This window comes from Triturus cristatus, chromosome 9 (genome assembly GCF_964204655.1).
Source record: "Triturus cristatus chromosome 9, aTriCri1.1, whole genome shotgun sequence".
Classification (NCBI taxonomy): domain Eukaryota; kingdom Metazoa; phylum Chordata; class Amphibia; order Caudata; family Salamandridae; genus Triturus; species Triturus cristatus.
In genome coordinates, this window is record NC_140592.1 from 369,076,774 (window position 1) to 369,220,952 (window position 144,179).

Genomic DNA, 144,179 nt, shown 5'->3' on the forward strand with positions numbered 1-144,179 from the left:
GAGGTCGTCGGCGCAGGAGGTCAGCCACTGCGTGAGGTCGAGGGCTGCTGTGTCAGGGTCCGTTGTCCTGACAGGTGGGTTCTGGCTGAGGGAGGTGGCGAGCTGGTCGACGGTGATCTTGCTCCAGTTTCTGTGGGGAACCTGCTCCGGGTGGTGGTGGACCGTGTTCTTTTTGTAGCTGAAGTGGACGCAGCTGTGGTCAGTCCAGTGAAGTCCGGTGGAGTGGCTGAAGGTGACGTGCTTGCTGGATGAGAAGAGGGGGTCGAGCGTGTGGCCGGCGTAGTGGGTGGGGGTGTTGACCAGTTGCTTGAGTCCGAGGTTGGCGAGGTTGTCCAGCAGGGCGGTGGTGTTACGGTCGTTGTTGTTCTCCAGGTGGAAGTTGAGGTCCCCGAGGAGGATGTAGTCGGTGGAGGGGAGGGCGTGAGGGATGATGAAGTCTGTGATGTCTTCGCAGAACTGTGCGCGTGGTCCCGGGGGTCTGTAGATGAGGGTGCCTCTGAGGGTAGTCTTGGGGTCGGTGTGGATCTGGAAGTGCAGGTATTCGGCGGCGTTTAATGCGTCGATGGAGTCAGTCGAGATGCGAATTGTGCTTTTGTGAACGATGGCGATGCCCCCTCCGGTCTGGTTGACGCGATCCTTCCTGATGATCTTGTAGCCGTCCGGGATGGCTATGGCGATGTCGGGGGCTGAGGAGGCGTTCATCCAGGTTTCAGTGAGGAAGGCGACGTCTGGAGATGCGGTGTCGAGGAGGTTCCAGAGTTCCACGGCGTGTCTGTGGACGGAGCGGGTGTTGATCAGGATGCACTTGAGGTGGTTGCTGTTGTCCGTCTTGATGGTTGCGGTGCCGGTTCGGAGGCAGGAGAAGTTGCAGGATCGGCAGGCGAAGGGTCCACGGGTGCGTCGCGGGGATGCTTGGTAGCACCCGGGGGCTCGGGCGGTGTTGAGTGCGATGAGGGTGGCGGCATCGTAGGTCCTGCGGGGGGTTGGCGGACGCGGGGGCCAGGGGGTCTAGCGCTGGGCGCGGGCCAGGCGCGGACGGGCTTACCTTTGGCGCACCTTCGGCGCTCAGTCGGCGCTCCCGCTGCGCGCGTCCGCTGCGCGGTCGCTGAGGGGGCGTCATAAGTAAGGAGCCGGGAGGGGGGGTCAGCTGGGAGGCGGGAGGCGGTAGACCAATGGGCACAGAGTGGGGGCAGGGTCAGGGGTCAGCGGCGGGAAAGGAAGAAGCGGAACCGGGGCAGCGGCGGGGGAGAAGGCGCGAGTGAGGGGGCACCTACCGAGTCAGCAGGTCAGCGGCGGCGGTGAGGCAGAGTAAGCAGAGGACCGGGGGAGCAAGCGTGAGGCAGCAGGAGCAGTCGCGAAGATACAGGCAGCAGGAGGCGTCCATAATCAGCAGGCAGCAGCAGGGGGTGAGGAGCGACCAGCCGTGGGGGCACAGGGGGTCACACTGACCAGCCCGCCTCGGTCCCCTTAAGTAAGGAGCCGGGAGGGGGGGTCAGCTGGGAGGCGGGAGGCGGTAGACCAATGGGCACAGAGTGGGGGCGGGGTCAGGGGTCAGCGGCGGGAAAGGAGAAGCGGAACCGAGGCAGCGGCGGGGGAGAAGGCGCGAGTGAGGGGGCACCTACCGAGTCAGCAGGTCAGCGGCGGCGGTGAGGCAGAGTAAGCAGAGGACCGGGGGAGCAAGCGTGAGGCAACAGGAGCAGTCGCGAAGATACAGGCAGCAGGAGGCGTCCATAATCAGCAGGCAGCAGCAGGGGGTGAGGAGCGACCAGCCGTGGGGGCACAGGGGGTCACACTGACCAGCCCGCCTCGGTCCCCTTAAGTAAGGAGCCGGGAGGGGGGGTCAGCTGGGAGGCGGTAGGCGGTAGACCAATGGGCACAGAGTGGGGGCGGGGTCAGGGGTCAGCGGCAGGAAAGGAGAAGCGGAACCGGGGCAGCGGCGGGGGAGAAGGTGCGAGTGTGGGGGCACCTACCGAGTCAGCAGGTCAGCGGCAGCGGTGAGGCAGAGTAAGCAGAGGACCGGGGGAGCAAGCGTGAGGCAGCAGGAGCAGTCGCGAAGATACAGGCAGCAGGAGGCGTCCGTAATCAGCAGGCAGCAGCAGGGGGTGAGGAGCGACCAGCCGTGGGGGCACAGGGGGTCAGCCTGCCTTGCCACCGGTTAGCAGCCCCATGATGGCAAAGTATCATTTTACACTTACTCAACTAATTTCAGCGCAAAGTGAGGCATTGCGGAATACTGGGACTGCATTGCGCAATTGGCTACGAGGGCCTTCATGGGGAACACCTGCGAGTACCATACAGAATCAGGTACCATGTACACTGGGTGGGCAGTCCCCTGCAGCCAAGGGCTGGTATCTGGTAGCTCCAGTAAGACATATTCACCCGCGCGTCAACCAGGGCAGCAGGCGGGTGGGGGTAGTTGTCAGCTAACAAGTGTGCTTTGGCGCGGAAAGGTTTAGTAAACTCTGCGTTAGTGCCAAGTGGCGACAGGGTATTTCCGACCTTTTGGCGTCCCAAAATTCAGGAAAGGGCAGGTATTTGCACTCACCTTTCCCCCCGGGTTCCGCAGACTTGTCTGCCCCCCCCCCACCCCCGGGTTTTCCTTCTACAGGCTAGTACAAGACGACAGAAGGGGCATCTCTTGGGATTGGGGTCCCTATCACATTGATAGTCGTGCGCTGGAGTAGATGCACCATGTAGGGTAGGGTCACCACTGGGGTTGTCCCCAGGTTCTGGGGTCAAAGTGGGTTGGAGCATTAAGTCTTCAGTCCTGGGTTAGCATCCAGCATCTCCTCAATCCAAGTAAGGGCAGTTAGGATAGATAAGGATCAGCGAGCGGGTACATACACTGGCTAGCAGTGTCAGCGTGCCCCGGGGGCATGCGCGCTTTACTAATATACAAGCTGAAACCAGAAGGGTGCCAAGTGCATAACGAGTTAAGATGTTTAAGAGATGTGTCTCTGGCGTTACAGCTGGGTGGAGTCAGTCCCACTTCGAGGTACGCCCGGGGGGATAATGGTGTGTTCCTTTAGATCCCCTTGACCTAGGCGGGGGGTGGTATCTACCTCATCTAAGGTTAGGCACCAGATTACAGACAGTGCACCCTGTATCGAGGCAGCAGAGTCTCTAAGCGGGTATGCCTATGGGACTTCCCAGAGAGAGCTGAGCGGTCAAAATTCCTATAAAGAATAGGGGATCAGGGCTGCGCTGGGGTGCAGCCGTGCGCAATGTTCATACGCCATTATGAACATCCATGTGCGCATTGATTTAGCAAGTAAAGGGACGGTGCCAAGGTCAAGTATAACCTTTCCCGCACTAATAGCCTAGCTGGCTAGCGGGGGTAGGAACGGTCTCCTAATGAGGGAGTGCTGTCCCAGAGATCAGAGACACATATGTCCAGTCACACACTGTGCCAGTAGGGCGGCGTCCTGTGTGATCAGCAGATAGGTGAGGCATCGTGAGTCAGGGTGTCTGAAACTGTCCCGCCCTGTTTGGAACTCAGCTGAGTCATGTGACGCAGTGGAACTTTGCAGCGTGAGGTGATTAGTGCTTGGCACAACTTCACAGGCATAGGGCGTTTGTTTCTTCAGACTCTGGCTGTTCCATGCTAACGTCCAGGGCATTTGGGATATAGATGGGGCATCGATAACCAGTAGGGATGTTCCTTCATCTAGATTTGCTGGAGGCTCTAGACAGAAGATCTAGCGGGCAAGACTATAGCTATTTTGGTGGGGGGGTCTGGCGGCGACGGTGGCCGCCTCCAGAGCTGTGGCGGAGTTACAGGGCGATCTGAAAGCAAATGGGTACCGAAGGGTACCACTGCGTGGCACCATAGGGTGTGCCAGAGCCCAGGAGCCTCATGGGAGGTTCCTGGAAAACCGTGTCGGCGCCCCATCAGTCCTTCGGGCGGTTGTGGGCTTGCCTTGCTACGCTCCGTCCTGAAAGGGGTGTGAGTAATAAGGGACCGTGATCCTGGGAGAGGATCACCGAAGGGGCAGCACAGACGGGGTTCGCCCCAGTGCTGCTTGGCTCATGAGGCGGGCAGGCGGCCCAGTTGGTTGCCTGCCCTTGGATCGCCCGTAAGATAATCCACCATATTACATAACGGTGTATGTAATAAACCTGCAGCAGTTTCTTACCCAAACAAAAAATGTGTGTGGTGTGTTTTATTTATGTGTAAGAACATGCATGCTATTGTGGGGGGTGGGGACTGTTGCCTCCTGCTGGTGCTATGCGGCTGCCCTGGCGCCCGCAGGGTGCCCTAGAAGGGCGGGCCTCTAGTGCCAGCTAGGCACCAGCCCACCCTCCTTCTGCTAGGGGACCCCTCAGGGAGGAGTCCCCCCACTCTTATCAGCCAGTGGCTGCGGCGCACAGGAGGCGTCACTTCCGGGGCGTGAGGAACGAGGGGGGGTATATAGGCCTCCCCCACCCTCTGTCCTTCCTCTTTTCGCACCCTGGACATGCCGTCTCCCACCCTACCGCTTACCCGGCGTGGAAGCAGCGGGGGAGGCATAGAATGTTGTAATGTTCTTTTTTCGTTGCAGGCGGAGTTACAGGGCGATCTGGAAGCAAATGGATACTGAAGGGTACCTCTGCGCGGCACCATAGGGGGTGCCAGAGCCCAGGAGCCTCATGGGAGGTTCCTGGAAAACCGTGTTGGCGTCCCGTCAGTCCTTCGGGCGGCAGTGGGACTGAACAACCGGGGCCTTGCCTTGCTACGCTCCGCCCTGAAAGGGGCGTGAGTAATAAGAGGATCACCGAAGGGACAGCACAGACGGGGTTCACCCCAGTGCTGCTTGGCTCATCAGGCGGGCAGGCGGCCCAGTTGGTTGCCTGCCCTTGGATCACCCGTAAGATAACCCACCATATTACATAATGGTGTATGTAATAAACCTGCCGCAGTTTCTTACCCAAACAAAAAATGTGTGTGGTGTGTTTTATTTATGTGTAAGAACATGCATGCTATTGTGGGGGGTGGGGACTGTTGCCTCCTGCTGGTGCTTTTCAGAGTTCAATGCTTGGAGTGTTCTGAGCCAGTGAAGACTCCAGACATTGACCTGCAGGGCCTGACTGCTGTTCCCTGAATAAACCTACTTGGAAAGTACTCAGTTATCATGGTATTTCTATACTCAGCACATCGAAACACGGCATGAAGTTAGCACGAAGAAAACAAATCCCACCCCACCACCACCCCTCCATTTTGCCCACCCTCAGAACACACGACACTCATCCACATCTTTGCTCAGAGTTCAAATTTACAGGTGCAGTGAGGGCTGGATTACGCAGGCTGGCCTGGTGCCTCCGCAAATCCCGTGGGAAGGAGAAACGCTTCCGTTGTGGCTGGATTCCACTGCAGTGTGCCCGCTTGACGCTCGATCTGAAAGGGCAGAGCTGGGTCGCAGTGGTGGTTGAACACTGCTGGCCCTCTACTACGAGGTCTGACTCCAGTGGGCAGAGCAGGGTCGTAGTGGTCCGTCCGGTCCCTGGTAGTTCGACGTTGTTGCTGCGGCTCTGGCCGCTACGTTACAAGAAAGGAACTTACAGGGGAAGCCTTCCTAAAGACCCCTCCGAAACGGTTTCCTGAAGCAGCTCAACAGTGTTAATTAGTATGCATGATACACAGCAGTAGGAGGAGATTTAATTTGGTTGTCAGGTGATTGTATGCCGTTGCTAAGACAAATTCCGTTAAAGCAAACTACAGAACTGAAACGCACAGAAATGGTTTTTTTTCGAAACAGTCATTACCTCTACGTCCCTCGTCCTCGACCCAGTCATCACTAATGAGGTATTCCAAAAGACAGGAAACAAAACAGGAAACGCTTTTTTAGGCTCCACCCACCCTCCCGTTAGGGGCTATAAGAGCCTAGCCAACCAAAAACACATCCTGTTTTGTTTCCTGTCAGTGGACCTGACGGGGACGCTGGGGTAGGTGCCGGGCACTTACCTGCTTCAAGTTGTCCTGTGGTGTCCTCCTCTGCTGGGCTTTGGGGGCGCTGCTGGACCTCCGTGGGACTTCATTGAGTCGGGCTGCTGGGCTTCCTGGACTCTACAGGCTCCTGGCTGCTGGTCCTGCTGGGCTGTACTGGCTTCCTGGGTTCCTGTTCATGCTGATCCTGTAGTTTGGTGGTCACGTCGTCCGTGAGTATTCCCCTGCCTTGGCCTGGCCACCTGTTGTTGATTTTGGGGCTCTGGCTGTGAGGAGCGTATATTTGCCACTAGAGGAGCGCCCGGGTTGCGGTTCCGGGCGCTCCCTGTTGTTCTCTCGGGAGAGCACTCGGGGGCTACGGTTGCGCTGCTGCTTCTCCCCTGCCTTCGGCGGCCCCGCGCTGCCTTGTTTTCAGGACCCTGTCCTGGCCACGCCCCCTATTGCCTCGCTTTCAGGATTTTGCTGGGTGATTGGGGGCGGGGTTTTTCACGGTTCTTTTTCTTTCATAAGGAGGTGGGTTGTCATTTCTCTGCTACCCTGCTCCGTGTTGGACTTGCTGAGTTGTTTCTTGTTGCTCCTTTGCTCGCTGCTGCTTTTGATGGGGAAGCATCATAGAAAGTGGAGACATGTGTCTCCTGTGTCCTCTTCCTCTTCTCTTCCGGTCAGTGGGGATCCTGCACCCACAGGGAAGTGCCCCAAGTTGGATGATGACAGATTGAAGCGTCTGATTTTGGAGACTTTATCAGACCTGAAGTCCTCCAAGACATCTGCTGGGTGTCGTTCTGGTGGGGGTGCGGCCCTTTATTCTGACATTTCCTCTTCTGGATCCTCTGATGACGCTTCTTTGGGTGCGGTGGATCTGAAGGAGAAGTATATCTCCAGGGAACTGTTGCCGGACTTACTTTCTCATGTACGTGAGAACATGGGGTTTCCGGATGCCGCTGTGGCCAGTACTTCATCGGATGCTGTTCTGCCGCAATTTTGGAAGCCTGTTGCTACTTCGCTTCCTATTCATCCGTTTGTGATGGATGTACTCTTGAATGAGTGGAAGGACCCAGATCATATTATGTTGCCGCGCTTCATGTCGAAGCTTTACCCTTTGCAGGTCATGGAGGCGTCTTTTCCTGAGTCTGTGCATGTGGACTCCATTGTCGCTAGTTTGGTTGGTTGTCCTTCCATGGCTGATGATAACATTCTTCGCGATAGTGTGGATAAGAAGATTGAATCTGCTTTACGCAAATCCTATGCTGGTTCTCACCTTGCCATCCGTTCTGGTATCTATGGTGCTTATGTCGCTCAATCACTCTTGACTGACTTTAAGACTTTGTTTTCGACTATGCAGGAGGGTGGCTGCTGTCCGGATTTGCTGGAATAAATGGAGCGTCAGGCTGAATTCCTTTCGGATATTGCTTTTGATTCTGTGCGTGCTTCTGCGCTGTCTTGTGGCTCCTCTCTCGCTGCTCGTAGGAATCTGTTGTTGAAGGGTTGGAATACTGATGCCGCCCAGAGGTCCATGGCTTTGCGTTTGCCCTTTACCGGCCCTCGTCTCTTTGGGGACGCTCTTGAAGTTAGGCTGCATAAGGTGTTCACGGAGCGCAAACATTCTTTTTCCTTCCGGAGGCAGCCTTCCCGTAAGGATTTTTCCTTTTCTCGGTTCAGCAGTCCTCCTTTAAAGGTTCTAGAGGTGCTGGACGTGGTTTCCCTCTGAAGTTCCAGAAGAAACCTCCTCGTGATGCTGGACCTGGGCCGCAGCGTTCCTGAATATGCCTCTCCGGTCGTGGGTCCCGCTGGAGTGGCACCCGCGGTTGGTGGGAGATTGAGGTTGTTCCTTCCAGCTTGGCGTCTGTCGACCTCCGATCAGTGGGTGCTGGATGTCCTGGACCGGGGGTATCGGATCGAGTTCCTGTCCCGTCCTCCTCCCTCGGGTGTGGTGCGGACTCTGACTCCCTTGTGCCGATCCCGTCGCCAGTCCTTGAGGGACGGTGTTCAGGCTCTGTTTTTGAAGGACGCGATTGTTCCCGTTTCCCGGTTGGAGTGGGGTCTGGGGACCTATTCGATTGTTTTCCTGGTTCCGAAAGTCACAGGAGGGTTTTGGATTGTCATAAATCTCCGGAGTCTGAACCTATTTGTGAGGAAGATCCCATTCAAGATGGAGACTTTGCAGCGAGTGGTTCCTCTGATTCAGGCCGGCTGGGTGTTTACTACTCTGGATCTCCAGGACGCCTACCTTCATGTGCCGGTGGCTCGGGAGGATCAGATGTTCCTGCGTGTCTGCCTGGAGGGTCATCATTGGCAGTTCTGTGTCCTTCCATTTGGTCTCCGGTCCGCTCCCCGAGTGTTCACCAAGGTGGTTGCTCCATTGGTGGCCCTTCTTCACCTCCGGGGGGGGGTGTCGGTGTTCCCCTACCTGGACGATTGGCTGCTCCAGGCCCCTTCCCCGGCGGTCATGTCTCAGCACCTGTCCTTGACCATCCTTACGCTAGAAAGTCATGGGTTTCTGGTGAACTTTTCGAAGTGCCAGCTCCTTCCTGCTACTCGACGGACTTTCATAGGGGCCATCTTCGATTCGGTCCTGGGCAAGGTGTTCCAGCCAGATTCTCGGATTCGGCGTCTTCAGTACCTGTTGCGGAACTTGTTGGCCCAGGCTGCGGCCCCCCTTCTTCAGTGGCTCGAGGTTCAGGGTCATATGGCCGCTACTGTATTCACGGTGCCCTGGGCCAGGGTTCATCTTCGGCCTCTGCTGTGGCATATTCAGCGTTGGGTGCCATATCCAGTTCGGGACTATGCTCTCTCTGTGCCGGTGTCTCTGGGGGTGGTGTCAGCTCTCCAGTGGTGGCTGGATTCCGCCAATCTCTCCACGGGGATGTGGATTCGCCTGGCGCCTCCTTTGGTGTTGACGACGGATGCCAGCGCGTCCGGTTGGGGGACCACGCTGGAGCCGTGGTCTGATCAGGCTTGTTGGCTCCTGGTGGAGTCCCGCTGCTCGTCCAATTGGAGGGAACTGTCTGCTGTGGCCAGGGCTCTTCATTTCTTCCAAGCCCGTCTGCTGGGGTGCAATGTCTTGGTGAGGTCGGACAACTCCGTGACTGTGGCTTACATTAACCACCAGGGCAGTGCTCGCAGCCCTTCCTTGAATTTGGTGGCCTGTGCAATTGCGGGTTGGGCGGAGTGTCATCTTCTGGCTCTCTCTGCTCAGCATATCCAAGGGGTGGACAATGTGGTGGTGGATGCCTTGAGTCGCAGGTTTCCATCTTCCCTCACCCTGTGTCTCTCCCCCAGGGTGTTCCGGTTGATCTGTTGGAGGTTCGGGACTCCCCTGCTGGAGTTGTTTGCCTCCCGGACGGATGCTCAACTCCCCCTCTTTTGTTCTTGGACCCCGGAGTTGGGTGCTTGGGGGGTGGAGGCGTTGTCTCTTCGGTGGCCCCCTTGGTTGCTGTACGGCTTAACCCCCTTCCCCCTGATTCCTGCCTTCTTGCTGACGGTCCAGCGGGTGGGTGCCCGGGTGGTGGCGGTCTTGCCTCACTGGCCGCGGAGGTCCTGGTTCCCGTTGTTGTTGAGCCTGGCGGTGGGCCCTCCTTGGATTCTTCCGTGTTATCCGTCTCCCTTGAGGTCCCCCTCCCCTTCCCTCCTGGTCCCTCTCACCTTGGCGGTCTGGAGGTTGAACGGTTGTCGCTTGGAGTCCGGGGTTTGCCTGATCACCTCATCACTGTGATGCAGGGGTCCCGTAGGGGTTCCACTTTGTCCTCCTACTCTAAACATTTGGCTTCTTTCTCCTCCTGGTGTTCGGGGCTTGGTCTCTCTCCTGTCTCTTGTCCTATCGCTGCCATTCTGCAGTTTTTCTTGGATGGGTTTCGGAAGAAGTACGCTTTATCTACTCTGCGGGGGCAGTGGGCTGCTCTTCGGGCTTTCCGGAATCCCGATTCTCTTCCTTCTTCGGATGGTTTGTTGGTTTCCTGGTTGTTCTGGAGTTTTTCTCTGTCCTCTCCTTCTTCGCGCTCTCCGGTTCCTCCTTGGGATCTCTCTTTGGTCTTGGGTGCTCTGCAGTCTGCTCCTTTTGGGCCCTTGGAGTCGGTGGACCTTAAATTCCTCTCTTTTAAGGTGGCATTTTTGGTTGCTGTGACTTCTGCTCGGCGGTTGGGTGAGCTCACTGCTTTGCGTTCTTCTCCTCCCTTTTTGCGTTTCTTGGATGACGCGGTGATCCTTTCTTTGGATCCTGGGTTTGTTCCCAAGATTCGGTCTCGTTTTCATTACTCTCAGGAGTTGGTTCTTCCTTCTTTCTGTCCTTCTCCTTCTTCACCTGCTGAGTTGTTGCTTCACTCTCTGGATGTGCGGCGTGCTTTGTCCCTTTATGTTGCCCGGTCTGCGGGGTTCCGTTCTTCGGACTCCCTCTTTGTGACTTTTGGTTTGGCTGGTCGGGGTAAGGCTGCGTCTTGTCTTACTCTGGGTCGCTGGATCAAGTCTGTTATTTCTTTGGCTTATCAGGGCTCTGGTTTGCCTTGCCTTTCTGGTGTTCAGGCCTGTTCCACTAGGGGTGTTTCTGCTTCCTGGGCTGCTTTTCATGGGGTTTCCCTTGATGAACGTGACTGGCGGAAAAACTGGGCAGGAAACTCCAAAGAAGAGTACAGGGCAGCCATGAGAACTTATAAAGTGGCACGCAATGCCACCAAAGCGGCCTACCTTGAAAATAGGATAAAATCATCTACCAATTCTTCAAGGGAAACCTATAAAATTCTCAAAGAGCTGCTCAAAGTTCCAGTATCTCCAGAACCCTCAGAGGGGAGTACGGACCGTTGTAACCTTCTGGCCCAGTACTTTGACCAGAAAATTCAAAACATCATAGCCGGCCTCCCCTTGCCCCGTCAGAGCCCGCCCTTGGGGGAGAGCCGTCTGGCCACTGATAGAGCCGTGCTGGACAAGTTTACCCCGATCACCAGGGAAGCTTTCTGTAAAGAGCTGGCCGCGCAAAAAAGTGGCTCTCCGACGGATCCCATGCCTATGTACATCCTAAAGCAGTTTATGGATGTCATAGCGGGACCGGCAGTAGATCTACTCAATGCTTCCTTTGCCGCCGCCAAGGTCCCCCCCAGTTGGAAGCAGGCTATAGTAAAAGCCCTGCTAAAAAAAGCGGGGCTTGACCCCACCGATTTGTCCAACTTTCGGCCAATCTCCTTACTGCCAGGGATGGGAAAGATTGCTGAGAAATGGGTTAACCGGCAACTCTCGTCCTTTTTGGAATCTAACGAGTTGTTACGGCATACCCAGACTGGCTTTCGGCCCGGTCAAGGCACTGACTCGGCGCTGATCACCATGGTAGAAGAGGGCAGGTGCATCTTAGATTCAGGAGGATCAGCAGCCCTGGTCCTCCTGGATCTGAGCGCGGCATTTGACACGGTGGATCACAAGATCTTGATCCACCGGTTGGAGGAGCTGGGAGTAAGAGGCCTGGCGCTCACCTGGCTAATGTCATTCTTGAGTGATCGAACATATCAAGTGTGCGAGGGCAACAATAGATCAGTGCCCACCCCCCTTCAGTGTGGTGTCCCGCAGGGCTCTTCACTGAGCCCTACGCTTTTTAACGTCTACATGGCCCCACTGGAGGGGGAGGTCGCACCCTTTGGAGTGAAACTCGCAACGTACGCGGATGACACCCAATTGATTGTTTCGCTCTCGCTCGCAGAAAGCCATGGTGAGAAGTTTGCCGCCTGCCTTACCAACATCATGGCATGGATGGCCGACTCAAGACTCAAGCTCAATGCCTCCAAAACCGAGGTGATGTTGCTGGGAAATCTCTGCACCTCCCTCCCCAAATGTATGTGGCCGACTTGTCTAGGAGATCCTCCGACCCCGAAGGGATCCATAAAAAGTCTCGGCGTCTGGCTTGAACCGGAGCTGTCGATGCACACTCAGGCGAAAAAAACTGCAGGGTGTTGCTATGGGCTGCTCCGCTCAATACGGAAAGTCATGCCCTTACTCCCATTAGACTCTAGGAAATTGCTGGTACATGGCCTTATTCTGTCAAGACTGGATTATAACAACGCCCTTTTCCTGGCTGCACCGGAATACACCTTGAACGTGCTCCAGAGGGCACAGAATGCAGCTGCAAGACTGCTGACGAACACACCCAGAAGAACGTCAGCAAAACCGGCCTTGAAAGCGCTCCATTGGCTGCCCATAAGAGCGAGAGTGAAATTCAAAGCGCTCTGTACAGTGTTCAGAGTCCTCCAAGGCACAGGCCCTCCGATCCTCAGAGATCTGATCCGCCCTTACAAATCAGCACGAACGCTCCGCTCTGGCGAGGAAAACCTGGTAGCTATCCCGAGAGCAAAAAGAACAAGGACCGGAGGACGCCGCTTTTCAATAAACGCGGGTCAGCTATGGAACTCCCTCCCAACATCAATGAGGAAAGAACCTAGCTTGACCAGATTCCGAAAATCCCTTAAAACGTTCCTTTTCCCCCAGAATGACTAACATCTCTGGATGCGGCTCAGAGGAGGTCTGTCTGTGTGTACACGTAGCGCTGGGACGCTCAAGGGCAGCCATGCGCTTTAGAAATTCTTTTTCATTTCATTTCATTTCATGAAATCTGTCGGGCTGGGACGTGGGCCTCTGATTCTACTTTTGTGAGGCACTATCGCCTGAATTGTGCTCTGTCTGACAGGACCAATTTTGGTAGTGGGGTGTTGCGTGCTGTGGGGGTTGTTCTGGTGCAGATTGGGGTGTACAAATCCTCCCTACTTCCACGGATAGAGTAATTTCACAGTTACACGCACATACACTCATCATACGCTTGGGCCCATTTCACTAACATACGCTCAAATACTCTACCATCACCGAACCTGTGGAAAGAAAAACTCCTAAACACCCTGCATCTACACTGAGGTCGATAGGACCTAGTTATTGTAACTGTCTTGTATCATGATCTCAACAATCTATACAACAATATTCAAAATAGAGTACTCAATAATTGACAAGAAATAACCACCGACACTGTAATTAAAATTATGGTACTTTATCTAAAATTAGTCAAAGTAAATCAATCAGAATAAATCATCATTCTCATAATTACCTATTCTAGCTAAATGTCAGAATGGGTCAGGACAGGTCTCTCAGTAAAAGTCTCCCGAATCACCGTCCTCACAGCATCGATCCTCACCAACGCAGGTTTGGGAAGAAGTGGCGAAGTGGCCAAGACCCTCTCTAGGCTAACAATATTTATAATAATTCTAACAAAAGAAAGCAACATTAAATGTTCCAAACGTCCGCTGAACCGCTGAGCAGAGCGAGCAGGAAAGGATGTAGCATCGCTACATTTGGAAAATCTCCGCTCAGAGAAATCACAAAAATAAAAAGACAGAACAGGAACCAAAAATTAAAAAGTATCTATCAACATCCACATTTCCTCGGAACTAACATGATGAGCTCAGAGTCCATTCATTATGGCTCCTTTGTCCTCCAAGGTTGCTCGGATGCATCTGGAGGCTTGCCCAGAACCGCTGCTGTCCTCACGGAAAATTTTAACCAGGCGAAGACTGTGGTCAGATGTCTCTCGACCATGTTCAGCGAGGCCTTCTCATCACAAATCTCTCACTCGAGGCCAGGCTGCAAACGGCGGCCATTTTATTTTAGGCCAAAATAGACCATCTTAATTAAAAGAGACAAAAACAACGTTACCACAGCATAGTGATTAAACAGTGTTAACCCCACTAATACCCTTATGTGTATGTAATTACCTAGCCTTTGCAACACAGAAAAGCATTAATTCGAAAGCGTTTTGTGCTTTAAAATAAACAGCACACAGCAACGTTTATTTAATAAACATGCACATTATTAAAGCAATACGAAAGCATTCCCACGTGTCGTTTTCCTTTTCATTAGTACATGTTGGTAAGTTCAAACATTCACACAAAACAAATAATTAGTATTTAATAATTAATATTTTTAATTATGACAAATAGACAAACCGGAGCTTAAAAAAAAAACAATAGATTTTCAACAGAAAACTCTGCTCCAGCAATCCCCCCTTTGGTGATTTTATCACCAAATAACCCCAAAAAAAAATTAGTGAAATTTAGTCCCATTTTAGGAGAAATTGGAAATGTCTTTTTCTCCTTACAAAACACTACACACCAGACACTCTTTCATCATCCCTCTTTGTCTTCAAATAAACACTCTCCCTCAATTCTTCTAATTCAATTTCTTGTGGTTCTCTTTTCAACCTTTTATTTCTCTTTTCATTATTTCTCTTGATTAATTTATTTTTCCCTCCCCTGTTTTTACAACACAACACACTAATCTTAGTATCAATAAAGCAACAATTATACAGGTTAAAGGAAACAATATCCTACCTATAATAGTACTACCTATCTTTGCAATAAAACTCTTAACAGCTATCACCTTATTAGCTAATTTGGTCCAAATACTCTCAGCTTCAAGTGGTACTAATTCTTCATGTAAATCAGTAATATTTTTGATATAGACCTTCAGGTCTTTGCTTTCGTCAGGAATGTAAGTGCAACAATGTTGAACTTTCAGCATTCCACAAACTCCACCCTCCTTGGCTAATAGAATATCAAGGGCAAGTCGATTTTGCATTGACATGGCACGTACGGCAATCAATTCCGTATTCACCAAAAGAAACCCTCCAGCGGTATTTGTCGACAAGCGATCCACCACTGTTGACAGTTTCCGAATTCCATAAGCATTCAAAGAAATTCCCACTGCAGGAATTAAAGCTCCAAAAATGTCACCCACTATTTCAGACCAAGTTTCTACCTTAAAACGTGTTAGTAAATTAATATGTTCTACATCTTCTATTCTATCTATATGAAAGATCTTTGGAAAGACCAGGCCCACATAACACGTGCCATACCAATGGTCAGGCAACTTGTAATAAGCCTTGTTCCCACAAACATAATACACTCCTGGAAAAATTGTATCCTCTCCTCCCTTGAAACCCCATCCTGTTGCAATGAAGTATGTATCATGACATTCACTAGTCCCAACAAAATATGTATCATATTGGGATTTCCTTCTTGTAATGCACAGCTTACCCTTCTGTGGTGCATCTAGAGCTAAAGTTGGACTAGCCCCATTTCTCAATTCTTTTCCCATTTCAATGTCCCAAATTGTCTCACTCACTTTGTATTTTCCTGCTTTTTCATGCATGCTCAATCTCCTTTCCTTTACCATATTTAGGAAAGCTTTCTCCTCTTCTTTCAGACTGCAAGTTAAATTATTCTTAAAAATGTAATCTAATGTTAATTCTTCTTTTTCAATAAAAATCTCACCAAAAATGTTAGCATTTTTAGCTGGATTCAGCTCTTTGTTCATTGGCAATTGCCCAAAAATGTTATCTTTGTTAGACATCTCATAATCTATTTTCCCTAGCAAATAAAAAACACTACTTAACACACTACAAGAAATTCCATACGTAGCTGGTAAATGGTGATAAGTAACACCCTCTGAAACGGATGCAGGTAATTGCATACAAACGTAGCAATCCCTAACTTCCATTGTCTTCACATATTCGTATAACAGCTTTGAAAAAACATTACTAGAAAAATCATTAATTGACCTATCTTTATGTACGTAAGTGTTACTAATTCTAGTCGGAACTACTTTTTGTGAACTTTTCTCTGCAAAAGTCACATTCTCAGTGTGTATTCCTAAAGTGTCTAATGTAACCCTAAAGGTAACTAATAAAGCTAAAACACCCCACAATAGCATTAATAATCCAGTACAGCAGCAGCACATTTTACACCATCTTCTTAAGAAGGCACATCTACTTTGGTTATTCTCTATGTTAGCCATTTTACTACTTTGACCGTGTCTTTTGACTTAGCCTGTACTACTCCACTACTTGAGTTTCTGGACCTCTAAGTTACTTCAAACAACTAATTTTCAGGTTTTCTTCTTTTCACTTTCTCCAAGTGATTTCTTCTGTTCACTCAGTTTGGATATTCATCATTCTTCACTCCAACTTCTTCGACATCAAATTGTATTAGATCTCCAACAATATCCTCAGTATCCGACTTTTCATCAATGTCAGTCAAGATTACTTTCAGGATTTCACCTGTATCTTCCTCAACCACTTCTCGTACGGTCTCCTCTGGATTTCCTTGACTTACTGCCTCTTCACCTTCAGACAGTGCCACGTACGTCCATTCCGGCGACCTATACTTCTGGTTAGGTTTTCTTATTCTCTTGATCCCCTCTGGTTCTTGTTCTTTTGACTCTTTTCTCTTTTCACCTTTTACTGGATTCTGACTCGATACTTCATTCACTTGTTCAGCTTTCGAGGTACTTGCTCGTATCAGTCTATATCTCAGCCTCTTTATTCTGTTGTTAGGCCAAAGATCTCCTCTTACAACCTTTTTCGGTCTTGTTTCTGTATTATTCCTCTCTCCAATCCAAGTTCTCTTTCTCAGAACTCGACCCTCTGATTTCTCATTCTCACTTTCATCCGATTCTGTTTCAAATGCCTCTTGTTCTTCAGCAGCTTTCTTTTGCTCCACAGTCTTTTTCACCACTGTTTGAGACTTCCCTAACTCTTTCCCTCCTCGGGTCTCCGACACGCAATCTTCTTGCTGTCTATTTGTCCCTTTACCTAGCTTATCAGGAATGTTCCCTACACCTCCTCGGGGGTCTTCCGCAATCTGTCCCTCTCTATCTTCTTCTGACCCTGCTTCGTTAAGTGTAATCTCAAGTGGTTCTTCAATCTCCTCTTCTGATTCAGGAGTCTCTGTGGAATTGCTCTTTTCTCTTCTTTTCTCTTCACTGCTTTTCGGAACTTCAGGCTCTTTTGCAGAATCTGATCTTTTTCCCAAGACCTTTAACGGTTCTCTTGAAGTCTTCTCTGACTCTTTTACTGGTTCTGTTTCTTCATCATCACTGGAATCTGACTCTTCAAAATACTCCTTACCAGTTCCGTCTTTTGGGTTTGGAACTCTCAGAGTATGACTCGCATGCACCCAGTTTTTCACACCAGCACACTTTACTGCAGTTGTCGTAGTCAGAATAACTTGTCTCGGCCTTCCCCACCTTGGAACCAAGCAATTTCTTCTTCTGTGCACTTTAATCCTCACCCAGTCCCCTGGACTCAGATCATGAGCTTGCTTCTTCTCAAGTGTGGTAGCTTCTTCTCCAACCTGGTGAAACACAGAATGAACTGCGTCAGCCAGGCCTTTACAGTAATCCAAAATCATGTCATCAGTTATTGTCATCAACTTATTTGCAGGTACATATGCATGTCGCATTGCACGTCCCATTATGATTTCGTGCGGACTTAAACCAGTAGTTCTATCTGGAGTAGATCTAATAGTCATTAGCACTAGAGGCAAGACATCGGGCCATTTCATACCAGTGGCTAAACACATCTTACCAATCCTGTTCTTGATTGTGCCGTTTATCTGCTCAACAACACCAGAAGCCTCTGGCCTGTATGCACAATGTAGCTTCTGCTGTATGCTTAATGCTTCACAAATCAAACTCATGAGTTCATTATAGAAGTGTCCACCTCTATCAGACTCAATCGTTACTGGAAACCCGTACCTAGGAATCAACTCTCTTAACAGTAACTTTGCCACTGTAATTCCATCATTTCTCCTAGTCGGATAGGCCTCCACCCATCTTGAAAACAAGCAGACTACCACTAGAACATACCTCAGTCTGTTCACTTGGGGCATTTCAATGAAATCAATCTGCATTCTTGTAAAAGGACCTCCTTCTCTGCCTATTGTTCCTAGACTCACCACTGTCTTTTTCCCAGTGTTAAATTGCTGGCAAATCAAACATCTTTGACAGATGCTCTCTGCAATTGTCCTGAACTTTGCATTGTACCAGGTTTGCTTAAAAGACCTGATCATCGCATCCCTTCCCAAATGTCCCTGTCCATGATATATCCTTGCCATTGACAACAGTATGGAGTTCGGCATGACTGGTCTGCCATCTCTATAGACCCAAACATGGTCTGTTTCTCTTGGGGCACAACCTGCCTTGATCCAGTCTTTCTTTTCTTCTTTTCCTGCCTCATCCTGCAACTGTTTCACTTCATCCCACGTCTCTAGGACATTAGTAAACATCACAGAACAAAAAGACATTTCACTTTCTCGTTCCCGATTAATTGACTGGTTGTTTTTAGCGCAATACTGAGCAATGTCATTTGCGTATCGATTGCCAACTGTCACAAAATCATCTCCTTGTCCATGAGCGGCACATTTCACAACTGCTAACTCTTTAGGCAACTGTATCGCCTCAAGTAATTTTCCAATCACTTCAGCATTCTTTATTGGAGTCCCACTCGACGTCAAGAAACCTCTTTGTAGCCAAAGCTGGCCAAAATCATGCACAACTCCAAATCCATACTGACTATCAGTCATCACAGTCGTTCTCAAATCTTTCCCAATTTCACAAGCTTTTGTCAATGCCACTAATTCCGCAACTTGTGCAGATTTCACTCCTTTCAATGGTGATGCTTCCATAACCTCTGAAACCTTGCACACTGCATATGCTGCACATAACACACCCTCATCATTCCTCAGGCATGATCCATCCACAAACAACACATGATCACTCTCATGCAAGGGAAGATCCCTTATGTCTGGTCTTGGTTTTGTACAGTAATCAAGCACATCCAAACAATTGTGATCATCTTCTGTCTTCACACCCACATTTTCTACATCCGGCAACAATGTCGCTGGATTCACATTCACACATCTTTCAAGAGTCACATTTGATGCTCCCAGAATGACTTTCTCATATTTAGTCAGCCGACTATGTGACATGTACTGGGTTCTGCTTCTTGTCAAAAGAATTGCCACATTATGTGGTACGAATACCCTTACAGGATATCCCATTATGATTCCCTCACTCTGTTCCAGGCTTCTGCATGTTGCAGCCACAGATTTCAAACAACCTGGTAAACCCACAGCTACAGGGTCAAGTGTCGATGAGAAGTACGCAATAGGCCTTCTCAGCTGTCCATGCTTCTGAATTAACACTGAAAGTGCACATCCATTCCTCTCACTGCAGTACAATTCAAACTCCTTTTCGTAGTCTGGCATACCCAAAGCAGGGGCTTCACACATTCTGCTCTTCAGCTCCTCAAATGCTGCCATTTGTTCTCCATCTAGTTCCAATGGGTCTGTCATCTCACTTTTTGTCAGCTTAATCAGTGGCTTTGCTATCAGAGAAAAATTAATTATCCACTGACGACAATAACCCACCATACCCAGGAACATTCTCACTTCCCTCTGGGTCTTTGGGGCCTTCATTTCCCTGATAATTTTGATCCTGTCATCAGTCACCTTTCTCAGACCTTTTTCAATATTGTGTCCAAGATAATGCACCTCTTTCTTACAGAATTGCAATTTGGCTGGAGATACCTTTAACCCTCCATCCGCCAGATGATTCAGTAAAGCTATGGTATCTACTTCACAAGCTTCACGTGTCTTTGATGCCACAAGCAGGTCATCAATATACTGCACTAGTACTGAGTTTTCAGGCATTATCAAGCTCTCCAATGACTTTTTCAATAACTGATTGAATATCGAAGGACTCTCTGTATACCCCTGTGGGATACGACACCATGCTAAAATACGCTGGCCAAATCTAAATGCAAAAATCGTCTGGCTGTCATGATGCAATGGAATTGAAAAGAAAGCATGACACAAATCAATCACTGTGTACCACTCAGCATCATGTGTAATCTGATACAAAATCACCGACGGATTTGGCACAATAGGACAACATGCCACCACAATTTGGTTAACTTTTCTCAAATCTTGTACAATCCTGAATTTCCCATTAGGCTTCTTTAGCCCCATTATCGGTGAATTACATGGGCTACTCAGTAATTCTCTCAGAACTCCCTGCTGAATCATTTTCTCAATTATAGGAGTTATTCCTTCAATTATTTCTGGTGTCATTTTATACTGAGGAATGTTAGGATAAGTAATTCCCTCTTTCACTGAAATTTTCACAGGATCTACATTATTCATCAATCCTACATCCTCTCCAGTAAAATCCCAAACTGCCCTTTTCACTGTGTCTCTCAGCTCTTGAGGCAAATCCTCCGGATTAAAGACAGCAAATGCACTAACCATTTCACTCTCTCTATTTCCTAGAGTCATTCGGTATAAAACATCCTCATCTGGTGTTTCAAAAGCTATTCCATCCGGTGTACAAAAAATTGTACAATTCATCTTACATAACAAGTCCCTACCTAACAAGTTCACTGGACTAGTGTCACAAACAATAAACCTGTGCATGTCTGAAAATTTCCCTATTTGTACTCTTACTGGTTCAGTAAGACGGGTCCTGATTTGTGTATTGGCTACACCAACTACTTGGATTGCTTCATCCGAGAGAGGAAGATTTCTAATATCTGTTGACCTGACAGTTGATCTCGTTGCACCTGTGTCTACTAAAAAAGTAACACTTTCTTCATTTATTTTCCCATCTACAAATGGTCCTGCCTGGTCTATTTCTAGAGTTGCACCAAGTATGCACTCTTCCTCCTCTCTTCGGCACCGTCAATAATCACCCTCAGACTCACTCCCTTCATTCTTTAACAAGTACTGTTGTACCTGGTTAGAACGCCTTGGTTTGTTTACCTGTTCATCATTGTAGAATCCTGAATCCTGATTGTACTTTTGTGACCCTCTATTCTGCGGCAAGGGCGGTTTTGGTTCTTGACTCTGCTGTCTCCCAACTTTCTGTTGTTGCTGCTGTTGATTATTCCCTTCGTTCTGCACCTGTTGATTCAAGGGTTTTCCCTCATTATTCACTAATGGTGGATTGGTACACTCAGATCTCCAATGTCCCAGTTGGCCACAGTTGTGACATGGGAACTTCTTTTTGGCTTCCTCAAGATTCCCCTTTCCTTTCCCCACATACCTGGGCCTATTCCCTGCATTATTTCCTGCACTATTTGCCTGTTCCACCAACTGTGCTTCCTGTCTTTCCGCAACTTTTACTTGTGCCCACATTGCTTTCTCTTTCAGCTTTCTCTGTTTTGCTTCAATTTCATCACTGAAGTATTTTGCATGTCTCAAAATCTCATCTATTTTCTTACTCTGCCAGTCCACTGTGTGTTCACGAATTCTCTCACTAATCTCAGGTCTCAGGCCATATACAAACCTGTATACAAAATGACTCAAATCTTTGTCACCCAGGTGTTCATCTCCACTGAATTGTTTAAAAGCCAGTATCAGCCTCTCGTAAAAAGCATGAACTGATTCTTTTGCTTCCTGTTGTGTTCGATCTATTTTAACCCAGTCTGTTTCCTTTGGAAGTACCTTACTCTTCAGGTATACCATCACCTGTTCATACTTTCTCATTACCTCTGGATCTGGTGCTCCTGTTCTCTGATCTCTTGGATATTCCTCAGTAGGCCAACTCACAACTATTTTGCACTCAGTCCACAAGTCTGCTGGAACAATTATATCAAACAGACTATTCAGGTCAATCCACAGCACTTTTGACAATTTCACAAACCTGTCTACCTGCCTATACCACTCGACGGGCTTTTCTCTCAGTCGAGGGAAATCATTCGTAAATGATAAAATATCCTGTCTGGTCCATGGAACATGTACATATCCTCCTCCAGGTATTTCTCTCATAGGATAAGTATCCACTGGTTTCTCCCTTTCTCTCACAGGAAATGCTGAATAAGTCCTATCCTCTGATTCTTCTCTTTTCTTGTACCACCTATCCTTCCACTTCTCTACATCACCCCATCTTCGCAATAATGCGACCATTTCTTTAATCTGTCCTGTTCTACCAGCACCATTCAGATTTTCAATGTCTTTGTCTGTGAAATCCATCCTGTAAGACTTCTGCAAAGCTTTCACTTTATCGATGTCAACTCCCTGTTCATTCGCTATTGCTCTTAACCTGTCATGTGTATTTCTCGCTCTCCAGGTAATATTTTTACACATAAACAACAGCTCACCTTCATGATGATTTTTAGGTCTCGCTGAGCCCCAGCGCTTGCGCTGGCTCGGAGAGACATTTTATAGTTGGGAATTTCAAAGTGCTGCCGTGGCCTAAAGCTTCAGTGCACGTGAACGTGCACGCGCGCAGCGCCATGTGTCTTTCCTCGGCAGCGCGATCACTTTCACTTTCGTGGCCGAGGAAAGTGGCGAAAGCTTGTTCTCTCTCTGCCCCCCTCGCATCCTGAAGCTCATGTCCTTCTTCGTTTTATTGCATTCACCCCTACTATTGGCGGCGATGCCTACATATGAAGGAAAAAAACAGCCCATGCTGTTGGGGCACGCGGTCTGATGCTTACGTTTTCGTAGTGTGAAAGTCAGACACCTTAGTTAAGAATCCATGCAGCTCCAATTGCACAAACTGTGTGGCCCTGGCAAAGTAGTAATAAATCACCCACCATCCTCCCCGCTGAAATTCGGAACACCTCAGAAATACACCGAAACTTTTTTACACGGAGAGTTACTTGATATAAAAAAAAAAACGGCATAGTTACACGAGCACCGCGCACTTTGTACACTCACAGCTACGGTATCTCATTGTACTGGTTCCGGGGCCAACTGAAATTCACGCGTTAAGATAAACGTGGCTATTGTGTAAAAGACCTCATCTCATCAAGCTGTTATATAATGGACGGGGGTTGGGGTGGCGTTACTGACATGGACTGACAGGAGACTGTTTGCAGCAGGCTGTTGGCCCTTTGGTGAGTAATGTATGCAGCTCCAATTGCACAAACTGTGTGGCCCTGGCAAAGTAGTAATAAATCACCCACCATCCTCCCCGCTGAAATTCGGAACACCTCAGAAATACACCGAAACTTTTTTACACGGAGAGTTACTTGATATAAAAAAAAAGCCCGGCATAGTTACACGAGCACCGCGCACTTTGTACACTCACAGCTACGGTATCTCATTGTACTGGTTCCGGGGCCAACTGAAATTCACGCGTTAAGATAAACGTGGCTATTGTGTAAAAGACCTCATCTCATCAAGCTGTTATATAATGGACGGGGGTTGGGGTGGCGTTACTGACATGGACTGACAGGAGACTGTTTGCAGCAGGCTGTTGGCCCTTTGGTGAGTAATGTGCTAGGCTGGACCCCTGCCAGGATGCTAGACGCCACATATCTTTTAATGGACCACCTCACTCTCCATGGGACTACCTCAATTGCCCAACAAGGCAGGTGTCCCGTGGACCTGAATGGGCTACCTCACCCTCCTTGGAACCACGTACGTCACTGACCCACCGGTGTCCCGTGGACTTAAATTCTACTACCTCGCCCTCCTTCCATCACCTCATTGACCCGTCAAGTGAGGGGTCCCCAAATACCTCCACTGGTAGCACTTTGCCCACTGCGGTGCTACCTCACCTTCCCTGAATTTTCTCATCCTCCCAAGAAGCTGACTGGCCCATTAAAGTTCACTTAGCCATGATGGTGAAGTCACCTAAGGGGTTAAGTGGCATCCCTGCTCGCACCATATATTGAGGGGGCGTGTATTATTAAGAAGCATCTTAAGGGAGAGTGTAAATTGTGTTGACCTTTAAAGTTGAGAGGTCGAGTCAGCCTGTTGAGATAAAAACTTGTGAGTTGTAGGTCACACATATACACAGACATTTGCAGCTAGTGCACAATCCTCTGAGCTAGAAATGTCAATAAAATGGTGGCGAAGTGAAAGTGCGGGTGTTCGCTCAGCTGCAATAGGATGAGATATGCCTTCTATATCCTGACCAAACTTCCCTAAAAAACACGGAGCGACAGTGCCTAGACAGTCCATTTTAAAGTGGCCACACACTGAATTTCGATGAACCTCTCGCACGCTGAATGAAACTCGACGGATGTTGCCAGAGGCCACCTTCATTGGACTATTCCTCACTCGAAGAAAAATTGTCAGAGCGGCACCCACTGCCTCAGTTTTTCCGCTTATTAGGTCTCGCTGAGCCCCAGCGCTTGCGCTGGCTCGGAGAGACATTTTATAGTTGGGAATTTCAAAGTGCTGCCGTGGCCTAAAGCTTCAGTGCACGTGAACGTGCACGCGCGCAGCGCCATGTGTCTTTCCTCGGCAGCGCGATCACTTTCACTTTCGTGGCCGAGGAAAGTGGCGAAAGCTTGTTCTCTCTCTGCCCCCCTCGCATCCTGAAGCTCATGTCCTTCTTCGTTTTATTGCATTCACCCCTACTTCTTTCCTATCTCTGCTTACCTCTTAGGTACTACCTTTCCTTACCGCCCTTCCCCTGCTCTCACTCGCCTTCCCTTCCTTCTTCGTCTTCCTCCTCTTCTCTCTCTTGTTTTCTTGCACTTTCATTTCTTCCCCTCTCTTCCTCCCTTTCACGTCCCCCTTTCCCTGCCTGTGCGTACATTCACCTCTCCTTGCCCTGACTGCTCCCTCTCTCCACATCTGCCTCCTCCCCCACGCCCTCGCCTTACATCTCCCCTCCGTGTCTTCATACTCCCTCTCCCACGCCCTCCGCTTCTCCTGCCCCTGACCCGGGCTGCTCTCCTCCCGCCGACCACAGACAGGATCCTCGGCGCCGCTTCCCCCGGCCTTACCTGCGGGAGGGGGTCGGGACAGTCCGCCAGCCTCAAGCTATCCAGTGGTCCCGGGTGTTGTTCCTCATGTGGGACGGAGAGGGGGGTTCCCGGCCGCACAGCCTCCCCCTGTGTGGATGCAGCGATTGATCAGTCCCAGACACGAAAACGCGAATAAATGGCAGATTGCTGGGGGCATTTGGTGCAGATGCAGCCCTGAGTAGCCCCTGGCCAGTGCAGGCCCAGTTTTACTGCTGGCTGAATGCCACATCAACACCCAGCAGCACTCACGGACAGCGGAATGGCACACGCCATATCGCCCCCTTCTCTTACCAGCACTGCACAGCCCAGAGCAAGCAGGTAAGTGATGACGAGGGCACGGATGTGTCCATGGTGGCATGGCTGTCCCAGAGTTTCTTCATTTTCAGGCTCCTCAAGCCGAGGTCTCCACTCTGGGCCTCCTCCCAACCCAATTACGCTACGCTTTATTAACAGTACTTTGGGCCACACCGGGGGTGTGCTACAGACTAACAGGCAGCGTGCTTTCTATCCACTTCCACTTACCACGCTGGTGTGCCCTTAGCCTGCTTCACTATCGGTGCCATCCTTTTACCTACCCACGTGGGCACTTCATGTACGGGGGAGGACTCTCGCCTCTTGCAGGAGGGTCAGCATAGGCTGCAGGGCCTTAACTTGCGGGCACCATCAGTCATGCTTCTCTCCCGCCGCATTCTCCTTTCTTTAACCTTCCTAGCCACAACGCATCGGCGCCCGGCATTTGTGCGGGCTATCTTGCGATCCCTTCTTCCTGCTTGTAGGCGTCACCAGGGGGTGCGTGATTCCCTTTCGCCGAGCTTTCACTCCAGCAGTGCTTCCCCCACACTCAACCAGGCATTGTACTGTGTTTTTGTCTGTGTGGGCACTTTAGGTACATGTGTGTCACGCTTCATGCTGTGTGGGTTTCTTTTGTCTGCTGCTGCACTCCACCCCCTCACCCCTTTCAAATACCATCCCGGCTTCGCTCAGTTGGACCCATGGGCTCACCTTATGCCCTAGAATCTGCATGTTATGCCGCATTTTGCAGGGTTAAACTTGTAATAGGCAATAATTATTGCAGACCATATATTCTGATCTCTGGAGTATCGAATCTTATGTGCTGAGTTAATGTAAGTATCCAGTGATGTGAGAGGCCTGTTGTACCCCTGGTTTGTTGCTGGGTGCTGAGTGTGCATTGTGTCATCATGTTTTTGAGGGGATTGTTAGTCATGAGTGGTGTTGATGTGCAAATGTTGTGCTTTAGTGTCTGGCATTGAGATGCATCACTTGTAATCCCCAAGGACTGTTCAAGAGATGCTCCTCCTTGCCCCCTGAATGGCTCAGTTGTAGGCGTCAAAAGTGCAGGAATGCTCTGTAAGCTTCTCCTTAGCACCTCCATACTATGTAGCACTGTGGTGCATTGGGTGATACCCTCATAGCTGCCAAGTTTCTCAGGTCCATGCGCGATGTGCTGCACCAGTCCATGTTTTCTGGCTTGGAATTCTGGGACTTGTAGTTCTGTTTTATAATGGAATAAACAATACTACAAGTCCCACAATTCAAAGCCAAAAGACATCACTCATGTATGGACCTGGGAGACTTGGCAAGGAATTTACCCTACAATATTGGATGGAATCATGACTTGTTGAGTGCCACCCCTTGCTCATTTAACAGGCCCTATGGGATATTTGAGTGCCACCTTTTGCTCATTTAACAGGCCCTATGGGATCTTTGAGTGGCACCCCTGGCAAATTTTGCAGCACCTTAGTGCTAGTGTCACTGTGGTGATGAGCACAACCTTGGGGTATTTAGCCACACCCTGGCACAACGTGACAGCAATAGTTTTATTTTAGGTATTTGCGACAGATCAGACATTGCACCTAGAAGCAGCCAAGAACTTTAAAGCGTACATTTTTATTGCAGCAGGAACAGCATCTCAGACATGAGGTCTTGTACCAACAACAGTAGCACAATAGATTGTATAAACCAGGATGTAGTGTGAGGGACATTCGGAAGCAGTCAGTGCAGTGCGCTAACTAGTGCTGCGACAATTTCGTGTTATGTTAGTTTTTTACGAGGCATAGTTGTACAGTTTTCTTTATTTTGTTTTACTTTTTATGAAATTCCAGACATTAGTCCAACTTGAGGCACAGAAAGATACAGTGAGCTGCCCACAAATACATAGCTGTTGGTTCAGTGGAAGAAGGCAGGATTTGAACCCTCCAGTCAAGGTTCAAGTTAGGCCTGGGCGGAGTTTGCTGAATCGCACTATGCAGAGCTCTGCGAAGTGTCGAAAAACTCTGCCTCGCTACGCGGAGTTCTGCGAGCAGCGGAGTGTGCTACGTCGTGCTATTTGCGCTGATTTTTAGCACCAGGAGTTTCTCCTGCGTTGTAAAATAGCATGAACAGCATCATGCGTAGCATCAGAGGGTACTGCTTCTATCTGAATCTTGAGTAGATTTTCTACACGAATTACAGCTTCCTCAACACGAGCGGCAGCTTTCTCCACGCGAGCGGTAGCAACCTGCCGCGACCGCCCGCGTTTAGAAATCTCTCCAGGAGGTGGTCTAGCATGCAATTTCTCTCTCTTTTGCGCGAGAAAAAAACGGCAAAACTCCGCTTGCGGAACATAATTGTTTGCCCACCCCTAGATCAAGTGCAGAATGTTACGGAAATTTCTCCCAGTGGGTGTTCACTTGCTTTGTTTATTCACTACAATATAGCACAGCTCAGAGGCGTGTGGTTGAGATGCAGGGGCCAATTTGGTCTGAGGTTGCAACAGACTAAGATAAGAGCAAGAGAAAGAAAAAGCATTGGCATAGCCAATAGGTCTCGCCTTTGAGACATTATAAGTGTTTAGCCATGCAACAGTTAATGTTGTTGCAGTAAGGATATTGTGCTGCATAACTAAATACTTATAAGGTGAAGAGCTCGGTTCAGTCACAAAGCTCTCTGCCTGCAGCTTCCAGACAGTCTGCTTGTTGCGTCCACCCTGCCCGTCCTCCTCCCATTCCCTCTCCCAGCAGCTTGTTCTTTGATCTTCTGATAGCGCTCCTACTCTCCACGACCCCCATTGCTCTGGGTCTCTGACAGTCCGTAGTCCGCGAGTATGATCTGTGCCCCCAGCCCCCACAGGCACTACTGCAAACAGTTTTATAACAAACGAATTTCGGAGGAAAAAAAGTAAGATATTTAATTTACTGGATCGAGTTGGTTGTTGCATTTGGTGGATATTTTATTTGCACAGGATTTAAAGGCTAGAGCGTTTCTTCTGTCCATTCATTTACAGCGCTTCATGGCTGCCGCGGTGCTGTTAGACACTGGGCGCTGCAGCAGGGGCTGTGACGCCGTCAGACTTCAGATTTAAGATCAGGATGGGCCCCCCTCTGACACATGCGGTCGAGGGTTCCAGTATTGTCCTGCTATATCTTAATTGCATGATATAGCACTTAGTACCCCTGACGAGGATTCAGCTGTGTCCTCATTTTCCGGGCTCACAGAAGAGGTTTGTTGCCTGCATCTCGGATATCAGATATGCCCTTTTCAGGTGCTCGTCTTATCAAGCATTTGCAATGCAATAGGTCTCGCATTTACGCGAGTTTGAGCTATTAACAATGGAAATAACAATGCTTTTTATTTTTGTTTTTAAAACATAAATAAAAGGCGGAGTCATTTACAATGCCAATAGCTTAAACTTGCGTAATTGCGAGACCTATTGCATTGCAAATGCTTGTTTAGAATTTCTGTAGGAACTGTCCCTGCAACAAGCTCTTCTAATTCTACACGTAACCTAGCCACATCAATTGCTTGTGAATCTTTATCCCTCTTTTGAAGAACTTTCATCCAATCATTCAAATCTTCAGCTGTAATTTCAGTAGTTTTTCTCACTGGAACCACTTTCTTCTGCGGTTCTAAAATCGGCATCCCTGAACAACTAGCTTCACTAGCATCCAGTCTTGAATTTGACTGGTCATGTCCGGACTGTCTCAGACCACTACTTTCTGTCCTTCTTTCTGAATCTCCTGAGGGACCAGCAAAACTTGTTATCTTATTTCCAACATATGGAATCACCAAACCACTTTCACCTGTCCTCTGTTTATCAAACACAGGCATAACCGGACCTATGGTTACAGGTACCGTAACAGCTTCCAGATTCTTTGTTAGCTCTCTAATCTTTTCAGTCAACTCTGATGTAGTTCTGGCTAATTCTCTTGTATTCTCGTTACCACATCGATTCTCTCTCTCTCTAAAAGGATTACCACTTCTTAACTCAGGTGTCACATTTTCTGTCTCAATGATACGCACTGTATCTCTTATCGGAGAAACAATTGGTGTGCTCTCTTCTGGTTCTGGTCTATATGGAGGTGGTCTCTTGTAAATCATGTCATTCAAGACCTCATCCTCATACTCATTAACTCCATATCTTCTCACTTCAGCCTCAGGAACCCTTTCTGCTCCCTCTTCAACTGTTCTCATAGGATATAATCCCTCTGACATACTAGCATCTCGCCATCTTTTCATTCGATCATGATGAGTTTCACGATCATGTTTCCTCCCAAACATGTACCTGTAATGTCCTCCAGACCTCTGCTTTTCTCGCTCATGCACTTCTTCTTCCCATTCCACTAAAGCCTCAAACTGTGTCGGCCTTGGTCTTGGGTCAAGACATAACATCTTTTCCCGTAAATTTCTCAACACGGCCAGATTAAATGAACCATGTTCTGGAAATGCTAGAACACCATCTTCCTTTGTATATCTAACCCAATTCTCCAACCATATACAGGTATGATACCCATATCTCGCAGCCATGAAGGATGCAGGTGTTTTCGCTGGTGGTAACAATTCACCCTCTCTTGTTTTAACATCTTTATCTTTGTCAAACCAGCGCTTTATCTTTCCGAACAAAGATTTTTTCTTTTTCTCTTCTTGGTAATACATTTTAACGTTTACCAAAACTTTCTAATCCCTTCCGTATTACAACTGCACAATACGATTTTCAACCAATAACAGCGCGACTCACACTAACGCACCAATCCTGGAGCGCTCACGTCACTAGAATAACTCTTCCAATCCTTGCGCGGCTCACACCAACGCACCAATCCTAGCGCGAGCACTATTCTGATCCACTATCCAATCAGAGCGCGGTCTCTATGACGTCAGCAGCCGCTGCAGTCTCTGCTCTGTCTCCTGTCACTCGTCTACCCCTCCTTTACAAAACTCTTAGTAGACTTCGTGTCAAATTTCTACAAAATCTATTAGTTACAACATATAAACATCTCCATTGTCTGCTTCGCTAACCACAGAATAGTAAAGAAAATCTATTTCACAAGGATCCCGTTGACACAGTAGCACATTACTCTGCCCTTCTTTCATGCATTCATTAACTGCTTCCTCTAGGACTTAACCAAAGAGTCTTACAATCAACTAAATGCTCTTACATTCACGCACATTCATACAAGAAAATATAGTACATACACACAGAATCCTGCTTCCCCGAGAACAGCGAACAATCTGTCCCGCTACAGAATTATAACACACGTTAACCAAGCAGCTTACCTCTGCCCAGTCCTTCAAACAAGCTCAGAGAATACCTATTACTTCTCCCGCGATAAGCTTTAACGGTGAACCTTACGGATCCCTGGGACTTAAGACCAGAGTTTCACAGGTAACCTTCGCTACCATACGCACTCCTTTTATACCAGAAATATATCTAATAGTAACATACGACGATGTCACTGATTCCAAACCCAGACAATGTGACGCGCAACTTCAATTGTCACACGTTTTTTTTTTTTTCCTACAATCCCGTCTTTCCCGAGAGCAGCATATACTTCCCTCTGCCCTACTACGGAACTGCTACTAGCTCCCAAGTTCCAGAAGCACTACATATAACTCAACATGACGACTCCAACATATAGTATTAGTACATATTCCAACATCAATCAATAATCAATAATCAATAATCCAATATACAAGCAATCTAATCAGATCAAGACAATCAACAATAACCATCAAATTCTGCTACCAGGAAATTGGTGCAGATTGGGGTGTACAAATCCTCCCTACTTCCACGGATAGAGTAATTTCACAGTTACACGCACATACACTCATCATACGCTTGGGCCCATTTCACTAACATACGCTCAAATACTCTACCATCACCGAACCTGTGGAAAGAAAAACTCCTAAACACCCTGCATCTACACTGAGGTCGATAGGACCTAGTTATTGTAACTGTCTTGTATCATGATCTAAACAATCTATACAACAATATTCAAAATAGAGTACTCAATAATTGACAAGAAATAACCACCGACACTGTAATTAAAATTATGGTACTTTATCTAAAATTAGTCAAAGTAAATCAATCAGAATAAATCATCATTCTCATAATTACCTATTCTAGCTAAATGTCAGAATGGGTCAGGACAGGTCTCTCAGTAAAAGTCTCCCGAATCACCGTCCTCACAGCATCGATCCTCACCAACGCAGGTTTGGGAAGAAGTGGCGAAGTGGCCAAGACCCTCTCTAGGCTAACAATATTTATAATAATTCTAACAAAAGAAAGCAACATTAAATGTTCCAAACGTCCGCTGAACCGCTGAGCAGAGCGAGCAGGAAAGGATGTAGCATCGCTACATTTGGAAAATCTCCGCTCAGAGAAATCACAAAAATAAAAAGACAGAACAGGAACCAAAAATTAAAAAGTATCTATCAACATCCACATTTCCTCGGAACTAACATGATGAGCTCAGAGTCCATTCATTATGGCTCCTTTGTCCTCCAAGGTTGCTCGGATGCATCTGGAGGCTTGCCCAGAACCGCTGCTGTCCTCACGGAAAATTTTAACCAGGCGAAGACTGTGGTCAGATGTCTCTCGACCATGTTCAGCGAGGCCTTCTCATCACAAATCTCTCACTCGAGGCCAGGCTGCAAACGGCGGCCATTTTATTTTAGGCCAAAATAGACCATCTTAATTAAAAGAGACAAAAACAACGTTACCACAGCATAGTGATTAAACAGTGTTAACCCCACTAATACCCTTATGTGTATGTAATTAGCTAGCCTTTGCAACACAGAAAAGCATTAATTCGAAAGCGTTTTGTGCTTTAAAATAAACAGCACACAGCAACGTTTATTTAATAAACATGCACGTTATTAAAGCAATACGAAAGCATTCCCACGTGTCGTTTTCCTTTTCATTAGTACATGTTGGTAAGTTCAAACATTCACGCAAAACAAATAATTAGTATTTAATAATTAATATTTTTAATTATGACAAATAGACAAACCGGAGCTTAAAAAAAAAACAATAGATTTTCAACAGAAAACTCTGCTCCAGCAGTTCCACCTCCCTGATTCTGTGTTTTTCAATAAACTTTTCTTTTGCTGCACGCCTCTTTGTGTTCGGTCTCTGTTCTCTGTGTGGTTTGCCAAAGGCCTGTTGCTGGGGGTGCTTTGGTATGCCTCATTACTGATGACTGGGTCGAGGACGGGGGACGTAAAGGTAATGCTATGATTACTTACTGGTAATCCCCATTACTCTTAGTCCTACTCGTCCTCGACCCAGTCATACTTCCCGCCCGCCCTCCCTGATCAGGCCTTTGTTGCTTGGTATGTCAGGATGTGCTTTTGGTTGGCTAGGCTCTTATAGCCCCTGATGGGAGGGTGGGTGGAGCCTAAAAAAGTGTTTCCTGTGTTGTTTCCTGTCTTGTGGAATACCTCATTAGTGATGACTGGGTCGAGGACGAGGACTAAGAGTAATGGGGATTACTGGTAAGTAATCATAGCATCACCGTGTTAGTAATGTGCAGTACAGATGACTGAAGAGTTGACAAAACAAAAACATAGCGATAGAAATGCACCGATCATACATTATTTAGGATTTTTTTAATTCCTAAATACATGCAAAATATTACCTCATAATTATATATGCAATTATTTTATCTGCAAAATAATGGGTCGCTCAACTATACAGAATTTATTATTTCACAACGTATTGAAATAATATTATTTTTGCAAATCCGCTTTTCGTTCCCTGGAGAGTAAGGAGCTTATTTACAACCCCCTTGCGCTGCCACGTCACTTTTTATGTGAGAAAAAGTGACGCACCGGCGGTGCAAGGGGTTTGTAAATAAGCCCCTAATATGTCAACGGATGCGTGTCGTTACGCTTACTAGTCTTCCAGTTGCAGATCTCGCTGGAGTCAATACCCGGAATTGAAGGAGTCTGGAATAACGGATGTGATGTCACAGGAGGCGTGTCCGAGACAGCGGCAGAAGCAGAAGGAGCCTACGTTACCGCAGTAATGCCTGGTGAGGAGATGCATTGACATGGGAGCCCCTCCCCTTATTAATTTACCCGTGGGGTGCACCCACTCTACCACACTACATTCCCGGGGTATAGGTACCCGGGTACCTTGCCTTTCCATACGACTACCGAGGCTCGTAGTTGCCTCATCCTTTCAATGAGATTATTTGCGATTAGTGAGAAGGCTCCCAGCATGCCCCTCCCGTGATATTAGAATGCACGCTAGTGCATACATATTAGGGCATATATATTCTACAACAAGTGTCCCCCCGCCCATCCGAATAATCAAGAGGCACACCTGGCTTGGCCTTTTTTGCATTGCTAAGAGAGAAGTCGTGATGCCTTATGAGCAGGGCCCCTTGGATTATACGATTTCTCTGCTGCTGTTTCCCCAGGAAATGTATGGGGTTGTGACACATTCCATGTAATCCAACGTCTGCTGAATAATCTTTGATTAGGTTAAATCTTTGCCCAGACTGTATTATCATGTGTAAAAATTACAAAACAATGAAGAAATACTATGAAGAAACAAAAGAGCTGCATAATTTGCTTTTTATTGTCGCCTAGTGTAGCCTACTCTGCCGCTTAATTCCACTGATGTATCCACTATTACCCCTGCCCAATCCATCATGGGGGATATTTTTTCAGGGGCACCCGAATATGATACTAGCACCTCAAATCAGCTTGGGTTTAAGATGCCACACTCATTACCCCCTCAGCGTGCATTTAGAGAGCAGTTTGTTATTTTTCCCCACCCGAGCATCCCTCACCCCTCCTCGCAATTGAAGGGTTTGGAGGTGAGGGGCCTCTGATTTGCTTCCTGCAGACGCCGAGGGGCAGAGCCCTCGCAGCAGCCAAGATTAAATGCCTGTCCGGACGCTGCCAGTTGTGCCCAGTCTCACAACCATTGCAAACAGGAGGATCACCCGCTTCGAGGCAACAGCGCACTCCTGTGAAGAGAAGCGGGTGTCGGGGTCGAGAGGGGCTTCATACGGGACGGAGAGGTCCGGTCCGTTCAGAAACAGGCTCTATCTAGCCAAAGTGCGGAATGTGTGATGTAGCGCACTTTGTTGCTGCCAGGCATGTCTAGGCGCTGTTCTGCCGAATGGGCTGATTTTAAGAGGCCGCGAAATGGACTTCAAGGTGCACTTTTCTGAACGGAGGTTTTTTTAATCGAAGAACTTGTCGCGTGAGTTATACGTTTTAACTCCACCCGTCCACCGTCGCCGAGCAGGCTGATAACTGGAAGGAGACAGTAAACAAACCATGCTCTACGCGCAGCAGCGGTCTAGTGCCAAGAGAATGGTGCTCTGCGAGTTAAACGGTGTCAGATCACATCTGCATGGGGTGAAAGTGACAAAATGGATTTATGGCAGGGCCCGTGTGGCGTTTCATTCTTCCGTAGTTTGTAAACTGAGCACAGCTAAGATACCGCGTGTCAGAGTCCTCTGATGTAATCTTAGAAAGATAGAAGCACACTCTACTTGCAGCCAGACATGTGGTTTGTCTGTCACCAGAATGCCCTGTTGGCATTGCATGATCACGTGTACGGTTACTCACTGCACATGATGCGAAGTTATGTTTGTATTTACAGGTATGTTTGCATTCTAAAATCTTGTTAGAAAGCTGTACGCAAACAGTTTCCGAAGCTATGCACTTTAAGCTGTGTAGGAATCAAAAATTAGCTAGCATTCGCGCCAAGAATTTTCAATTCTATTAAGGACACGGAGGCGAGGATTATGCTTCTCTTTCTTATATTTGCTACTCACAGCAGCCAATGAACAACGTTTTGTATGCAAACAAAAACTACATTTCCCATGATGCTCGTCCATACATCACATCCTGTATAGCCCCATAAGAGCCACAGTGTCCCGTTTCTCCTCCTCTTTCTTTGCTCGAACTTAATAATCAATAACATTAATACTTTAGTCCAAAATAGGAATAGGAGTCCAATAAGCATCCTCCAACGTGGCAGAACCATATCCAAACTGGAATTGCACGTCCTCTACACCAGAAGTACACCTGCTCCGTCTTCTTTTTCCAGAACCTGAAAGGAATGAGACAGGGAAAACCCGTAACTTCTGCTTACACAGAATATCAAATACATGCGGGTGGGTAATTATTACCAATATCGTAATAAACCGGGTGGGATAATCCTCGCCTCCATGTCCTTAATAGAATTGAAAATTCTTGGCGCGAATGCTAGCTAATTTTTGATTCTATTACAGGACCGGAGGCTTCGGATTATGCTAGTTTAACGCTTGTCCAACTCCACTCCATTCATAACACCCACCGGTTGAATAATAAACAGTTTAAATAGTACAGTCATAACACCCACCAGTTGAATAATAAACAGGTTAAATATAGAGTGAGAAATCAATCTGTATATCTTGAAATATCCTGTACTATAGGAATCAGCAAAACACTATTGAAAGATAAGGTCCCACAAACAGACTGTCTCAAACATTTGGTTATGGATATCGTATCCCGGCATAACTGCCATCCACCACCGGCTATAATAGCCGTGGACATATGTAGAGGGTCTATAATGTAATCCACAGTTATAGCACGACAATTATATCACAACCTCAGGAGTAACACCAAGTAAACTCCCTTGTAGACCTTGAGGCCTGGAAAACACACGTAAATTGCATCAGTTGGAAACATAATGGGAACAGGCCTTGACCAGATGTAAATCTGACATTAAGTATAATGAAACTTCTTGGAGTAGATACTGTACCTGTAACATCGTGGGCCTGTCTCGACATTGGAACACCGAAAGGTAGAAGGTCTCGTAACACAGCCTGACGATAGGCTATTCCCTGCCGACATATTTTGTCGGCCGCGGTTCCAAAGAAGAAAACGAGAAAATCTCCCACAGAGGATTATTCTGATTTGGGTTTTAATGTTACTCTATCTAAAATGACCTACATAAATGGCCAAATGGCCACTGCAAAGCGAACGTCGCGCAAAAACCGAACAGTACCTGCTGAAATATACACACAGTAGGAAACTCAGCCCTCACGGAGATAACACGACGGTACCTACCAACAACGCGATCCGCTGACGCCTAAAAATATTGTGGTTGCGCGGGAGCGCCCAGGGAAGCTAAATGAGCACCGACAGCGTGTCCGAAAAGTGTAGATCGTAACAAAAAAACAATGTGTTTCAAATATATATATACCACCTAGGGAAACAGAATGTACAGGCCTGACATGTTTCGAGCCCAGACCCTGTGCCACCAAAAGGCGCCTGACTAACCTTTGAGCTAGTTCCTTGGTATATCATAAGGACCACTGCCCCCAATTCACCCTGCGCGCCACGTGCAGGAAATGGAATGCTGTAAGGGGTCACGGAGACTGCAGAGTCGGACGCCGCCGACTCGAGGAGTACTGAAAAAAACAAAATGGAGACCTCCCTACCAGAGTTATAAAGATCGCTTCCGCTAAGCAATGCAATTTTGCGTCGCATTCCCCGAAATGTGGGTGGAATGGAGGAAAGAACATAGTTCAGTCCCACCGACAACCGTGAGACAAGGCATACACCTGTACCCCCTGGATTTTATCTCCATACGAACGTCCGTGATGAATCCTTCCTGCCACTAACGGTCTGCGGAACGAGAACCCAGAAAGGCTTACAACCACTGAATATCCTTTGGGTGAAGCTGCCCCCTACCGCTATCAGGAGATACCCGAATTACCAGTCGGCCACTGCGCCCTGTCGCTACGGATTCTATTCCGTAATGACTCAAATCTAATACCTCCGGCAGAATGCCAAAAGTCCGTGACCAAGTCCCCTAGGAACATAACCTCGTACCCTTTGTCCGGCCGAGGACTCTCACCCCCGAGATATTCTATGGTGTGGGAAGTACATGTCAAAAGACCTATGTGGAAGAAGGACTCGGAAAAACTGGAGGGCAGAAAACAGTTTGACAGACCGTACTAAACGCCTTACTACTGCGGCAACTGCCCGAAATGGAACCCTCTGCATGGGAACGTCAGACTGGGCTCCATTGAAGCTCCCAAGTAAGAGCTGTAAAAACAAACCTGACCTATGATTAAGGAGATAACCCTGAAAAAAAAAAAAAAAAAAAAAAATCTAAGCCAAGCGCTACAAGTGCATCGAAGGGAATGGCCGAAAACACCAACACAAATTGTAACCCCGAGGGCAAATTGGAATCCGACGAGGAAAACTGACCTCGGGAGGATGAGAGGCTAAATTCTATGTCTGTGCTAGGATCAACCCATATATATATATATATATATATATATATATATATATATATATATATATATATATGCACACACCTACACCTATAATCCGAAATGGGAAGACGCCCTGTTCCCGTGAGGGAGCAATCACCTAAATAGAAAGCTGGGGAGATTGTACAAGTCCGTCATTGGAGCAGCCGCCAAGGACGGGAAGGAAAAACTGACGACCACGAATGCTCTCCCGAAAGCCATATAGTAGAAAAACTTGTGTGGAACCTGGTGGGAAAACCATTGCTAAAAAACAGAGTCTCTAAGCGGTTCACAAGGACCAGCCCCGCGACAGACCCACCGAAGTCCAGAGCGCGTGACCAAAGTTCAACTATGTCTACATATCCCAGATGCGACCCGTAACAAAGCTGTCCCAGATGGGTTTCGTCGCCAGGGTCAGCCCCCTCAGGACATCAAGATGTCCATCGCCGCCTGCGTCCGACCCTGACTCGGAGGTTGTCCTGGCAACCTGGCAGCTCCGAGAAACCCTCTCTGAAATTCCTCGTACAACTAGCAAGAAAAGAGGGACTCTTCCACCGTAATCAGTCTATCCGGCCGCAGTTCTCGAGCTATAACTATTGCGCCCCTGATCTAAGTCCAATAGAGCGCCCGCGCGTGCCCTAATATTGTCATGTCGAATGATATAGAAACAAACCTGCCCAAGGAAAAATGACTCAAGAATGATGGCCGTCAATCAAGCTTTGCGTGCCCGAGCTAGGGGCTGGTACATCCGGGCCCGGTCGACGTACTCAAGGGCGTGTAGAGCCTGAGTGTCAACATAATTATTTCGGGAGCCGTGCGCGCTCCGTTCGACTAGATCACATCCTCCTTAAATTTTCCACCCATGCTTGTCATGGGGTGTCCGTATTCAACCGAGAAGTGCCAAGCACAGCGTAATGGAGGAGTAGAGGGGGAGCCAACCCTGTGCACACAAGTGAAAAATAATAATGTATCGGCTCCTCAGCAAAGCTGTAGTCAGATTATTCCAGCCCCATGGGCGTCCGAGTCATAGCGAATTCTCAGGAGCGTGTGCGCACTCCAAGGGCCAACCGATTGTTACAGCCTGGAAGGCGTACAAGAAGCCTGCCCATGTAGGGCCCGAGGCTCCGTGAACCTGTGAAGGAAAAACAGGGACGCATGCGACGTGCGTAAATCAAATTGCCGAAATGCAGCCCCATTGGGTTATGCACACCGGAGCGTTATGACTCCATAACCGCACTCGGCTACTAGGGAAAGCCTTTGGCGGAAAAAACGCGAAATCGCGCAACAAACAGAGCAACCCTATGGAAATGACAGGGTAAAATTAAAGCAGAAAAACCATAAACATTGAAACCTAACAGTTGAGTAATAATCTAGACCTAATCACTGTCCCACAGGGACTCATTTTGAATGCTGCAACAACAGCGCAGTATCTCAGCTCTTGAGGGAGCGTTATAATTCTTTCTTCAGCCGAACCAAGTCCCTCCCATGAGGATCAACAGAGGCCCAATCAGTCAAATCGCAGGCATTATCAGTGCGCCATCTCCACTCCAGCGGGAGCGACCTGGATCTGAACCGGGGCGGGCCGAGCAGTATCAAGACTGAGCATGTATCAGCAAAAACGACGCCCAAATTGTAAAAGGAATTCCATGAATAATGTAAAATAACTCTAGTCCTGCGCAAAGTACAACCCAGAAACCCTGGGTGCGAACCCCGAACCTCTGGGGTTGGAGGCAAGAGCCTTGCCCCTAGGCTACATGGACCTGCTGTAAGCCTGAAGCGCGAGGGGAACCTGAACTGAAGTCGTCAAAAGCAGCGCGGCACTTACAAGTCAGCGGGAACACCCTTAAGCCCGATCAGACCGCCCACATTGAGATTTCCCGCTCCAGGCGGGGAACGCGCAACACCCGCTTCGAAATCGGGAATGGCGGCGCGAAATGACCCGAATAAACGGGAACGGAACCCGTAACAGTACCAGTCCCAAACCTGAATATAGGCACAGTAACTCCGCCATGCGCGTGAACAGCGCGGTACTCGGCGGCCAGCAGGGAGTGAACCGAAGGCCGTCAGCGCAAGTATTCAAGCTCCGCTCCAAGCGGGAGCGCAGCACCCCAAGCGGGGACTTAACGGGGCCTGCAATCCATCAGGGATCGGTAACTAATAACAATAGCGCCCGCGAGCGCTAAATCGAGCATGAAACAGAAGACAAATTGCCCCCAGTACAGACACAGGGTTGTTAAAAAACATATATTCCATCTAGCGCGACATAAGCGCAAATATATAACTGCAATATCAGCAACGACAAGGCAACAGTCAAAAATTACATCATGTATAACTGCAATATCATCACCGACAAGTCAACAGTCAAAAATTACATAATGTACAACGTAACGTTCTGAGCACTTAACTGTCTGCGTGAGCAGCAAAGAAAGAGGAGGAGAAACGGGACACTGTGGCTCTTATGGGGCTATACAGGATGTGATGTATGGACGAGCATCATGGGAAATGTAGTTTTTGTTTGCATACAAAACGTTGTTCATTGGCTGCTGTGAGTAGCAAATATAAGAAAGAGAAGCATAATCCGAAGCCTCCGGTCCTGTAATAGAATCCCAGACCAGCCTGTCATATTCAGATGTCACTTAGGAGGACAGCCTCTCATCCCAGACGAGCCTGTCATATTCAGATGTCACTTAGGAGGACAGCGAGAGGCTGGTTTTAATAACCCCTGAAAAAGGGACGCGGAGTGGGCATGGCCAGGCGAAGGGCACCAGTGTATTTCGTGTGAAAATATAGCCTCAAACAGGTTGAAGTGACTTTTTCTCTCCAAAGAATATAGTCCCTGCTGAGGCACTGAGCCACCACACGTAACCATTTAAAAACGCAACTGAGCAGCGAGAAGCATTTTTATCACATCAGCGCTGATCGTGTATTTTTGCGTGAGTTTGTTTTTTATACAGCATCATTTGAAAACTTGGCTAGTCATCATCAAGTCTTAACAGGCCAGCCTGTAGTGAGTAAGAATAATATACACTCAATTGGATAGGGAATTGCAGTGTGGGGTCGAATTGACCAGTCCTAAAAACCAACAGAATTTCCATAACCGAATCGGTGCTCAGCTATGCTAAACACATGGTATAGCTGTGGCCCTCCTGGACATACGTTGGACACCTCTGGTCTAGGGTGGCCATTAGGGCAGGACAGTCCAAGGCACATGCCTAAGTCAGTGTTGCCCAAGCATCAGGGATGCTGCACAACGTGACTAAAGTTAACAAGCATTGAAAATGCGATAGGTCTCGCCTTTTATTAGGTTAAAGCCATTTGCTTTGCTATACAATACCATTAGCGGAGCAAATGGCTTTAAATTTAAGGCGAGACCTATTGCATTTTCAATGCTTGTTTTCTTCTATGTTTTCCTTTCAATTATTTTTGGGATGGATTATTTTATTCTTTTTTTGTAAACACAGGCATATCACCTTTAAACAGGCACATTATACTTTTTATGTGTTTGCATCTTTAATGTCTATTGTAGTTTATTGCAAAAAGTAAATAAAAAAGCAACAAAACATTACAGACTTGCCATGACCAGACCTTTTTGCATTACCCGTGCTTGATTTCTTTTGTGCACTTCCTACTCGTTGATATTCCAAGCCAGTTTGGCTGGTGGGAACATCTGAAACAGTCACAGGTCATGCTGTTAGTTGTTCCGAGTATTGGGGCAGATGGTGGTTTGCCCAGATGGGCTGTGCAAATGGGCAGAATAATGTGCATAACCCCTCAGAAGGCATAATAATAGACGTGTCTGCAAAAAACCGATTGGCCGCACTCTGCTAGTTCTATCAGCGTGTTGCCCCAAAGAATTGTGGTCCATGAAGTAGCGTCGGCGGGTACGCTTATGCCAAAAGTTTGAAATGAAAGTGAGTGTCGCGTTAGCCATCCCTGGACACGTGTTTCGAGGTAGTTGCCTCTCTTCAGCAGGGAGTAGGTATGTGTGTGGGGTTGCTGCGTAGGCCGCCAAAAAATATTCTCAGGTAAAGTACCACTCAAGGCGCGCAGGTGCGTAGCCATGGGCTCGTCAGCCCCACGGCTCAAGGGAGCCTGAATATAAACAAAAATCCGATTGGCCGCACTCTGCTAGTCCTATCAGCGTGTTGCCCCAAAGAATTGTGGTCCATGAAGTAGCGTCGGCGGGTACGCCTATGCCAAAAGTTTAAAATGAAAGTGAGTGTCACGTTAGCCATCCCTGGACACGTGTTTCGAGGTAGTTGCCTCTCGTCAGCAGGGAGTAGGTATGTGTGTGGGGTTGCTGCGTAGGCTGCCAAAAAATTTTCTCAGGTAAAGTACCACTCAAGGCGCGCAGGTGCGTAGCCATGGGCTCGTCAGCCCCACCGGCTCAAGGGAGCCTGAATATAAACAAAAATCCGATTGGCGGCACTCTGCTAGTCCTATCAGCGTGTTGCCCCAAAGAATTGTGGTCCATGAAGTAGCGTCTGCGGGTACGCCTATGCCAAAAGTTTAAAATGAAAGTGAGTGTTGCGTTAGCCATCCCTGGACACGTGTTTCGAGGTAGTTGCCTCTCGTCAGCAGGGAGTAGGTATGTGTGTGGGATAGGACTAGCAGAGTGCGGCCAATCGGATTTTTGTTTATATTCAGGCTCCCTTGAGCCGGTGGGGCTGACGAGCCCATGGCTACGCACCTGCGCGCCTTGAGTGGTACTTTACCTGAGAATATTTTTTGGCAGGCTACGCAGCAACCCCACACACATACCTACTCCCTGCTGACGAGAGGCAACTACCTCGAAACACGTGTCCAGGGATGGCTAACGCAACACTCACTTTCATTTTAAACTTTTGGCATAGGCGTACCCGCAGACGCTACTTCATGGACCACAATTCTTTGGGGCAACACGCTGATAGGACTAGCAGAGTGCGGCCAATCGGATTTTTGTTTATATTCAGGCTCCCTTGAGCCGGTGGGGCTGACGAGCCCATGGCTACGCACCTGCGCGCCTTGAGTGGTACTTTACCTGAGAATATTTTTTGGCAGCCTACGCAGCAACCCCACACACATACCTACTCCCTGCTGACGAGAGGCGGGATAGTACACCTCGTCGGACTTTCTGGTGATCCTTTGTGAAAGGAATGCTCTTGGTCTAAGAAATGGAAAGCATTCTCTAGTCACTAATAGGGCAATGGGGAACAGTTGGTATTTGTTTCGGTTAGGTTGATATAAAGAATTAGCTGTTGTAGAAAAAAACATTGTATTGTATATAAGAATGATTTTTGTATATATGCATACATGAAGAATTGATAAACGTGTATATAAAAAGGTTTTGTCTCTAAAAAAGTGCTATTTTAGATTGTTTCTTTGAACTGCTTACTTGGACTATGATTTAAAATGACATTTGATTGGTCAAGCAAGTAAAATGCATAGGAAGGAATAATGTAAGTTTTTCTTCGGTCCTAATATATAGTAGTATATTTGTCCCAAAGCATTATTTTGCATGTATTTTTGTTGCTTCTGTACCAGCAAACGAGTCAACGACTGAGTCAAAATCAACGCATAGGTGTTTGTTGTATTAAAACATTCTTCAGCAGTATCTTTTACCCAACAGTCCTATTTTTCAATTTCTTCTGGCTAATCAAATTAATTGGGGAATTACTCAATAAATCCTTACGCTCCATAAACGCCACACAGTGCTTGGTTGTACCGTGAAGAACGTTACCTTTTCTGGCAACCAGCACTGCAGTAACTGCATGAAGGACAAGGGCACTGGCCAAGATCCATCATGGAAGGGTCCAGGAAAGCATCCCTCTGTTTTATTTCCAAACAGAGATGGGAGCTAACATGCAGACCTGTCACTGGTCTCAATGAACTGGTAGAACAGGCACATAACCTACAGGACCATATCTTATTTTGCCAAATATCTTGTGTTAGTAGGATACACTCCGCCTCCCGATTCACAAACTGCTCATAATTTCCTCCGATTGATGTAATCAAAGGCTGAGGCTTGGTCCATAAAACCCGGTATAAATCCACTATGCCAATAGCCGATTAAATATAGAGTCAAACATTGTTTGATGGTCCCTAGGCTATTCTTGAAACCATATGTTACATCAGAACATTTCTGAACGATTCTAAGATGTTTCGCCTCCCCAGAATCTGAAAAAAACCTAACCAAGAGTTTGCAGTACCAGTGGTACCTCATTCCATAAACACATTATGGGTGCGCTGCAGTTTAAGGAAAGTGAACTTCAACAAATTAACTTTATTGGAGTGTCTTATTTATTCAGTACGCTATACACTGATAAGAGAGTTGTAAGATTTAAATTGTTTTTGTGTGCTTGCCTCTGGCTATGCTTCCCATTGGTTCGTAAAAGGGCAGGCAAACACCTCCTATATAAGTTATATCCAAAAGCTGCCCTCTTCACCCGGGTTTTGGGTTACCTCCAATGGTAAACTAGCGTGTTTTATGTTTTTGGTGCAGTTGATTGTGTTTGCAGTGGCCAAAAGGAGTGGCGTTTGAGGTACTGGCATTTGGAAGAGTGTTTTACCTGACTGGCTTTTCTTTCTTTTCACGTGTACCAGATACATACCTTGACAAGCGTGCATTTTGACTTACAGTATCGTCATGACATACGTGGTTGCTGCTTTTCTGCATCTTCAAAATCGTTGTGAATTCATTCCTGTGCATGCAGTTTGAGATATATTTTACTTTATTGAGCTGAATTTAATGTATTGTATTTCGCATTTATTTTTCCCCTTATATCTCTATGGACTATTTCACGATTATATCTCATTGTTATGTTCCTTTTTCTTATCTGCAACTTTTCTATATTTTCAAATTAAGATTTTTAAACCAAAAAAAATCATTGTGAAGAATAAAGTTTGTTACAAATACCCCAAAAAAATACAAAAGCTTTATACCAGTGTGTACATGATTCTTGGCACTTTGTGTGACTGTATTGATGTAGCTGCAATGTGCCTTTCAGTTGCTGAGAATCTATAAAGAACCAGAATCTACCTTGCCCCCTTGTTGCTTATGCTTTCTTTCCAAAATGAAATCGGTTTCCACATATTGTGGCCTACCTGTAACATCTGGTTTGGAGGCCACTCCATAGTATCTTCCTTTAATTTAAATTTTGTAGTTGAAACGTGTTCCGATAGTTGGCAGCACTGGTTGCTCAGAGGTAAACCGTATTTGTTTCAAAATGTTCTGTGAAATTTTCTGTGTGGAAACCAGTTTAGCGTTTACACCCAAATAGCATTGCTACAGAATCTTTCTTGCTAGATTGGAGACTTTGGAGTCATTGAATAAGCTTAGTCCAAATCTAGTAACTTTGGAGTTCATGCGTTGTGTTGCACCACCCAGTGGGTCCAAGTAATGGTGGCTTTGAAGTGTGGGCCCTTCTCTCTGCTTGAAAGTCTTCATGCACAAGTTCTTATCGTTTTGTTTTCTTGCAGATCGAATGAGCCTTGCGATGATCCGCAGCAGGTTGGCCTTCCTTGGACTGGGATTGCTTGTCTCCTTCCTGCTGTACCTTCTGCTCCCTGCCATTCAGCAGGAGTCCTCGTCAATCTCTGGTGAACTGAGTCCCCCGAAGGACAGCATGGATGCACGTGTGGAGGCCCGTGCAGCTCCTCCTCCCCCTCCTCCTCCTCCTCGGAGTAATGTCAGCCTGCTTACTGGGAAGACTGCTGGTGACTCTCCTACCTTCTACATAGAGGCGGTCCCGGTAAATGATGCAGTGGGGACCAAGGCAAACAGGTGAGTGTGCTCTGCCATTTGCCGTCCAAGGGTCCCATGTAGCACTGCTTGGTCTAGAATGTTAGAACATGCCACCCTTTGGGAAATGGTAGTTGAATAGCCACGCATGATACTAAGCAAGGTGTTTGGTGACAAAGGAGGGTTTAGCAAAAGTTAGTTATTGTACAATTGCTTCCCTGTGCAGTCTAGTGGCTGGTTTCCCTAACACATAATGTAAATTCCTAGGGCAACTTCAAAAACAACAATATCCAAAGCCAGCAAGTAAATACTAGGATTGACAAGTGTAATGGAAAAATACAAAAATAGTTATTTATTAATAGTGGTATATTCTCTTTTCAATATAAAATATTAGCAACCTACATACACACCACATCCATCTAATCCTACACACTCAACATTCAGAATATATACAAGTACAGGTGTATTCAATACTTGAGACCTTGTCTATCAACATATTTTGTACATGTTCTGATGCATTTGATCTTATTAACAACACATGATTATTTTTTAAAATTTTCAAGAATGGGTCTTGTCTTTTATGCTTTTAATATCAAACATGTATCTGTGTCGTGAAGCGACTGCAGTTTCCTGGTGGTTTCTACGTTCGTTTCGGCATAAGAATGCCTTCTTCAGGAAAAGCCACCTCAGATACAGGTACTATCTATGATTCTGAAAAGAGTCCAGCCAGACCAATGCAGAAAAACGGGCGTCTTGCCCTCAAAAAGAACGTCACAGATCGTTGTGGAATGGTATCCGACCGCTTAAAGGATAATGTCTCAGAAATGATGGTTGTGAATTGTCTTTGTGGTTTTCTACTAATACAGAGACCAATGGCCGGTAGTATCATTCCTATTTTTATTCTTTGAGTTCAAAACCTAATAGATGGTTACCGCATTAGGGCAGAGGAGTTGTCTTCAAACCAGGGGGTCCATAGCAGCGCTCAACGAGTAATGCACCACGTGTGCTGAAGAATAATGCACACAAGGGCAACGTTTCCGAACGAGTCTAACCCTTTCAAAAATCAGGAGCAAAATCACAGCATTGGTGTGTGTGTATACAGGCAGTGCATGTTCATCCATGACCAGGAGAAGACCTTGCCAGGCATGGGAAGGATAGTCAGACACAGCAAGCATTTCACAATGAAGAAAGCAACGGAAGCTCTTGAAAATAGAGAGTGATTAAGAGTGGGTATATTTAGAAAAATATATGGGAATTAGAGACTGCAAAAGAAAGGAGAAAGCAGAAAGGAAAAGTAATATAAAAATGAAAAACACAGCACAAGAACTGTTGAGTTTGGACATGAAAGACTGGCAAAGCAACAAGGGGGTATAGACTGAAAAAAAGAGTAGGGACCAGATCTGGAAAACGTTGAACAGGAGTGAAAAAATAGAAAAAAGCATTACTAGAAATGGGAATTAATGGAGAATATGCTGTCCACTAATTAAAGTGGGCACCTTGCACCAGTACAAACAATCCTTATGGTGATTTAAGAGGTCAAAAATAACCTTTGAAAGCTATCCAAGTGGTAGCTGTGGAGAACAGCCTTCAGGCTTAGCCTTGAAGGAATGTTAAGCAGCCTGTTTTACCAGAATGCAACCTTATAGTATTGATTAAATGAAAGGAGAACCACACAGTAGTTATACAAATATGTATTTATTAATATGACACTCTCTAGTACGACACAGTATATTCTACACGCAGATAATCACAAAGCACACAATACTGTAGCATAGAAACAATAGTAAATAGCACTAATACCCATTGGGCTCCATGGGGAGATCAGACCATATACTAAAATAGTGGTATAAGAACCACGACTCGAGTCAAGACAGTGTCTAGAGGAAGTAGAATCGCTGGGACCCCAAGGAACCACCCAATTTGAGTAAGAAGGGACCCCACGGAGGACTGGTGCAGTGTGGGAACACAACTGCATGCTCCGTACAATTCTATGGGGAAGTCGCGGTTGAAGTTTTAAAGTTTAAGGACCCTTCCCAGTGGACTTCGAAGAAACCCCGTGGAAGTTAGGAGGTTGGAGCACCACCCCACCGGGAATACCGTAGTATCAGAGTTACCTATCCCAGGGGAGCCGGGTGCATAGGTCTGAAGTGGCGTCGGAAACCAATGTTGATTTCTATGAAGGACTTCGAAGAAGAGCCGCTGCTGGGAAGAAGAAAAGTGTCAGTTGGAATTCAAAGGTGGATTCTTGGTGAAAAGTATCTGAAAGCAGAGGGGACAGAGTCTGGGTCACTCAGGAGTGATCAGGGGCTTGGTAGACTAATGTCCACCGATGTCGGGTGCTTCAGGTGCGTTGAGGGGGTTCTTGACTCTGCATCCACAGGGACCAGGAGATGTTGAGGACGACCAGGAGCTGGATGTGAGCTGTCCCACAAAGGAGGTCGAGTGCTGAGTAGTCGGTGTCCGGCGGAAGCACCAATAAGCCTTGGCAACGGCAACCGATGGAGAAGGTCAGGAAAGGTTACGGTTCAGACCAGCAAGGTCCAGGTGACTCACCAAACACATGGGAGTCAGGGCAAACCTGGAGACAGGTGTTCATTGTAGGAAATGGTGCCAGAGGTTGGGGCTACTTGGAGCCCAGTGCACTTGTTCAGGAAATGCCAACAAGCCTATGCACTTGCAAATGAACGCAGTGCACAGGGATGTGGGTATTGCAGCCCCCACGAGGGATTCTGGCCTCAAACTTGGTGAGTGGGCAGCTTGGACCTCGAGGGATGTAGAAACCCACCTCCTGTGTTGCTGGAGCCTTCGAAGTTCATAGGAGCTCAGGAGCAGAGGACCGGTCAATCCTGATGTGGTGCTTGCGGTTGCAGGGGAGTGACTCCTTCTCTCCAAGGGAGATGTCTTCGGTTGTCCTTGATGCTCCACAGGGCCTGCACGGAGTCTGTATGGTGCATGGGCACAGACGATGCTTTGGACAGAGAGGGAGACGAAGTCGGACCCAAGCGAAGTCCAGACGGTCGAGGGTCAGTGGTTTCTTGATCAGAATCTTGTCCACATCGAATCTAGGGTCCTACAGCCAGGTTAGCCCTTTTGTACCCACCAGAGAGGGTCTGGACAGTTGGGAGGTTACTCCCATGTCTTTTGTCGAGTTTCGTGCCAGAGCGGGAGCCATCGGCTCCCAGGACGGTTTTGAACTGGACTATGCACAGGGACACCAAATATGCCCCATCATGCAGACTTTTGGTTGCTGGCAAGCGCACCCACCCAGGCCTAATACACTAAATCCTGTCTGGGAGGTGGTCACACCTCCCTGTGACAGGATGCCTATTGTTCCACCTTCCTCTGTTGGAGCTTGGCTCAGCAGCAGGAGGGCGAAAATGTGTCTCTGGTTGGCTGCAACCATTTTGGGCTGCCCGGGACTAGAAGGCTGGTACAGGGAACACCAGGGACCTCACAAAGTTAGTTTCTGAGGGGTGAAATCATACCACAATGTTTGACACCAAACACGATAGGATTACTTTCAGTCGTTTTAGAGTTGGTCATCACGCGGTCGCATAATGCCACTCTATATGTTGTAAATGGCTGCAGCACTAACAACCCGGGAGAATGGACTCCGTAGGCTGCAGGGGTGTCCTGCTCATGCAGTGCACCCTCTCCCTTACAACCAAGCACCCTGCCTTCAGGTTTAAGGCCTGCTATAGGGGTGACTGATAGGTTTTATGTGTAGTGACCCTTAGATAAAAACCTATATCTTAATGGTGCATGCACCAACTTACACAGGCTGCAATGGCAGGCCTGTAGTTCCATTTTGCATGGCCTCTCATGAGTGGCATAGTACATGCTTCAGCCCATGGGAGGCCTCTGGGGTACCTATGCCTTGGGTACATGACTGCAAGGGTAACCCAGTATCCAATCTGGAGTGTACCTAAGTACATAACATGACAGTTTAGGGAGAAAGCAGATAGACTGGGATCCTGATTAGCAGGATCCCACTCCAGCTAGTCAAAAACAGTATCGCATGAAGCAAAAAGTGGGGGTAACCATAAGAAGCATATCCTACGTTCCTGCAGCAAGATACAGTAGAACAATCAAAGAGAGGAGAAAGGAAGGAGATTGTGAGGAGACGACAAAAGTAAGGGAAGTGGGGATAAAAGATTTCTAGTGGAGATCACACTAGTTATTTATTTGTAGGGTGTATGCGGTGAGAATTAGAATATAGAAGCATTCTGTCAGTCGTGTGTTGTCCTAGATTCTCTGTTACTGGGATGTTTGAATTCCCACTCAGAATGTGGATCATTGAAAGTAGACGGTGAGATTTAAATCATGTTCTATTATTTCAGGACTATTGTGAGGTAGTGTTAACCATAAAATGGCACATGACAAAAAAGTGCCTGTGAGGAGAAGTTGAGTAGCAACGCATCCTGAATCACTTCTACGGGTATAATCATTCATTAGAATTAAAGAATAAATGCATCATTTTATTCATGCCATTCACACTTTTCAATAATCCCTTCTTTAGTACTGCAGACATCTTAATGATGTAGGACCAACTATGTGCCAACTGATCTGACATCACTCCAATAGGAGTAATGCAGTGCTGATCTACTAGGTCACACCTTCCCTACACAGACAGAAGCAATGCAAGATGCATTTCTGTCTCATTGGACGTTATCAGTGAGGTGTAGCTTACAATTATAAACATTACAAGCACCTTAGGCAATCCCTGTCGTTGACCTAGTTCCTGAAGGACCTCAAGACCTGGCTCTTCAACTGTACCATATACACACAAAGGGGGCCCTGAGGAGTTATGACGGACCAGCGAGAGCACACTCCCCAGTTGAAGGCTCAAATACACACAGAAGCCTCGGGTCCGACGTAACAGGGTGAATGTCAAATAAGAGACCAGACCGGCGTTTGGGGGGAGGATTACCTTGTAAGGACGGTTTCTCTCACACACCAATCATAGGGGGGGGTGAGGGAGGGGAGAAGGGGGGGGCTGTGTCCTTTCATCATGAAACCTAGTCATGGTGCAGTCTACAACCCCCTATCTGCGAGGGGGGAGCTCAGGAATGTTTTCAAGTATGAGGGTTTATTATTAAAACCCAGTTTGATCAAATGAGGTGATGGGAAAAGTGCAGTGCTGGTAAGTGGGTGACTAAAACTAGCTGCAGGGTTAGCCTGATACGTTTTATTCTTGCTACCTTGTGCTAGGGTTAAAAACAAATAGCGAATAGTACGGCTGCAGACATTAGATGTAGTCGTACTGAGTAGTGATCAACATGTTTCAGTCTAAGACCTAGGAAGTGTCATGGCTTTAATCAGGATCTCTATAATAGCTACTGCTGTGTGAAAGTGAGTCAAAGAACAAGAAAAGTAACAACGCGTCAGCGTGTATGATATAAGATACTAAAACAGTGATCCAGCCAGTTCAAGGGATTCACCGGTAGGACCTGTGCGTGAGACATAAACAACAAGCTGCGCAGTTAAATCAGTATAACAATGGTGCTGTACATTTGTCCCACATTTGACATTCCAAAGTTACCAAAAAAACAAATAAATAATCAACATCAATTGTTTGAGAAATAATCACAATTCTGTTATTTCACAAAGTATGTGTGGTACATTAAGACAAATTATGCCCTTGTAGCAGAATAGCTACGAATGGCGTCACTCGGCTGCAAAAGTCTGGTAACGTGACGCATCTGTCCTAGGCTGTTCGCCTAAGGTACACACGCTCCTCCAACCTGTTAAGTTAAGGTTGTGGCGGTAAAAGAAGTATAGTCCAAGATTTTGTGGATTCACAAGCATAAAAAGAGAACTGGAGACCGAATCAAACTCTATTGAACGGTAGGGTTGTGATAATAGTACACAAGCATGACTTGTCAAAAAGTGAAGTCTGTGAAGGAATAGGGCAATAGGTCTCAATTAATTAAACAAATGTTTGTGCTGGTAGTCCCATGCGGCCGGTACTGCGCGATGCTCCTGGGTAAAAATGGACAAAAATATATGCTGAGCTTATTCTGCAGCTAAGATCAATGCTACCATCTCATAAGTATCACTACAGCTTTATTTTCAGGCAGATGCAAGAGAAAAAAAAGAGAAGGCCTGCCTGAGTTGAAAATGGCACAGAAAGAGGATGCCCACATTAGTTAGACCAGGGTACCAGTAGTAGTAGTAACTTTGTCTAGTCATTCAGAGCCCTGGTGAAATTGGATCACTTGACATAGCAAATAATATTTGCTGTAGCCAAGAGCACTACAAAGGCCACAAAACCCATGGCTGAAAGCTGAGCATGTCAAAATCTAAATATCTGTCTTCAATTATCCAGGTCTGTGAAACTCCTGGCACATTGAAGATGAATTACCAAAAGTATATGTCCAATTAGGAATTCCTATATGGCTGCACAGCTGGCACATTTTGCTTCTAGAAAATAAGTTTGTACAACAGGAGTTACCCATAGAACAAAGAGGACGAGAGTTTTAATTATATGTATACAGCAATCTCCACATAGGTGTCATTTAAAGTAAAGATATTGTTATTCAAACCATACTTCGAAAATATATTGTTATGTACAACAAATCAATGGACAACGATACGGCTAAGGATCATCAGAAGTAAATATTTGTATTTTTTTCATATAGTCATTGGCAGCACAAATAAATACAGGAAAGTAACTACCGAGTGTGTCAGATGAAGACACAGTGCTAAAAAAAAACGTGATTCCACGTGTTAAATGAATAGAGTATTTTGAATTTTGGAGAGACTTTATCATATTTTATATGACTTTTGGTACACGATTTACATGCAACTAATTTGCAAGGCTCGGTTCGTGTGCGGGCTCTTAGACCCAAAACCCTTGGCTCGGCTCTCCCAGCTTCGTTTGGCTCGCGCACCTCTATTGTCTTTCTCCTCCCTCCCACTCTTTTACCAAATATATCCCTCTAGCTCTTATTTCCCCCTCCTCTGCTACATTTCCCCTGCTCTCTGCTGTTTTCTGTTCCATAATTTGTCATTTTTTTTGTCTTTCTCCCTTTGCTTCTTTTCTTTTGTTTCTTCTTAATGGCATCTGGACCTCTCCTCTTCTCTCCTTCTCCATTGCTCCTCTCACCCACCTGTTATGCCAGCAAGGGCTAAATCCTTAAGTTCACTTCACTTAACCCTTGATGGACCAGACGCGCCAAGTAATGTATTAAATTTCACTTGCCATTATAATGGGATATATGAAACTAAAAGTTCCTGATTAGAACATAAAGTTATTTTGTCGGGCAGGTCTGGCTGTCTGTCTCGCACAACACAGGACTCCTTCTCAACGATTTTGGCATTTATTAGCGGAATGCTACTTTACAGTTCACTTAACAGGTTGCTAAGCACACAAACAACCCATTTCAATTTTCTTGTAATAAGACTGGAAATACGTAGAAACAGCGGAAACGTTTGCATTTAATCCAATGTTGATGAGGCACATCTGGAGCTGAATGAGGCAAATTCCAGGTCATAGCAATGTGATTTTTTTTATTTTGTATTCAACATAACATAATTCAGCGAGGCCACTGGAGTGAGAGACCACATAAATACCAAACCTCCAACAATGTGTTGGGGATGTTCACCCACGCCACAAGCCCTCTAGTCAGCGTGTTTTTATTTTTTTTTAAATGCAGTTTCCACCACTTATTTTGGTCTGTCTATGCGAAATTGCACAACGGTGGCTCCACAGCAGGCAGTAATGTGGCTGGGTGTACCTTGTCACCTGACTTATTCCTGGGAGCCAAGCAAATGCAAGGAGATGATGGACGGAGCGCTGAAACCTTTCAGACACTCACCCCCAGTCACAGATCTGGGTTGAATCCATCAGCGTTCTTTAGCTCACTTCGCCACCCCAGTTCAGACACAGCTATATGCAAATCAGTCTTGACCCTGTGCCTCATGAGAACAGTCCAGCCAAAACTGCCAATCCATGTCTTCCCTGGACTGGAAACAAGCATCCTGGGACCGGTTTCAGGCTAACAGCCGTCATAAGCCAGGCTAGCTTGAATCCAGTGGCAAAGTGAGCAAAGGACCCACGTCTGGGCAAACCCTGCCAACTTAGGACGAACAAAGCAAACACAAGGAGATGATGAACGGAGCACTGAAACTTTTCAGACACTCACCCACAGTCACAGATCTGGGTTGAATCTATCATCGTTCTTTAGCTCACTTTGCCACCCCAGTGTAGACACACCTATATGCAAATCAGTCTTGACCCAGTGCCTCATGAGAACAGTCCAGCCCGAAGTTGTTAAGATGGATTTGTGGCCTTTGATCTTCAGCATTTCCACATTAGCCAATCATACTCAATTTCAGTCACCCCAACTAAACAGACTGAATGTGCACCCCACTGCACCAAAAAACTGTGGATTTTGTTCCCGTTCGTTGGCGTTTCTAGGACACGACCTTTTTTGGGATCAAAGTTTCCTCATTTTGAACTCCTTGATGGATCGGTACCTATTGACCTTTCCAGGTATACCATGTTGTTTTCATATTTTCCTTCTCTATTTTCATGCTACCCTCGATGTACCATCTGCTAAAGTCAAACATTCAGTCCTGGGTCATTCTCATTGCTCTTGTGGCAGGTTCTGCTTCCGGAGCTGTCAGCATGTCCCCTGGTTACTCTTTCCTTATGGGGCAACCACATTCTGAACTGAACTTTGACTGCCTTCATTTTAAAAAAAAAAAAACAGACCTGCAGTATCTAGAATTGTCTCAAGATTACCTATAAACTGTTCTGGTGACAAGAAGGGTGTCTAGTAGACTTCAGGACAAAAACATGTAGCTGGGATGTGATGTGTCCTGGGACCCTTGCAAAGGATCCAGTGCTCTCCTTTGTCTCACCTAATCAGTGAGGTAATAGGTCAAGTAATGTTGGCATGCAAGACTGCATTTTTAAATGCCGTAGCTTGATCTTACTGAATCTGAGCTGCGTTTCCTTGTTCCAAGAAACCTTCCTTGGTTTTCAGAGGGACAATTTAATTCAGTCAGTTGGTGTCTACATTTTGCAAAATTTCTTGTTGGAAGTCTGCATAAAATAGGAAGCATTCTTGCCACTCTCCAATTTCATTAGATGGCAGAAGGACTCTTCACATCATGAATGTCATGTTGAGTCTTTTGTTTTTTCATAGATTGTGCTAGATCAAGTCCCCCTCGCCTAGGTTATGTATACCTTCAGCACTTCCATTGCGACTGGGGGCAGATTTGTGTATTCTTCACTGTTACTGAATGCATTCGCTTTTTCCTTCTGAAGGCATAGAGCGTCACTCGGAAACAGAAAATCTTTATTCGGATGAAATATACTGCCATAAAAGTTTCATAACAATCCGTTACAATTAAAATCACATTATATTAAAACGATTTATCAAATAAGATAGGAGCATACATACATATATTAGAGAACAACCTATAGAGTGCATTACCCATATACAGAAGATGCAGTCAAGAAGTTGTGCAAGTGATTACCAAGGAATCAGGAATAAGGAGTCTTGGTGCATCGATAAAATGTTTAAAATGATCTTTCCAAAATTACTATATATGGTCTCCTCACAGTTAGACAACAGAATCCTTAATTTAAAACATTTTATAGTTTCTCTCCCATGTTAGCTGCTTAGGGTAGGTCCACAGCAAGAACTTGAATAGTCTAAAACAATTAAAAACCTATCCAGTCCTCCCCGAACCGGCCAAACAATCATGTAATATCATCAATAATTCATCGTACAGACAGATACGATGCCCCATTATATTTAGATTTTAAAATCATAATCAGGAACTGATTGTAAAAATAAAATACATCAATCCTAGAAGGAAAGATAAAACATACATAAAAAGACTGTTTAACTGTTTCCTAGGGCGAGTTAAAATGATAGTTTTTTCTTAGCCCGATAGCAGCAATTAATAAAATTGAGAACTGCAGTGCGAATATCAAGCGTCACTCATCCACTGCTGTGGGTACTTTTTCTACTTTTCAGTGCCTTGTTCTGAATCGTCTGGATTGTAAAACAGCCACATTGACTTCTCCAACTCATGTAAACGCGATGTATCAGATTGATCCACTTCAAAGGACGTGCCAAGTTTGGTCAGGCTTTACCGAAGAGCAGCTTGTCTGAGCCTACAGGCTTTAATTCAATGCCACCCCCTAGGGTCTTCAGTGCTTGGCAATTTTTCAATGTGTTGGGAGGAGAAGGGTTGCAGGCTTAGGCATTAGAAAAAGTTAATTGCCATAGTGAACTTTGTAGTAGTAATCCTGCAGCCCACTCCTGTTGTTCATTGTAATTCTTTCTTCCTCGTGGTGTGTGCACCCAACCTATATCTGGCAAAAAACTGAGTATGAGAAGTGACTTGGGGCTTGTAAAACCAAAGTGGCACAGAAGTATGGATCTTTCTTTCGTACCCTTCCACCCATTCCCCACCGGCCAGCTTTCAATTTAGGTTTCCTTTTTGTGTAAGGTAGTGTACTAAGGTCGTCCAGAGACCAATCCTTTGTATATCTTTAACACAACACATTTTCTTTTATTTCTTTTTTTTTTCTCCATTTTTTATTTTTTTTTATAAAGACTTGTACAGTGTTGGTTCATCATTAGGTGTTCAAGAAGATTACAAATAATGAGTAATCAATTGCATCATAATAACGAGAAACCACAATGGCGATAATAAAATGTGAAGGAGAGAAGGGGGTTAGAATAAGGGGGACGCCACTTAGAGGCAGAGAGCACTGTCCTCTATTGCAAACAAGCAATGCATCTTTATTGTCTAGATTCGCTGCTAGGTTGGTCTGTTCATGACAGTCTTTATGTGACACGCCTATGGTTTGGTTTATTCATGGTCAGTGTTTCATAAGTGAATCCCCTAGAGGTGAGCTTTTAAACCTTTTCTGAATTTTAGAATGTCCGGAGTCACCCTCAAGTTAGTTCCACTTTACAAGCTTCTCTGCAATCCTTCGCCACGCTGACGCCTTCTCTTGGAGTCAAATGCAGTTCCTCATTAGCTTCAGTCTTCTATGGAAACGACTATTGCTACACCCTCTGGGCCGAATGCCAGAATTGTGCACACCTGCAAAACAAATGGCAAACATGCACAATTATAATAAAGTGCCTGGACTATTGCCATTTTTTGGGAAGATCACTTTTATTGTTCTGAAATTTATATTGGAAATTCCTTTTGTCCTGTTGTCAGCATGGTCATGTGAGCTCCGAAATGGCGCCTTGATTGGAGCTCTGTGCTGCTGATGGCTTTTTCCTGGTGCTCCGACAGTGAGTGGGCACTGCAGGGCCCAAAGCAGATGAATAGGCATTAGTAAGCCTGGGAAATTGATGATGACACTTGCAGTTGATGAACCATGCCACAGACTTCTCTGTCTGAATCGACTACAGAATGGTGACTTTTGGTTGAGATTTCTGTGTGTGCAGTTTGTTGAGCTGTAGCAGTAACAACTGGAGAATCCCAGATCTGATCCGGCAGCCAACTAGGAGCATGCTAGTCTTTCATGGACCTGGTGGCAGGACTGAGGCAGGAGCGGAGTCCATTCCACCCAACACAGAGTGGGTGTGATTCCTCTCTTATGTGCTCTTAGCTGAGGGAGTCTATCCTACCTGCTGCTGGAGGACAGGCAAGGTCGAGCCCTAGTGACTGTGCAACACTTTGGTGAGGTGTTTAATAGCCGCTTAGTAAGAGCTGGATTAGCAAGCACGTGATGTGGTTATGATATGGATAAACAACTGACTGTGCAGAAGATGATTTTCAAGAATACTGGGAGGAGGAACACTGGTTCTAAACGCCATGACTGGTAGTAAAAAAGAAAGAGGTGTGCTTTATAAACCTCAGAGTTGCTGCTTTCCCAAATGTGCCCAAGTGGCATTCGTGAGAATGTGGGTGGGTGAGAAAATGTCCATTCTTTCTCAGGTCGAACCTGCTGCAGTGTGTTTTTTCAGAAGACACTTTAGAACGGAAAGAATTGAGCGTGTCCCCTTGGATTGGCCAGAAGTCTGAATGTATATGTTGCTGCTTATCGTTGAATATTCTAATCTTAAACTTCTGAGATTCCTCACTTTAATTCCCCCTTCCGCTGTGTATAGTTTTACTGATTGACAATAATATGGCTTTTATTTTTTCTCTACTGAGTTGCATTGGTTTGTGTTGGCAAAATGTTTTTAAGTGCCAAAACTAAGTCATTCAAAGAGAAAAACAAATGTCTTTGAGCCACTAGGGGATCTTTTGGGTATTTCTGATATCGCAGATGTTTCTTTTGAATTGAGTAATCACTTGTTTTGTTTATTATGCAGCACGTTGACCTTGGTGCACAATTTTTGGTATTGCAGAAAGGGGTGAACTTAATTTTTTACTCCTAATCTGGATTCGGATCACGTTTGCCAAAATTCAGATATTAGACTTCAGCTTACAATATTTTTATTTACCTGTAGGAAGTTAATTAGTGAAAGCTTGTGTTGGTAAATGCTGGCTCAGAGATACTCAGTTCACAAATTAACGCTTTAGTTCTTGGTAGATGTCTTATGGTTGAGAAGTTTAGATTACAGATGTTGTACTGGTGAAAAGGCAACAAAGAACAATGCAATTGCCCTCACAAAGTTTGCTCATCAGTTTAAAAAGCCAAGTTATTTTTTTTTAAAAACCTAAGTGAATGAATACACAACGTTACCTGAATAGCAGACAAGTCTTTGGATATTCACCAATATCTTCAGAATGCTAAAATTTGCTACTTGGTGCACCGTAATTTCAACCGTTTCTTACAAGCAAGTCTACAATTGCATTTGTTTTCTCCTAGGACCAAATCTCATGTTGACCAGAGGGTTTACACTTCGGCTCATATTTCACATTGGAACTGTTGCTCTTGGACATATGTCTTATACTGCAAATATTTGTCCTGAACTTGCATCACAAGCTTCTTTTTTGGTGACTTGCCTTCTCGTGCATATCTTCCTTTTTTGTGTATTGTGGACATCTGCAATACAAGTAACAATATATAGGATAAAGAAACCCCTGTCATACATTATAATGATATTTCAGGTCACAGAAGAGTTCCCTGTCCATGTAGAGGAAGGAAGCCACAGGCAGAGTTCTTTGTAAGGTCATGGAATAAGGAAGAAGCTTGTAATATCTTTTTAGCATACGATTGAGGATATTTTATTGGTTATACTCCAGCGACACCATAAACCTTCCCTCCAATTCTTGGTGTCTTGCTCTTTCATAGGAAATCAAACACAAGGAGATGATGGACCCCCAGTCACAGATCTTTGTTGAATACATCATCGTTCTTTAGATCCCTTCTCCACCCCAGTTCAGACCCATCCATATGCAAGTCAGTCTTGACCCTGTGCCTCATGGGAACAGTCCAGCCCGAACTGCCAGACCAGGTCTCCCCCGGAACGGAAACAAGCATGCTGTGAACTGTTTCAGGGTAACATCCCTCATCAGCCAGGCAAGCTTGAATCCAGTGGCAAAGTGAACAGGGGACCCACGTCTGGGCATACCCTGCCTACTTGGGTCGAACAAAGCAAGCACAAGGAGATGATGGACGGAGCGCTGAAACCTTTCAGACACTCTCCCCCAGTCACAGCTCTGGGTTGAATCCATCATTGTTCTTTAGCTCACTTCGCCTCCCCTGTTCAGACCCAAATGATGAATTTAGGCCCAGATCGCTGTACTGGGGTGAATGTTTGAAATTGATCAGCATTCTGTCCATCAATTGTTCTTTTTGCATTTGTCACCCCCGAGTGGGATGTGGGTCCCATGCTCTCCATGCCACTGGAGTCAAGCTAACCCAGCTGATATGGGGTGATATCCCGAAACCGATCCCAGGATGCTTGCTTCTGGTCCAGGGAGGACCTGGCCTGCCAGTTTGGGCTGGACTGTTCCCATGCATATGGCTGGGATAAACTGGAATGGCATGGAGAGCAAAAAGAAAAAAACAATAGATTTAGCCCCAGATCTCTGTACTGGGGTGAATGCCATTGATCAGCATTCTGTCCATCAATTGTTCTTTTTGCCTTCATGGGAAAGAGCATGTTTGCACACATGACGAAAAAGTAGACTCTAAACTGTAAAATTAAATGCAATAAAAAGCTATTATTTATTTGTTGCATAAAGATACTAGAATCAGTTTAATTTTAGTCCGATTAAAAATGCTATTGTTCAGTGTCTAGAAACATGCAGAGACATTCTACCTTTCATGTAATGACAGCCTAAAAAAACATGTTGGCATACATTTCTCCTATCTGCTGAGCTCAATAACATGTGCACACTTATACTTCATGATGTTATGGTGGCCGAGCGTGATGTGTGTACATGTATGCCTCACCAGGCACATACAGCTCACGAGGCTGCCATCTTCTTTATTCTTAACTTACTGCTGCAGGATAGTGGATGCCACTACGAGGGGTAGATGAATAAAAACAAATTAAAAAACAATATTTACAGGTGTGTTAAAGCGCTTTTGAAAAACGAAGTGGGCCAGAAGCAAATGGCAGCTAGTTCTCCTTCAAACAAAAAAACATGAAAATGTGTTTAAAAAATATATATTATTTAAGGACCAGGAGGAATGGGGAGCAACAGCAGAATGAGTAGGAGGCGAGGTGGAGGGTAAAGAAACGTGGGGGAAAGCAGTTGGGAGTGTGCAAGGCAGCAGTGGGGCAGTTTGAGTCAGGGGGAATAAATTAAAAGCAAGAAAAATGGTAGGGAGGTAAGCAATGGATAAGCTAGGGCTGAGGTGAAGGCAAAACAGTGCACACGGGGGGGGGCACACACAGCAACAAGCAAGAAAACGCATGATGTCTTATAGAGTGCTAAAGAAGAAAAAAGTAATTCCAATAATGTGAGTCGTGGAGGATACAAGACATCCAGTTAAAAGGATGGACAAACACAAGAAACCATCGGCTAAGAAGTAAGTAAATTAGTGCGATAAAGCCAACCAATGGAAATCAGTGGGCTGGCTCGGAGCCCATTGAAGGTTTTGTTATGGTCCACAAGAGGTCTTTTGACAGCAGACAGCTAAACACTGTCTGTAGGCAATATCTTAAAACGAAGGCTATGTTTATGACTGGGTTATTTGCAAAAATACCAGACTCGTGCAGCAAGCAGCATAATTAGCCCCTCTTCTCTCTCCACTGGCTGCACCGATGGAGTCAGGGCTGTCCCAGTTTTCATTCTTCACCAATGATGGATTTTCACACCAATGTTATGCACACAGTCTCCCGCTTAAGATTGGCTGAGGCTAGACAGAAGTGAGGGGAAATGGTACCACACAATAATTAAGACCACTACCCCTTTTGTAAAGTCATTTGAGTTTTTGATCTACTGCTTAAAGTCACAAGCAATGTCAAGTTGTTTTCGATTCAGAGTAAAATATATTAGGTATATAAAATACATGGTAAAGAGGGAAATACATCAACACTCTGTGCTGAATACCAAACTGAGTAATCCTATATTGTTGTATCTCTACACTTTTATTTTTGATGTTTACGCACTGCAGATTTTCATTATTTAGGATATGGAAGAATGACAACATTAAGAATAACTTAACATTTTTATTATCTCCACTATGTGTCCATATTTTATAGTTAGTTATAGTTCCTCTCTGAAGTTTAGTACTAGTATTAGAAAGGGATACTCCCAATTCTATTTTTGAATCACCTGTGGTTCATAAATATTATTATCACTTTTCACCCCGAGTTTCAGTGGACCCCGAGTTTCAGTGAACACCTGCTTGTCTTCAAAGACCATCTCAAACAAAGGGAAGAAGGAAATCTTGTTCCCCATACTCTTATCACATTTACCTGTAAAAGGGAAGGCAGAGTACAAAATCCCTTTACAAAAAGAGCCCATCCTCAGAATAGTGGATCTGCTCCCAGTAGAAGAAGAAAGGCAGATGTTACATGAGAGGTTTGGATTTTCCATGATTCCTGGTAAGAGGAACTGGGCTGACAATTGGAAGAGTAGTTTGGGGAGAGGACCAGGGTTATAGAATTGGTTCAGACTTCAGACATCCTGGATTTCTGTTGTGAAATAGATTCTGGGATTGTTTTTGCAGTAAGGCATAGCCGTGAAATAGGAACAGATCGCCCTGTTGAATACATCGGGTGGAGAAAGCGAACTTTAATGTGGTTTGCTTATCAGAATTTGCTAAACACATACTGGTTTCATCCTGTTAATTGCTCCTCCATGACTACTGCCTGGTATAGACGAAGTAGAGAAAAATTCCCAACTTTCTTCTCTGAAGGATTCCACTCTGACTAAGAGGCTGATTTATAAATTGGTGGACAGGTTACTCCATCATCATGGTGGCGGATATCCTGTCCGCAGAAATTTATAATTGTGAAGGAGTAACCCGTCCGCCAAGATCAAAATCAGGCCCTGAATATTAGTCCCCAGCTTGTGACTTGAATTTCTGGAACCAAAGATGTTCTCCAAGTCTAATAGTACTACCTGTTGACGAATAAGGACTAAGGAGTGCTGGCACATCGATGAAGTCTGCTTGACTTGTAGAAATTCTCCCCTCTAGTGCAGGGTGCATAGGCTATTAGAGACTGAAAACTGCCCATAAAATAGACCATTTGCAACTGGACACTTCTGCCTACCGCTGTGAAGCTTCTTCCCTGTGTCTGTGGAGTTAAAAGCACCCAGCCAAATTAGTTACTTAGAGCTACTGTATAGGAATTCCAAAAATTATTTGTAACAAGCCATTCTGCCCTGGACCTGAAATGATGATGTAGGAGGCCTTCCTTAACTTGATCCAGTGCTCCAGAGACTTCTGGAGCACAAGGAAAGAAGTTAAAAATGTGTGTTGTAAAATGTAGGACTTTGAACTTTTCTGTCCCTGTAGGATCTGGACAAAGTGCCAAGCTGACCCAGAAAGATGCAACTCTCCTGGCTACATCTTTGCAGTTAATCCTGTTTGTAGCTTCTGTTGGTGAAATTCAAGGCTAGTACAAGACTGTAAAAAGAGTATCAGATCTTGCGTAGCAATGTCTGGCCTCGGCTTCTTGTCTTCTCTGCTAAAGGTACTTCACATCCCAAAAGTCTGAAGGTAAAACCTTTGACCCATACAAAACACCAACTCGTGCCCGACCTTGCTGTATTACAGTTCAACTTCAAGGAATTCATGGGTGTATGCCATCCAGAACTGTTGACCAGAGTTGCATATCCACCTCACTCCGTGTTAGGTCAGAGGGTCTTTGGTGAACAGGATCTTTGACTTTAGGTCATCTATGTGGGTAGCAATATTTGGAGAGACACTCCAATAATAAAGCCCTCTTCACCAGTGAGCCGCTATATACAACAAAGCACTTCTCAAATGAGATCCTTGTCCAATACAGAGCCTGGACATGCAATCCTTGTGGTTAAGTGCACCTCACAAGCAACAGATCACACCCTGTGCCCAAGAGACTTTACAGAATTACAACAGTCGTGGCAATATAACAGATTCGTTGGTGCATTCAACAGATTCTACAAACACACCAAACCTTATAAAACGGTTTTGTTGTACTTAGCGTGACTCTTAAGCACAGCACTGGATATTTTGAAAGTTTCTCCTTTGCACTGTTCTTGTTTGCGAGTTTTCTAACTTGTGTGTGTTCTTGCAGGTTTGATATTCTGCTTCTTCATGGACAGTCGTTCACTTCCAAGACATGGCAAGATTTGGGCACAATGACCCTGCTCGCTGAGCATGGACATAGGGCAGTTGCTCTTGACTTACCAGGTAGGCTCATAAAATATTAACTTCATACCTGAGTGCAAAGACCTATCAAGAAGGAGAACAGAGTCAAAGCCACTGATCCTTGAGTTTGCAGATCTACATCTTCGACCCCATAGTTGCATAATCAGGCTTCCTCTAGCCCTGGTTTCCCTGATAGTCATTCTTGTGTGCCCCCATAGCAGCATGGTTTCGTGTCCTTCCAAGCCTGGCTTCCGAAATCCCCATCATCACTCCATTCGCTCATCTTAAAGGACCCTAGCCTTGACACTGTCAGTCAGCATGTGTGATTCCTCAGCATCAATCCAGTGTGCAAAGTGTCTGGTCCATCTTTTCATGTATGAGGCCTTTTTCAAAAAAGTAAATTAGTTTGTTAGATGTGTGGTTTTTGTTTTAAATGTCGGGTTGAGGAATGTAAATGCTGTATAGGAGGGGTTTATTTCTGACTACTCTCAAAGACCAGTTTGGGGAGCAGTTGTTATTTCTTATCTGGTCCTTGGCTGCTTATGATTGGATTTTAGCTTGTCTAGTGCCTGCACTGTGTTAATATGTTCCTTTCTACTGTTAGGTTATGGGAAGTCCCTGGAGTCGAAGGCAAAAGCATCCGATCAGGGCCGACTCGATTATATGTTGCGTATCATTGAGACCCTGGGTCTGAAGGACCCAATCGTGATCAGCCCTTCAATGAGTGGCCTCTTCTCCTTGCCCCTTGTCCTACAGCATGGAGAGCACCTCAAGGGATTCATACCCATTGCCCCAGTTGGCACTAAAAGCTACAGTGCAGAGCAGTATCAAAGGGTACAGGTGAGTAACCTGCATAGGGAGGGGAGGAAGGGGGTTAAAACATGTTTTTTCTTCGAAACCCATGATGAGCCAATGGTGTGTATTTTTGGTTGAGCTACCATTTTATTCATTCATTTGTGATGTAATATATTAAGTTGCTGTCATATCCAATGAACAACAGAGGCCTCCAAGGGCCTTTAGTGGCTGGAAAGTTGGAAAAAGATGGGGTCTAGTAAATGGTGGGCTAATGTTTTTCCAGATTCAGCCTGGTAGAGAGTAGGCACTCGAAGTGGAAGGAAAAACGAGTTGGAGTTCGATGAATATAGCTTGCGGCTGCTTTCCAAAGCATTTTGCCATGTGTGCATGGGTGTGTTTCACTTCCCTTCCCCTGGAATGTCAGACTATAGTAATGTTTTGCTCCTTGTGCCTCTGGAAATGTCTGAGTGACCATTTGTTTCTATGATAGGGATACTGTTGCAAGCGGATGCACTTGGATGTGGGCCGCAGAACAATGCTCATTTGCTACGATCTCTCCTTTTTCTTTTCTTTTTTTTTTTTTTGTTTCAAATCTGTTTATTAATTATAATTTGAATAGGGAAAAACAAAAGCAAATATAGGGCAAGGTACATCCCAATTAACATTATATACGAATAGAGCAATGCTCTCCGTCTGTTTTGACACTGTCTCTACCATGTTGCTTCGCTTGGCAGAAGTGTGTGATGGACGGGAGCAGGGTTAATGGAAGTGACCATGCCTAGTTAGGTTATTCACTTGCATTTTGTACTCCAGTGCTCTCATCTCGCCTTTCGAATCTCTTTTCATGTCTGTCAGTTATTGATCCACCTGGACTTGGAAGTGCTGGCATCTCCAATTTGTCTTGACTAATGTCTCGCACCCATTGCTTATTCGATGAGTCTCAATTTGTTGAAGCTCAATAGTGACAAAACCTATGTTCTGAAATTAGGAAGCTCTCACCCCTCTGTGGTCAGACAACTGATAGGGTGCTTTGATGGCTATAGCCACTCCCTTCAAGAGCAATTCCTGACCTGGGAATATGTTTTGTTCAAATGCTCACAGTTAAAGAGTTTTTGTCCTCTGCCACCAATCTGTCACCTGTGCTTCCATCTCTTCCTGTTTCAATGTTGGCAACTCGGTCTGTCTGGGTCTTCCTTAAATATATGCTGGCCCAACTCCAAATAAATACACCGCGGCCAGGCGCGTACTGGAACATGTGCAAGGATCCAGACTCCCACCATTTGGCAGAACTACATTTGCTCTGAGTAACGAAGAGGATAATTTAAAATACCTCGACATTTGCTTCCCAACCACTTCTAGTTTGGACCCCCATCTTCCTGCTTTTGTACTTTTATATACATTATTCTCACACTCTGACTATGCAAGCTCAACCCATATTTTGAGCATTAAAAAGGTCTGGTGCTCCTGTTGCGATGGTCACTCCTTCGCCTACATGGCTGCTTAAATGTGGAGACATCTTCTTCTCTTTCTTTGTTTTGGTTCTATCATGTGACTGACATTCTGACCGCCTTCTTACAAGTGCCATAGGACATAATTCACTTGTAATAAGGTGGAGGGGATATATCTCCCGTTCGAGGCTGAGTAACCTGTTCACCAAACTCTAAAATGTGCTTTGTTGTTTAAACACACATTTATGTGTAAACTTTACTCTCAACCTTTGTTTGGGACCTAATGCCACTGGTCACCAGGAGGAGAATGGGGAAGGAGTGGTTGGTAATGAGCCGGTGCTATGTTGATTGGTTGCAAACTGTCTTGGAGTTATCTCACTTTGTGTTAAGGATGATTGTTTTGTGTGATAGATGAGTTTGTTTTCTGTGATTTTATCAGTTCCTTGAGCTTGTGTGTGCATTTGCCCCTGTTTTGGATAAATATTTGTCTCTGTCTGCAGGATGCATGTGCTTTATGTGTGTTTTTGTGGATGACCGATGTGTGACTGCAAGGAGTACAGGGAGTGTGTGTTCACATACACGGATTTCGTATGTCCACATGTGACTGCAGGAATTATGGTTGTAATTGGACATGTACAAAGGTGTGGGTTTATGTATGTATGCTCATTTAGTGGTGTACATGCAAGCAGTCTGTGGAGACGTACAAATGTCTGTGGACTATCTATACGCGCACAGCTATGCAATGTTTTCAGGTGTGAGTCTGAAGAAATGTCTCTTCTGTGCTCGTGTGTGTGTCTGTGCTGTATGCATTACAGGGTGCATGACTGTAGTGCGAAGTAGACGTGTAAAGGGGATAAGAGAAGGAGCATCTGTTACTCTTTTCTTCTATGCTAAAAACTAAAACAAAATATGTGAAATGCAAATGCCTCAAATAATCATTGTACTCAGCCCCTGTCCTCAACATGACCTCCCTAATCAGATGACCATCTCAGGAACAGTACAAATATGTAAAATGAAAAGAAGTGAAGGAGCCCACAATGCTACTTAGGAGCCCAATGCCACATGTGGATGTTGCCAGTATACAGACTGCCTAGTTTAGAGTCACCGTTCGACCACTTTTTCCACCACCCTATGCGTTGTCTTTTTTTAAATCAAATTCTTGCAAGTTTTTTTACATACCTACTTTCACCTTTTGTCACTAGTTGCCTATTTTTCCATTCTTCCTTCTTTATTTCTTTTCATTTTTTGTTCCTCTTGTTTTGAGTCAAAGTCTAAGGGGGTAAAATAAGTACTAGTTCCCAATAGTGATTGCCTGTGTCCACCTCCCCTATCCACCTGCACAAATTAAACACTGCTTGCGAAAACATTGAACATTGCCTGAAAACTTGAAAAACTGAGTTAAAAAAGCAAAGCAAAAGAAAATTCAATACAAAATAGCTGGGAAAGCCTGGGAATAAAGAGCATTATCAACAGGCACTGAAAACATTGCTCACAATCATCAGTCAAATGAAAGAAACAGCAAGAAGAGTTCACTTCACATGTTTAAACCATTACAAAGAGATTAAAGATAATTCACATGTGGAAGCCATTTCAAAGGGTTTAAAAATGTCTCTGAATATCCTGCAAATTGAATCCCAGTATAGAAACAAAATAGAGGTGGCAGACAGCAGCACATAAGGCAGCAGCTCAATAAATTTCACAATGACAAAGCTAAGGTTTTTGAGACTGAATATCTTTTAGATCTTAACACAGGATGACGAAAAAAATGGATGGTTGATTAAAGACATTACAGTATTTTACCACGCAAAGGACAATATGAAGGGCAATGACAAGTACACCATTACTTATGACGATGGAGAGTAGGAGGACACCACCTAACATCAACTATCTGTAGATCCACCAGGATTGTGATGATTCCCAAGTTGTCGACTGTGCCTATGAAAGTGTGTTTGTAGAAGTTAACTGAGCCGTAACCATGGGCCAAACATACCAGAATGCATGTGCTAAAAATCTGAGTAATAACAAGGCTGTTTGAGAACATCTGCCTCACCACAGCCAGCATGCAGGAGAAAAACAGGGATTGACATGCGTGTGCCTCACCGAGCACCCCTAACACAGTAATCACCAAAATTGTGGAAAAGGAAACATAGAGTAAAGAAAGAAACGTGAATTAAAAACATCACACTTAAAATACAAGCAGTTCAAGAACAATGTCTCCAACTGCTTTATAAAGGAGACTGCACAGGAAGCCAAAACAATCATAGAGTGACGCACAACAGCTCCCAGCACATGCAACCAGTCGATCTGGGAATTGAAAGAGAGAGAACCTGAGGACAATGGTGTGAGAGAAGTAACCATGTGCTCCATCTTTATTTAGAGGCCCTTAGCCTTCAAAATGCGTAAAAGTTGTGTGTATGTCACAACAAATCTCTTTTATTAGAATAGGGGCTCCATCACACTTAGGGCCTCATTACAATGTCGGGCGGACTCACGTCTGCCCAACATCTCCGCGGTGTTGAGACCGACTGACCTCCGGTCCCGACACCGCTATTACAATGCGACTGCACATTGGGCAGTCGCATACTCCCATTTCTCTATTGGAGCTTGTGCTGCAACCGTACACCTGCCATAGCACAAGCTCCCATAGAGGAATGAGAGTTTCTGTTAATCCCTGCACCAAGTGCCACATGGTGCAGGGATTTACAGGGTGCACCAAAGGTTTCCCCTCAGCATCAAACTGGAGGTCGCAGGGAGAAGGGGGGCCTTGCGAGAGCCCCCCAAAGTCATTCTCCGACAGGCTTTCCATGTTGGAAAACCCGGCATGGAAAGCCTGTCGGAAACTGTCATCTCAATCCCGACGGCAGAAACACAGTCCTATAGAGATTACGTGCCGGTTCCGAATAACCGTCCGGTTTCACTTTTGACCGCCTACATTGTATTTAGGCGGTCAGAAGTGAAACTGTAGATGTCGGTTGGAAAGCCTCCGACTGCAGGTTGGAGGCTTTCCGACCATGCAGTCGGAGACTTTCCGACCAACATCGAAATAGGCCCCTTAGTCCCTGGTTACAAGTTCCAGGCTTAATTCTTTTCCCTGTCCAAATAGGAGTTTGCACAGGGATTAGAATGCAGCGTTGTCGTGTAACGATTATCACACCTTTGACGCTATCCACTAATAGATTCCAGCCGATTAAGCATGATGATTCATCAGGGGAAAGGGCCTAGAAAAGAGGTAAAACTTGTGAATTTTGGTGTGTTAAATATCAAATCTGCACGTTATGCCTGCTATCAAAGTTGAAACCTCAAAATTCCTGGTGAATTGCAATAAACCCGAAAAGGAGAAAGTCTGGGGTGCACAACCAAATATGTTTTAAGACAATCTATGTCAATTATCCATTTTTGTGTTTAAGTGCACTATCCTGGTTCATTTGGGCTTTAATCATCTTTATCTCGATATCTTTCCTACATTGAGGCTGGTTCCTCTAATTTCACTATAACAAAAGGTGTGTTCCATTCTTTGTCACCTACTTTTGTTAATGTACAATACTTCCTTTAAGGGTGCTATATCTGATACTGGATTTCCATTTTAAGTACAGAATTAAGCAAATTTAAATTGCAGTTGTATTTGTTAAAAAAAGAATGTGGTAAAAATAAATATTCCCTTGGCCTCAGCTCTGCAGCATATAGCTCTCAGAGTTCTTAAAATAGGAAACAAATATTGTCTTCTGATTTTCAGTAAGTTGACCAATAGTGTAATTAGTATATAAATTGGAACCCCAAATGCATATTCTTGCTAATATCAATTTCCTTTCCCTGTCATTGGTGATCTGATAGAGATACCTAGCTGCAGATTCCTTATCTTTGAACTTCCAGACATCAGGCTGGATCCAGTACCCCTGCGCCCCAGAAGGTAACATCTACCGACTCCGCGTGACGTCGTATGGCATAGAGTTTGTATTGACGTCCACGCCACCTCGGCACACTGACGTCAGTTCTTTTCTTTTCGTTCCAGCCAGGGCAGATTCGTTGGAGGGAGCTTACCCCCTGTCATTTTTTGACAGACCTTATTGTAAAAAATAAAATAGGTGTGCAGTATCTCAAAGAAAACCGTGTGGCTCCTGTCACCGCAACGTGTCTGTTACGGACCCCCACCTCCTGTGTCTTTGGTGCCTGAAGCGTAACCACGATCCAAAATCATGCCAGGCCAGGGCGCCGAAAGCTTTGAGGGAGCGGCCCCTAAAGCTGCTTGCGGCCTGGCATCAGGCACCTCAGGGATCTCGTTGCTGCTCCCAGTCTCGGTCGAAAGGAAGGTCCAAGCACTATTCCGATGGGTCCAAGTCTTCATCCTCCCATTCGAAATCTTGTAAGGGGTCGGATAAGAACCACCATAAAAAGCACAAGAAGTTGAAGCGTGCTTCGACTTCGCTCTGTCTGTCCTCAAGAAGGAGGAGTCTTGGCCTTTGAGGCCCTGCTCCACGGGGTGGGTGCCTGGGTCGGCTCTGCGTTTCCTCCCTTTCTGGGTCCCGGAACGACCCTGCTCAGATAAGAGTTTTATGACCTAATGTGCACCATATTTGGGTGGCTTGACCCTGCTGGTGTGCTTTCGGGCCCCGCAAGCTCAGAAAAAGGAGCTCCTCTGGTTTCCGTGCCGGCAGCTCCGGCACGCAGGGCTTCCCTAAAATCCGTTCCCAGACTGGCGTCGGTCGTACCCACTCGACCTTCCCCCCGATGTCGTGTCCAACGCTGGGGTCCTCAACGTCACAAGTGCCCACCGGCAGCGCCACCCTATCCTGATTCCAGATGACACAGAGCCGGCCTGGCGTCCACCGACGCTGAGGCCGGCATCGACTGAGCCATTGGACTCCATGTTGTATCCTCAGTCTTAGTCCGAGGGTTTGGATTGGATGAGGATCGGGAGGGGCAGCAGGACCACGTAGAAGTCCCGCCTTATGCAGAGGAAATGGACTGGTACGAGGAACTAGGTGAGACCAGTGGCCTGGTAACATCTCCACAGCCTGGCATGCTTTCTCCTCCTAACCTAGCTACGGAGGAGGGGAATTCCTTCGCTATGGTGATGCTTGGGGATGTGGTGGTCTTGGACCGGCAGCTTCCTACTCTGGCAGTCAAGACCAGCGTCTTGACCAAGGTCCTGCAGCCTGGTGTCGCCACTTCAGAACCCTTGCTGCCATTTAATGAGGCCTTAACCAACGTTTTTCTGGACACCTGGTCCAAGCCCAGCACAGGGATTCCTGTGAATAGAACCATCGCCCTGCACTGAGCGACCTTGCCCTCCTCTCCTCTCACCCGACCCCTGATAACTTGGCAGTCCAAGCCTCTACTTCCTGTGGCATGTTCCCTTCTGCACCTCTGGATAGGGAATCCAAAAGGCTGGATCGTTTTGGCAAGAACATTTCACTCTTCCACCAGCCTATCATTGCGGTTGGTAAACACTGCATTCCTTTTGGGCCTTTACTTCCATTTGTTATGGGAGATAGTTGCACAAGTGCACCATTAGTCCCAGAGGAGTCCTGGGCTGTCCTCTCCCAAGTGTTGTAGACTGGAGGGATGCAGCAAAGTTGACCATACGCTGTGGCCATGACAAAACAGAATTGCAAGGCAGAGTGATTTCCTCTAAGGGGACTGTTTGGTACCATGCCTGGCTGATCACATCTGGCTTTCCTGGGGGTGTCCAAGTCAACCTTATGGACATGCCCTTTGATGGCTCTCGTCTCTTAGGAGACAGGGAGGATGCGGTGCAGGAGCATTTCTAGGGGTCGCGGGCTGCAGCCAAGTCCTTGGGCCTCTCCGTATCATCCCGTCCTGCAGCTGCCTTTAGCTCCTTTCGTGGCTACGTAAGGGGCTTCCATCTGAGCCAGCCCTTCCCTAGACAGAGGACTGCACAAGTTTTATGCAACCTCTGCGCTGACATTGGCGCGGTACGCTCGAGCTGCCAGAAGTCAAGTAAGCTTCCTAACCATCCTTGTCCGACCCTCCCGATCATGGGCATCCAATTGGTGGCAGGATAAGCCATCACCTCCACTACTAGCGGACATCACCTCGAACAGGTGGGTTTTGCAGATAGTCTGAAGGGGCTACTCCCTCCCCTTTGAGACTTCCCCCTCCCTCCATGCCTCCAACATATGATCAGCTGATGGAGGATCACTTTGCTTTGCTTTGAGAGGAAATCAAGATTGTCTTGGCCAAGGGAGCTATAGAGCACGTTTCCGGGCCAGAAATAGGCTGTGGTTGCTATTCTTGCTATTTTCTGGTCTGCAAAAAGAACAGAGGCCTTCATCCTATTCTCGACCTCAGAGCCCTCCACTACTTCCTCAGAAAAGAGAAGTTCAAGATGCTCACTCTCGCTCAGGTTCTGTCTGCCCTGGACCCAGAAGACTGGATGGTTTTGTTGGCCTTGAAGGGCGCCTATTTCCATATCCCCGTCCTGCCTGCCCATCGCTGCTACCTGCAGTTTACGGTGGGCCACAAGCACTTTCAGGTTACCGTGCTCCCCTTCGGCCTAATCAGTGCTCCTACGGGTGTTCACGGTGATGGTCGCTGCTCAGCGGCAGAGATCAGGATTTAAGTCTGCCCCTATTTTGACGACTGGTTGTTGAAGGCGGGCTTGCCCCAGTCAGTCGTCTCCCACCTCCAGACTACTGCAAACCACCTGCATTCGCTGGGGTTCACTATCAACGTGCCAAAGTCACAACTGACTCCCTCTCAAACGCTCCCTTTCATCGGAGCCATTCTGGACACAGTGCAGTTTCGGGCCTATCCTCCCGAGCAGCGAGTCCAGGATATCCAGGCTAAGATACCGATGTTTCAGCCTCTATGTTACCATCTTGACTCAAACGCCTTGGGCTTCTAAATACTACAGGTTTCTACTTTACTTCACAAAAGTGAAGCCACACACAAGGGCCCAGTATCTTTCAAGTCTGGATTCTCATGGGGCCACTACTGTATTTCCTTAAAGTGTACATCACTGCGACCAGCAATGCGTAAAATTCCATTACGAGAAACTATTTAAAAAAACATTATTACTTTTAACAACCATGTCACTGTAAAAGCATCCTTTGGCATTCAACTTCTAAACATGGTTCCGCATTGGCTTCTCCTGTTAAGATACGATAACACGTTTTGTCTTTGAGCCCGAAAAGTGAAGCACTGCCTTGTATGCCTTTGAAAAAAATTACTCTGCATTTCAAATGTATAAAAGTAACCAGAGCTTTTTTTTACCCCAATACTCATTTCCGCCTGTTACTTGAAAAAAATTGCCTTGAAAGTTGTGGCAAAAAGATCAGCACCACCATTCTGTTTTGTGCGTCAATGATTGGTTGGAGCATTGTTGTGGAAGCTGATAACAGCGGTTAATGAATCCCCTCTGTGGAGCAGACTCAGGGGGCTCATGCCTTGTGATCCCGCTCCGGGCAACTGCGAGTTTTCCAATGTCTCTGGTCCCAAAATCATCAGCTCCACAAATTCCGGACCAGGAGACACTGGAACCCGACTTGCAAGTGGAGCTGTGGGCCGCTGCTGTGCCTGAGATATGCCGGCCACATAAAGCAGCACGGGGGAAGAGAACAGGCTCCGCTCCGCTGTACAAAAACCCTCACTGCCATCCAGCCAGGCCACACACCACGGCTGAGAGGAAATGCCAGCCACACTATTACCTGCTCTGAGCAGATAGTCAATGTGTGCAGATGTTTTTGTGTTTTTTTTGTACCAGGAAAAACAGGCAGAATTTGGACCAGTATTCCTGGGTCTGTGTGTTCCAGGGTAGTAACTTGTAATTCCTGAATGTAGGCAAAGGGAATACAGACCAAATCGAAATATTTAATTTAAGAAATCCTTGTATTCATATCTGCGGAACCTGTTATGAGGCCTTAAGAGTGCTAGCCGCTATGTTGGTGTCTGATGCCCACAAACATGTATATTGTTTTTGTCGGTACCACCCCTCTGGCCCTGTGATTCCTTGTCAGCCATGAACCAAAAGACTGAGTGTGGGGTATTCAAATAACTCTTTGCTTCCAACCAGGCAAGCAGGAATAGCTGTCCTGGGTCCCCTCAGAGCATGACTTTAGTTAGGAGACTGCAGTGCCATTTCTGACCATTAGATATACCTTCCTCAAAGATGATATAGCAAAGAAGCATTATCCTTGCCCACTCAAGGACTACCTAAGATTACCCACGTCTGCGGTCAATAAAAACACACAAACTGTGGAAACAACGTACACTCACCACACACCTGTCCACCTCACACATACTCGCCCACTTCATACAGTCACATGCCCACCCATCAGGTAACTTTCCCTCCATGTGTGTATTCCTGACTCTTACACACTCACCAATCCAGACCTAATCCCCCCCACCACACATCATCTAAGTCCTCTCACACAAACCTGACTGTTCCCAATCCTGCCTGCGTCACTCTCCCAAACACAAACGACATGCACCACTGCAAGGACACAACACCCAGACACACATTCTCCCGACACACTTCCCACCAACAGACATACACTGCTACCAATCCCCGAACAGACATCAGCCCACCCTGGCACACATCTCACAAACACACAAAGACAGTGTAGAATAGACATGCACAGCAGAGCAGACACAAATTCAAGGCTGGGGATAACGGACAGGACATGTGCATACACATACAGGACTGGACACGCACATACTGGACAAAGGGGACACAGATAAGAGACAAAAATGTTGTTGTGCATCACTTTATGAAACGCAAGCGGACACCAGACACAGACTGCTAGACAAATATTCAATGCACCTGCCTGCGCGCACACACACACACACACACACAAAGGCAGATGCTCGCAGTCAAGGTCATGCCCTCTCATCCACTACTATCTCTAATGCAGAGCTAGATGCTGCACCAAAGTTGCTGAGGATATGAGAATGCAAGGCACGATTGCTAAGGATTGGAAAATGGTGCACTGGTGAGCACAGATTGGGCACACTGTGCGGCAAGTACTTGAATTCCAGGGAGGACCGGTGGCGAGTGCTGGGAATCTGGGTAGAGTAGAGGATGAGTAAATGCGGGGGAAGTGTAAGCAGATTGTGTGTGTAAATGTCTACAGTGTGTTGGGTTCTGTGAGGGTAAAAGCCTAAAGGGGCAGTGTGTGCGTGCTTGTAGACAGTGAGGGGTGTAGCGATGGTTCTTTAGCTAAGTGCGCAGACGGTGCCTGCTCCAAAGAGGCAGATGATCAGAGCGGGAGACATGGGTGTGAATATTAGGTGAATGAAAGAGCAGGCTGTCCTGCATTGGTGCTAAAGAGCAAGAAATTGGGGGCATTGAATGGCAGGGTCTGCCTGTTTCAGGATGGTGGCATCACAGGTTTGTGCTTGTCAATCTTGTGGCTGGCAGCATGGTTCTGACTGTGTGCTTTGACTTCTGGAATGCATGGCCTTGACTTGCTTGGTTGCTTGCAGGGGGAGATGTGAATGTTGTACTGACTCCTTTCCCTGCTGTTTGGCCTGTTTTCAGAAGTACTGTTAGCATCGAAAGAAAGAGAGGAAATGAACAGCCACCATCCAGCTTCAATGCCCAGAAGGGGAACGGAAAGCTTGAACTCTACTGCTTTGTCAGCCCTGTTCAACCAGTGTTCGGTTACTGCTGTAAGGCTTAATGGACTCTAATACGAGAGCTTGCGTAAAAAGTAGACTGTCCCCTTTGAGTCTTCAGTGCATACTGTATACTTTTCCTCCTCGCCTTCTGGTTCACAATTGTTACAAATGCCACTGGGATCCTTTGACTTTTCTCTCTCTGCCACAATACACACACTCTGACCGGATGCAGGCAGCTGCTGGCCACCTTCTTAAAAGCTCTTCGAGTGTTGTCCCACACGCAGGGAAGAAATTCAAATAGGGCTGTGCGCCAAAGTCAAGACTACCTCAGCTCCTAAGCTTAGTAGAAAAACAAGTTTTAATTCCATCATTGTTGAGGTGGAACTAGTAGAGAGCAGGACGCTCTGCCATGCCCCTAGCCCAACCACTTTCTGTATTTGTGCCCATGTGTGCATCACTACACACATTCTTAAACATAGTTCTGAAAGTTGTTTCTAGCTTAAGGACCATTTTTAGGTCTCGCCTGGCTATCGCGTAAGCGAGCGCCCAGCGAGACTTATGTAGGGGCTTCAGAAAATTCTCCCAAAGGCTTCCCAGGAGGATCGGGTGGTGGTTACGCGCACAACCACGCGCATTCCATTTGCCACCAGCTACTTCCTGCGCGTGCGCCGCCTCACGCATTCAGAGAGATTTAGTATGGGACACAAGACCTTAGGAATGCGGTTTATGGCCAGTGCATGTGAGGCATTCAAGCGCGAAGCTGGCATCTGGCATCAGACTTGAAAGCAGCAGACTGCTTTCGCCAGCGCGCGCTCGGCCTCATTTCCTGCATCCCCTCTTACAACAATTAACTTTCGTTATAACTCACACCCCATATGCTCGTTCCCTCCCACCCTTCCTTTGATGTCCGATTTTCTTGTTGTTTACAAACCACGCCGCACACTGCTGCACGCCACACACTGCTGCACGCCACACACTGCTGCACGCCTCACACTGCTGCACGCTGCACACTACCGCACGCCACACACTGCTGCGCACACTGTTGCATTACACACTGCTGCATTACACACTGCTGCACGCCGCACACTGCTGCACGCCGCACACTGCTGCACGCCTTACACTGCTACACGAAACACTGCTGCACGCCTCACACTGCTGCACGCCTCACACTGCTGCACGCCACACACTGCTGCACGCCTCACACTGCTGCACGCCTCACACTGCTGCACGCCTCACACTGCTGCACGCCGCACACTGCTGCACGCCGCACACTGTTGCACGCCTCACACTGCTGCAAGCCACACACTACTGCATGCCGCTGCACTCCGCACAATGCTACACGAAACACTGCTGCAGGCCTCACACTGCTGCAGGCCTCACACTGCTGCACGCCTCACACTGCTGCACGCCGCACACTGCTGCACGCCGCTGCACGCCGCACAATGCTACACGAAACACTGCTGCACGGCGCACACTGCTGCACACTGCTGCATTACTCACTGCTGCATGACACTGCTGCACGCCGCACACTGCTGCACGCCACACAGTGCTGCACGCCGCACACTGCTGCACACTGCTGCCCGCCGCACACTGCTGCACGCCACACACTGCTGCACGCCGCACAATGCTACACGAAACACTGCTGCACGGCACACACTGCTGCACGGCACTCACTGCTGCACGCCGCACACTGCTGCATGCCGCACACTGCTGCATGCCACACACTGCTGCACGCCGCACACTGCTGCACGCCACACACTGCTACACGAAACACTGCTGCACGCCGCACACTGCTGCACGCCGCACACTGCTGCACGCCGCACACTGCTGCACGCCGCACACTGCTGCACGCCGCACACTGCTGCATGCCACACACTGCTGCACACTGCTGCATTACTCACTGCTGCATGCTGTACGACACTGCTGCACGCCGCACACTGCTGCACGCCGTAAACTGCTGCACGACTCACACTGCTGCACGACTCACACTGCTGCACGCCGCACACTGCTGCACGCCGCACACTGCTGCACGCCACACACTGCTGCACGCCACACACTGCTGCACGCCTCACACTGCTGCACGCCTCACTGCTGCACGCCGCACACTGCTGCACGCCTCACACTGCTGCAGGCCACACACTACTGCATGCCGCTGCACTCCGCACAATGCTACACGAAACACTGCTGCAGGCCTCACACTGCTGCAGGCCTCACACTGCTGCAGGCCTCACACTGCTGCACGGCGCACACTGCTGCACACTGCTGCATTACTCACTGCTGCATGCTGCATGACACTGCTGCACGCCGCACACTGCTGCTGCATGCCACACAGTGCTGCACGCCGCACACTGCTGCACACTGCTGCCCGCCGCACACTGCTGCACGCCACACACTGCTGCACGCCGCACAATGCTACACGAAACACTGCTGCACGGCACACACTGCTGCACGGCACACACTGCTGCACGGCACACACTGCTGCACGGCACTCACTGCTGCACGCCGCACACTGCTGCATGCCGCACACTGCTGCACGCCGCACACTGCTGCACGCCACACACTGCTACACGAAGCAACTGCATAACCCTTGGTTTCCCAATCAGTGCATGGACATCAGTTTCACCCAATGCCAGAAAGTTGGGTTTCTGTTGGCCACCATAAACAATTGTCAGACCAGCTTGCATTCTTCTTCAGAACCAATATTCTTTCATGAATTAGGCTGATGCACGGAAATCCTCCACCTGGACAGTAACAATATTCAATATTCTCGTTGAAATTACTTCTCATTATATCGGAGTAATGCCCAGTTAGCTAGACAAAATATGTTTTTCTTTTTCCTTCAAAAACATGCTATCATGAAGAAATTATACATTTGTTAGGAACCTAATTGTTTTTGTTTGATGGTTTCAATCCACCCCAGATTCCTTGCTTGTGTAGTAATTGCCTGAGATGGGGACCTTTTTTTTTATTAGACTCCGAAACATTTTACATCACTACTTAAGTTTCGTCGTACAATGTAAAGCATAGGTAGAGGTAAAAACATAATATATCTTTTAATTCTTTTTCTTCTCTCTCTACCCCTCCTGTCCCTCTGCATACCCACTTCTCCTATTATCTCCTGAAAACCCATTGATTTAAAACATAAACATTCTAGTCCCATAAACAGGACAGTTCAGGAGCACTACAATTATGCATTGGCAATACATCTGTTGCCGACTCTATAGAATCAGTCAGTGGAAATCATCCTTAACCTAATAGGTGTATCCATTCAAAATCTATATATCCAATATTCTCTTTTCCTCCTTAGTAGTACAGCTCATATGCTGGCCCTCTCTTTCCTCCTCTAAAGTCCACCAAGCCCCTATGTTGACGCCCCACATCATATGAGAACCAAAACCTCCACAAACGTTTCTATTTAGTCATTCAGTCGCTATATCCTTTTTTTGTTGGAGGCCATATTGAACATTTCTCATACGCAGGTAACTATTGCCAGGCTATCTCGTGTTCTCCATAACTGAGACTACAAAGCTTGGCTTTTGCAGTCCATCTCTTACATTAATATATCATGTAATAATACTGCCTGGGCTGTCAAAGAGCCAGGTGTGTATAAGTTACCTTTCATTTTATTCCAGACCTTCGCTCCACTGCTTTTCCAGAGAGCTACATTCGCAATATAAGTGCAATATGTCACTATTGAAGTAAACAGGCCACCAACATTTTCCCCTTGGACATCATCCTATAATGCTCAATCTTTTGGGGGGGGACATTGCCATCTGTGTAAGATCATGTAAAACTCAAACTTTAACCATGCCTCTTAGAAATGTATCCTCTGTTAACAACAGTTCAGGCCATTCATCTTCCTTGTAATCAACTTGGAACCGTGTCGATCACCACTCTTAGTTGTTTGGTAACCAGACGCAAAAAGGTTGAAGCGGCAGTACTCCTGTCTAATCCTGACACCACCCACTTATAGAGCGCACAGTAATCAATGTATTTAATGATTTTGGAACCAGCCCATTTCCTCTGCTAGGGCTGCCAATGACAATAGCAACGCAACTACTGACCATCACACTGCTACAACTGTGAAAAATCAGACTATTCCAGGCCACCCAAAGTTATGAAATGACTTGGGCAGCAGGTATTAGTCATTTTGAATGTATTAAACAACTGTTATTGTGCTCATTACAAAATTGGACAAACAGTGCCACCATGTGGCTGACTGTCATAAACGCAAGAGCTGGCAATTAAGTGCTGGTGTCAAGCACCGGAAACTGCTTTCCCAAATCAAGCCCTATCCACTGGGTCTTTCCAAGTCTGCGAAACAGGGGCAGGCCCGAGCTCCAGGGGCCCCCTGAGAGAAGAGCACTTTGGCGGGGGGGTGGTCTAAAGGGCCATGACCTTGATATATCTCAAGGTGGAATCTTGGCTCCAGCTTTCTTGTAGCTACCCAGCATGAGGAACAACTGAAAAGGAAAAGGTGTGGGCATCACTTCATATATCTTCATACTTAGAAGAAATTGCGGTGTTGCTTGTGAACCAAATGGCATCTCAAGAACTATTTTAACTTTTTATAAATGACTAATGTTTGAGTTCTCTTCCAGCCTTTCACTAAACCAGCAAATGTATAAATGCAGTGCAGTGTTTTACTACAGTACTTCAAGGAGCTCGAAACGTGCATTTATATGTACTGTGCAGCTTTCAGAAGTTTGCAACTAAGCAGTAACCAAGGAAGTGTTAATAGCCTGAGTACAATTGGGCAGGATGGAAAATAGTTATAGTAAAGATGGCATGAATTATGTGCCAATTTAAAATCAAATTATGACGCCAAGATGATTAAATTATGCGGCAAAATAGGCCAATTAAGCAGTAAAATGCTGCGTATTCTGGGGCAGTATTCGTTTGCTACTTTGATATTTTAATGTACATTTAAGCCTCTCTAGGCAAACTCCGGTTTCATCTCTTTTGATACCTGAATACAAAAAGAAAGCATTTGAAAGATGAACTGTTAAACTTCTCAAAGCGCCTGCCCATGCGTAACACTACAAGTGGCACTTAAAAAAAATGTATAATCCATTGAAATTAAGATGTTTTGTTGAACTATGCATATTAGGCATCAGTTGGTGGATTATATACCAAATCCATCATTAAGAGGACATCACCAAAGAATCGCATAACTCTAGGGGCCCTTACTGTAGCTCCGTGTTTGTTGAAATCCAGTTCCGGAGAGTTTTACAGTGAGGCTACGTTAACAGATGGTGCTCCAGAATATTTAAAAAATCTTTTATCTCTTGCAAAATTAAATTTGCCCAGTTCTCTGTAACCCTGCCGTGCAAACCCCTGAAAATGTAACAGGGTGATGCTAACATTGTTACACTTGGGAATTTAACATTACTGAATTAATGGCAAAGGGGCAGGCAGTAAGCCCTAGGATTGAAACAGATTGTTGAGTGCATAAGAGAAGTATATCACAATATCATTTTCATACTCCTAGCCCAGCCGTAAGCAAACAAATCAACAAATAGAGTTGTTTCACGCATGCGTTGAAGTCTGGGAGATTTTGCGCTGACACATTCATTTTCACAATGATCCCACTCAAATTTTATATATTTAAATACGTGTGTGCGCGCATCTCGATTCCAGATACTATTAATTAAGATAGTCCATGTACTGATCTATCATAGACTGATACGTTCTGATGATACTAGCTCATCTACATTTTGACACGGAGAAGTTTTACAGGTAAGTAAAACTTTCATACAAATGCGTTTTTACGTGGTAATGCTTTCCCATGGCGAAAGAAACATATACTGCATACAGGTACTTGCAAGCATATTTCAGGGGTCTACTTTAGGGTTTAAGGTGCTAGGGGGCCCAGGGGCATAACACAGGCCCCTGCAGCCCCCGCATTGCTGGGGGGCCCTGAGCTCCAGGGCCCCCCCTCGGCACACAGTACATTTGCTGACAGCAGGGTCCATCTGGAACGTACTTTTACAGTAACTCCCGCCGCTGCACCTTAATGATGGATTTTCCTCATTAATAAACCGGCGCGTACGTGATGGAATTTTACGCGGGATGCAGCAGCGTGGCTTTCAGCCTCCGCCCTCCGGGTGAGGCATAGGGTGGGGCAAGGCAGGGCCAGTATTGTCATGCGCAGTGTAACCTGCACGTGAGGCGGCCGGTGGGTCCCAGGCAGTGAGACGGAGACCATAATTTAATAAGTGCTGCCCATGGTCTTCTGCAGCCCGCCCCTGCCAGCCACCGAAGCTGCAGGACTCAGGTGAGCCAGTCGGAAACAACTAGCAGTGGAAACCCTATGCTTGTTCTACTTTTATGTATAGAGGCATTGGGCGCACTAATATCACAACAGACAACTGCATCTACCAGGAGTGGGGCCAGTCGCAAGTGGAGGCTGGGACCTGTATAACTTGAAGAGAAGGGTCAAACAACGGTGCACTACCGTGTCCAAGTGTGTTTTTAAAGCTGACCGTCAAAAGTAGTGAAAAGCAATTAAGGCCTTACTTTTCCCCCATCATAAGGGAGTCCGTTCCACTGGTTATTTCTAGTCACTTGTTATTCAAAAAGGCGGCTATTCACTGGTGGACGCACTCTCTATAAGTGGTGTAGGAAGGTGGAATCTGACTAATGGTTGCCCCCAACTTTTTGCCTGGTATTTGAGTGGTTTTTGACTAGTCTGGCTGGGATCCTGCTATCCAGGACCCCAGCCTATCTGTTTTCACCCTAAAACTGTTGTGAGTACTCTAGGTACAACCCTAATTGGATGCTGGGCATGCCCTACCAGTCCCTTGTAGATGGTACCCTAGGTACCCAGGGCATGGGTCCCCCAGTAGGCCTACCAGGGCTGCAGCACTTATTGTGCCACCCTGGGACAGCCATACAAACTGACACCACCAGACCACTACTGTAGTCTGGGTAAGGTGGTGCTAGCACCCCTTACAGGGATGTAGGTACCCTATATCCCACACCATTACAACACATATACTCTCATAGGTCACCCCTATGGCAGGCCCTGGTAATCCTACAGGGCTGGGTGCTGAGGTATGTGTGAGGGGGGGACCCTTACGTGAGTAGGGCCTCTCTGCAACCTTCGTAGAATCGTTACTGGGTTGTTTGTAGTGTAGCCATACCATATACTCTTAACCGCATTATTAGTGAATCGCGTCATCGCAATAACTTGTGAATGGCTACACAGAACCATATCGTGTTTGGTGTCAAACATGTAGGAATCCTACCCCCAGTCCAGCCATGGGCATGAGGGTACGATTCCCCCTTGCTAGAAGGGCGATATGGGAAAAGCGGTAGAATTTAGACACCAATTTAAAAGTGCACAAGTTACACAAAATGGCTACTGCCCGCCACCTACACGACCCTGGCTGGCTGTTGCTGGAGAAAACCCCAGCCTCGCCAGCTGGACAATAGGGCTCCTGTGGCAGGGAGGTGCTAGCATCTCCCCAGACAGGATAATGTGGATTGGAACAGGGTGGGTGCACCAAATGTCCATTCAGAGTTGCACGTAGGCAGCTGCAGAGACCTAATTCGGCATACACCGCTTGGAACTGGTTCAGGGGCATTTTGCCCCTCGCCCAGGCGGGAAACACACAAAGGGGAGAGGGTGTAGCCACCCTTTCCCGCCTCACCAGCCATTGGTGGACACTACTCTGGACACTCCCCTAATCTTGGGGATAAAGGTGAATAATGTGGCCCCAGAGCCTCAGATTACTTTGGAACTTTACAGAACCGACCTTCGACGAGCTGCTGCCCAGCTGACTGAAGAAATCTCCCTTGGGATAAAGGAGTTATCCCCCTGCTTGGCAGGCACCTGAAACACTGCAAGTGACCCGGTTGGAACTTCGCTGCTCTCACGAACTTCAACGACTTCTAGAACCCTTGAGGTGGGTTTCCAGCGCATCCCAGAGGCCAGTGAGTGTGCTCAACGAGTTTGGGCACCGTGGACCGTGTGGGTGCCGAGATCCCCAATACCCCGAGACCCCGGCTTCTACTTGCATAGCACACGACCCTGACCAGTGGGGATGTTGTGCTTTGGCCCGTTTACGAGCCAACCACTTTGCAGCAATTGTGCCAAAGACCAGCGCCCTAGCCCCCTCCGGTGGCCCGTGGGTGCCCTTTTACGCACTCCAAATTGCCGCCTCCCGCGGTCCCTTGTCTCTCCACTTGTGGGCCCTAGCGGAGGTCTATCTTTGAATACAAGAGTTCCCCTGGTTGCTCCATGCCTGCTCTATGCTCTCTCCAAAGGAGAGCACCCTCAGACCTCGTGGGTCTGCACCAGCAGCTGCTTTGTTCATCTTGCGTGGGTTGCGGTTGCCAAGGCTTAGTGGATCCAATCGGGACACTAACACCGCAGCGACCCTCATCCGACGTGGGACAGTCGCCCTCCAGAAGCTGGCCTTCCTTAAAGCCTCCCGGAGCCCGTGACTGCAGAGCCAAGCTGCACCCATCTCTACCTGAAGCACCCGACATCCACGAGCTCCTTCCTGTGAGCTCCCTGGTCACTGTTCCGTGACCCAGACTCTGTCCCCTCTGCTTTCAGGTTCTTCTCTACACTTTCTACATCTTAGATCTTCACGACTTCATCGACGCTTTCGGCTAGCAGCAGTTTGGACTACTTTTCCATTGAAAATCAGCCCGCGACCCGACACCAGAATCGACCTATGCACCCGGCTTCCCTGGGGCAGGTAACAGTAGTACTTCGGTACTCCCGTGGTGGTGGGCTCTCCAAAGCCTTAAGTCTCAAGCCTTAACTTTGTACTCCTGCTAGAAGTGTCTTTAATCTTTAAATATTTAACCGCAACATTCTCCATAGATTAACATTGCGATCCCGATAGCAACTTCTTGTGCTGCACGCGTCTCCCGTGGGTCCCCTTCCTCTTAACAGTGGGTGGATTCTGAAGGGGCAAGCGATCCTGAATGCCCTAGGCATTGTCTGTAGAATTGTCGTGGTTCTTATAGCACTATTTTAGTATATGGTTTGGTCCCCCCCTGGGGCCCATTGATTTCTGTGCTATTTATTGTGTTTATAAATGCTTGCTTGAAGTGTAACTTTGCCACTAGCCACATAAAGTGACTGTGGGATTCTGTCTAGAATAAATACATATGTTTTATATATATATACCTGTGTGGGCTACTCTTTCATTTGGTTATTCAAGAGGTTATTATGGTAAAACAATAAGCTTAACACTCCTTCAAGACTTAGCCTGAAGGCTGCTCTCCACAGCTACCACTAGGATAGCTTTCTTTAAAGGTTGTCTTAAACCTATCATCAATAAGAGTCGAATTGGACTGGTGCAAGGTGTCCCTATAACTAGGAACAGCATATGCCAGGCCAACTTCTCATATTGGTGTGCAGCGGTTGGATTCAAGCTTGCCATTGTTTTACCAGATAACAAATTGAATTTCTAAAGTGAAAGCCACTTGGTACCAAAGGTACATATAAATTCAAGCTAGAATACAATAAGTTCTACTGAACTTAGAGTTGTGTGTAGAGGGTTTAGCACACCTTGACTACAACTCAAGAGAGGTTTCAGTAGGCCACACTTAGTGTAGGTAGATACACCACTATCACTACACTAGAAAATGTCTGAAGGTTCAGGTGCCCATAAGGCTCTGGAAGGACCCCAAAGGGTCCCAGTAGACAAGTATGATCATCTCTCCTTTGCTGAGCTCAGGGAGATGTGCACCCTTAGGAAACTCAAGACAAACAAAGGTGCCAATACCCAACGTCTCAGGGAAATCCTGCTCATAGCAGACTTTATGCAGACTTTAGGGTCTGGTGGGGTAGACCGGTTGGGTGGGCATCCATCAGAAGAGGACCCTCCAGTAGAGGACTCTGATGAGGACCAGGAAGAGGATGAAAGTCCTGACCTGGAAGAAACAAACCACTCGCAACATGGAGGTGATGGCCCAAGAGGCACTCTCTCCATCCCTAAAGGGAGAGTGGTGGATCCAAGAAGGAACAGATCCCCCTCAGTGGGATCCAACCATTCTGGGAGATCCAAAGGGTCCTCTGCCTCTTCTCAGAGAAGAGAATCCTCTCATGAGAGGAAATGCAGACTGATCAAATTTGAGCAGGCTAAGCTTCAGCTTAAAAGAGAACAGTTAGCATTGGACAGGGAATCCCTGGAGCTTCAGAAAGCTTCAAGAAAGTGGGGTCTAGAGACCCCTGGTGGCAGTAATGAAACCCCTAGAGTTAGAGAGAAAGTCCCTGACAATAGGAACCTCCACAAGATTGTGCCCCCCTATAAGACAGGGGATGATATCCACAAATGGATCTCTGCTCTTGAGAGGGCCTGTAAAGTACAAAGGGTCCCAGTAGAGCAGTGGGCAGCAATCCTGTGGCTCTCCTTTGCAGACAAAGGAAGAGACAAGCTCCTCTCTGTAAGAGAAGAGGATGCTGATGATTACTATATCCTGAGAGATGCTTTAATAGATGGGTTTGGCTTAACCACTGATCAATACAGACTTAAGTTCAGAGACACCCAAAAAGCACAGGATCAGGATTGGGTAGACTTTGTTGATTGTGCAACCAAGGCATTGGAAGGTTGGTTAAATGGCAGTAAAGTTAATGATTATAAAGGATTGTATAATCTCATAATGAGGGAGCAGATTCTTAATAATTGTCATTACCAACTCTTACACCAGCACCTGGTGGACTCTGATCTGACCTCTCCCCAAGAATTGGGAAAGAAGGCAGACAAATGGGTCAGAACCAGGATCAGGCCCAAGAACCAAGGTGGTGACCAGAAGAAAGATTCTACCAAACCCAAAGAGAAAGGTGGGGATAATAAAACAGAAAAGTCCCCTGAAGAGCCACAAAAACCCAGTGCTGGGGGTGGGTCCCAAAATCCTTCCTCTTCAAAAAAGAAACCATATTGCCATGTGTGTCAGAAGCCTGGCCACTGGAAAACTGACTCCAGTTGTCCAAAGAATGGCAATAGAGAAAATGTTCCTCCAGTTACAGCTCCAACACCTCCTGTTGCTACTAGTAGTAATCCCCCAGGTGGTGGGAGTGCACCCAAAAACTTAGTTGGGTTTTCTTAGGTAACACAGGTGGACCCTGGCCTACCCAGATACCCTGCACAAGCAACTCTAGTCTGTGATGGTGGCATGGGGTTTGCCAACTTTACCATGAGCCCCAGTATTCTGGGCAGGTACAGACAAGAGCCCATGATCAATGGTCAGAAGGCTGTGGCCTATAAGGACACAGTGGCCAGTGTCACCATGGTGACCAAGAGACTAGTGCCCCTAGAACAGCTTTTACCTGGGTTTAGCTACCAGGTGACCAATATAGATGGAATCAGGACAGACCATCCCATGGCAGTGGTAAATCTCAGCTGGGGAGGGGTCACTGGCCCAAAGAGAGTGGCAGTGTCCCCAAACTTGCCTGTAGATTGCCTACTGGGGAATGATCTGGAAATCTCAGCCTGGGCTGAGGTTGACCACAAGGCCCATTTGAAAATGGTAGGAATCCCTGAGAGAGTGGATGAGACCCTGAGGGCCTCACCTCCACCCCAGGGGAAAATAGAAAGAGTGAAGCCTGAAACTATGGATCACTCTACCCAAACAGAGAGCATAGGGGAAGAGGAACAGGCCTGGCCGGCCCACCTCTCTGATGGCAGGGGATCCTTCCAAGGTGGTACCCAGTCTGGAGCAGGTATCCTGCCCCTCTCTACCCTGCCTCAGTCAGCCCAGGGCTGCAGAGGTCAGGGAGGTCAGTGGACCCTTAATGGGCCCCTGTCCAGAGGAACCCCCTCATCAGCAGATTAGGGACACCCAGCAGAGTAGTTTCAGCCAGGTGAATATTCCTCTACAAACTGAGGGATCCCCCTTACCCCTAGGTATAGGCACCCCTCAAATGGATGATGTTGAGCACAGGGAAACCTGGGGCATAGTGGCCCCAAACCTTCCAGTGCCCTCCACTATTCCAGCCAAAGGGATCCAACCCCCAGCTGTAGGCAGCCAGAGGTTGACCCTTAGGGCCAGATATGACACAGTCATGGGCAGAAAGGCTTCCATAGTGGCCAGTGATCTGAGGAGGTTGAGACCAACCCAAGTAGGGCCTCACTTCCAGACTCAGACACCCCACCAGCCCACCTCTGACCCAAAAACCAATACAGGTAATTTCCCTAGACTTTGGAGAAACTCTAGAACCCCCTGGGGTAAGATTTCCCAAGTGGACCATGAGGCAGGGAGCAACCATGCTAGTGCAGGTTCTTCCTTATATGGCCACTCAGGAAATAAAGGCTTATCTGGACAAGGTTAGCCTTATCTCCTTTCGTTTGGGGGGGGGGGGGGGGGTTATGTAGGAAGGTGGAATCTGACTAATGGTTGCCCCCAACTTTTTGCCTGGTATTTGAGTGGTTTTTGACTAGTCTGGCTGGGATCCTGCTATCCAGGACCCCAGCCTATCTGCTTTCTCCCTAAAACTGTTGTGAGTACTCTAGGTACAAACCTAATTGGATGCTGGGCATGCCCTACCAGTCCCTTGTAGATGGTACCCTAGGTACCCAGGGCATGGGTCCCCCAGTAGGCCTACCAGGGCTGCAGCACTTATTGTGCCACCCTGGGACAGCCATACAAACTGACACCACCAGACCACTACTGTAGTCTGGGTAAGGTGGTGCTAGCACCCCTTACAGGGATGTAGGTACCCTATATCCCACACCATTACAACACATATACTCTCATAGGTCACCCCTATGGCAGGCCCTGGTAATCCTACAGGGCTGGGTGCTGAGGTATGTCTGAGGGGGGACCCCTACGTGAGTAGGGCCTCTCTGCAACCTTCATAGAATCGTTACTGGGTTGTTTGTAGTGTAGCCATACCATATACTCTTAACTGCATTATAAGTGAATCGCTTCATCACAATAACTTGAGAATGGCTACACAGAACCATTTCGTGTTTGGTGTCAAACATGTAGGAATCCTCCCCCCAGTCCAGCCATGGGCATGAGGGTACGATTCCCCCTTGCTAGAAGGGCGATATGGGAAAAGCGGTAGAATTTAGACACCAATTTAAAAGTGCACAAGTTACACAAAATGGCTACTGCCCGCCACCTACACGACCCTGGCTGGCTGTTGCTGGGGAAAACCCCAGCCTCGCCAGCTGGACAATAGGGCTCCTGTGGCAGGGAGGTGCTAGCATCTCCACAGACAGGATAATGTGGATTGGAACAGGGTGGGTGCACCAAATGTCCATTCAGAGTTGCACATAGGCAGCTGCAGAGACCTAATTCTGCATACACCGCTTGGAACCGCAAAAGGGGCATCCTGCCCCTCGCCCAGGCGGGAAACACACAAAGGGGAGAGGGTGTAGCCACCCTTTCCCGCCTCACCAGCCATTGGTGGACACTACTCTGGACACTCCCCTAATCTTGGGGATAAAGGTGAATAATGTGGCCCCAGAGCCTCAGATTACTTTGGAACTTTACAGAACCGACCTTCGACGAGCTGCTGCCCAGCTGACTGAAGAAATCTCCCTTGGGATAAAGGAGTTATCCCCCTGCTTGGCAGGCACCTAAAACACTGCAAGTGACCCGGTTGGAACTTCGCTGCTCTCACAAACTTCGACGACTTCCAGAACCCTTGAGGTGGGTTTCCAGCGCATCCCAGAGGCCAGTGAGTGTGCTCAACGAGTTTGGGCACCGTGGACCGTGTGGGTGCCGAGATCCCCAATACCCCGAGACCCCGGCTTCTACTTGCATAGCACACGACCCTGACCAGTGGGGAAGTTGTGCTTTGGCCTGTTTACGAGCCAACCACTTTGCAGCAATTGTGCCAAAGACCAGCGCCCTAGCCCCCTCCGGTGGCCCGTGGGTGCCCTTTTACGCACTCCAAATTGCCGCCTCCCGCGGTCCCTTGTCTCTCGACTTGTGGGCCCTAGCGGAGGTCTATCTTTGAATACAAGAGTTCCCCTGGTTGCTCCAGGCCTGCTCTACGCTCTCTCCAAAGGAGAGCACCCTCAGACCTCGTGGGTCTGCACCAGCAGCTGCTTTGTTCATCTTGCGTGGGTTGCGGTTGCCAAGGCTTAGTGGATCCAATCGGGACACTAACACCGCAGCGACCCTCATCCGACGTGGGACAGTCGCTCTCCAGAAGCTGGCCTTCCTTGAAGCCTCCCGGAGCCCGTGACTGCAGAGCCAAGCTGCACCCATCTCTACCTGAAGCACCCGACATCCACGAGCTCCTTCCTGTGAGCTCCCTGGTCACTGTGCCGTGACCCAGACTCTGTCCCCTCTGCTTTCAGGTTCTTCTCTACACTTTCTACATCTTAGATCTTCATGACTTCATCGACGCTTTCGGCTAGCAGCAGTTTGGACTACTTTTCCATTGAAAATCAGCCCGCGACCCGACACCAGAATCGACCTATGCACCCGGCTTCCACCAAGCCAGATAATAGTGGTACTTCGGTACTCCCGTGGTGGTGGGCTCTCCAAAGCCTTAAGTCTCAAGCCTTAACTTTGTACTCCTGCTAGAAGTGTCTTTAATCTTTAAATATTGAACCGCGACATTCTCCATAGATTAACATTGCGATCCCGATAGCAACTTCTTGTGCTGCACGCGTCTCCCGTGGGTCCCCTTCCTCTTAACAGTGGGTGGATTCTGAAGGGGCAAGTGATCCTGAATGCCCTAGGCATTGTCTGTAGAATTGTCGTGGTTCTTATACCACTATTTTAGTATATGGTTTGGTCCTCCCCTGGGGCCCATTGATTTCTGTGCTATTTATTGTGTTTATAAATGCTTGTTTGAAGTGTAACTTTGCCACTAGCCACATAAAGTGACTGTGGGATTCTGTCTAGAATAAATACATATATTTTATATATATACCTGTGTGGGCTACTCTTTCATTTGGGTATTCAAGAGGTTATTATGGTAAAACAATAAGCTTAACACTCCTTCAAGACTTATCCTGAAGGCTGCTCTCCACAGCTACCACTAGGATAGCTTTCTTTAAAGGTTGTCTTAAACCTATCATCAATAAGAGTCGAATTGGACTGGTGCAAGGTGTCCCTATAACTAGGAACAGCATATGCCAGGCCAACTTCTCACAAGTGGCAATATTCGGCCACAATATAATCATATATTAGTATTATGTGCTTTGAATGCGCCAATGGTCACCACTAATGCCACTAAATGTCTCTGGCTCATTTCTTTCTCTTTCTCCTTAAGAAGTACTTTGATTTTTCCCAGCCCATGTGACTTTAGTTGTGTGATGCTGGTGGCTTGCACTTGCACTCTGCCTAGTGCAGAAGCGGTCATCTGATCCTCCAGCGGCTGACCTGCATCCTAGCGCCCCCTCCCCAAGAACTCTAGAGTAACCGTGTTTTAAAATCATTCAGTAACCACCTATCCTTCATTACCTTATTCACCCCTTTTCTTTACACTTTTGCCGAACGCTCACCTTGTAAAAATTCCTGACAAGTGTCCCCTTTTCTCACCTCTGCCTACCACGTTTGACAGTCCTGTGTCAAAGCACTGCTTGTGACACCGCTGTAGGTGCGGTTGTCTAGGCGCTAGAGGAGTGAGTGGCTCATCTCCTCCAAGCACTCCGCTGTGGTTGTTGATGCCCCTCACTCTTTCTTCTCACCTCCCTGACAGCCCAGCCTCGGGCCATCTTCTCTTTCCATCCACACCATCTGCCTCGGTGCCACCAACCTCTTGTCTGGCTTATCTCCCCCTCTTTCTCTCTGCACCACCACTCTTACTGACACCGACCCCTCTTCTGGTTTACTACTCTCCTCTTACCCTCAACACTCCCCTTGCAGTGACAACAATACCTTTTCCGGATTTTCTGTTCCCCTCTGTACCACCCTCTCACTGACACCGACCGACCCCTCTTCTGCGTTATCTGCTCCCCGGTATCCCCCCCTCCCGATCATTAACTCTTCTTTTGGATTATTACTACCCTCTTACCCTCAACACTGCTCCTCTGTGTCATCGACCCCTCTCCTGGATTCTATGCCTCCTCTTCCCGATACTCCCGCCCTCTTTGCCTTCCGTCCTCCGCACCCTGAGGCTGCCCCCGGTACCTGTCCCCTCGTGGGCACCCTGTGTTGTGTGTTCTGTCCCTACAACCCTGGCCTCTTCGGTTGTCCATCCCACAGCCTCTCCCCACCTTTGCCCCCGCTCCGAACCCCCGCATGATGTAAGAGTCCTTTACCTCGTCCCAGGGTCCAGAAGGACCTGTTGGCACCTCCCTCCAGGTCACTCATTAACAATCAGGGGGTGAGTAAACCAGACTGCCGCGTGAGCCGTGCACTACTGCCCCTCCCCCAGCTCCCACCCGCGACAACACAATTAGTGTCACTGCAAGGATTCTGATTGCGAACCCCACACATTCACCCACCTCACTTCAGACAGATGCCAATACCCTGGCCGTCAGTCACACACCGACAGTCTGGCTGTCAGTCATGCACCTCACTCCACACAGGGACCAACAACCTGGCCATCAGTCACGCACCTCACTCCACGCAGGGACCACCAGCCTGGCCGTCAGTCACAAACCTCACTTCACACACACACACGCACACACACACACCTACAGCCTGGCCATCAGTTATGTACATCACTCCACACACACAGCGATAGCCTGGCCATCAGTCACGCAACTTAAGCCACACACACACACACACACACACACACTCACCAACAGCCTGGCCGTCAGTCATGCACCTCACTCCACACAGGGCCCCACAGCCTGGTTTCTTTTGGCTGTCAGTCAGGCACACAACGTAATACAAGCCTTTAAGACTAGTGTGAAAACTATACATGGCAAATCACCCCCCCTCCCTCTCTGGCTTTGAGCCCAACACACCCTGCATGCCACGCCCCCATGGGCACATGGGGTCCAACGCAAGCAAGGAAACTAGATAAGCCACTCCCTGGTTTTATAGTAAAAAACAGACACTAACTGAAGTGAAGCTGCTCTTTACGTCACGGGGTCCCGGTGCCACTGCACCTGCTGCACTCTTACATTGCCCACTCCATGTTCAACTGAACCGAATCCCGGCTTCACTAAAAGCCCACGAGGCCGTCTTGTGCCCCTGTGACCTGCAAAGCTTTAGATTGAAATACATATTTTAAGCGTGAAAAATATGCGAGGCGCATTAAAGGGCAGCTCTAGAAACAAGTGAAGGGGCGATAGAGTCTCACTGTTAGTTATAACTCTGAAAATGTGTAAATATAGAAGCAGTCTGTACCTACTCGAGTCTGCGAGGGGATCCCTGGGATAGTCAAGGGGTTGCAGTGACAGATTATTCTAAGGACAGACAGCATAACAAAGGCCGTATGTGCCGATCTACAGAGAATAATATGTACTTTATTATCATAAATGAGGGAGAGGAGGGGCGTCTCATTCTCATGAATCATATAACAAGGAAAGACAGACTAACAAAAGCCATGTATGCTGATCCATAAGGAATAATATGTACTTTATTGTCATTAATGAGGGAGGGGCATCTTATTCTAATGAACCATAACAAGGAAAGCAAGCGTAACAAAGGGCACGTATACTGAGCCTCAAAAGGGGCCCTTGTTTTACTGCTCTGTAGCCTCCCTCTTACAGGTACTTCGTCTGCTTGACCAGGGGGGGCTGCTTGCTGGGCTCTGGGGCGCACAGCCCCACATGGTTTGCCCTCCAGGGGGTTCTGCGGCCTCTATCCACACAGGTAGGCGCCTTCGGGGACAGACGTTCACTCAAAAGTTGCCTTTAAATAAAAAACTTTTACCCTTGTTCCCGCTTCTGAAGGTCGCACAACCAATCATTTTTCTCTTGTGCATCAACCTCTAATATTTTGTGGCCTGGGTCACCTCGGCTACGAAGGAGGTGGTTGTGTAGAAGAGTGATTGCTGCAGCTTTGTGGCACTATAGTTTTACCCCACTCACAGGCTCTTCACATGTGCCTGGACTGTGCCTGCCTCTACTCCTCTCTGTGGTGTGCACAGGGTGCTTCGGACCCCAGTGCAGGCGAGGGAAGGGGGTCACCCTGCCCCTGCCATGAGTGGGGGGGTAGTTGAGGATGGGCACTGGGCCCCTCACAGCCTAGAACATGAGGGTGAACGCTCAGAGGGCTCTCTTGAAGGGGGGTACTGAGAGTGGAACACAGCCCCCTCCCCCACTTTAGTCCACAGACCAGTACCCTTGAAGTACCGACTGCTTCGGAAGCAGACCTGCGGTTAGTGGCGTAGCCAGACCTTTTTGGGTTGCTGTCACGGAGTAAACTGAAAACTGCAACCGAACAACTCCTGGGGGAATCCAGCTGATGTGTTGGATCACGGAGGTCCAAAGGGCGGTGAAAATCTTGCAAGCAGCCGGCTGGCAGAAACGACAAGCGCGGCAGACATTATTGGAACCAGCTGGCGTAAAGAAGGTCAGTGGAGGCTGGTGGAGGTCAGAAGTGCAGCGGAGCGCGATAATGGCTCCACCACGGACTACAAGGGGCGAGGTCATCCGGAGGCACTAGTAGAGACTGGTGTAGCTGCGGGGGCGCAGGAGGATTGTAGGAATTGTGATGATGGCAATACTGCAGTCAACAACACTGGCAAACTGATAAGAAATAATGTTACCTTTACCCCCGGCTTGGAGAGAAGTGCTGGTTCATGGCTGGGAAAACCCATTCTGAAATTGCTGCAATCGGTGAAAGGCTCAGAACTGCTCCAATCCTGCAGCACAGAAACATCCAATTCGGACTTTGATATGGCCGAGTTGCGGAATACTGCTGTTCAGGAGGGTTTTGGGGGCGGAGACACCCAGATAAAAGGACCTGCTTTATTATCAACCCGTCATGGTACAGAAACATTAGCTACAGATACAGTTGACGATATTTCTATGGGAAAAGGAGGCGTGAAAGGCAATTCCTTATTGAGCAAAGAGAGGCACTGTGCTCCTTAAGTTTGTTCTGCCTTCACTTCTATGTCAGCGCCAACATTAGCCACTACTGTGGACATGAGCAGGCTGATATTGAGCCCTCTAACACATATGGCATGGCGGATATCTCTGTCGTGGATAGGCCAACAGTGGAAGATATCTTAAAAACAAAAACTCAGACAAGCAAGATCTCTGCTGAAATGTCTAACGAACCTGGAAGGGGAGAAAAGGGGGACAGAGCCAGTAGTGACACAAAAGACCAGTCGGAATACTTAGGGCTTGCTGAAATGATCAGCGACAAGTTGGCTATAGACGATCTGGCTACTGATGCGGTGTTCTCAAGTCCTACTCAAGACAGTGAAAATGGTCTGCCTAGTTCCTCGACAAGATCTGTGAAGCAGCAGGATGCACTGAGCTATGTGTTGAGAAGCCTTACCAATGGCACAGAGTCACTATGCAATTCCAGGGCTGCCATCTCCGAAGGTAGGAAAGGAGGTAAAGCAAAAGGTCCTAAAGCTGTGAAGGTGGGCAAGGGAGCTAAGGGTCGGGGGAGCGGCGCTAAGCTTCAAGTCACCAATTCTGCGGGGCGGCTTAAGGAGGCAGCGGCCAACACATCAAAGGTTGGCCCAACAGCAAGTCCCTTACACAGATGGGTTCCTACAAAGGGTGAAGTCAAGGCCATTGCTTTAAGACTGTCTAATTCGGGCAATATGGCAGCAGTGGCACCAGTTGCAGGAGCTGGGGCGGGAGCCCCTTTTAGTAGGGAGCAAATTGATCTGAGGCTGCAGCAACTGCTGGAGAGGGTGCAAACGCTCAAGAGGGAGCGTCTGGAGCTCTGAATAATGGATCTGTTGGCCCCTTAATAGGATCAACAGAAATTGCAATTGATACGCCAATAGTAATGGTAGGACAAACGATGGAAAATGCACCCATAAACTCCCAGCTGCCCACACTATTGGCTCCGGGCTCTATAGTATCGGTGAGCAAAACTTCCTCGGAAGAGCATCAATCGGCAGACTATGAGGAGCCATCACTGTCTAGAATAATGCAGGTAATATTGATGCAGAAAACGGAGGCACAAGAGTACTTCCAAGAGGCCAAAACAGATAGTAAAGAGATAAAGGAAGCGCTGCTTGAGGTTACATCTAAGTTCACCCAGCTTACTTCAGAGGTCACGGATTTTCAGGAACGGGTTTCAGCAGTAGAGCAGACTAATACGTACTCAGTGAACCTTGTGAAATCGCAAAATTCTCAAATTGAGCGTATGCAAGCAAAACTGGAAGACCTCGAGAACAGGCAACGCCATCAGAATCTAAGAGTCTTTGGTATTCCGGAAGGGAAGGAAGGCAATGTTCCTCGAGCATTTATTGTCAATCTGTTTCAAAAAGCCTCCCTGACCTAGGGGATTGGGACATAGATTCTCAGGTTCAATGGGCGCATAGGTTGCCTCTGGTCTTAAAAACGGCCGATCAATGGCGGTCTAATTTTGCACGGCCAATTTTAGTGTTTCTTTGCAACTTTTTGTTTCGGCAGGTGATATATTTCAAGGCTCGTCCGGCAGCACCTGTTAAAGTTGACTCGATGTCCATATTTGTGCGCTCTTATTTGTGCAAACAAACAATGGAAAAACGATGGAAGCTGCGCCAACCGATGGATCCTCTTGAAACATTTGTCCATAAGTATTCTTATAAGAACCTGCCCGCCTAAAAGTCATGAAGGATGGCCGAACACATTTTTTTTAATGAATATGATGCTCGAAAAGCTCTGTTAGTGTGGCAGTCTGCTGCCAAGAAGGGACCAAATTCTTGATGCTTATTCCTGATACTAAATGTCTTTTTTGTTGAGAGGATAAGCGTTTCTCTGTATTGGCTAAAAAGGGGGAAGAGGGGAATAATTTGTGAATGTTTTAAGAATATGCTGTCTAATATTCTTTTGTATAGGGTTTTTTTTCTCTCTTCTTTCTTAATGATGGGTGAGGACAACTATATTACACGTAACAAGGCAGTAGTGGTGGGGTGGGCGGTGGCTCAGAGCTTGCGGGGTTAGACAGAGGGGGCATCTTCGTTAAATGCTGCCATGTTGGTACAGCAAGAAGGGGGGCGATTCCTTTCCATAGATACGGGAGGGAGGGAGGGAGGGTGGGTTGGGTTGGGGTAGGATTTGGTATCTGCTGTTTTGAATTTAGTTCACAGTTTGACAGGTGGGGGGAGGGAAGGAGGGGTTTAATTAGCCACAGTTTAATTAAGGAGGCATTGATCAAGCCCGGGGGGGTGGGGGGGGGAAGAGTTGCAATTAGCAGGGACACGTGGAGCTGTCGTTTTAATTGCTAGATGTTGAATTTAAAATTTATGTGCTGGAATGTATCGGACCTTAACAATGTTGGGAAACGTCGTATTGTAACAGAGGAACTTCGAGTATTTAAACCCAACATACTAGGACTCTCCAAAACAAATTTGGCCCATAAATTTAGAGCATACCTTAAACAGCTTGGATACGATGTGCTCGTTAGCACGTCACAATCAATTTCTATTTGTGGGGTGGCTATTCTGAAATCCAAAAATTGTCAGGCTACCGTGCTTCGTACACTGGCTGACTTTAGGGGGAGATAGGCAAAAGTTCAGATGTTGATGTATGGGTGTAAAATTACGGTTTGTTCAGTGTATGGTCCCAATACTGACAGCCCCGATATGTTTTCATATTTGTGTTCTGAGCTTTTGGAATGGGAAGGCGATCTGATCCTTATGAGAATTTTATCTGTATCATGGATAGAAAATTAGATATTACAAATGTTTCAACTCTGCTTAGGATGGGTAAGGTTTGAGGTGCTATATCTGAACTTCTTTATTTGCATCAATTAGAGGACGTCTGGCGAAGAGTAAATCCTACGGTGCCAGGTTATACTTTTTATTCGTTTCCCCACAAAACATATTCCAGAATAGATATGATTTTCATTAGTAATATAATTTTAGATATGGCACAAATTGAGGTGTGTCCTAAGATCACCTCGGATCATAATCCATTGATGTTGACTTTACGGCTGCAACCTGGGGTCAAGGAATCAAGGAGGAAGTTTTCCTTCCCTAGATATCTTCTTAATAGTCCAGAATATGTTGAATTCATGCAAAGAACCCTAGGGGAATTTTTTGAACATAATGTTGGAACAACGTCTACGGCAATGGTTTGGGATTGCATGAAGGCGTTTGTCAGAGGGGCTATGCTTCAATATATTATTAAAAAGAACAGACAGGGGTTATCTCTGCTGGAACAAAGCCATAAGACATATTTAGATTTAGAGCAAAAGCATGCTAGAGCTGTTGTTTTGAAAGACCCTGGAGCACAGCTGATTTATCAACAAGTTATAGATGTCGGAGCTAAACTTAAAAGAGGTTTAAGGGATAAAGTAGCGAATAGCTATCACAAGCTTAAAACTAAACAGTTTGAATATGGGGAAAGGGTTGGGCATCTGTTAGCCAATCAAATTGCCGCTATGAGGGTTAGATCTCGTATTAAACGTATTAAAGGGGTAAATGGCCTAGTTTATACTAGATCGGAGAACATACTTCAACAGTTTGTTATATTATGCAGATTTGTATGATAACTCAACTTGTTTTAACCACCAAATTGCTACAGGCTATATTGAGGAGAGTTTTTGCCTAGGTTGAATCGCTCTCTCTGTGAGCCTTTACAAAGGGATGTTGACCAAGGTGAAATTGAGGGAGCAATCGATAATTTGCCTACTGGGAAAGCTGTAGGAGGCAATAGAATGCTTTTGGAGTTCTATAAGATTTTTAAAAACAGGCTGCTACCAATATTTTTAGTATTATGTAACGAGATCATGCAGGGGGGGTGATGTCCCGCCCTCCTGGAATATTACTAATATCATAGTATTTTAAAACAAGCATTTGCAATGCAATAGGTCTTGCATTTATAAGAGTTTGAGCTATTGGCATTGTAAAATTACAATGCCTTTTATTTATGTTTTGGTTTTAAAACAAATAAAAGGCATTGTCATTTACAATGCCAGTAGCATAAACTCGCATAAAAACAGTGTGTGAAGTGCAGCAGCGTGCGGCGTGCAGCAGTGTTTCGTGTAGCAGTGTGAGGCATGCAGCACTGAGCGGCGTGCAGCACTGAGCGGCGTGCAGCAGTGTGCGGCGTGCAGCAGTGTGCGACGTGCAGCAGTGTGCGGCATGCAGCAGTGTGCTGCGTGCAGCAGTGTCGTGCAGCGTGCAGCAGTGAGTAAGGCAGCAGTGTGCAGCAGTGTGTGACGTGCAGCAGTGTGTGGCGTGCGGCAGTGTTTCGTGTAGCAGTGTGCGGCATGCAGCAGTGTGCGGCATGCAGCAGTGTGTGGCGTGCAGTGGCATGCAGCAGTGTGTGACGTGCAGCAGTGTGTGGCGTGCAGCAGTGTGTGGCGTTCAGCAGTGTGTGGCGTTCAGCAGTGTGTGGCGTTCAGCAGTGTGTGGCGTGCAGCAGTGTGAGGCGTGCAGCAGTGTGAGGCGTGCAGCAGTGTGTGGCGTGCAGCAGTGTGTGGCGTGCAGCAGTGTGTGGCGTGCAGCAGTGTGAGGCGTGCAGCAGTGTTTTGTGTAGAAGTGTGAGGCGTGCAGCAGTGTGAGGCGTGCAGCAGTGTGAGGCGTGCAGCAGTGTGTGGCGTGCAGCAGTGTGTGGCGTGCAGCAGTGTTTCGTGTAGCAGTGTGAGGCATGCAGCACTGTGTGGCGTGCAGCGGCGTGCAGAAGTGTGCGGCGTGCAGCAGTGTGCTGCGTGCAGCATGCAGCAGTAAGTAATGCAGCAGTGCAGCAGTGTGAGGCGTGCAGCAGTGTGAGGCGTGCAGCAGTGTGAGGCGTGCAGCAGTGTGTGGCGTGCAGCAGTGTGTGGCGTGCAGCAGTGTGTGGCGTGCAGCAGTGTGTGGCGTGCAGCAGTGTGAGGCGTGCAGCAGTGTTTCATGTAGCAGTGTGAAGCATGCAGCAGAGTGGCGTGCAGCAGAGTTTCGTGTAGCAGTGTGTGGCGTGCAGCAGTGTGTGGCGTGCAGCAGTGTGTGGCGTGCAGCAGTGTGTGGCGTGCATCAGTGTGTGGCATGTAGCAGTGTGAGGCATGCAGCACTGTGGCGCGCAGCGGCATGCAGCAGTGTGCGGCGTGCAGCCGTGTGCGGCGTGCAGCAGTGTCGTGCAGCATGCAGCAGTGAGTAATGCAGCAGTGTGCGGCGTGCAGCAGTGTGTGGCGTGCAGCAGTGTGTGGTGTGCAGCAGAGTTTCGTGTAGCATTGTGTGGCGTGCAGCAGTGAGGCGTGCAGCAGTGTTTCGTGCAGCAGTGTGCAGCGTGCAGCAGTGTGTAATGCAGCAGTGTGCGCAGCAGTGTGTGGCGTGCGGTAGTGTGTGGCGTGCAGCAGTGTGCGGCGTGCAGCAGTGTGCGGCGTGCAGCAGTGTGTGGCGTGCAGCAGTGTGTGGTGTGGTTTGTAAACAACAAGAAAAGAGGACATCAAAGGAAGGGTGGGAGGGAACGAGCATTTGGGGTGTGAGTTATAACGAAAGTTAATTGTTGTAAGAGGGGATGCAGGAAGTGAGGCCGAGCGCGTGCTGGCAAAAGCAGTCTGCTGCTTTCAAGTCCGATGCCAGCTTCGCGTTTGAATGCCTCACATGCACTGGCCATAAACCGCATTTTTAAGGTCTTGTGCCCCATACTAAATCTCTCTGAATGCGTGAGGCGGCGCACGCGCAGGAAGTAGCTGGTGGCAAATGGAATGCGCGTGGTTGTGCGCTTAACCGCCACCCGATCCGCCTGGGAAGCCTTTGGGAGCATTTTCTGAAGCCCCTACATAAGTCTCGCTGGGCGATCGCTTACGCGATAGCCAGGTGAGACCTAAAAAAAGGGGAAACCAGCAGAGGAGATGAGCTCATATCGGCCGATATCATTAATAAACGCTGACGCAAAAAAAGAAATTCTCAAATTCTTGCATCTCGTCTTGCCCCGGTCATTCATGTGTTGGTGTCAGAGCATCAGCATGGTTTCGTCCCAGGCAGAGATACAACAGCTCATATTAATACTGCTATCTCTATTTTTGATGTCTGTGGCCGGCTAGAACAGCGCGTTGGGATGTTGATGTTAGATGCCAAGAAGGCTTTCGACCGTGTGGTCTGGGGATCGCTATGGATAACCATGACAGCGCTTGGCCTCGGTCGGAGGTTTATCTCAGCAACTCAGAAACTGTATACTAATCCGACAGCTTCAGTTATGGTTAACGGTCTCTCCTCATCCTCTATTTTAGTCCAAAGGGGGATACCGCAGGGGTGTCCACTATCCCCATTACTGTTTTCTCTTTATATTGAGCCGTTTATACAGCATTTGATACGCAATGAAAGGATCCTACCAGTATCTCTCAATAGTATAGAGCTCAAACTAACTGCATATGCAGACGATATCGCAGTCTTTTCCTGTAGACCCAAAGATTCAATAGATGAGATTACTTCAGAGGCCCAACGCTTCGGGTAATTTTCAGGCTATAAACTAAATCTCAATTAAACACAAACAATATTAAACTATTGTGAGACCGGCCTTGTGGCGTGGACCCTCCCGACCAGTAAGCAACCCTGCAACCACACCTGATCCCCGGTATCACAGACTTCCGGCCACCATGGCCCAGTAAACCCGATGGCCGGCCGGGGCCCCAGCAAAACCCAAGACACTACCACGCATGCCCGGCCGAGGGAGAGAGAAACCCCCAAGCAAGACCGGGAGACGCCGTCCCTGTCACACCTCTGATCTCCTCCCCAAGGAGGGTTTCGATCGCCCACCAGGCCCCCGGTGAGCGGGCGCCTCGCATGCTGGGCGTCTGGAGTCCCTCCCAGACCAACCTGAACAGATCAAAGGGGCCGAGCGGCAGGAAATCCCAACACACCGCCCCCAGGCACCAAGACCCCTCTCTGCGAGGACTCCGGACTTCAAAGAGTAGGGGGAGTATAACAAGGGGTGCTGAAGGGACAGGCGGCAGAGAAGACCTGGACCTACGAGAGCCCTAATGACGCTGTTGCGGCTCCCCGAACTCTGAACCATCTGAGCCCTGCTGTCGCGGCTCCCCGAACTCTGAACCATCTGAGCCCTGCTGACGCTGTCGCGGCCCCCCGAACTCTGAACCATCTGAGCCCTGCTGTCGCGGCTCCCCGAACTCTGAACCATCTGAGCCCTGCTGACGCTGTCGCGGCTCCCCGAACTCTGAACCATCTGAGCCCTGCTGACGCTGTCGCGGCTCCCTGAACTCTGAACCATCTGAGCCCTGCTGACGCCGTTGCGGCTCCCGAGAATCTGAAACCACCTGTGCCTGCTGAGAGACTCGCGGCGCTCCTACCCAGAAGGATCGGCGGAGATTGCCCAGTGAACCCAAATCCCCCAGCTCGAGGATTGAGAGCTGTGCGTAGGATACTCCGCAGAGACACTGAACTTAAAGACTGTCCCGCTACCCCAATACCCCCATCACGAAACCACCGCCGCTTGTGGCATGACCCAACAGCGGTATCACGGATCATAAAGATCCCCTGAAACTATCGATAAAGTATACTGTCTTACTAAGAACTACTGTATGGTGTCCCTCTGTCAAAGAGTGTAAGCTCAGCGTGTACGAGCCTAGGAACGAGACCCTTCCAGGAAGGGCCTCCCCGCCATTGCTCGGCCTAACTCTGGGAGAGGTGGGTCAAAGGGTGGTCAGGAACGTATTCTGAAGCCCCCCGGAGAACGCCCTTCCAACAACTATCAATTAAATGAGGCTCCGGCTACATTGGGGGTTACACGAACAACAATATATTTAGGGGTTTGCATTTGCAGTCAAGTAGATGACATAATTGTGCTTAATTATGAACCATTGCTAAAGAGAGTTGTCTCAAAAATGCGTAGTTGGCATCCGCTTCTCATTAGCATTGTGGGGAGATGTAGTATTGTCAAAATGAATATTTTGCTGAAGTTCCTGTATCTCTCCCGTACTATTCCATATAGGGTTCCACTGGCATCCTTCAAACGTGTGGAGAGTGCTGTTGGTAGCTTTATCTGGAGCTGTCGACGGGCCAGGAGAGCCATACATTTTATCAAACTACCTTATACCCAAGGCGGATTTATGCTCCCAGTTTTTAAGTTATATTTCTGGGCCTCGTTTTTTGGTCGAATACAAAGTTTGCTTAAGGAACCACATAGTGGCAGTATCTGGCTTTCTTATCACATGGCATGTGGTTCTGATGCTGGGTTTCTGCTATACAAAACTACTTAATTACTATAAAAGAGTCAGATTTAAGTTTGAGAAATATTGTTAATATATGGCAAGATATCTCTAAGACATACTCGTTTTCATACCTGCACATGTATACTAGGCTATGGGGGAATCCTGAATTACCCGAGGTGTTTCACGACCCTGTTGGAAGTAGGTGGCAAAGTAGGGGTATAATACAAATCGGCCAGCTGTATGAGGGACATGGGTTCCGTTCATTTACTGCTTTACAGGAAGAGTTTGGCCTGCCACAGTCTACGTTTTGCAAGTATTTACAAATTAGGGACTGTTTGCTACGTGGTTTGGGGTTAGCACAGATACCAAATCCTTCCGAGATACTCTTCGTACTTTTCCAGACTACTGGTCGGGGGTTAATTGGTAGAGCTTATAAGAAACTTTTAGCTGCTGCCAGCGATGATGGTACAGAAATTTCAGCAAAACTAACTCGGATTTTTTTATCCGATCTAACTAGTAATGAAGTTCAGGAGTCCTTGGCAACTATAGATACAGCAGTAGTATCGGTTAATTTGAAGTTACAGCAATATAGGATCATTTTTATGCAGTATTATACTCCCGAGCTAATATCTAAATGGGCTGTGAATCATTCATCATCTTTTAAAGCATATTGTCCAAAATGTCAACTGTATGCTGCTGATTTACAACATATGTTCATTGTGTGTCCAGGACTGACTATATTCTGGCTGAAAGTTAATTCTGCTCTTTCAATTTTGGCTGGACACAGTATTGAGTTGCAGAGAAGGAAATTGTGTTGGGGGCAATGCAGAATCAAGGGCATCTATCATGTTTACTCTTATCAGTTTTAATTGTATGTGCTCGCTTGTGCATCGCTCGTGTTTGGATTGAAAAAACAGGACCCAGTATCTATGAATTTTGGACACTGGTACAGGAAATATATGAAATGGAAATGGCTCTTGCCAGAGCTAGAGGTCCACGCTCTTGGGGAAATTTCAAACGGATATGGTCCGGTATTCAGTGTGATTAGAATTGTCATATATGTACTTTGCTTGAGCCTATACTTAGTAAGATATATTTGAATTCTTTAAGATTTGCGTTACAAAATGTGATTTTTTTTTCATTTTTCTTTTGTTCTTTTGGTCATTCATTCATGCTCCCTTGTTCTTTCCCTTCCTTTTTTTCTTGCCCTTGAATTTTTCCCGATGTGCTTGGTCTCTGTATCTTGTTTTGCAATAATGGCTAAATAAAAAATTTAATTTTTTTTTTTTAAACCTGCACACGGGAGAGGTAATTGAGAAGACACTGGGCTAGATAGCGAAAGCAGTGAAAGGATGCTCGGCTGGAAGAAAAAGCCACTCGATGCCTTGCAAGGAAGGACTAAGAACTTTGACTCCAGCTGACCCCCAAGACTAGAATTGGTGTATTCAGGGCCAGTGATTCTGCCCCACTTGTACCCTCTGGGGACCCGTTGGAGGAAAGCAACTGCACTCCACTGCCCCCTCATGTCCTTCAAAATACCAGGAAGCTCTGGGGCCTGGACGGTGTGGCAAGGGGCGTGTTCTTCTGGCTGGTTGCAGAGGGGCTGCACTAGAGGCCCCCACCAGCAATAAAAGAACCCCGGAAACAGGCAGATGACTGTTCTGGCACAGGGAGTCCAAAAATCCTGCTCTCCAAGCAAAGCATCATTTAGAGACCAGGAGGCCGGATGAGAATGATCCTGGTGGCTAGCACCAGCTACAAGGAGCAGAGCAGTGTTAAGATGGAGAAAGTAGGGTCAACAAGGACAGAGATATTCATCTGCAAGTATTTGCTCTTTAAACAAAGCAAATGGCGCATAATACTCAACCACTCCACCATGATGTAAAGCATTATCTGGGGGGGGGGGGGCATGGCCTGGTGGATTAGATGTTGAAATTATCCCTGTTTATGGAGGGGATGTGCTTGTGGCTCCCCCCCCCCCCCCCCCCCCGCCCCCCCTACTCAGTTATTGTCCCTGGGCTCACCGTCTCCCCGGGGACGGACACAGTAATAACTGGGGGCCAGGCACCCACTCCTGGAAACCCAATGTGAGAAGGGGATTCCACCCCTGCTTCCTATACTGACGTCTGGGGGAAGCGGGACACGCACCACAGAATCCGCACCATGCCCACATGGAGCAGGCAGTGAGAATGAATGTGCTGGCCAGCAACCAGCAGTGCTAGCCGTGCAACCTGCTCTGGCAGCCGAGAATGGGCTGCATGCACTGCCCACAACGTTCTACAGCACATGGGCACCCAGAATGCTGGGTGTCACAAAAGGTATTTCCATCCACCTAAAGAGCATAATTGTAATGAGAGATAGAGAGATACTTTTCCATTTATAAAGAAAAAGCACTGACTGAACAATGATTTATGGAGTCTTGTTGTTGTACTAGCTAATTGGTATTACTGGCCTAGGATTGTGAATTGGAATGGCTTCACTATCCTAAGAGAGTCAGGTGCTATAATGGAGTACTTGGTTCACAGTAAAAAGACAATTGTAGAATTATTACTTGGAAAGGACTCCCACCCTTCACACTAATAACCCCAATTCTTACTGTTGCCATTACATCTAATGAGGGAAGCAAATGGTATGAGATCTTGTCCCAAGTCATCCTGAAAGCTAGCAACCAAAAATATGAACTACCACTTTCAAGTATCATCTCTTTAGGTGTTTTTCTTCTTTTGTTCCTTTCTAAACATTTTCAAAGACATTTTACTGCTGTTCTCCATCCGGTCAACAGACAAGTGTATGCAAACATGTGAATCTATAGTCGAAACAAGATGCAAAAAAACTTTAACTAAGTAGGTTTTTGATTTATCTGTGGAGCACTACTGATATAAGCTACCGTTGATTTATAAAATACAGACCTAAAATCAACTTGTACTGTGGAATGTTGATGTAAAATTCAGTGGATGCATTATTGCATAAAAACGGATGTGTGGAGCGTGCCTGAACTATAATACTAAACATTTTTAGATCTTCTCTTACTTACACTTGCAGAGATCCATTTTAAAAAAATATAGTAGTTTTAGGGAAAACTGATTTATATATTACATGTATTATGCGGAATGACCTTGTGTGACATATAATTAATATATGGCAATGCTTAGATAAAGTATTTGGATTGTAATAAAGGAAGGTGCAATGTGTATTCATATCTTTAATGGCTTTCCTAATTACTGCTAAATTAAATGCACTATGCTCATCTACACTTAACTACTGTGGATGTGTAGAGTATTGCTGTCGAAGTGAGAACTTTTTACTGTATGGTAAAATGAACTTTGAAACAAAGAACTAAAAAAGCATAACAATCTATTGTTCTTGTCTCCTTTTTCGCTTTCTTCTGTTTTCCCATTCATCGTCCCATTTTATTACCTTCTACATTCCATTCTCTTTCCTTTTTCTCCTAACCCCGCTACAGACACCCACCCTGATTGTATATGGTGAGCGAGACACCAACCTGGGAACTCAGTCACTGGAGAACCTTCGCCAGATCCCGAAGCACACCATTGCTATGCTTGTTAACGCAAAGCATGCCTGCTACCTGGACCAGCCTCACCTCTTCCACCAAGCCCTGTTCGGTTTCCTCAATAGCCTCAAGTGACCTTCGCCTTCAGGCCACCCACCTGCAAAGTGTGTGGGTAACAAGAGGGGAGATGGACTAAAGGCTTTGGGTTAAGCCCTGGATGCCCCCCAGAGTTTGAAACATAACCACCTGGCTGTGGTTAGACCAGGACACACAATCTTGAGAGGCAGGCATCACTCTTTATTTATTAATAGCTAGGAAGTGGGTGTTTGCTGGATTGCTTGCTCTCTCGCAGGGGGCTTGGGCGAGCTTAGGTCTGACACTTGGAAAGTAAGGTGAATGACTTTCCAAATTGGGAGTGAGGTGGATCCAACATTATAGACAGGATACGAAGTGAATGGAAAGGTGCTCATTCCTTGTGATTCTCTGTCACTCCCCTGCAGTCTGCATCATTGACTGTTATTTGCTGACATTCGCAGAATGCATTGGAGCCACTGTTCTTGATGCCCTATCCAATGTGTGCATTTGCTTGCAGTCTGTGCGAATGCCGTATGCGTGGCATTTTGAATTTGAGCACACAAAACCAGAATCTGTAGGAGCAAGCAAACCTGATACAATTTCAGTTCTGACCTGCATGCATAATGAATACCTTGAGCGAAGAAAACCAGACTCTATAGGAACAAGCAAATCTAGTACAATATTAGTTCTGACTTGCATGCATCATAAATAGGTTGGATGTGACATCTTCACAATGCTTGATTTCCTTTCCACAGTCTCCTTACCTTTCTGTGCTTTGTATCCCTATCTGGGCTCTGTCTCCTGTACTGGCTCCCAAGAGCTTAGTTGGAGAAGTCCATTGACAAGTATCTCTGGTCCTACCCGCTCCAGGACTTTCTCGAAAGGAAGGTGGACTTACTAATCATAATGAGTAATAAGTAAAAAAAAGTATTCCCATCTCTTTTTTGTTGTCTCTAGTGATGCTACGAAACTCGGGAGTTCTAACAGCATAATGCAAAATGTGCCACTTAGTTATTTAACACCCTTGGCGATGCACCCAGTCATCACTTTTGTAGTTGTAGTTTTTGAACCCCATAATTCAAGTTGCAAGGCATTGCAAAAGAGCTGCCCTAACCCGCAGTGCATGAGGAGATTAACAATCAACCTTCTCTTTTAATTTGTGTTTGTAGAAATAACTGATCTAGAAAGGTGATGCTACATGTATGTAGATATGGTGTCTATAAAGAGGTTGAAAGTAGCCTTTCTTGAGCACCATCAGCCCTGCTATAGGAGAACCTGGGACTTGAATGATTTACTCATGTATGTAATAGGGCAACCGTTTATTGGCTGAATGAAACAATAAACCATAAGGGACTTTGATAGTAAAAGGGAACCATATTTCAGCGAGGGCTCAGCTCAGGTTTTTGTTGTAATATTTGCTTTAATAATTGGACTAAACTGATGTTCATGTGATACAGTTGGGGCAGTTTTGTTTTGTTCCTAATGCTGTAATGGAAGACGTGTTATAAGGAGACACTTTAGAGTTGATAGGTTATCAGGGTGGTGGGTTCACCCTAGCAGAAGGTGAAATTATGAATTTTGTGCACAGTGCTTTGGGATTTAATAGAGTCGCAGTTTGTTACATTTTCTTCATTTGTTCCTTTAATAAATGTTATAACTAAACTTATCTTTAATGATTTTTCTTTTGTTGGTCATTGTAGGGAAATGTACCCTTCTCTGTAGTCTGCCCTGATCTTTTGGTTTGATGGCATTGGATTCACTGGAACATGAGAATATAAACTAATTTCTCCGACACTATCTTTCATATGACGCATGCTGTGATCAATTCCGATATCCGAATACGAATCCTCAGTACAAATCAGACAGCAGCGCAATAGGTAAACCCCTCGGATACCAGCATCCTTCAGGTTTTCTTCTACGTGATGTATGAGAGGGAGTCCCTGCGAGTCACTATTCGATTTTCAGTAACTTGTTCAACATTTGTGACCAAAAACCAACTTTAAAAAGGAATTACTTTTCTGGCTAAAAGCTTCTGTGGCCTCTGAATGTTTTTGTTCCTGCAGATCCTAGTCCATACTGGCTGCAGTTCACGGACTCGGTCTTGAGTTTGTATCTTGGGCTTTGCCCCAGGTGACCCACTTCATACCTTCGTTTTGTTACATTAATCAGATAATCTGCTCTGGTTCTCCATTGGAAAACATTCTTGTTCGGAAAAGGCCTCATGTCATCTAATGAAAAATAGTTAAACTTTCACTGACAAAGAATACATTTACTGCCGTCCTCAAACTGCAGGATTGTACAAACTGCCAAATTGTCCTTGGTAAAATGCTCTGTGATGGTGAAAGATACCTGCTTTGTGCTCTCGGTGAGAGTCACTTCTTGAAGGAATTGTAAGTCCATGCTCAATGATTCCCTTAGAATTCACAGTTTTGAAGGTTGTGGTTGTTGATGTACCGCCCACATGGCGGGTTGTTTGTTTTCTCTGCTTAAACTCAATAAACAGAATATAAAAAAAGAATTCACAGTTTTATGCCACCTAGGGGAATTGGATCATGGGGATAAAAGAGCAGATATCCAAGGGCTGGCCTTGCAATCCTCCTTAGATCTTATGTTCTGTCATTTCACCAGCAGTCGAGGTGCAGCATCCTCTGACAGATCACTGAAACATCATTTGCCATTACTATCATCATCAACAAAATGCTTGTCAATGAGAACATCATTAATGGCCACTACACCTTCATTGACAAAGGCCTTTTCTTCGACCAAGAGTGGCATCAACAAGGACTCCCTTGACACTGATCCTCTTGTCAGCAAAGACCTGATCAATGAGGACCTCGTCAACAAATACCTCATCCCTTAGGACCTCATTAATGACCACCTTGTCAATGACTATATGCTCAGATATGTTAATGACCATCTTGTTAACAACCACTTCCATCAGTAACAAAGAAGTACAGGTTCATCAAGAAGTCTACCTTGTCATCACTGGCACAGTTAGTGCCAGCCTCATTAATGACAGCAGTAGCTTCCTCACAATGCCAACATGGTTTACAATTCCAATTACTCAAGTATCTCCTAACAAACTTCTACTAGTTGAAATTCTTGACAAGTTTGACGAAATCTGTGAACTCAGACTGAGCTCCTCCACACATGGCCATCTTCTAGATAATGTTTGGCCAAACCATATCTGTTTGGCGGAATGATGAGATGTAAAAGGGAGAAGGGAGGTTTTGAAGGAGGGCGTAAGGTGATCCATATTTCTAGGACCCTTACCTAGAGAGTTGCTATGCACCTCTCCATCTGAGATTACAGTGGAAGTACCCACAGAATTCCAGCGTTCTCTCCTGTAAATGAAGAATAATTACCGTAGGTATTTTTTAGTACCAGATGAATAGCAAAATGAGCTTGTCATTCCTAGCATGCCAGTGTCTGCTTCAGCACCTACTCCTTCGCTGCAGTTGTGTAGACCATTGACACCAGGAGGGTCCGTTGCAGTATGACATATGGGAGGACTACATTGCACACAAAGAGCTCCCTCTCCCTTCAATACCATAGTACCCAATGCTGACTATTTTTCTGACAAGATCAAAATGTTCAATAAAATTCTGTAAATAGCTATTGAAAAGTTTAACCTCCCTATGCCCACACCTGTAAACAAAGTTTTGTCTAGGATTTTAAAGAAATACGTATGAAATTCACAAGCCAATACCTACGATTCACCATTAACGGAAATATGGTCTTCTAATGAGCATTAACGTAAAGATGGTCTTCTAATAAGCACTAAAGTCACTACTTTTGGGGTTTTGTCAAGAATCGAAACATAAAATACAGGCTATCCCCGGTGTGGCATAGTGGGCAAGCAAAGACAGATTCCATGATTGTTTGAGAAGCTTAGAGGAATTTAAAGAACTCATTTGGTCAATTCACATTATCACTTGTCACGGTCTGACAAAAAACCTCTCTAACAAAATATATAAAGGCTTCAGACCAAAGCATATTGTGGAATTGGCCATCCTACATATCACCAATGACCACCTCAAAATATTGGCTGCACAAGAATCTTGTCTTAGTATTGTTAGGTCTGTCAGCAGTGTTCAACACCATCAGCTCTACATTCTTGCTAATCATCCTATCAGCCAAAATGTGTATTGTCCGGTCCATCTAGAATGCATACAGTCAGACCTGAGGACAATAATTCATTTTAAATACTGATCTCTTTCAAGTTATCAACATACATTGTGAACTGCAATGGGCCACCAGGATCAAGACTCTGAGCCACTAATCGAAATGGTACAAGGAGAGAACGTAGCAATACACAAATATGCTGATAATACTCCGTTATACCTCAGGGCCGCCAATGCTTCGAACATAGTTATTTAAATAAAAATCTCCCTACAGAAGTTAATTGTTCATGTCAGTCTTCTCATTGAAACTGAATTTTAAAAAGGCCAAATTTTCTCTTCTTTTTATCCCAGTCATCTGCTTGTTAAAAGATGACATGAAGATTTTGCCTCCTCACAAATTTCCCTAGAAGCTAAATCCTTGGGATTCACTATAAACAAAAACCTAAATGTCAATGGCATGTCAGTACGATGATGAGAGAGGCAACACGAAAATTAAGGATCTCTCCAGATCTTCTGTTCAAACACTGGTACACTCCCATTTGGACCATGGCAATGCCTTGTTATCAAAATCCATACTCTTTCCCTTAAACCCACCCTTCGTTCAACAGCACGTTTAGTAGCAAATATATATATAATGTTCAAGCTATGAGGCCACGCTTCATGGCATTGAGCTATGGGGGTACTGCAGTGTATCTAAACTTGCTGTTGTGGAAAAGCGCTTTCTTGGGTCACTAGTTAGTTTGCTCCAGAGCACTCCCTCTGTACCTCTACAGATGGATATTGGATTGAAGAATGCATCTGAGAGGGCAAAGATAAGACCTTTGTTTTAATGGAGGTGCATTTGACACACTGAAGAGGAACTAACTATGAAAAATTGCAGCAAATTTCAATAGCTAGGTTATGTGAATACACAATTGGCAAATATTGGATTGGAATCTATGTGCGTTGAGCCCTTGAAGGCTATACATATCACTAAGCGGGTTGTGAGAGAGAACTCTAGTGGTCTTGCGTTCTGGGGAACAACTTTGGCACAAATAGCTACCATGCTCTAAGGTCATCATTCTTAGACTTTAAGTCCATGTTTGTGTTTGAGCCTTTTCTTGATTTGTCGAACCCTCTCTGGCCAAGCAGCTTTATCCCTTTAAAGGGGTTTTGCAGCAAATAGAATTTTTCATTTCTGCCTGGTAACTATATATGTCCGTACTGTAGTGCAACAGTTAAGACCATTGAACATGTTTTGTTTTTTGCATAGTGTATAAAATCCAACATAGGAAGTGGATAGCACCTATACGGCGCTCAATTTCCCTGAAACACTACCCATCAGCCTTAAAAATTATGAGGGCTGATACTGGCGAGGTATACTTATCTGACATATCCAGATTTCTTCGGTTCATGTCGTACCAGAGGAAAAAACTGTGTAATATAAATAGTAAACATGGTTACTAAACCTTCTCCATCCGTGGTAGCTGCTAGACTGTCCAATTTTTAACTTGACTGTTGTTTGCGCTATTTAACGAAGCATTTTAGACTGTAAAACCACAAATTTGATATGGAATGTATAAGAGTTTCCATTTGTTTCTATTGTATTGGACGGATAATGTATTTTTGGAAATGAAATTGACACCTTTTTATTGATGTATTCTAGTTCCTGGTAGCTTCAAATTATATTATATATAGATTTATTTTTTCTTATGTGGTTTTGACTCAATGTGATTGTTTTAATTTGTCCTAAAGTGTTCTAGTTATATTGCAAAGTGCAAAATTAATATATATCTGATAGAGACCTCTAGCTGCAAATTGCTTACCTTAGAATATGCCCCAGGTGTCAGATTGGATCTGAAAAATCTTGAGTAGGACCTCTGCGCGCTGGTATGTGGCACCAAATGGCTCTGAGGGCGCCATTGTCAGCGCTCGGTGTGATGTACGCAGTGCTTATATAGGTGAATTGACCTCAGTTCTTTTCTTTTTGAGGCTTCAGTGCAGATCCCGAAGAGCTACCTCCATAATTTTTTCACCACAACGTTTTGTCAACCCAAATATCCCCCACGAAGGCTGAGTCTGGGTCCCTGCCTACCTGACTTCCCTGTGGTCGGAGTGACCCCGGCCCAACTCAAGGAGTTGTGTAAGCCATGAATTTCATCTTTGGGCAACTAGACCCCTCTGGACGTCCTCTGGCCACTCAGGTTTGGGAGGTGCCCACAACTAGTTTAACGCCAGCAGGTTCATCCTCGCTGGCAGTCGGACCCTCTGGATCTCTTCTTGAATCCGGACCAACTTTGAGCACGACCCAGCTTTTCTCAATAGCACCCTACCCCTGAGAGCCTGGTGATGCACGCCTTTACATCTAAGGTTCACCCCGGCACATTTTCCACCAGTCCACTGGATAGGGAACCCAAGAGGTCGAATACCTTCGGGAAGAGGAGTCCGTCTTCAACCAGTCTTTCACTGCAGTCGGTGAACAATGCATGCTTCTTGGACTAATATAGCCACACAGTGTGGGACTCCACTGCGCAAGTGCTGCCCATGGTCTTGGAGGAGACCCATGCCATCCTAACTCAGCTCTTTCTGACAGCAGGGTTGCAGCCAAGTTCATCATCGGATGTGGGCTGGACTCCACAGACTCGCTTGGCAAGACCATTGCTTCATCAGTGGCACAACGTTACCATGCCCTGTTGAGATAAACTGGTTTCTCAGGGGATGTCTAGGCATCCCTTATTGACATGCCTTTCGATGGCACTCATCTATTTCACGACGTGGCTGATTTGGCACTTCAGTGCTTTAAGGAAAGTAGGGTAATTGACCAGTCGATTGAGCTCACCATAGCACCATGCCAGCCTCACTCTTCATTTCGCTCCTTCAGTGGCTATGGTAGAGGCTACCAGCCTGGTCCGTTCCAACCTAGCCACCAAGACCAACAGGCTTCCCAGCCTTTTCGTGGCCGTGGATGTGATTCCCCCAAGTCCTGTGGGACCCAAAGCCATAGGTCTGCTCAGTACCCCCAACCCCCTGGCAGCTGCAGCCTCCAAGTCTCTCTAGAAAGCCCTCACACCAACATGGGCACCAAGTTGTTAGCAGGATCAGGCACCACCTGCCCCATTAGCTGTCGTAACTTTACAAATTGTCCGGCGGATTTACACCCTACCATTTACAGATATCCCGCCATGGCTGCCACCATCTTCAGATCAGCTGACAGAGGACTACCTCTCTTTATTACGCCTGGAAGTGCAAGCTGTTTTGGCCAAAGTCAGAAGTAGGCCATTCCTGATACTTTCTCGTGGCCAAGAAGGATGGGGGGTCTCCGTCCTATCCTAGACCTACACCCTCTCAATGCCTTCCTGAGGCAGTAGAAATTCAGCAATCTCATGCTTTCTCACGTCCTGTCTGCACTCGACCATGGAGACTGATTGGTAGCGCTCAACCCGCATGGTGCCTATTTTCACATCCCTGTCCTGTAGGCCCATCTGCGTTCACAGTGGACCAGGAGCATTTCCAGTACGCTGTGCTCCCCTTTGGCCTCACCAGCACCCCTCAGGTGTTCTCTAAGGTGATGCTGGTGGTTGCAGCACATCTGCACCGATCAGGGGTTCCAGTCTTCCTGGACCCTAATGACTGGCTCCTGAAGGCAGGCTTGCCCCAGATAGTCGTCACACACCTCCAGGCTAAGGCGGGCATCCTGCATTTGCTAGGGTTATCAATCTGCGTGTCAGTCACACTTGGCTCCTTCTCAGATGCTCCATTTCTTCTGAGCCATTCTGGACACTGTGCAATTCGGCGCCTACCATAAGGAGCGTAGAGTTCAAAACATTTGGACTACGATCCCAATGTTTCAACCTCAGTCCTGGACTTCGGTGAGACAGCTGGGTCTGGTGGACTTCTGTTGGTAAACTATGCTTGTTGGCATACGCAGGCTTTGCAGTGGGATCTGAAGTCCCAGTAGGCTCAACACTTAGGGAATCTCCAGTCTTTTCCAAATCCCGAAGGAGACTGCAAAAGATCTGCAATGGTGGTTATTGGACCGAGATTGGGTCAATAGCAGACCCCTCTCCCTTTACCAGCTGACAGTGGTGACCGATGCTTCGCTGAGGCAGCCATATGGCAGAGGTGTAGATCAGAGGTTTCTGGTCTCTGGTGGAGACTTGACTCCACATCAGTCTTCTAGAGCTGAGGGCGATTCATTTGGCACTGGAAGCTTTCCTGACCTCCATCAAAGGGAAGCTAGTCCATGTGTTCACTGACAACACTACCACCATATAGTACTGCAGCAAGATTTGCGTAGTGGACCCTGTGCCAGGAGGCTCTGTGCCTTTGGAGATGGCTTGGTCGTGCAGCACCTAGCTGGATCGTTAAACTTCTAGGCGTACAAACTCAGCAGTCGCCTCACTGACCACGAATGGTGGCTGCATCCAGAGGTGGACCAATGACTCTTTCAGGACTGGGGATAAACTTGGCTAGATCTATTCTCCACCGCCGAGAACATACAAAGCCAGCACCTCTGCACATTGCAGTTTCCAAAGTGGCTCTTACTTGGAGACTTAATACAACTAGACTAGAATACGGGACTCCTTTAGGCCTTCCTGCTGATAACTTTCCTCCCCCGATTTCTAAAATAGATCATGACCAACCCGGTTGAAGTTTTCCTGTGTGGCTGTGGATTGGGCAAAATATGGTTTGCAAAACAGGGTTCGGCACCCGAATCCACACACCCCACTTTTATGCATGGAGATTCAGATGCGACAGTTGAGAGTGTGCGACTTCCCTCCCGAGGTCTGTGAGGTCACCTTGGCAGCCAGACTTCCATTGACAAAGATGTATATGCCTGCCATTAGTCAAATAGGTGGTTTGGTGTGCTGACAAACATATTGATCCACTATCTGCACCCATGTCTGAAGTGTTGTTGGTTGTTTTGTCTTTAGACCGGAAAGGCCTTGGTCTGGGAACAGTTAATGGGTATATTTCGGCCAGAACAGCTTCCTTCTGGTTGCCTGATTATCTCTCCATGTTCAAGTCATGGTTTGACACGTTTCCTGAAAGGTTTTCAACACATGTTCCCTCCCAAGCCTTTCGTTATGCCCCAGTGGGACCTTAATTTGGTTTTAAAATAGCTGATTTGTTTCTCCTTCAAACCCATGCATAGTTGTTCTCTCCCACTTCTGACACTCAAGACAGTTTTCTTGGTGGTCATCACATCGGCCGGGAGGTTCACCAAGTTTCAGGCTCTGTCTGTCCAACCTCTCTGCCATTGTTATCAGGGGTTGAGCTCTGGTTTAAATGAGTGACTCCTTTAATGAACCTAGCAAGAACATTGACATTATTGCTTGTGCTGGCCTACCATCCACCCCAACTACACCCCAACTAATAATACACGTTATCACAACATGTTACTCATATCACCCCCATTTAAAAAGGTGGCTTCTTTCCCTGAACGGTGTCAATGGAAAAGATTTTTCAAATGCTATTGATAGAAGCCGAAGAGGATAAGGTTTCTGCTGCAGATACATCCTCGCCAGTTAGAAAACAAGTGCATTTTGGACCTGAAACAGCCAGAAACATTTATTATTTCCCTCTAAATTAAAGAACTTACAGTTAATCGATCTTAAGGATGACTATCTTTATATCCTTACCTACCCAAAAAATGACAAATTCTTGAGATCCTGCAACAATATCCAGTAATACCATTTCTTGGTGCTACTCTTCAGTCACATGTCTTCACCTGTGTAAATGCAATTATAACGTCTTTACCTGTTTGGACCTGTGGGCTGCTAAAAGTATAATCTGAAGTGGGATGAGTTGTCATTGAAGTTACACTTTGATTCAAACACAGGGTCTTACCCTCAACAAGGAAATTCCTCTCTTACCAACTCTGATCTTGCTATTTCTAAGGAGCATCTCATCACTTGTGATGGCGAAGTACTTTTTTTTCGATCATCCTGTCTCAGAACATCATGATCTTGTAACCACTATCTTAAATTAAATGTTTTGCTTAGAGAACCAACTCGAGGCCGTTTTGGGACCCATGATTTCCAATATCCTGATATCATTCTGTCGACTGTGCATGGTAATAGCAGAAGAGAAACTGCAGCTTTTGTGCAAACAAGTTGATGGAGATACAACGTCAAAATTAAGGTCACTCCAGTGGTTTGGTCCACATTTAAATGACGGATGTGGAGTGAAGCAATAATTCCACATCACTCTACTCCTATTAACCACAGTTGCATTGTTTGCTCTCTACTAATGTTTTCTTTAACAGATAAGAAGTTCACTTTGAAGATTTGAGCACCAGAAATCTCTTGTTAAACTAGGAAAATCTTTCACAGCCTTGAGCTGAGATTGGAAACGATAACATGTAGTGCCTAAAGCATGTTAACCTCTGGTTTAAGGCTTGTGGGTTAAGAGACAGCATGTCCTCCATGTATTATGTCAAGAAGCGAAGAGGCAGGAGATCGTATTTGCTGTCTGCAGAAGCACCGTAACTATGCACTGGGTAATCAAGCATCAGTTTTCCATCGAAAGAGAACATGGTCAAGGAAATTCCCATAAGTTGGCACATACTCTCAGCAAGCGCAGATTCTCATGTGTCGGATAGCATATAATTGTGAGTCGTGCTGCAAAAATGGGACCACCTCAGTTGTAATTTTTATATCTGATAGAGACATCTATCCTCAGATTCCTTACCTTAGAATATCCCAGGCATCAGGCTGGATCTGGAAGACTTTTGCTTGAGCAATACCCTTGCGCGCTGGTAGGTGGCATCAGTCAGCTCCGCGTGGGGTCGGCAAAGGCGTATGCCCGGGATGTGACGACCGCGTCACCTATATAGGTGCCACTTTGGTGTGCTGACGTCAGTTTTTTCTTTCTGCCCCAAATAGCACAGCTCCATGAAGAGAGCTACCCTCTGTCACTTTTTGACAGGCTTATTTTTTGACGTTTTGACGATGATTTTTGGTGTGTAGATTTTTTTCCTCGATGACAAAGAATACTTCCGGATCCAAACCGTGCGGCACCTGCCATTGCGCCATGTCAGTGACAAATCCACACTTAATTTGTCTCTGGTGCCTGGAGGGCGACCACGACTGGAAACTGTGCTCTGAGTGCCAGGCCATGGCTCTGAAGTGTTTGAGGGAGCGGTCCCTAAAACTGCTTGCGGCCCGGCGTTTGGCTCCACGTCGCTCGTCTCAGAGGTCTCGTTCCCAGTCCCAGTCGAGAGGAAGGTACTGGCACCTCTCCGGGAGTCCTAAGTCTTCGTCCTCCCGCTTGGAGTCATCGAGTCAGTCAGGCAAGAGGCATAAGAAACACACGAAGTCAAAGCATGCTTTATCTTCTCCCTGTTAGTCGGCAGACGTGATGGAGGAGTCTTGACGCTTTAGGCCTCGTTCTGCTAAACCTGTGCCTGGTTCAGCTCCACTCTTTCCTGCCTTTCCAGGAACGAAAACGACTCCCACCCAGTTTAAACAATTCTATGATGACATGTGCCTCATGTTTCGGAGGCCAGACCCTCCCAGCGCACCTTTGGGTCAGTGGGGGCTCCATTGGGTTCTCCACTGGCAGATCTGGCCCGGCACCCCCCCAATGGACCTGATGGTGGATTCGGACCAGCGCCGGTCATGCTCCTTTGACCTTCCCCTAGACTCCTGATGCCACCAGTCCCATTCCTATCCACGATGACACAGCTGGATCGGCGTCTACCGATGCCAGTTAGTTGCCGACCTCATCCTTGGGTCCTAGGTCAATTCCTCAGCCTTATTTTGAGGGGCTAGGAATCGAGGAGGATTGTGAGGGGTCACTGGAACCTTGACAAGACCAGCCTGAGCATGAAATGGACTAGTATGAGGAATTGGGTGAGGCCAATGGACTGGATAACGCCACAGATTCAGGCCTGCTTTCTCCCCATATTGTAGCTATGGAATAGGGAACTTCATATGCTACGGTGATGAGAAGGGCAGCCGATGTCCTGGACCTTCAGTTCTCTTCGGTGAAAATCAAGACCAACATCTTGACAGAGCTCATGCATCCGGGTGTATCCTCCTCGGATTCGCTCCTGCTTTTCAACAAGGCCTTGTCTGTTGTCCTTCTAGGAACCTGGTCCAAGCCCAGCACAGAGGCTCCGGTGAATAGGACTATTGCCCTCCATCATTGCCCTGCACTGGGCGACTCAAAATCTCTCACCAACCACCCTACCTCAGAGCTTCGTGGTGAAACCCTCTACCTCACAGGGTGCATTCTCTTCCACACCCCGAACAGGCAATCTAAGAGTCTGTATAGTTGGGGCAAGAAAATATTTTCTTCTGCCAGCCTTGCATTGCGGTCAGTAAACACTGCATGCCTATTGGGCTGTTATGCCGACTCCTTGTGGGAAACAGTTGCACGATGCTGCCACAGATCCTGGAGGAGACCGGGGCCTTTTTCCTCCCAAGCGGTATCAGAGGGGAGAGGTGCGGCCAAGTTTGCCATTCTTTGTGGGCTGGACACCACTGACTCGCTGGGCAGAGCAATCTCATCAACAGTGACTGTTCAATGCCACGCCTAGCTGAGAACTACTGGCTTTTCTGGGGATGTTCAGGCTTCCCTTATGGACCTGCCCTTTGATGGCACCCTTCTCTTCAGAGTTCAGGCAGACATGGCCCTGAAGCACTTTAAGGACTCACGGGCTATGGGCAAGTCCTTTCCTCCCTTTCGTGGCTACAGAAGAGGCTTTCAGCTGAGCCACCAATATCCCAGCAACAAGACTGCGCAAGTTCAGGAACCTCTGTGTGGCTGTGGGCGTGGCACCTTTCGACCCCATGGGTCAGGCAGCCAGACGTTGAGTCAGTCCACTTCTCCCCCTGCAGCCTCTAAAACTTCTTATTCCAGCCCTACAAGATCACGGGCGGCCAGTTGGTGGCAGGATCAACCATCACCTCTGCAACTGGCAACACATCACATTGGACAAGTGGGTTCTTCAAATAGTCCGAAAGGCCTTTCGAGACTACCCCTCCCTCCATGCCTCCACCTTACAACGGGCTTACGGAGGACCACCTTGCTTTGCTTCAGGAGGAAGTCAGGTCTCTCTTGGCCAAGGAAGCCATAGAGAGGGTTCCAGCGCCAGAAGTATGCTGTGGTTGCTATTCCTGCTACATCTGATCCCGAAAATGACAAGCGCATATGTCCTATTCCAGATCTGTGAGCCCTCAACTCCTTCCTCAAAAAGGAAATTTCAAAATGCTCACTCTGGCTCAGGTCTTGTCTGCCCTAGACTGGATGGTAGCGTTTAACTTGCAGGACACCTATTTTCACTTTCCTGTCCCGCCGCCCATCGGTGCTACCTGCAGTTCACCATAGGCCGCACCCAGTTTCGGTTCACAGTGCTACTTTTTGGCCTTACCAGCATCGGGTGTTCACTAAGGTGATGTTTGTGGTCACAGCTCATCTGCGCAGATCAGTGGTGGCAGTCACCCCCTACCTCGACGACTGGCTGTTGAAGGCAAGCTTGCCCCAGACTGTCCTCTCCCACCTCCAGACTACATCAAATCTGCTGCTTTCATGGGCGTTCAATATCAACGCGCCGAAGTCACAACTGACTCCCTCTCACATGCTCCCTTTCATCAGAGCTGTTACGGACACAGTGCAGTTTCGGGCCTATCCTCCCAAGCATCGAGTCCAGGATATTCAGGCTATGATACTGATGTTTTAGCCACTATCCTGGATTCCGGTGAGACTGAGGCTGCTGGACCTCATGGCCTTCTGCATCCTGCTAGTGACACATGCCAGATGGCATATGCGGACTCTGCAGTTGGACCTGAAGTTCCAGTGGGCGCAGCATCAGGGTAATCTTTCTGACACGGTCCAGATCTCAGAGGGAACTTCACAGGATCTGCAGTGGTGGCTGACCAAAAGTGATTGGGTGAGAGGCAGACGTCTCTCCCTTCCCCAACCAGATTATACAGAAGTGACAGATGCGTCAGTCCTGGGATGGGAGAGGTGGAGATCAGAGGACTCTGGTCTCCGACGAAATCTGGACTCCACATCAACTTGCTGGAGCTCCAAGCATTTTGATTGGCATTGAAAGCTTTTCTTCCTTCCCTCAAGGGAAAGGTGGTTAAGGTGATAACGGACAACACCACCGCCATGTGGTACTGCAACAAACAGAGCGTGATGGAGTCCTGGACCCTTTATTAAGAGGCCCTGCGTCTTTGGACATGGCTGGAACAGCAGGACATATCCCTTTTTGTTCAACACCTGCCAGGTTCCCTGAATGCCAGGGCGTATGAACTCATCAGTCAATGTCTAGCGGATCATGAATGGTGTCTCCATCCGGAGGTGGTGCAAGATCTCTTTCAGAAGTGGGGAAAGCCTCGATTAGATCGGTTTGCCTCTGCTGAGAACACGCAAGGTCAACAGTTCTGCACGCTGGAGTTTCTAAGGCGGCTTTTGCTCCGCAACACATTTTCTCTCAAATGGAGATCAGACCTTCTGTACGCCTTTCTGCCCGGACCACTCCTGTCCAGAGTGCTCCAGAAGATCAGGAGCGACCGGGCCCAAGTTATTCTTGTGACTCCTGACTGGGCATGAAGTGTCTGGTATCCGAAGCTTCTCTATCTGAGCCTCGATATTTTGATCAGGCTGCCCCTTCGGGAGGATCTTCTGTTGCAGCGGCAGGGGAGGGTCTGCCTCCCAAACCTGTCAACTCTACGCCTTGTTGCATGGAGATTGAGCGGCGGCAGTTGACGAAGTCTGTGATGTGATTTTAGCAGCCAGGTGTCCCTCTCCCAAGACTGTGTACACCTGCTGGTAGCAGAAATTTGTAAGATATTGTACATAACGGCCTATTGATCCTCTTTCTCCTTCCCTCTCTCAAGCACTACTCTTTATTTTGACCCTTGCCCAGAAGGGCTGTGCTCTGGGCACCCTCAAAGGGTACCTTTCGGCTCTGTCTGCCTTCTTGAGGCTGCCAGACCAACCCTCGTTATTTAAATCCCCTATTGTAAGTAGATTTCTTTTTTTTAAACATTTTATTACATTTTCAAGGTACATAAAGGGCCATTGCCCGCTGTATACATACTGAACACCAGATATATCAAAGGTACCAATGTATACTTGAAACTGTAACCCCTGCAGAACATGCAGGCAAAACAATACAAACATGGCACAGAGCATCTTAAACCCCACAAAACTGGTTGAGTCGGGATGCATATGACTACAGATGGTAATTTGACATTGTCTGGGCTGTTCAGATACCAAACGTGCATGGGAGGGTTCTCCTATGAGGGGTCCATGAGCGGTAAGGGTGGTAACTCTTATTCCCTGGTAAATCGCCCACCGGGACCATATTTTCCTGTGCTACAGTACCATACTGTGTGTATGAAGGTCCCCTCCTCCCTCTTGCAGCAATGGCACTCTGGGGACTGGATGGCCCCCATCCGCCATAACCAGGATGGACTATAGTATATGCGGTGTACATATTTAAATTGGATCAGGCGATAGCCTGAGGATACCGCTGCGCCCCTGTGGCTGGCCAGGGTCTCCGTCTAGTCATCGTCAGTTAGGTCGGGTAGATCCCGTAACTAAGGTGTGGGTGGTCAGTGTCTGAAATAACTGGCGTATCTTATGTGCCCCTAGGTTCCCTGTTAGCAGTTGGCCCTCGAGGGGTTGGAATACGGCAAAGTTTTGAGTAAATGTAGAAGAGGGGTGAGTGCATGTCGCAGCTGGAGGTATTTATAAAATTGTGTCTTGTTAAATTGAAAGTCTGTCTGCAGCTGTTGAAAAGATTTAAAGGTAGTGCCCCTCATGACGTCACGAGAGTAGATATACCCAGCAAATCCCATTTATGGAAACCGCGCAGATATGCAACATGCCATAGCGGAGTCATACTAGTCAGGCGGCCCTGCCACCCCATATGTCGAACCATATATCTCCATAACCGGACCACAGTTCTACCGGCGGGAGGCAAGAAATCTAAGTTTGTGTGACTATATAGGATCTGGAGGAGGGGTTTGTGCTCCATTACCATATGCTCAAGCGCAAATGCAGGGTCCGTGGGCGAATTGTACCACCATTCATTGAAGATGAGTAAGTGGGATGCTGCATAATTTGCATATACGTCCTCTGCTGCTATACTGCCGCAGTACGTAGACTGCGTGCAGGTGCTTAACGCCACCCAAACCGCCTCACCACCCCACAAGAATTTATGTATTGCATTAACTTTTGCGAACCATGAGCGTGGTCTATCATAGGGAAAATTCTGTAACCTGTATAGGATGCGGGGTAAGGAGACCATTTTAAAAATCGCCGACCGCCCATTCAGTGACAGCGGGAAGTGAGACCATATCGCTGTCTCATCCCGTAGGCTGGTCATGAGTGGAGTGATATTATGTGCCCATGAGGTTTTCGGGCAGGGTGAAACAAAAATGCCATGATATTTAAAGCCTGCGGTCGCATACGACAGCTGCTCTGCCCAAGTGCTCGGTCCCTGGTCTCCGCACAGAGGAAAAAGGACTGATTTGGTGGGATTTGTATGGAGGCCAGATGTTTGTCCAAAAACGCGGAAAATCTGCAGGATACAGGGGCCTAAGAACCAAGGGTCAGTCATAAAAAACAGCACATCATCTGTGTAGAGGGCGATATGGTTGGATTGGGACCGTGATCACCCGAAGCCCCGAATCGTGGGATCACTCCGCACCCACGCCGCCAGAGGCTCCGCCGCTAGGACAAATAATAACGTTGAAAGGGGGCAGCCCTGTCTCGTAACCTGGCGGATGGGAAAGGGGGCCGACCGATGACCCGCTATCCTGACTGAAGCCGTTGGGTCAGTGTACAGTAATCGCGCATGGGCCAAAATTGATGGCTTCAAGAAGTTGGAACAAATACGTCCAGCTGAGAGAGTCAATTGCTTTTTCGATATCGGCCAGCAGGATCTTGAAACAATCGTTGGGGCCCCTGCCCAAAACCACACACCTAACCCTACCAAGGTCATCCTCGGTAGGGACAACATTGAAACAACTGGCAGTGAATGGCGAACTCCTTGAAAAACAGAACCAAACGTTGGAACCCTTTTCGGACATTTTTTCAGACACCCCGGGGAATACTACCCTAGCTGAACACAGGATCAACACACCCAAAGGGAAAACGGCAAAGCAGAGGCCATATAGGATACCAGCAGCAAGAGGAGTGGCCGTAAGGAAGGAAGTAGAGGAAATGCTCCGGCTTGGGGTCATACGCCCCTCTATCAGCGATTGGTCATTGCCTATTGTGATGGTTCCCAAGCCGGACGGGTCAATACGGTTTTGCATGGACTTTTGCGCATTAAATGCAATCTCCACCTTTGACGCATTCCCTATACCACGCGTAGACTAACTTATTGAGAAGTTGAGTGACTCCAAATACATCACCACCTTTGATTTAACGAAAGGGTACTGGCAGGTACCCCTCCGAGAAGAAGACAGAAAAAAGACCGCCTTTTCAACAGAAGACGGTCTCTACGAGTTTAATGTTCTCCCCTTCGGCCTCCATGGGGCACCCGCCACTTTCCTGAGGCTTATGAACACCATACTCCAGGTGTATCCCACATTTAGTTCTGCCTATTTGGATGATATTGTTGTGTTCAGTAAAACGTGGGAGGAACACCTGAGAACCATCCTACAAGCCCTTGAACACGCTGGACTTTATGTTAATTCAAAAAAGTCCCAAGCAGCATATCAGAGGGTCAAGTATCTGGGCTACATCGTTGGGCATGGTGCAATCGCTCCCCAGATGGAAAAATCAAAGCGATAGCAGAGACCCCCTTCCCTTCAACCAAAAGTGCAAGCGTTTTTTGGGTTAGTTGGGTATTATCGGCGCTTCATCTCCCAGTTTGCCAACATAGCCGCGCCGTTAACAAACATCCTTAGGAAAGAGTGCGCCAACAATTATTGCTATATTCCACTATTGAGATGCTTGACGCCTTTCAACTCCTGAAGAACGCCATCATTACCGGCCCCATTCTGATTTCCCCGGATTTCGGCAAACCCTTTATATTGTCCACGGATGCCTCCAACTTTGGGATAGGTGCAGTATTGTCCCAGGTAGGGAAGACGGGTTAGAACATCCAGTCCTGTATATTAGCAGGAACCTCTTCCCCATGGAGGGCAAATACCCCACAATAGAAAGAGAATGTCTGGCCATTAAGTGGGCTATTGATAAGTTGCAATACTACCTGGAGGGACGCCCCTTCATCCTGTACACGGACTATGCCCCCTTAAAATGTATGTACTAAAACAAGGCCCACAACCCCAGGGTACTCCGCTGGTTCCTGTCGTTGCAGCCCTATGCGTTTGAAGTACGTCATCGTAAAGGGAAGGATAACGGGAACGCTGACTATTTGTCCAGGGTATTCCCTCTCCCCGATCGGGAGAATCCAGGGGGGAGGTGTGTGACGGGGCGGGGTCAGACCACGAGAATCCAGAGGCTCATACAAACTGGTGGTCTCCAGTGCATCTCTCTTCCCCTCTTGTCTCCCTCCAGCAGGACTACTGGGGTTCACACCACATTCCCCAGGAAGACAACGCCGGCTCCTTTAACTTGGGCTACAAGGAGGTCGAAGCCCTGCCCCCTCCTGACGTCAGTGCCTTTTTAACAATAAGAACAGACGGATCCCGGAAGTCGGTGTGCGACGACACCAACCCGGAGGAGGTGGATTCAAGCAGAGTGGCGCTTGGAGGAGGAAACGAAGACCGAGGAGCAGAGCTGGGAACGAGACCCCCAAGTTCCGGAGCTGTGCCAGGAGGCCAATGTCCCCACGAGTCGCCGAGCCACGCTCTAGGGGGAACGTGGCTTAAGCAGGTACGAGACCGCGTCTCGGAGTGGGTGGGGAGGAGGGACCCTCCTTACACCTAGAAGTAACGTCCCGAAGGCCCGCTTGAGCAAAACCTGCCCATTCTTTTATTTTTTTAGTTGTATACACTGTTTGCACCGAGCACGCCTTTCTCTTAGACTCCGTTTTTTTTGTCTTGTTTGTTTAAGAGCACAAGATTGTGTGGTGCCCCTTCACTCCCCGGCCCCTTGCCTGACGGTCTTAAACAGGATACTGTCCTGATGCTACTGTTCCCTCCCTTCTCTTTACATGCCCTTGAGACGGAGAACTCCACCCAAGACCCCCCCCCAACCCGGAGAACTGGAACTAAGGACTGCAGATAGGAGCCAAAGGACTCGCGACACGACGGATCCAGCGACCTTTTCCTCAAATAGACTGACCCGTCGGCATAAACGTATTTTTGGGAAAATAAAACCCTATATCAGTAGACCTGGCCTCAGACCTGTCATTCCAACCCCGCCACATGGTTGTAGGCCTCGTGTAATGCCGCCATGAAATGCCTGCCCAAAACACCCATATGCGGCTTGAGAAATGTGCCGGGGAAACCATTTGGTCCTGGGCACGACCCGGACGAATATTGGCGAGAGCTGTAGTGAGCTTGTCTACTGTAATTGGGGCATCTAGTTGATCCCTCATATGGTCGGTAAGAGAACGGGGGGAATGTCGCTAAGAAGTTCGGCGATTTGGTCTTCTGATAATTGCTCACTACACCTATAAAGCGCGGAAAAGTATCGTATGAACTCCCTGGCAACTAGCGTGGGAGATGAGCACAGGGTTCCATCTGACCCTCGCAGCATTGGAACGCTTAAGGGGGATTTAGTGGCGTGGCATAATTTATGCAGCATCTTACTGTATTTGTCTCCACATTGGTATATCCGTTGTTGAGGCTAGCCATATTTCCTTTGCTTCATGAGTAAGATATTGCTGCATGCGCTGTTGCGCTAGGAGCAGATTACGCTGGAGAGTTGGACTGAAATCCACTACGAGTTGAGCTTCTAAGCTCCTCTGGTGGTGCTCAAGGTCTTCTAGCTGTGCCCGACGTTCACGTTTGTTACCCGTGCGGAATATTATATCCACTCCATGGATTGTAGGCTTAATGGCTTCCCACAAAATAATTTTGGATGAGGCAGAGGCCACGTTTGCCGCAAGATAATCGGTCACCGCCCGAGCCAGAGTCTCCTGATGCTCTGGGTCACGGAGGTGCCATCTGAAGGTTTTCTTTTTGGGAGCTGATACAAATCATTCCATTCCCCACCCAACAGTGTCAGGACCTCCAGGAGTTCTCCCCACAATCGTGTAATTCTGTCAATGAAGGTGTTTCGGGGGGGCATAAATACTACCTATATTAATTTGTTCTCCATGCAGCGTACCCTAGATGATTGTGTAGGGACCCCTGGGGTCCAGCCAGTGCCTGGTGTGAACAAAAGGGACATGGCGATGTATGATGATGGTGCCCCTGGACTCCCTGGTGAACCGGGAATTATATATTGTATGGTACCCTAATCAGGTGAGACAGGGGGCTTTATTACCAAGCGTGTCTCCTGGTGGAGAAGGATGTCTGCCTCATATCTTTTGGCCTGACGAAGGATGGTACCCCTTTTGATTTTATTCAGTATCCCTCTGACATTCCAGCTAACAATGGTGAGTCCCCCCTGTAGGGGTGGGTGTGTCTGAGTAGTCATTTACCGTCTATATGGATGAACTTTTTTACTAAGTGTGTGGGGTCTTGGCATTGTGTCTGTGCACGTGTAACAATAATACAAGAAAATCTTAAGAAAATCCCCTGCTCCCCTCCCCCACCCCAATACTGCCATGAACAAAGAGCATCTGTCAAGGCGGAGGGAACTCCAGACCCCCAACGGGGGAGCCTAGAGAACCTCCTCCAATCGGACCCCAACTTCCCCTGATATAGAAACATAAAAGTCTAGGGGCGTGATGTTTTTGTGGCTGGGCCTCCACGCCAGCCAAGCGTTCAACCGGAACGAATAGTCTGGGGGAAAAAAGGCTGATTATGTTCCGCTGCGCCAAGAATATGGTGTCTATGGTCTATTTAGGATGCATTTTCTATAGTCAAGGCTCGCCAATTTGATCCAGATCGATGTCTTCATTTGGAGTTGTTCCTTTTCGAGCGGTTCCTCTTTGAGGTTTGCGAGAAATCGGATTCTAGTGGCAGCGACGTATGTGGCCGAAGGTGAGACCTCTCATCCACCCAGGCAAAGACTGCCTCCGGTATGTCAAAGAAGAAGGTTTTGGAATTTAAGGTGATACGCGTCCTGGCTGGGTACAGCAACATGTACTGTATGTTGAGTTCTCTGAGCCTATGCTAAGCGGCCATGAACGACTGGCGTTGCTGCTGCACCAGCCTGGTGTAGTCCTGGAAGACCATGACATGGCGTGAATCAAACAGTAACTTGTCCTTATGGGTTCTGGCAAATTTCAGAATTGTGTCCCTGCCGGCGTAGTTTAGTAAACGAATGATCACTGGTCTCAGGTTCTCCCTCGGGTGTGGGGGGGGGGGGTTCTTTGTGAGCACGCAATGTGCCCTTTCCACAACGAAACAAGTAAACTGCGTGTCTTCAGGCAGCAACGACTGCAGCCATTTAATGATGAAGTGGACCATGGAGGTGCCCTCGCAGCCCTCCGGAAGACCCACGAAGCGCAGATTATTGCGTCTGGCACGACTCTCCGCGTCTTCCACTCGTGAGGCCATCTCCTGGGCCACCATTGCCAGTTTGTTACTTGATCTTCTACTGTTAAGATGCGTGTTTCTGTCTCTGTGATGCGGCCAACAGCATTCCGGAGGTCCTGTTGCAGCAAGGAGAGCTCCGATTCTACAGTACCGATTTTTGCATCTCAAGCGTTCCTTGATTTCATAGTGGCAGCCAGGAGTGCCGCATTATCGGGCGCCGCTCCACCTACATCTCCTCCAGCAGCCCCACCTGGGGGCGTTGTATAATGGTCGAGGGTGCTTTGTTTGGGGCTGGCACCACCCTGCTTGTCTTTCCCCTTAATGAGCAGAAATGCGAGCAGCGGGGGTTGACGCCACGGATTACGCCGATGCGTCTGGCCTTCTTCACTGATTACATCGACTCGCCGCTCTCCACACCCACGTCGGGGGACCTCAGCACGGGCCAGGCCTCACGGACTCTGGACCAACCCAGACCGCAAGCCGCACCGAGCCTAGCTCGGCCGCTTCCGCAGTCTAAGGCGACCAGCCAAGCCGACCTCCGTATGAGACCTGACTTGCCGGACCTCCGACCCGCAGTCGTCCCCGCAGGATGTCTGGCACTGTCCAAATTTGATCAGGGCTCCTCTGTCTTTTTAAGGCCACACGGGGCCACACTCCCTTGCCAGGCGCGACACCTCGCTAGGAGGGATCAAGGGGCCAGCCAATCCTTTCAAATTCCCCTGTGGGTCGCCTACCTCCACCACTGCTATATGGGACTTTTGCGAGGTGGAGTGCTGCTGGGGAACAGATCCAGAAGTTGTCCTGTCGGCCTTAGGCCCAGCACCGCTTCTTCAGCCCCAAATCACCGCTTGTCTGCTTGGGGGGGCCCTTCTAGCTGCTCCCGCGACCACCACCATGCTACGTCTTGTGGGGACCCACGGGGCACACCCTCACCGGGCAGAGTCCTCCTGTCTCTGAGCTGCCAAGTTATAGGGGGCTGCAAACTAGCTGCGCTGCGACTGTCACAAAACCGGCCTCGACCCCGCCACAGCTGCGTCCCTCAGGGCTCAAACGCTGCATGGGGTCCAGCAATGGAGCTCGTCGCCGCAGTCATGCAGTGGGGGCTCCCGATGGACTGCTGCACCCGCGGCCGGATGGGCCCGATCCCACTATGGGCCTGCCATGTGCCTGCTCTGCGATAGGCTGCCGAGGCCCCCTCCAGCCGTGCCTGTCACACTGCTGCTTCAGCTCCCCTCTGGGGGTACAAACGTCCACCCCCTCACCCTGGACCTCAACCCGTCTGCCAGATGGTAGCAGAGGCGGCCACCGTATCAGTAGGCCCAGATCTGCACCTTTTCTCAATCGGTCGCAGCTCCCGATGTGTAGTCAATCTTCAGCGCGTTTCCACTCCTGATGACCACTGGCTGTTCCCGCCGTCTGGGGAGGTTGATTCGTTCCACTCAGGGCAGGATTTAAGGTGGATTTAAAGTTATAGAGGCGTGGATGAGCGGAGCCTCGTTAGAGTGTGTCCACCATGTTGGCTGTCCTAGCCACGCCTCCCGTAAGTAGATTTCTTAAGGGGCTTATACATATGTTTCCACCTGCCCCATTCATCATGCCTTAGTGGGACCTTAATTTGTTTCTCACCTTCCTGATGTGCGCTGCATTAGAACCTCTGCACAACTGCCCCCTCTGACTGCTTTCCATCAAATCAATCCTTTTTAGTGGCGATAACTTCTGCCAGGAGGGTGAGCGAATTGCAGGCACGTTCATCTAAGCCTCCTTACCTGACCATCTTCCCATATAATTTGGTGCTTCGCACTAGGGCCTCTTTCTTACCAAAAGTGGAAACACCTTTCCACGTGGGGCAATCAGTCACCCTGCCCACTTTCTATGCTCCTCCGCACCCCTCTAAAGAGGAGGAGCGACTGCACCGTTGGGACCCAAAAAGAGTGTTGTCATTCTACCTTGACTGCACTAAAGAGTTACGGGTGGACGACCAACTCTTCGTGGGGTACGCTGAATCAAAGAAAAGTCGTGCAGTGCAGAAGAGGACTTTCTCGCGATGGGTTGTGTTCTGCAACAAAATTTGCTACGCTCTGGCCAAAAGCAGGTCTCTGAAGGCTAAAGAGCTCATTCCACCAGAGCTAAGGCTGCGACCACTGCATTGTAGTGTGGTGTTCCAGTCCTTGACATTTGTCAGGCAGCAACATGAGCGTAACTGCACACGTTCACTAAGCACTACTGCCTGGATAGTCAAGTCCACAGTGGCGGCCTTTTTGGCCACTCTGTTCTGCAGGACTTCCTACTCTAAACTTGTTTGCAGCCCCTCCTCCGGGGATGGTATTGCTGGGGTACCTACTCTAAGGTAAGGAATCTGCGGCTGGACGTCTCTATCAGATGGACAAGTTACTTACCTTTCGGTAATGCCTTATCTGGTAGAGACATAATCTAGCTGCAGATTCCTTACCGACCAGCCCAGCCCATCATCCCCCCACTGAGGACAGGTTTTTAGGATAAGGGCTGGTCCCTTTCAGGGCCTTAGTTCTAAACACACCACTGTTGGTGTACTTCATGGCTCCCTGCTGCTGGCGTGGAAAGTCGTGAAAAGTAACTAACGTGAGCGTGCCGAGGTGGTGCTTGTATAGGTGACACGGATGCTACTTCCAGCCTTAACGACGACAACGTCACACAGAGCCTACCAACGCCACCTACCGGTGCACAAGGGTATTGCTCAAGCAAAAGTCTTCCGCATCCAGTGTGACGCCTGGGAAATCCTAAGGTAAGGACTCTGCAGCAAGGTGCAGGGCCCGATTCACAAAAGTAAACACAAAATCCTAACTTTACACCTAGGATTTTGTCTCAGTTAAACTTTAGTACTCCTATATGCCTTTTGTGAATACCAAAAATCGTAAAGTTAGGATTTTGTCTCAGATTACTTTTGTGAATCGGGCCCTAAGTTACTTGTCTGCCTGAACCTTTTTACTTTCAATCCTACTCATAAAGGTGCTGGCAAAAGGTAAGGAAGCCATGAAAGAATGGGGCAGTTCAAGGCTAGCATGTAGGAGAGGAGGGAGGGTTAGCATCCTGGTCTGTTGCACTTCTACTGTCGAGCTTGGTGGTAGAGGTCTAGAGCAGTGTAAATATGCACACAAACACACATTGCCCATGCAATAGTTGTCACCTTCAATTTCGCTCATTGTTGTATCAGTTTTCCAGTGCTCTGGTGGGAAACGGTTTTAAGAAGCTGAGCCCTAATTCCAGCTCTTCTCCCCATTTTCTCATTGGCTGGGCGGCACACAGTCTCAGCCAGTGAAAGGAGGAAGTGGGATCTGGGTTAGGCAGTAGTGATCAGGAAGCAACAATTGCGGTTATCATATGTTCCTAATTTCATTGCTTTTTGCCTAGTGTTTTGTGCAGTGCAACCCCTAGGCATGTCCGAGTCCTGCTGAGGGCTTCTGGGTGTAGATGCTCTACTTCCTAAACACTCAGGTGGCAGAAAGCTGCCAGCTGCAGTCGATCATTTCCTGGGCCTTAGGAAGCCTTAACCCCATTGCTTAGTGGCACACCGGCAGCCCAGAGTGGGCAGTACCCATGGGTGCTATTGAAGACCCAGGGTAGCTGCCACTTCGTTGTGAGGTAAATGAAGAAGGATTTAGGGTCCTAGAGAAGGTGTCTATATGTTTCTGTGGATGTATATCCAGTAAGCTGCCTGGTGGTGTGAGGAGTGGAGAGCTGCTTCCTGGGAAGGGCCGGGCTTATTTGTGAACTTGGGATAGTATAACCTCACTTGATATAATGATGGCTCTGGCATACTGCCACTTATCCCTGGCGCAGTGGTGGCACCTGCATATTTTATTCCTCCCTCACATCATGTTGACCCATCAATATCATGTCAAAATGTGCTGTAAAATGCACATTTTGTTCTTGTTTTTTCAGATTTCTTTGAGAGGAACAACTCCCTTCTCAAGACCCAGGTGTGCTTTTGAGGCAGAAATGTATGCCCTACCACTTAAGTTCATTAGCTACCGCTGCCACTAACAGATCACCAACAATACTGGCTTTTCTACTGACTCCCAGGTTTCTCACTGTCGTGCTCTTAAGGGGGCGTTCAACCCATTGCAGCTAATCTCCCATTCTGAAACTTTCTTACCATTTGGGTATGGCTAGAGTCAACTTTAAATGAGTGGCAGAGCAAATTTCATAACGAAAATGAAAGAGGAAAAAAAAAGTATTCTCGGAGGTATTCCACCGCTTTGTTGCTATATTGCTAAGACTGAACGGCGACGTGGTATGTGACTGGGCAGCAGCTGTATTAGGCGGCATAGGGAGTGCTTCCATTTCAGTACCTGGATTGTTTAGTGCCCATGTAGTGCAGCTGATAAGCATGCTCATATTGAATGTATCCTTTCAGCATACCCTCTCACAACTGCTCTTATTGTAGTTTTGCTGATACTGAATTTGTGCCTAGTACCTCTTGCCACACACCCTGCTTACGCTCCTTTTGTGCAGTCTGTCTTTGTGCCCACTGTATTTTTGAAGGGCATGTTGGTCCTAAGTGGCTTCTCTAGTGGTGTAAAAGGAACTGTAGGGAATGAGCACGTTGAATTTGTTTGTGGTCTTCATCTCCGTGCATTTGTCAGTAGCCTCATGACTGGCATGGCACGCCTTTATGTGTGATGTATGGGAAGCAGTGGCAGGGCCTGTGCTGGGGGTCCTCCTGCAGTCCCCATGGCATAGACAATCTCCTTCTCAATGTAAGTTATCAGGTCCAGTGTGATGGCTCATCCCTGCTGCTCCTAAGACCAGCCCCAAGGAAGAGTGCAGCGCCATTCCACCACGGAGGGCGCCACCAGCTGAGCAGTTCCCAGCCACGGCTAATCGGGATGAGGGAAGTAAGGATGACATCCAACCCTGTCAGTAGCATGTGAGGAGTTCACCGTCCCTGCCAAGTAGGATGTATGTGTCGGCAGAGATCAGTCAATGTCAGAGTTGGCACCAAGTGCCCCAATCTCACTGCTGCTCTTGAGCTGGTTTGGCTCCGAGTTGGTCTTGGACTTCGGGTCCCAGCAGCAGGAGAATGACCCCACTCCTCTCTCAACCACTTCTACAAAGTACTCTTCTCTCTCTGTGTCCTAGGCACAGTTAAGCTCTGGTTGACTGAAGGTTTATGGTAACTCACCAGGTCAGCAGCCTCTACTGTACTCCACTGTGCTTCTGTGTTTCCACTTCCACATGTGGAGGGGCTTATCAAGCATGCCCTACTAGTGGATAGGGGTCTATTGTCCCTTCCTGGGTTTAGCACTAACTGATTGTGGCAGCATACCATGTTTCTGATGATTACTTGTAACCACAGAATCCTCACCTTGTGAATACCCCCAGGCGTAAGACTGGGTGTAGAAAACTCAAAAGCGGGGCTTCTGTGCACTGGTAGGTGGTACTGTTCAACTCCACGTTGACGCTGTTCCTCTGTGGAAGTAACCAGTGGAGCCACATATAAATTCCACCCATGAGTGCTTGTGCCATCTGTCAAAGATTTTTTCCTTCAAAACTTTCCAGTGTGCAAGTGAACATGTCACCCTCTAAGATTACAGGGTTTAATCTTTCTAAGGACTGTAACCAACAGACATTTGAAAGATCTACATGACGTATGTCTTTGGTGTTTGGGTTCCGCGCATGACTCAAAGACCTGAGATGACTGCATTCGGATGAATTTGAAGGGCATCCTGGATTGTGAAGCGAAGCACTGCAAGACTCCATGCAGGTCCCCCTCCAGGTCAAAATCGAGCATGCGGACCTGTTCCCATTCCTATAGTTGTTTCCGTGGCAGATCATCTTTGTGGTCGAAGTCTTCATGCAAGTCAAAGAGAAAGCATAAGAAGTCAAAGCGGGACTCCTTCCTGCCACTCTCGTTCTCAATCAAAATGCACAAGTGCATCACCTTGCCTCGATCTCTTGCTCTTGTTCTAATGAGAAGTTTTCTGGTCTCCTGCTTGCTGACCAGGCCGAATGGCATACGCGGGCTCTGCAGTGAGGTCTAACGTTTCAGTGAGCTCAGCACCAGAGGAACCAGTTGGATTCCATCCAGGTTTCGAAGCAGACTGCAAAAGATCAGTAGTGGTGACTGATCAACCACAACTGGACCAGCAGACCCCTCTGCCTACCCAACCCAGAATTGACAGTAATGACGAACGCATCATTACTGGGTTAGGGAGGCCATTTGCGAGGGGTGAAAGGCAGGGGACTTTGGTCTCCGGCAGAGTCCCCTCTACACCTAAAGCTATTGGAGCTGTGTGTAATTCACTTTGCGTTAAAGGCCTTCCTGCCATCCATTATAGGCAGGCTGGTTCAGGTTCTCACTGATAGCACCACCGCCATGTGTTACTGCAACAAGCAGCGCAGGGTAGGGTCTTGGACCCTGTGTGAGAAAGCTGTGTGCCTTTGAAACTGGCTGAGCCGTCAGAGCATTTCCCTGGTGACACGCAGCCTGGCAAGTTTCTTTAAACACCAGGGTGGATGAGCTCAGGTGCCAGTGCCTAGCGGATTACAAAGACGATTGCACCTGCAGTTGGTACAGGGTATTTTCCAACAATAGAGAGAACCCTGACTTAATCTCGTTGTCACTGCTAAGAACGTTCAGTGGCAACACTTGATTTTAGGATTTTTCCAAGAAGGCTCTCCTTCGGTGATGCAGTCCGCATGTGGTGGAGCACAGGATTCCTGTACGCCTTCCCATCACTACCTCTCCTGCCCTGTGTTCTGAAGAAGATCAAAAAATACCGGGCCCAAGCCATCCTAGTGGCTCTCGACTGGGCCAGGATAATGTTATCAGAACTTCTGGGCCTGAGCATCTGTCCTCCGATCAAGTTGCCACTTGAAGAAGATCTTCTGTCGCAGTATCAGGGCAAGGTCTTGCACACAGCCCTGTGCAACCCTGCACGCACATGCATGGAGATTAAGAGGGACAGTTAATATTTCTTGATCTCCCTCCGAAGTCGTTGATGTCATCCTGGCAGCCAGTCACCCTTCCACAAAATCTGTGTATGCAGGCACTGAGAGAAGTTTGTGGCTTAAGCTGTACCTGCCAGGCAGACCTTTTGCAGGCAAAACTGTCGGATGTATTGTTTGTTTTGTTCTTGGCCCAGCAGGGACTTGTGGGCACAGTTATAGGTTATTTGTCGGCCCTTTTATGTATGCCCACATACCATCCTTGTTTAAATCACCCGTTGTCCTGCGTTTTCTTAAAGGTTTGTAACCTCTATTTCAGCTAAAGCCTTTGTGATGCCACAGTGGAACTTCAATTTGGTCCTCATTTTCCACTTTGTCCCCCTTAGTAATCAATGAACTGTTGTTCATTAGGTCTCCTGACCTTAAAAACGATCTTTCTGGTTGTGATAACATCTGCATGCTATGTGAGAGAGCTTCAGGCCCTATTGGTTCAGCCTCCTTATATTACTTTTTTCCTGGTGCTAAGGACTCGAGCCACGTTCTTACAGAAGGTGGTGATGCCTTTTCATGTCAGACAATCCATTGTTCTTCCGACCACCTTTGTTCCATATTATCCCTCGAAAGAGGAAGAGAGACTTTATTGTTTGAACCCCAAGAGAGTGTTCGGCTGTCACATCAATCACACTAGGATAAATTGGGTGGACAGTAAGCTGTTTGTGGGGTTCTCTGGGGCAAAGAAGAGAAAGGCAGTGCAGAAGAAGACCATCTCAAGATGGTTAGTCCTCTGTATTAAGATCTGCTACTCATTGACATAGAAGTAGTCTGCATAAGTTCTGAGGGCTCATTCTACCAGAGATAAAGCTGCAACCACCGTGTTGGCACTTGGAGTGGGTTGTACCACATAACAATGCATGCTTTTGCCACACATGTTTTACAACGCATGTCTTTACCACTCATATGCCTTTACCACGCATGCCTTTAGCTTCAGGTAATATAAACAAGCATTGGCATAGCCAATAGGTCTCGCTTTTGGGACCTTATAAGTATTTAGTTATGCAGCACAATATCCTTGATGCAATAACATCAACTATTGCTTGGCTAAAAACTTATAAGGTCCCAAAGGCGAGACCTATTGGCTATGCCAATGCTTGTTTTTAGAAACCTGGCATGCAGTTTTAAATGTAGGCTGGTAAGAAAGGTGCCAACCCGAGGGGCAAGGTCTAGAGAGAACTATTGAACCCAGTGCATATGTTAAAACACGTACAAATATATTAAGCAAGCCATCATAAATTATTCCCTAAAATACGAAGCCTTTTTTAATAGAAACACGTCAAAAGCGCATCGCCATAGAGGAAACCTGCAAAGTGTAGCACGTCTCTGATAGTTGTCGGGATCCGAGGTATACGACGTGTCCATACTTTTTTTAGCCACGCGCTGAAAGTTTAAACAAGCTGTAGCCCGGTAACTGACAAGGAGGGAGGGGGTAGTAGAAGGGAGGGGCTTACGGTGCACCACATCCCACATGTCCAGTGCTTGTGGCAGCCATGTTCGTGAATGGGCTTGCAATCCACTCCAAGATGACCAGGGTGAGTTGGCTCACATGTTTCTGTACAACTGTATTACAGAATGTGCATGCGTGGTTGGCCAGCTTTGAATATTTGTGTTCGCATAATTCGGAGGGGCGCACAGCAGCTTGCACTGCTGTGCAACGCGTCTAAAAAAACATTGACAAAGCTGATCTGGCATAGGCAAAACTGATTATCTTTGCTGATGCTTGTTACGGTGAGATGTTACCAGCTATCCTTAGTCATCAAGACACCATTTGCAGGGGGTGAGCTTTTCTCTAGCAACCTAATGCATTTTGGGGTTTGTAATACTGATTAATTTCAACTGAACCAATTAAAACTACTAGTGGCCCAGGGCTTGAATTGGGCATCCTTGGTGACATTAACCATTTGGTAACCTTTTTTTCAGTCTAAGCGCTTTTGAACAGACTGATTTATTGTGCATAGGGAAGCAGGGGTGTAGCTAAAAATAGTACAGCAGGTTCATCGGCACCGGAACCCAGTGGCCCACTGAACCATAGCTATTCTTTAGCTGAACCATGGCTATAGTTTTATCCCTTCTCACCTTTCACCAGGGCCCATAGCACCTTTGATACGCCACTGTAGTGCAGAGAAAGTGTATGTTGGCGTACATAATGTTATAGCTAGGAGACCGTCGCGTTTGAGCGGAATGTGTGATTTTTCTCCGGTTATTTTTTCAGCGGGTTGCTGACTGAGCAAGGAGCCAGCTCGTATTGAAGTGGCGTGAGGGCATTTGGGAAGGGTGCGCCTGTCCGCAGAGGGTGCGGTTCAGACCTGTGACTGCAGGGGCAGTGGTGCATCAGTGATGAGGGTCATATGGGGATCTCAGTTGTCGTGGGAATCCGGCAGGTATTCTAGAAAAGAGGGCGAAGCATGGTGCGGAGCGGGCATGACCTTTGACAAGATGGATGGTATGAGTGATGTCCGACTCTGAAGCTTGGGTAAATGGCGAATCAATGTAGCTGAAAGTAGCCACAGACGGGGAGGGGCTGTCGGGATTTGAAAAGGTGAGAGAGTGTCCAAATTTAAGAATGAAAGTGGAAACTCAGACTTTCGAACAAACTTAATAAACCCTTGTTTCGCGATGTCAGCCCTCCTGTTTCCTTGTTTGGGTCGATAGCGTAAAGAGATCACATTCTGGGCGCGTCTGCATGTATCGCTCTGCAAAATTCCAAATGGAACAGAGGCTTTTAAAAGAGACCCAGAGAGACTGTGTGGTGAGGTGGGGGATAGGGTGGCGGCGAGCGAGTCTGTGGAGATGGTGACAAAGACTGGGGCGGTGGTGAGATATATTTTGGCGGCAGTAAGAGGGGCTGTGGCGTAACGCAAACGTTGCCAATGAGACTTCGATTTCTCACAATGTTAGCTGGCCGTGTGCTGCTTGTGGCCCCCTTACAGTTTTGTCCCTTCCTCAGCCGGCCCAACACCCGCTGCATGGGCCTGATTTAACCTTCTAGGATGTGGCTATGTAGGGGGAGTCTGGAGCGTGATGGGAAGCTGTGGAAATGGGGGGGGGGGGGGTCTTTTGATGGGGCGGTGATATGCCCAGTCGATAATTTGAGACTTTTGTTAAATCGGGCATAAGTATGGCACCTGAGATGGCGCTAGCACGTGCCGTGGGTGGAAGTGCACATTGAGGTGCAAGGAGGTTTGAGGATTTGGGGGGTAAGTGAGACTGCGGCGCTGTTAAGATGGCGGTAGTGGTCTTGGGTAGGTTGGGAGCAGTGGCATGGGAGGTTGGGGGGCTGAGGGGAGAACTTGAGCTTCGGTGGTGGGGAGATGCTGGGGGTAAGGGATGACGAGAGCGGGAATAGTGGAAAGTGGGAGCAGTCGTTTTGGGGCAGAGGTTGGGGAAGTGGTGGGGGTTGCGGGAGAGAATGTGCGAGGAGAGCGAAGGGGGGGTTGGTAGGATTGGTAGGGGAAGAGGTCGGGTGTTGCATTGGCGAGAGGTAATGGGTGCCTTGTCGAGAGTGCCTGGAAGCAGTGGTGATTTGAGGTGGTGGAAGAAGAGCATAGCAAAAGCTATGGAGGACAAAAAAGTGAAAGTTAAAAAACAAGCCCGGGAGTTGTGTGTGTGCGTGCGCTAAAAGAAAAAAAAGGACGAGAGCGGTGCGCACGTGCGCGCGACGGGAAAAGTGCAAGCAGGCTGGCGAGTGGTGTGCGATGTGCGCGCACCATGACGAGAGAGGAAAGCCAGATGGCACCTCTGCAAGTCATTGTGCGTGTAACCGCACGCTCTCTGCCACCCGGTCGGACTTTTGAAAGCCCACTCACTAAATGTCTCGCCAGAGCAGCACATGCACTGGCTCAGGCGAGACCTAAAAAAGGTGAGTGAAATATATAGATATATTTATTCACTGAAAATCAAAGGTTACAGGGACGTTATAGTTAGGCTTGGATTTTACACGCACAACACAATAGAAATTCAGCAGTTATAGCTACCTGAGCTAACTATAACTTACGCCCCAGCAATGCACTGCTTATGACCTCACATATTACATCATTCATGGCATGGTCAGTGACATCACTGATGACATCATCCAGTATGTGTGTTTCATAAATGTTTCTGAGATTTAAAGATACATACTAAGCTACTGCATACGTTAAATTGCTACTGTTTCTGTACTAATGAGTGATACTATTTCTAAAATATGTGAGTGGTTATGTTACTGTATCTGTGTGTTAGTGGCTGTATTGGTGGATATGTGGATGTGTGAGAAGCTTATTGGGTGAGAGTGGCTCTGTGAGTGTATTGATGTGTGAGTGGCTGTATAGGTAGGTGAGTGGGTGTTTGAGTGGCTATATGGGTGACTGAATGGTTGTGTGAGTGGCTGTATGTGTGAGTGGCTAGGTGTGTAAGTGGGTTTATGGGTGAGGGAGTGGCTGCTTTTTTTTAAACTTTACCATTTTAACAAGATACAGTAGAAAGATAGGCAATGGCCCCACCATATGGGGGAGTATTGCAACACGTACAACTTAGTGTAGAAATTGTTTACAGTAGTAAGCATTACATTAAAGACAATAAATCATGCCATATGTGGGTGAAGAAATTAGTGGTCAGCGCCCAGAAGTAACCGAAGTGTAAAGAGCATCAAGTCAAACATAGACAGGGGCTGCAGGTTGCGCATGAGTCATTCTACTTCAACACCAATGCTCAAGAGTCCAGGTCTGGGCCCTCCATTGCCAACAAGTCGTTTCGTAGGGGTTGCCCAATGTCTCTCGGCCTGGAGGTTGAAGGGTACAGCCCTTAGCCGTTGGTGAATGTCTACTTCCCCAGTGAAGGGCAATTTCTCATTTGGCCAGAAGTAAGGTGATGATACTTTTTGTATGTGTTGCACATAGCCCAGTAACACTAGCAGCCGGTTTAGAGCAGGGTCAATGTCTGTAATCTGGGCTAGGTGGGAGAATGTGGTACATCATTAGGATTCAATATGTCCACACGTCCTTGATATGTTCACAAAGTCTGACCCAGTGAGGTATTATTTGGGGCAATCGGAGGAACTCGTGGGGTCAAGATGTGTCAGAGTGCAGGGTGCAACATAGGCTCTACGCAGAAATTGATAATGTATGAGTTTGTGATGGTGGTTGGGCGAAATTAATTGTTTGAGCGCAGCAGGCAGGCCATATCTTGTCAGTCATTGGGCGTCCCAGATCGGCATCCCAGTAACTTCTAAGCTTCCCATCTCGAGGGGCTAACATGGCCACGCTTGCATGGTACAGCTTGGAGACTAGGTATCTCCCATCGCCTTCGGTGATCACTAGGGACAAAGGGGGGAACTCGTCAGGGGCCATTGGGTATGTCGGGATGGTGGCCAGCAGCGCACAAGGATGCATAACGAAGCAGTCCATATTTGAGGCAGCAGGGAAACAAATATTATCAGATTGTGTAATGGTGTGACCATCCGGGAAGAGGTCTCCGAATGTGTGTAGGGCTTGATGTGCTAGGTTGCGCTGAAAATGTTTTTCTCCAAGCCCAACTGGAGGTGGATAAAGTTTGAATGTCCCTGGGGTCCAGAGAAAGCCCTGCGGGGAGGGGTGAGGCCAATGGTGTTGAAGCAGCTTGATCAATTTCAGGTTTGGAATAGGGGAGACACGTGTCAGTGTGGATCCAATGGTGGGCAAAGTGACATTGTGCTGCTTGGTACTATAAATTAAATTATGGTACGCCAAATCCGCCCGCTCATATGGGAGTACCAGGGTGTTCCAACTGATATGTGGATGCCGGCCAGCCTATATTAGTTTCAAAAGCAGGCTCCACAGTGTGGCAAAGAAAGAATTTGTGATGGTATATTTAAAAAAGGTATAGAAAGCGGGGAAGGCCAACCATTTTTATTATGGCGATGTGGAAGGCAAATCCACCATTCTACCTGAGTGGTCAGTTTATTGATTGCTGGGCCGTAGTTAAGTCTTATTACTTGCTCCTTGTCGCGGTGGAGAAATATACCCAGATATTTAACTGGGCCATCACACCAGGCCAGAGGGAACTGCCATTGGATGGGCTTGGTGGTGTCCGTAAGGGAAGACATCTCAAATTTGGTCTAGTTGATGTAGAAACTAGAGAAGCCTCCAAAACGGACTACCTCACGGAGGATCAGTGGCAGGTTATCCGCAGGGTGCAGCATAAATAACAAGAAGTCATCTGCGTTTAAGTAGAGAAGTAAGGGGTCAGGCTCAAACTGTAGTCCACAGTATAAGTGCTTTTCTTGGAGATGCCACACCAGGGGGTGCACAGCGATATAAAGAGCAGATGAGACGGAGCATTCCTGCCAGGTCCCTCTTGTGACAGTAAAAGGGGGGGGGGGGGGTTAGTGAGCAGTTGGCCTGAATCTGGGCCATTGGTTTGGTGTACAGAGCATGATCAAAGAAATAAAACAGAGGGGTACGTCTAACTTGAATGTGGCTTGCAGAAAGGGCCATTCCAGAGAGTCAAAGGCCTTTTAAATGTCCAGTAGGTACACAGCAGCCGGAACGTCTGGGTAAAACCTGTTAAGGACTGAGACGACAACGTGTAGGTTCAGGGATGTGGAGCAATGGGGGACAGCCCTGACTGTAGAGGGGAGATCATTTGGTCCGCCAGGAAAGAAAGATGGTTTGAAAGGACCTTGGCAAGTATCTTATTGTCAAAATTGAGTAGCCGATAAGAGCCACAGTGGCGTTGGTCTTTACTGGGTTTTAGTAGCAGGGTGATCACTGCTTCACGCAGTGTAGGGTGGGAGCATTCTGGTTTCGAGGGATGCTACATACATGGCAGGTAGGTGGGATGCAAGGAGGTGTTCACAGTTCTTATAGAAGACCCCAGTGAGGCCGTCGAGACCAGGGTTCTTAGACCCATCTAGCAAGTCAATGGCTTGCACAATTGCCTCACTCGAGCTCGGTTCCCTAAAGAATTGTTGTTTGGCTGTGGACAGCCAGACCATGGCTATCGCCGCGAGGTGAGACGCTTGGTCAGCACTGTCCCCTGACAATCGGAAGGTATACAGTTGTGTGTAGTAGCAAAGCAGAGCAGCTAACACTTACTCATTGTCGATCACCTGTGCCCCATCAACCAATTGTAGTTCAGGGATGTAAGAGGAGCCTCTGTAGGGCAAAGTAGTCTAGGCATTGTGAGGCCTGGACGCTCTCCTTTTCCATATTGGCGGCCTCTAGTGTATTTCCCGAGAAAGTGCACCTTGCGATCAGCTAAGTCAATTTATTCTGCAAGTAAGGCAGTGCATTTGTGTAATTGTGGTCTGCTGTGCCGTAGGGTGTCTATGTTGTCAAGGTCTGATAGCTTCTTTTCTATACGAGTTAGACTTCTGCTTATGTCACGCAACACCCCAGCATGTTTAGAGATACATATGCCTCGAATATAGGCCTTAAAGGCCTCCCATAGAGTGGCCTGGGTGGTAACCGAGCCTGCGTTAAGCTCAAAGTATTCCACTGCAGCTGAATGGAGTTCGGAGCGGAATAGCTCGCCGTGCAGTGCCATGGCAGGGAAACATCACTGTCTCTCCAGGCTGCAACCAAAAGGTATCTGCAACATCATCCTATCCGGAGAGTGTAGGAAGGTGGAATCTGACTATATGGTTGCCCCCACTTTTTTCCTGGTGTTTGAATGGTTTTTGACTAGTCTGGCTGGGATCCTGCTATCCAGGACCCCAGCCTATCTGCTTACTCCCTTAAATGATTGGTGTGCATATTAGATGCACTAGTGATTGGATACTGTGGTACTTTATGAGCCCCTAGTATATGGTACCTTAGGTACCTAGGGCATGGGTACTTCACAGGCCTACCAGGGGCTGCAGCATGTATTATGCCACCCCTGGGAAGCACTCACAATCTGACACCACAGGCCTGCTACTGCAGCCTGTGTGAGGTAGTGTTAGCACTCCTCACAGAGGTATAGGTTCCTATATCTCACCATACACAGACATATAAACCTATCAGTCACCCCTATGGTAGGCCCTATCAATCCCAAGGGCAGGGTGCATGGTTTACTATGTGAGGGGGTGCTTCTGCCTGAGCAGGACCCCTCTGCAGCTGGCAGAGTCTATTCTCTGCTGCTGTTTGTGGATGCGGTTAAACCATATACTCTTAAGTGCATTATAACCTCGCGGTAAATGCTAACTTTGGAATGACTGCATCAAAACATGTCGTGTTTGGTGTCAAACAACTTGGAATCCTACCCCCACACCAGTAACTGGTGTGGGAGTAGGATCCCACCCTTCTAGAGGGGACGACATGTACACACTGTACTACACGGTAGAAATCATCTAGAGCCCTGGCATCACAAAATGGATGCCACCAGCACAGACACCGGGCTGCCCTCCTGCTGCTGACTGAAACTCGCAGTGGAGGAAGCCCAACAAAAGGCATCCTGTCACAGGGAGGTGTCACCACCTTCCAGACAGGATTTAGTGTATTGGGGCTGGGTGGGTGCACTCCTAGAGTGCTTTGAAGTCCTGCACTGGGGGAGCAGTAGGCTCCTCTGTGCATATGCCAGCTCAAACCGGTTCAGGGGCTACCTGCTCCTGCTCTGGCGCGAAACTGGACAAAGGGAAGTGGGTGTAACCACCCACTACCCTGACCCTCCTAGAGGAGTGGTCCTAGAGCTAGTCCCTCCCATCTTTTCACTATAAGATACCACACATTGCCAATGCAATTTAGATTACACCTGGACGATGCTCTATGAAGAAGAATCCTGGCCCTTCAACTTTCTACTATCTCTAGAAGACCGAAGGATCTCCCTTGGAGTCAAGGAGTGACTCCCCTGCTTGGCAGGCACCAAAACTACTGAACTACGGTTGCAAACTTTACCGCTCCCACTGGAGCCCGAAGTCCCTGCGTCCCCTGAAGCGGATTTCCTGACCTCTCGACGGCCAATTTGAGTCCCCAGCGAAGCTGTGGCATCTGGACCCCACGAGTCACGAGGAACGGCAATACCAGGGAACCATGCACTGATTTCGAGTGCAAGCCCTAAACTACGTCCAACGAAGTTGTGCTTTGGACAACTTGTTGTCCAAGTCCCGAGCAGGTCTAGTACCGAAGATCAGCGGCCTACCCCGTCCCGAGTGACCGTGGGCTGTTGGTGAACTTTTCCTGCAAAGGCGTCTTTGCGGTTGCTTGCCCGTTGGCTAGTGACCCTCCAGAAGACTTCCACATCACCTTCAAGGGCTCGCCTGGTTGCTCTGGGCCTGCCCTCACTTACCCTCGCTGGGTAAGTCCATCAGACCTTGCTGGTCTGCTCCATCGACAATCTTCCATCCACACGAGACTTGCAGTTGCCAAGGCTTGTTGGCTCCAAACCAAGTGCCGACACCGTCAACAGCTGCAGACGTCGTGGGACCCTCCGAATCCAGCTGCTGGTCTTCATCGATCCCTCCTGGTCCTCGTGAGCGAAGAGACAAAACGACATCAGCGACCTAAAGAGACGCGACAGCTGTGGTCATCCATCTTGCTGGCCACCGGTCACTGGCAAGTGACTTTGAACTCTGTCCCCTCAATTTCTAGGTCTTCTGCAACTCCAATCCATCGTCGGATTCCAGCGGACACTTCTCTCGACGACACAAGCAGCCAGTCTTCAGCGATCCCCATTGAAAACAGCATCGCGACCCGACACCAAAGGACACGTATGCACCCGGCTTCCCTGGGTGAGGTAACTCTTGCATTACGGTGCCCAAGTGTGCATTGGCTCTCGAAGTACTTACCCTGTAAGTTGTTTGCTTGTTGTCCACTCCGAAGTGCCCTAGAACTGTAAAATACAAACCGCGACATTTTGCCATTGAAACGCATTGAAAACCCGCGTGTGTGTTTAGACACTGCACGCGTCTCCTGTGGGCGGATTACTTACCTGCTAACACTGCAGAAGTGAAGCCCCAGCGATTCCCAAGGCCCTAGGCCAGTGGTTCCCAAACTTTTGACTCCTGAGGACCCCACTGAGTCACCACTGGAAGTCGGGGACCCCCAAGCAATTTGCATGATTTAAATTTCAAACGTTAAAAAAGTAATTTGAAAAAAATAAACACGTGTGCACACAAAACAAATACTCGAATTACTAAGGATTTTAGGAGCATATTTACAAACCCCTACCACCATGGAAACATCACTGTTTGCAACGTTCGCGTGTCGATAGGGGCTTCACCTTATTTACAAGACAGCGGTAAGGCACTTAACATGGCTTAACGCTGCCTTGCAAATAAGGCCCCCTTTCGCGCAATGCTTAGCGTGAAAGGGGTGGGTTGTGGGTTTTGCAGTGGGCGTTCCACCGCAAAACCCATTGATTTTGATGCTGCCCCCTATTTACAGGGGCAGCGTAAATAGAAGGCAGCGACAAAATTAACACCAGGGAAAACCAGATTTTAACTTGGCGAAACGAGGAGGAATGCTTTATTTCTCCTCATGTTTGCTTTTTCCATGTGTGCTGCCTTGTGCAGCATACATGGAAAAACCAAAACGCCTTGCATTATTTATGTTCAGGAAGGTGACCCTTCCTGCACATAAACAATCATTAAAAAAAAAAGGCATTTTGTAACTTCCATGTGTGCTACATTAAGCAGCACACATACAAGTGACAAAACCCCATTTCAAGATTGTTTATGTGCAGGAAGGGG

General features: G+C 47.4%; 1 protein-coding gene across 1 annotated transcript; it reads left to right on the forward strand.

The window, feature by feature from the left end:
* Positions 1–32,658: 32,658 nt before the first annotated feature.
* On the forward strand, positions 32,659–106,605 carry ABHD14A (abhydrolase domain containing 14A). Its single transcript, XM_085625180.1, has 5 exons — positions 32,659–32,791; positions 44,486–44,789; positions 62,366–62,481; positions 63,044–63,279; positions 104,821–106,605. The coding sequence occupies exons 1-5, from the start codon at positions 32,785–32,787 to the stop codon at positions 105,001–105,003; spliced, it is 846 nt and encodes a 281-aa protein (XP_085481306.1). The 5' UTR covers positions 32,659–32,784; the 3' UTR covers positions 105,004–106,605.
* Positions 106,606–144,179: the final 37,574 nt, after the last annotated feature.

Bases quoted from the DNA above. Each gene is read 5' to 3' on its own strand.
- ABHD14A (XM_085625180.1), top strand. The intron at 44,790-62,365 runs GTGAGTGTGCTC...GTGTTCTTGCAG, and splicing joins GTGGGGACCAAGGCAAACAG to GTTTGATATTCTGCTTCTTC. The intron at 62,482-63,043 runs GTAGGCTCATAA...TTCTACTGTTAG, and splicing joins AGTTGCTCTTGACTTACCAG to GTTATGGGAAGTCCCTGGAG.